Genomic DNA, 129,020 nt, shown 5'->3' on the forward strand with positions numbered 1-129,020 from the left:
AGGCAAAGAGGAAAGCAAGGATATACAATTTTCTGGGAGTTCATTATTCATTATTTATTACTATTTATTATTTATTTATTTCATTCATGCATTTATAAGGCACCCTCAGCCCTGTGTTGGGCTTCAAGGCTGTAGAGATGCCAAAGGTTAGGTCCTGATCTAGTATACTTCATTCAATCAATTACAGTCCCCCTGCTAAGTGCCGTAACAAGGGAGGCAAAATGTGTTATGAAAGCAGAGGAGTAAGCGTGTAATTTGGAGGAATACAAACTTGAGGAATAAAAGGATGGGATAGCTGTTGGGGGGAAGAAATTCAGCTGGGTTTTAGAGGATGTGTAGGAGTTTGCTGCAGAGGGCATGGAGGGATGTCAAGCGGGGTGAGCTGGCAAGGGTCGGTAGAAACCAGATCATGAGGGGCTCTGAATGCCGGGCTCTAAAGTTGGTCTGGGTCCTATGGGCAATGAGAAGCTGTCGAATGCCTTTAGGTGGAAGAATGGCAAGATGGGATCTCTTGTTTTGGAATCTCCCTTGCCCTCCAGGCCCCTGTGGATTTAGACACATACAAGAGCTCCTACATGGTTGACTACCAACCCTACGGGAAGCACAAGTACTCCAGAGTCACACCACAAGAGGTAAGAACTGACTCTCTTGTCTTCTGTCCATGGCCCGTGGAAATCACCTTTATTCTATCTTTATTATGTGTGGATATTGGGGGCACTTCTTTAGAACAGTATCTGATACCGGGAGAGCTGAGGAAATCTTTTATGTGCGTGCATTGTGTGTATGTTTTTTAAAATGTACATCAACCTGGGGTGCCTGGGTGGCTCAGTCTTTAAGCATCTGCCTTCAGTATCTGTCATGATCCCAGGGTCCTGCTCGGCGGGAAGGCTGTTTCTCCCTCTCCCACTCCCCTGCTTGTGTTCTCTCTCTTGCTGTGTCTCTCTCTGTCAAATAAATAAAATCTTAAAAAAAAAACGTACATCAACCCTAAGTCATGAACACGAGAGTATAAATGATACACATTCACGGTTTAAATAGCATTGACAAAACAAACACCAGTGTGCCCATTATCAGCCCCCAGAATGAAAACATAGCACATTAGAAGTACCCTAGGGCACCCCCCTTCTTCCCCCTTAAGAGGTAGGTACTATTCTGAATTTGAGGTTAATCATTCCCTTGGTGTCTTTTAAAAACAGTTGTGCTCTATAGGTATATATCCCTATAAACTGTTGAGGTTTGCCTTTTTGAGCTCTGTTACACACTGGATCGTTCTATTTGTACTCTTCTGTGGCTTTTGCTTTTTGCTGAGTAATATGTTACTTATAGTATGCTATTCATTTTCTGCTGTGTCTTATTACATTGCATGAACGTGCCACCATATACTTGTCCCCTCTTCTGTTGGACATCTGGGTTTTTACTGGGCTGGTGATCTCACTGCCCTGTGTTGCGATGAGGATTCCACAGCCTAAGGTTCAGGAGTCTGCCGCCCCAGGAGGGGAATTGCTTGTCCCAGGGAATATCGTTACTTGCCAAAGTGGCTGTGTCACTGGAGTGGGGGACCGTTCCTTCTTTGGCTCTCCAAATTTGCCATCAACTTGGTGTTGAAAGACTTATTTGGTGGCTTATTGTGGGTTTGGCTTATTTGGTGGGTTTGAAATAATATCTTCTTGTGCTCTGGTTTAGCATCTTTTCATATGTTTATGGATATTCATTATTCTGGGAGATGTCCGTCATGTCTTTGGTCCCTGTTGTTAGTGGGATGCTTGTCTTTTTTCTTCTTAATTTGTAGGAGTTCTGTAGATACTCTAGACGTGTTTCATTTGTCAGTTATAGAAATGGTAACACCCGTCACGGGCTGTGGTTCGTCTTTTCCCTCCCTTTCAGCGAATAGAAACTTTTACTTTAATATAGTCGGATTAGCTGTCTTTCCCTTTATCGTTTGCCCTTTTAAAGGCTTGTTCAAGAAATCCTTTCCCGGGGCGCCTGGGTGGCTCAGTGGGTTAAGCCGCTGCCTTCGGCTCAGGTCATGATCCCAGGGTCCTGGGATCGAGTCCCGCATCGGGCTCTCTGCTCAGCAGGGAGCCTGCTTCCCTCTCTTTCTCTCTGCCTGCCTCTCTGCCTACTTGTGATCTCCTTCTGTCAAATAAATAAATAAAATCTTTAAAAAAAAAAAAAAAAAAAAAAAAAAGAAAAGAAATCCTTTCCCGTCTCCAGGTAGCTCCACTAAAAATAAAAAGAAAATCTGTACAAACAAGGAACAATTTCTGGGATATAGTATTTAGTGGAAGTAAAATGCAGAGTGGGGTCATAATATGCATTCATTGAGGACAAGCCAGGGGGTATAAAACTCCATTATATGTTTTTTTTTTAAAGATTTTATTTATTTATTTGACAGAAAGAGAGAGAGATCACAAGTAGGCAGAGAGGCAGGCGGAGAGAGAGAAGGGGAAGCAGGCTCCCCGCTGAGCAGAGAGCCCGATGCAGGGCTCCATCTCAGGACCCTGAGATCATGACCTGAGCCAAAGGCAGAGGCTTTTGAGCCACCCAGGTGCCCCTCCATTATATGTTTATACGAACATAAACTGTGTCTAGAAAGATAGGAAAAAGCTCTTACCTCAGTGAATATGTCTGGAGATGGGAACCAAGGGAAAAGGAGAAGCAGGAAAGAGACAGACTTTTCACGAGAAACCCTCTTCTATCACTTCAGTATTTCCCCGGGTCATACATACCACCATTCAAAAACCAGTTTAAACTTTTTTAACTAAAGAGAAGTGTGCTCTGTCCTGGATGAGGCCAAGGAATCTTCGCCTTTCCCCTGTCTCAGCCATCCATTCCTGTGTGATTTATTTCCACAGCAAGCAAAGCTGGATGCCCAACTCCGGGAGAAAGAATTTTATAGGGCCATCCCCAGCTCTACACCCAAGCTAGAGGATGGATACCCCGCCTTCAGAAGACCCCACATGACCGCCAAAGACCTGGGACAGCCCGGCTTCTTCCCCCTGCAGGACCAGGACCGAGTGGCCACAGAGGAGGATGAGTGCAGGTTCACCAGTATCTGCCATTCTGTGTACCCCGTTTCCCACGCCCTGTACCTGGCCCGGGGTACCCCTAACCGGGTCCGCCAGAGTGCCGGCTTTCCGTGCCTCCTGGAGCCCGAGCTCCAGCCTGCACCTGAGGAGGGCAAGGGCTACTTTCTACTGCCTGGCTGCCTATGTCCCTATCACCATAAAGTCAAGTTCCCTATCTTGAACCGATGGGGGCCCTTGATGCCATTTTACCAGTAGGAAGGGGGAGAGCGCCCTCAGGGGCCCTAGGGACATCCTCCCTCTCACAAGGCAATTCCTGCACGGCACTCGGAGAATAGACAGGAGGGCTGAAAATAAAACCCTAGAAAGACAGCACTGCGCGTGCTTGTTCTACCTGGTTCCCTGGCCTGCGCTGGGACAGCATCCACCCCCTCCCACCACCTGCGGAAGGGAGGGGCGGATGGGGGTTGTGGAAGTGGGGAGGGAGGAACACTGGTGTGTAGGGAGGCTGGAATTTGTGGGATATCTCATGACAACGAAGAGTCCTGCTGGAAAGATTCTTGTTGCTTTAGGCATTTACTTACAAAATGGGACAATGCGATTTCCTACAGTTGTCTCAAGTTGTGCGAATGCTGTTGGGGAGCTTCCCTCGTGTGTTTCATTGGCTCACCACACCCACCCTGTAGCAATCAGCAGGAACCGTCTCGAGAGCATCCTTTTATACTTTCCTTCTTGCTCAGCGGAGCTTTGATCAACATATCCACACATGCGTGAGTTAGGGAGCTGCTGGAGCTGCGGAAGCAAGGAACCTGGGTGCAGTGGCTTGAACCACACCCTAGTTTCTTCCCCGTCTACCAGTTCGGAGGTAGGCAGCCGAGGGGGGTGGGGCACCACTGCTGTGGCTCCCATCTCTGTGTCCCTGGCAGCTACCATAAGATAAATTGTGTCCCCCCTCCCCAAAATTCATAGGTTGAAGCCTTGACCCCCAATGTGACTGTATCTGGAGATAGAGCTTTTAGGAGGCAATTAAGGTTCAATGAGGTCATAAGGGTGGGACTCTGTTCTGATAGGATTGGTGGACACACACACACACACACACACACACACACACACACACACACGAACAGCCAAATGAGGACACAGCAGGGAAGGCAGCCATCTGCAAGCCAGGAAGAGAAGCCTCACCAGAGACCAGCCTCAGCCAGACCTTGATCATGGACTTCCAGCCTCCAGAACTGTGAGAAAATAAATTCCAGTTGTTGAAGCCCACTGGCCTGTGATATTTTGTTATGGTGGTCCAAGCTAAGATAGTGACCCATTCAGTTATCAACATTTTCCTGTGAGCAGAAAGCAAGAAACACCCAGATGAATACAGGTGGATTCCCTTTTAGGGGTGCAAGACAGACATGATATTCGTCACTTTCAGTCCTGTCCTCTTGGCTAGAGCGCAGCACCTGGTCCCAACAAACTGCAAGGAAGGCTGGGAAACTCACCTTTAAGCCATGGGCACAGCAACAAATGAGAAGTTTGTAGAATAGAAGGAGAGGATTATTCGGACGGAAGACTCTATTTTTGCCACAACACATGAAAAGGCTTTTTCCGTGGGAATCACCCTACACTCTGAGGCTCCCCTAGGAGATCTTGTTAAAATGCAGGTTCTGAGTCAGTTGGTCTTTTCCATTGAACTGATGGATCTTGATTTATGAAACTATTTCCTTACTGGGAGGAGGCAGTTATGCTTTTCCAATTTCTTTCCTGCAAATTATGCAGCAATAACAATTCATGAGCATATACCCTTACAAGCGATGCTTTTATTTCTGTAAGTCAGAGTCTTCCAAGTGCTGGGTCAAATGGGGTAGATGCTTGGTGCTCATAGATAACACCAGAACAGCCCTCTTCCTCCTCCCCATCTCCTCACCAGCGCATGGATATTAACAATCTTTTCGGTTTTTGCCAATTTCATAAATGGGAAATGGTACCTCATCACGGCTTCGATCTGCGATTACTTGGCCACTAGTGAGATATAGGATCTATTTGATCTAATTAGCCACTGGGTTTTTGAGTCACATTTTTGGCCCTGAATTCTCTTTTGTCTAACCAATTTATAGGAATTTTTTTCACATGGCCCTGTTAGCTCTTTATCTAGCACGTGTTCCAAACATGTTCTGTCTTAACTTTTAAATACATGATTTAAAATATGTAATTTGAACTTTTTTTTTCCTAACATAAAATTAATACTTTCAGTAGCAAATGATGCATAGTGAAGAAAGGTGTGAAGAGGGGCGCCTGGGTGGCTCAGTGGGTTAAGCCTCTGTCTTGGGCTCCAGTCATTATCCCAGGGTCCTGGGATAGAGCCTACATTGGGGCTCTCTGCTCAGCGGGGAGCCTGCTTCCCCCCTCTCTCTCTGCCTGCCTCTCTGCCTACTTGTGATCTCTGTCTGTGGAATAAATAAAGAAAAATCTTAAAAAAAAAAAAAAAGAAAGAAAGGTGTGAAGATGAGAAAGAAATCACCCCTAAACCCACTCAGTGACAGCCACTGTTAACCTTTTGATGCCCAGGGTGCCAGGTAACAGTCAGATCTTTGGGCTGCTGAGCCAGACAAAGGTGGGATTTCACCCATGCCTGAGTTTACATCTCAGCAGCTGAGGGGTATTCTAGAAAGTTATTTCATGTCTCTGATCAACCATGTCCTCCTCAGCAGAAGCACTAGTAACAGTCCTCCCTTTTGAGCCGACCCTGTTCGCACAGCATCTGAGATACAGTCAGTGTTCAGGGAGACCTTTCGTAGGCATTGTTACACATCTCGTACTGAATATGTAATTTCAAATCCTGCTTGGTCTTTGTGGCACTAACTGTAAACATTGCCACTCAACCTCAGAACTTTATAAATATCCTTGCACAAACGTACCATAATTACTGTTGTTAGACATTCAGGTTGTTGCCAATTATGTATTTTTCTCTTACAAATTAGGCTACAGAATAAACTTTTTTTCTGTAATTAGGTGGAAAAAAAAGCAAGGTTACTGCGTCCAGGTGTATGGGTATAGTCTCAATGAGTATTACCAACTCGCTTTCTTTTTTTTTTTTTTTTAAAGATTTTATTTATTTATTTGACAGACAGAGATCACAAGTGTGCAGAAAGGCAGGCAGAGAGAGGAGGAAGCAGGCTCCCCACCGAGCAGAGAGCCGGATGCGGGGCTCAATCCCAGGACCCTGAGATCATGATCTGAGCCAAAGGCAGAGGCTTTAACCCACTGAGCCACCCAGGTGCCCCACCAACTCACTTTCTAAACAGGCATTAGCTTTACTATTAAGGAATCATTTCTTTTTTTTTTTTTTTTTAAGATTTTATTTATTTATTTGATAGACAGAGATCACAAGTAGGCAGAGAGGCAGGCAGAGAGAGAGGAGGAAGCAGGCTCCCAGCTGAGCAGAGAGCCCCATGCGGGCCTCTATCCCAGGACCCTGGGATCATGACCTGAGCCGAAGGCAGAGGCTTTAACCCACTGAGCCACCCAGGTGCCCTAAGGAATCATTTCTTAGGTGTTATGATGGCATTTTGGTTATGTCAGAGAGACTTCATTTTGAAATATTTACAGGAGAGATAATGTTTGAAATTTACTTTAAAATGCTGTAGCAGGGGGCGCCTGGGTGGCTCAGTCAGTTAAGCATCTCTCTTTGGCTCAGGTCATGATCCCAGAGTCCTGGGAGCGAGTCCTACATCAGGCTCCCTGCTCAGGGGGGGAGCCTGCTTCTCCTCCTCCCTCTGCCTGCAGCTCCTCCGGCTTGTGCTCTCTCTGTCAAATAAATAAAATTTTTACTAAATAAATAAAATGATGTAGCAAAAACAGTGTTATTAGAACAAGGGAATAAATAAAATAAGATCAGCGACACAATAAAAGCTGTAGCTGATGATGGGTGCAAAGAAGTCCACTATTCTACTCACTCCACTTTGGCATATGTTTGAAATTTCCCATCATAGACATTAAAGCAGGAAAGAAAAGAGGAAAAAAGAGAGATGCACCCCTTTGGAGAAAGGCTAGCCATTTATAAGATGCTTAATTTATACTATCCTCGTCATCCTTGCTACTCTCAGTGAGAAAGAAAAAGAAGGAAGGAAGGAAAGAGGAAGGAAGAAGGGGGGAGGAGGGAAGGGGGGCAGGGAGGGACACAGGGAGAAAAAGAAAGTCTGTTCGTTGCGTCGTCTAGTCTCTGGTCCCTGACGAGTCTGAATAATTTCACAAAGGATCCTTATCTCTCCATCGCTTGTAAAGTGCTTTCTTACTAGTGTGCAGTCCCTTCTCCCTTAACCTGTTCCAACCGATCCATAATGTCTTCCCCGATGTCTGCAAGAGTGTCGGTGAGTGAAAGTTCATTACTTTTCAAATGTTTGTTGACAAATGGCATTTTTTTTTTTTTTTTTTTTTTTTTTTTGCAGCGCTGGGTCATGTGGATCATAGTTATTTCCACAAAATGATTTAGTTGAGGTGAAAACATTCCTAACAATACCCACTCTTTATAGAGCACTCACCCGAGGCCGGGCTCTGCGGCATACATCACACACATCGTTTTGTCCTCACACACTGATGAAGAAACAGAGGGTCAGGGAAGTTAAGTACCCTCCCAAAGCCACACATGGCAAAGCCAGAATGTGAATCCTAGATTTATCTGATCCTAGCCCCAATGGCTCAGTCATTTTTAGAATGTTGCATGCCATTTTTGTTCTACATAAATCATGGACAGCCCTTTCATATGATAGGTGGCTTGCTCCCTCCTGTCCAAGTTTCCTGGATTAACCATGCCTTTGGGGGGAGGCGGGGGGGGGGGGGGACAATAGCCCAAACTAGAATATGCGCAGATTCAGAGCTCCCTCTAGATTCTGAATCCGAGGTGTTCAGGAGGTCACAGACCCCATCACAGACTTACAAGGGTTGCGACCGGCCTGGGTTAAGATCTGAAATGGGGCACACAGGTCCCATGGCTCCATGGGAGCCAAGGGATGCAGCAGGAAGGCTAGCTGGGATCTGGGCCTCTTGGGACAGAGCACAGGGAAGGACTGGCTCCAGCCACGAGAATGAGTGGAGACCCCGACACGCCGCCCTCCAGACGCTGTCCACCCTGTCCACAGAAAGGCTCAAGGTGACCCTGAGCTGTGTCTGGACTAGAGCCACTGAGGTCCAGAGAGCCCGCCTCCGAAATCTCTCTCGGGCTGTGCCCTCCACCAGTCCCTGCCACAGCTGGCCTCCTCTGTTGGCATCCAGGAGCGCCCCCCGCAGGTTCTCCCCATATCTGCCCCGTCCCGCCTCCCCAGAGGAATTGGAGAGCACGTGATTCATCATTCCTCATGGCCTGCGTAACCGGGCTCTGGGGCCCTTCCAGGCTGGCCGGGGCCTTCCTAGCCGGCTACCCGCGCACACTCATCGCCCGCGTCTGCCCCTGTGCACCTGCTGGTTCTTCCTGTCCGCTAGAAAACTCTTTCTTCGGCTTTCTCCCAGCGGAATTCCTGTTTCCTTGGCAAAGCCTGTCCGGACTTTCAGCCTGTCCCTCAATTTGCCATTCCCGGCAGTCCCAGGTCCTGTCATTCCTACATCTCTCAGAGGGGTGCTGTAGGGGTTACCGGACCCTCCACCTCCGGCCTGGCAGAGAAGCTCAATTCTTGCTAGAAGGTTTTCATTTTCACTTTTATTGTCTTTAAAATGAATCCGGTTTTATTTCTCTCAGAGTGTGTCTTAGTTATCTTTGTTGCTGCTGGAACCTGGCATACAGTAGAGGCTCAATAAATATTGAAGAAATGAAGGGGGTACCAGAGGAAGGGCTTTCCAAGGGGAAGCCCAGCAATCAGGAGGCCCCAGGCTTGACCTCCTGGCATTTTCTGTAGCAGCTCTCCTCACTCTTACCCAAGGCAGCTTCCGGCTCCCTGCAGGGTGTGTGCCCGCCTGGGGAAGCTCTCAGTACCCAGTGATGTCAGGTAAAGTTACCTCAGTGACATTCCTGAAGGTGGCCCACAGCTTTGCCCATTGAATTCTTCTCTTAACCAGATGGAGTCACCTTTGGGAAGACTGCCGGTCTGTGGAAACTCCAAATTGGGTTTGGGCCACCCCCTGTATGTTCCCAGTCCAACTCTGGCCTAGTGCAATAACTGTGTTTATTTATTTAATTTAAATTTATTTATTTAAATAGATTTTTAAGATATTTTATTTATTTATTTGAGAGAAAGAGGGAGAGAGAGAGAGCGCGTGCAAGGGAACACAAGCAGGGGGAGAGGCAGGTAGAGGGAAAAGCAGGCTAAGGGAGCCCCATATGGGACTCGATCCCAGAACCCTGGGATCAGAATCTGAGTTGAAGGTAGTTGCTTAACCGACTAAGCCACCCAGGTGCCCCCAATAACTGTGTTTAATCAGTGGATTCAGGAGAAGCCTGCTTTGGTCAGTGGACATTGTAATAGTCTCAGAAGAAGATTCCTAGCTCCTTGTCCAGTTTATTCCTGGGGCAGAACATGGCTGCATGCCAGGAGCCACGCCATCTATCTTCACTCCTCTTGCAATTTTTTAAAAAGATTTTATTTATTTGGCAGAAAGAACAAGAGACACAACTAGGCAGAGCAGCGGAGGGAGAGGGAGAAGCAGGCTCCCCACTGAGCAGGGAACCCAATGTGGGGCTTGATCCCAGGATCCTGGGATCATGACCTGAGTCGAAGGTAGTTGCTTAACCAACTGAGCCACCCGGGCGCCCCTCCTCTTGCATTTCTTAGGGTACCTGAAACATCTCAACATGAGGGAGAAAGCACAGACTTTGGAGCAAGGGCTGTGGTGTGGACTCCTGGTCCCATGGGGCGTCCCAACCTGCGTCCGGCTCAGCACAGACCTTTTCTTACTAAAAACCTACCACAAACATGGAGTTAACACAGCTGTTGACCCCATTTTATAGCTGAAGAGAATGAGGGCTCAGGTGATTCTCCTGAATGTCACAGGATTTGGAGCTAGGCTTCTTCCATTCATGAAATCTCACTTCCATAAAGACCTTGCATTTTATCATCTGTAAAAACAGGGTAATTATGATCATCTCACACAGTACAAACTAGAATGTGCATGAGTAGATTAAAAAAAATTGCTTTAAGGTTAACAAAGTGCACCTTTTAATTATTCACATAAAAGACAAGGAGTTGACACCTGTTTTGCAGCACTTGCTAGTGGATTTGCCCCCACCCCCCCCCACCCCCAGCACCGTGCCCCACCCCAGCCTGAAGTCAACCTGAAGGGATGTTTTTGTCATTCCTTGGCCTGGGGAGGAGCCCTGATTCCTGATTCTGAGGCTGCAGAAACAGGATTGGGAGGCTCCAAGATAATGCTGGCAGCCCTCACATGTGTATATTCTTCAGAGTTGACAAAACACAGCCATAGATGGTATCTCCCAGCAATCTCATTTCATCTCGTGACACAGGAAATCTTACCCCCATTTCGCAGAGGGGACAAGTAGCTAAGGCTGAGTGGGGAGGCGGACCCCAGGCTCGCACTGCACGGTGCCTTTTCTAGATCAGGCAGCCATGCACCACGGATCACTAGCTCTGAAAGACTGCCTTGCATCCGAGCGCCTTGGCAAAATGCTGATTCCTTGTCTCCGCCAGGTTTGGATGGGGCCGGGGTTGGGGGCTCACAGGGTCTGGCGCAAAATCCAAGAATCTGTATTTTTACCCAGTTCACGTGGAGGTTGGGTCGCTGGTGCTCCGTGGATCACACTTTGAGAAGCGGCAGAAGAGGATGTGGAATTCTTGCGAGTCTTCGGGCAGACACCAGTAAATTGCTGCAGGCGATCAACAGAACTAAGAGTGGGTGTGGGAGGGGTGGGTGTGTGGGGCCAGGGTAGATCAGAGCAGGTGCGCAGGTTAAAATATCTCCAGAATGTCTGGGCCAAGTACCATGCCAGAATGTGTTTATTAATTTCCAAACATTAAAATATATAAATATATATTCTACTTATGTGAAGTACCTCAAGTACTCAAAACAGAGACAGAGAGTAGAAGGGTGCCCACGGCTGGAGAGGGAGTGGGAGGCACAACAAAGTGAATGTACTTACTGCTACTGGATTATACACTTAAAAATGGGTGAAAGAGGGGCGTCTGGATGGCTCAGTGGGTTAAAGCCTCTGCCTTTGGCTCACGTCATGATCCCAGGGTCCTGGGATCTAGCCTCGAATCAGGCTCCCTGCTGGCTAGGAGCCCGCTTCCTTCTCTCTCTCTCTCTGTCTACCTCTCCGCTTACTTGTTATCTCTCTGTCTGTCAAATAAATAAATAAAATCTTTTAAAAGATGGGTGGAACAGGGACACATAGGTGGCTCAGGTCCTGATCCCAGGGTCCTGAGATCGAGTCCTGCCATTGGGCTCCCTGCTCAGTGGGGAACCTGCTTCTCCCTCTCCCTCTCTCTGCCAACCCCTGCTTGTGTTCTCGCTTTCTGTCCAATAAATAAATAAAATCTTTAAAAAATGGGTGAAGTGGTCAATTTTATGTTATGTGTATAATTTATCACAATAAATATATATACATGTACAAAAGGGAGCTTCTCTAAGTATGACCCCAAACCTGGAAACTATAAACTTAAAGAAATCAATGCATTGCCTACATAATAATCAGAATTTCTGCATGGAAAAATTATCATACACAAAATCAAAAGGCAAAGAACAAACTGGGGAAATATTTGCAATACAAATGACAAAAGCATCTGAATTCCTTGTCTACCAAGAAGAAAAAGACCAACCATGCAGAAGAAAAAAAAAATACTTTTTAATTCAATCATTTGCTCTTTCAGTAAATATTTGTTTAACACATATGCGCCCTACACAATTCTAAGTGATGGGAATGTAGCAACAAACAAACAAACATACATACATAATATTAAGATGAGGAGATTCAATACCAGTTGGGGGAAATGACAATCAACTAACCCAGGAAAGTATGTAATATGTTGGAAAAGAATGAGTGATACAGAGAAAAGGAGAGCAGGCGGGGCGTGGAGGGCAAGAGAGCTGTGCCGTAGGGCATAAGTTAAGTGGCCCGTCAGAGCGGGTCTCACTGTGAAGGTGATATTTGAGCAAAGCCCCGAGGGGGAGAGGAATCTTCTCACGGTGATGAGTGGGGCCAAATGACCAGGAAAGACCCCGAAGGGTCAGACCTGGGAGGCCGTCAGGGCAGCAGAATGAGGTCTGGGAAGTCAAAGGCTCCCGCACAATTGTCTGCAGATGGGGGAGTGGGTGCAAAGGCTCTGAGTCTCTTCTCTCACGTGGGATGGGAGCCACGAGGAGGTAATGAGGAAAGGGATGACATAACCCCATTTTTAGTCATTGTCGTTTTTTTTTTCCAAATTTGAGAAGGGGGAGTTGGGGAGAGATTCAGAGAAAGAGGAAGACACAGACTCCCCGCTTAGCAGGGAGTCCCCTCGTGGGGCTCCCATCAGGACCCCGAGATCAAGACCTGAGCCAAAGGCACTTAACCAACTGACCCACCCAGCCTCCTCCCCCTGCCCCCCAGTTTTTAGGTTTAAAGAGAGACTTTGGCCACTGGATTACTGAAAGACTGAGAGAGACAAAGGCAGAGGCAGAGAAATGGATTAGGGTAATTGAGGCAGGAGGTGCTGGTCATTGGGACCAGAGCATCAGCTGTGGAGGTAATAAGTGGTTGGTTTTGGGATGCCTTTGAAGGGACAGCCAACGGAATTTATTAACAGATTGGCTGGGGGGCACATGAAAGAAAGAGAAGCCTCAAGAGGACTCTGTGTTTTGGACTTGGGCAAAGTGGAAAGGTGAGCTGCTTTTCTTTGAACTGGAGATGATAATAGTTGAAATGAGTTTTGGGGTAAGATCAGTTTGGATTCCGCCACATTAAGTTAGAAATGCCTCTAGGACATCCAAGTGTAGATTTGAGGAGGCAGTTTGCTACATGGAAGAGGTCAGGACCAGCTGGAGATAGAAACTTGGCAGTTAAGAGCTTATGGGTGGTATTGAAAACCAGGAGACCTGACATCATTGCCAAGGTGTGGACGTAGTCCAAGGACCAAGGTCTGGAGCAGGTCAGGATGGAGAAGTCAGGGGGGTGGGGAAGAGCTTCGAGGAGGGAGGAAGTCCAGAGCAATGTGGTGTTCTGGAAACCAAGTGAAGAGACGTGTCAGGGAGGGAGGGAGACATCATAGGATCCATGGGGTCAGCTGCTGCCCCAAGGCCAGGAGGCAAGACCTCCGAGGATTCCTGCTGGATGCTGTGAGGGTATGGATGAACTGGCAAGGACCCTGGGTGAGGGAAGAAGGCTGGCAAGAGAGAATGAGACAGAAGAAATGGAAGAACTGAGTATAGAGAACTGTTGAAAAGCCTTGCGGTAAAGGGTGGTGGGGGGAGGGGAGAAGAAAAATGGGCAAAGACATGGAAAGTTCAAAGACAAAGAAATACATGTGGCTTCTAAGCACATAGAAGGATGCTGTACTTCATAATCAAATAACCAGAGAGATGTCATTTTATACTTTATACTTACTATACTTTATACTTACTAGATTAGGGGAAGTTAAAAGTTGATACTATATTGTTGGAAGGGCAGAGAAGCCAACCATCATCCCCTGTTTTAGGACTTGAAATTGGCACAGCCTTACTGGTTGGCAAAAATGTATTTATGGGGGAGCCTGGGTGGCTCAGTGGGTTAAAGCCTCTGCCTTTGGCTCAGGTTATGATCCCAGGGTCCTGGGATGGAACCTCGCATCAGGCTCTTTGCTCAGCGGGGAGACTGGTTCCTCCTCTCTCTCTGCCTGCCTCTCTGCCTACTTGTGATCTCTCTCCCCGTCAAATAAATAAATAAAATATTTTAAAAAAAGAATTCACTTTAAAATAAAAACTTCTACATTGAGGTCATATCGTGCAGAATCAGAGGGGACTTTCAGGTGACCTAACCCAGTGGTTCCCACAGCCCAAGTCCATGGTCAGCTAACATCAGAATCACCTCAGCGCTGTGAAGATGCAGAGGAGATGTGCGGAGTCGCATATCGTGGCCCCGTCTGGTGACACGGAAAATAGCTCCTGAGGCCATTCTGAAACACAGGCATGCTGTGGGCACTGTGCTCACTGCCGTGTACAGTTCCCCAGAGAAATCGAGGGCCTACAAGGGTCAACCGCTGCTCTGGGGGCTGGTTTCCCCACTGGGAATAGTCAGGCAAGAGGATCCTGGGAAGCATCCCTATCAATAAGAAGAGACCCTTGACAAAACAATGTAACAGCTTGCACGAACTATCTTACAGAAGATAACTAAAGCCCTTAACAACCCTAGGAGGGCAGGCACTATTCCTATCCCCGTTTTACAGATGAGAAAACAGAGGCACAGAAAAGTCACAAGCAAGTGAATGGCTAAGCTCGGATTTGGAACCCAACAGTCTAGCTCTCAAGGTTATAAACATGATGAAAAGAAAAAAGAAAAGGATTCAGCCAGCGTGGAAGAGCATGTCTGGCATGGTGGTTGACGCAGACCTCCCCACGACCTGATAGACAGGAGAAGCTCTGCGGCTTGAGAGACTCAGTGGCAAACACGAGGCTGTCTGATGGAGAAGATGGCTGGGTGCGCTCACGGGACAGAAACAGGCCAGGGCCCAGCGAGAAGGACAGACTGAGGGAACATCTGATCACCTTAAAGCAGCATTCCTCTCCTGGTGTGAGCACTCTTGAGGTGGCAGTGCTGTTCTTTAGGAAATTCTTCCTTGGGCTGAGCTTCGCTGATTTCCCCCAACAGCCATTTTCTCTTCTGTATTAAGAGAACCCCTAAGTCTTTTCAGCGGGGCCATGGCCACCTGGGCTAAAGACTGCATTTCCCAGCTTCCGTGGCTTCTCTGGGGGCTGGTTTCCCCACTGGGAAATGAAGCCACCTAAGTTTCAGCCAAGGGGCCCTAAGCAGAAGTGATGTGTGCATCTTCCCCTCCTCTATCCTGGAGCTTAGGCAGATCTCGAGCCAGATGAACCTTGTGGGTGGGAAGACAAGAGAGAAGGAGTTTGGATGCCTGTGGTACACGGCAGCTCCATCAGCTCTGGAAGGTCTCATGGGAGAAAAACAAACCACCAGTCAACCCTGACTGAACATTAGACTCACCTAGGGGAGCTTTAAAAAAATATTGCCTGTTCCCTCTTCCTCAACTCCTGATTTAATCAGCCTGAAGTATGGCTTGAGCATTAGATATTTTTAAAAGTTCCCAGCCACGGTTCAGAACCGATGGTTTATAACACCTAAACCTGTATCTGAACTAGTCCCAGCTCAGATGGGTTTGGGCTCTTTTTTTTTTTTTTTTTTTTTTTTTTTTTTAAAGATTTTATTTATTTGCCAAAGAAGAGAGACAGCAAGAGAGGGAGCACAAGCTGGGGGAATGGGAGAGAGAAGCAGGCTTCCTGCTGAGCAGGGAGCCCGATGTGGGGCTTGACCCCAGGACCCTGGGATCATGACGTGAGCCGAAAGCCGACACTCAATGACTGAGCCACCCAGGTGCCTCTTGGATGGGTTTGGGCTCTTAAACAGCTGTGCCCAGGGACACCTGGGTGGCTCAGTGAGTTAAGCCTCTGCCTTGGGCTCAGTTCACGGTCTCAGGGTCCTGGAATAGAGCCCTGCATCGGGCTGCCTGCTCAGCGGGGAGCCTGCTTCGTCCTCTCTCTCTGCCTGCCTCTCTGCCTACTTGTGATCTTTCGCGCTCTCTCTCTTTGTCAAATAAATAAATAAATAAATAAATCTTTAAAAAAAAAAAAACCAAACCTGTGCCCAGGGGACAGTCACATTGCTTTTGCTGGATGGTCTTGAAATCTGACGTCAGGTGACACGCCTCCCCCTAAAGTCATCTTGTTCACCCTTCACTGGGCTGAGGGCTGATCAGGAGGAGAGTCAGAGACGGTAATCCTGAGATCTAATCTAGGAAGCTGGAGTTTTGGAAGAGGGGAAGTTTCGTGTGCACAGAGGGAGGAGAGAAGAGGTGATGATCAGAGAAGCTGGGGAGCTGGGCAGCTTGAGGGAAGGCGAGGGGACCCAACATTATTCCCGAGCAGGGTGATCACAGGGTGGTTATTCAGGGTTGAGGCTTGGCTGGTCAGCTGGTGGAGGGCCTTGTATGCCAAGCTCATGAATTCCAATTTTAAACTAAGGATGACCAGGAACCTTCAGAGGAGAGTAAGCAGGAAATAAATCGCATGGCCAGATTTGTGCTATAAAACATTCTGTCCCATCAGTGTGAAAATTGGAGGTGGGAGCAGTTCTGAGGTCCAGTGAAAGGAGATATATAGTGAAGGGAGAATGCAGCCTACTTGAGTCTGAAGTTTTGCCAGAGGCCTCACATTGTCAATTTACTTTAAGCTTTCATCATCCTAGAGTTCTGAGTGAATGCCCTTATACTGTTTCCAGCTTGGTTCTCCCCCAACCTGCACTGGCCCAGATTTTAGGGATCTGGAGGAGGGTTATAGTTTCCTCTAGAATAGCCCATTTCCCTCAGGAGTTGCTCTAGAGATACTAGCAGAATGGCCCTACTGCATTTTGTCCTGTTGGTACAGCCCAGAGTTCCAGCATGTTCTCTCAGCAGTCAGGCTTGAGCTGTAGGCTACAGGAAGAAAGCTGAACTATATCTAAAACCACGCAAATCTCTATTGCAAATATGAGATTTGTACATATTAATGTGCATATGGACGACTTGGGGCTCCTGGATTCTGGAATGTGGATTCTGACCCAGCAGGTCTGGGGCAGAACCTGAGACTCTGCATTTCTGCTGATGCTCCCAGCCCAGTACCACACAAGGCCTGCTCTTCTCGGCCTTGACTACACCGGGGAGCCACCTGGGAGCTTTAACAACTCCCAGTACCTGGGCCCCTCACCCAGTGGTTGAGTTCTAGGGCTGGAGTGTAACCTGGCTGTTAGCATTTTTTAAAGAGGATCCAGTTTTTTTAAATTGCTATCAAGATCGAGAAGAGGTGCTTTAGAATCACCTAGGGAGCTTTTTAAAAATGTAGATTTTAAAGATACCCCTGGCACGTGAATGATACTTACACTTGGAAGCTCCCAGCACCGACCCCCTTCCCCTGCTCCCCGCTCGCCCCCCCACCCATGAAGATGCCTGATGGCAGTGATTCCCAAGAAAAGGTGTGGGGGTGCTGATTCTCAAAATTAGCAAGCGCCCCATTGGACCCCAGGCTCCTACTGCCGCAGGGCAACAAGGAGTAAATCACATTTAAAGAAATAATCCCCTTAGTTGCCTTTCCCCCTAAGGTTAACAGATCGGTGTGATTATTTCTTTTTTTTTTTTTTTTTTTTTTTAATTTGACAGAGAGAGATCACAAGTAGGCAGAGAGGCAGAGAGAGAGAGAGGAGGAGGAAGCAGGCTCCCCACTGAGAAGAGAGCCCGATGCGGGACTCGATCCCAGGACCCTGGGATCACGACCCGAGCTGAAGACAGAGGCTTTAACCACTGAGCCACCCAGGCGCCCCCAGTGTGATTATTTCTGTAAACAGATCCCAGAAGTAAAATTGCTGCATGAAGAAGAACCAGCTCTGAGATGAAGGTAGACACCGACCAAAAAAGTCATTGAAATGCATCTCAGGTAAATCTTTTTTCCATCTAGTGTTGGAGAAAACGAGATCCCGTTGTGGTTTTCATTTGTATTTCGCTGATGAGTAGCGAGGTTGAATTCTTTTCATTCATTCATTCATTCATTCATTCAAACCTATTTCCGACTCACCTCTGATTTGCCTGATTAACCTCAACGGGGGAAACTCCTTAGACTAACTCCCAGTTTCCTCCCGTATAAAACAGGGGCGGTCACATCTCCCAAGGTCGCTGTGAGGCTTAGGTGCGATTTCATGAATGCGCAGTGCCCGCCACAGAACTGGGTATGCGGCAGGCGGCCCAGAACCGCGTGCCTTGGAAAGCCATCAGGGACCGGTGCTCCCGCCGCGCCGGCGGCCGCAGTCCCGGGGCGCAGCTGCTCCGCTGGGGGGCGGCGGCGGGCAGAGGTCCCCGATCGGGAGACCCGCGGCTCCCGCCACCTCCTTGGGCTCCCGCGCGGCCCCTTCCCCCGCCGCACGCCGCCTCCCCACCGCGCTCGCTGCCCAGTCCGCGCTCCGGCCGCGGCCGCACGAAGGGACCCCGAACCCCGAGCCCTCGCGGGGGAACCGGGAGCCCCAGCCTTCCCTCGGTGTCTTGTCGCCCCCGCGTGGCCAGTATGAGCGCCTCTTCCTCCCGGGGCCCGTTCCGCCCGACATTTCCTGGCGCCGCTCCCGGCTGCGCGCGAGCCAGACGTCCCGGGCCTAGCCCGGAGAATCCCGGGCGCGTCCACATGTCTTTGATCTCCAGACCCTCTGGCCACACTACGCCCCGGCTCCCCGCGGAGGCAATCGAGGGTAGACTCGCAGGCTGCCCGGTTGATCCGCTCCTTGGGGTCAAAGTCCTGAAGAAGGCAGGAATTAGCAAACCCTAGCCCCTCGCCCGACTCCACAGGCAGCCCCGAACTCCTCAGGATAACAAAGGACGCTCCTTGGTTGCTTTAGTAATAACCAGACTTTCACATCTGCATGACACGGTATCCCCACGTGATCAAATGCCAGCCTCTCTAGTCCTTGTTCCAGCATATTCAGTATCTGCATTTCCATGCAACGGTTTATCTTTCTTTCTGGACCTCCTGTTTCCTTCCTTTCTGCTCCCTGAGTACCCAATAGTAATTAGCCGGCGTTTCTCTCTGTATCTTTCCCTCGGGTCTTAAAATCATCGAATTGCATATAGGCACGTATCTGCGTGATCCGGTCCTCACCGTAAGTCTTGCCCAATTATGCCCATTTTGGAGTTCAGGACACGGAGGTCGTGATTTATCTACTAACTGAGTGCTTACTACTTCCCAGGTTCTGTGCTAAACCTTATTATATCTCTTACCAGAATCTTCACCACTTGTTATTTGCTGTGAAACAGTGCAAGGAAAATTGTAAACAAGTAAATAGGCATGTGGCCATCAGCGATGCCAAAACCGGGTGAGGTCTTGTCACCTGTCACTCCTCCAAATGCGCTCTGGATTGAAGGGAATTGTTATGCTAAGAAGGTGGTGGGATGATGCCTTATTACGTGCTCCCCGCTGTTACTCTAGTTATTTTGATAATTGTGTTCCTTCCTCACATGCAAAACAGCAATGTAAAGATCTGAGTTGCAGAGGTCCTAGCAGAATTAAGTGATACCATGTTAAATCCTTCTAGATTATAGAGCGGGTACAACGATGAGATCAATGAACATACTGTAAATGCTGCCTATTGGTTTCCTTTTTCTTGTCTTGTTCATTTGATATTATTAATCCTGAAAGTAGTGCATCTGTTGGAAGAAAAAGAATATTGTTATAAAGTTAATTGAAGTGAATAATCTCCCCTCCCCCCTCCTCCAACCCCCACCCCCTGAAGTTAACCAGGGTGGCATTGCGGAAGGTGCAGATACTTCTAAAGTTTATGCCTATGGAAATACTTCCTTTACTCTGATACAGAGGCTGTTAGATTTGGTAGCACTCCTGCCACTCCCACGTCTCTGCCACCTGCAGATTTGTCATTCATCTGCTTAATAGATTGTTCATAATCCCACTTATGCTGCTGACTTGTCTGCATATATCCATAGTATGAATGTATCGTATCCTTACTTATGTGGCCATGATCCTGAGTATTTCTTTAAATGGAGACAGAGAACATCTTTTCCGCTTCATTCCTTCTCAGTATCAAACTCTCTCCCTGCCTCTGGGCAGATGTGTGACCTTTCTGGAGAGTGAACATTTTCCCAGAGTCCTCCTGGGGGCCCCTGAGCCCTGTGCCAGCAAATGACACTGTTCTTTCTTCTCTTCCCGCCCGCATTCTTGCTCCTAGCAGGACAGGAACCGATCCCAAAGTTGCTGCCGTCCTGACAATGTTCTCTGGGTACTCTTTAAAAGCACATGTCCTTTCAGATGGAGGCAGATGGGGAGCCATGCCCTGAAGCACCCCCTTTGGAGAAATCCTTCAGGATGCAGTATTTCGGAGCAGTGGCAAAGAATCCTCCTCTGGGCTGTTGGGGGCCAGTGCCACCGGTATGGCTGGACAAAGGACATCTCTCAGCTCCCACTGACCTGGCTCCGGGGCCTCTTATCTCGCTGGTTCTCCGTCTCCAGCTAATTCTCCCTCCAGTCAATCCGCTTCCTCATTGCCACAGTAATTCTGGCAATCTTCCAATATCATGATGTCCTTTTTCAGCTCAGCAACTTGCGATGACTTCCGGTTTCCTCCAGAATAAAGCCCCAGGTTTTTACCGCGGAGTCCTGGGAAACTCGTCATATTTCAAAGTGCACCTCTGTGCTCACCCTCGTTCTTCTGGATTCTATCCAAGGTCTTGCACCCTAAATCGGGGAGCCAGCTTCTCCTTCACCTGTGTCCAGTTACTGCCAGGGTCTTGGCTATTCTGTCTCAAAAATGATCCTCAAAATCATCTATTCTCTCCACTCCCACCACGGAGAGCTCTCTTCTTCCTTCCTCCCCTTCCTCACAAGCCTTTTCCTCTGGGCTGTTCCTGCTGCCTTCCTCCATCTTTTCTTAGTGAGCCTCTGCGGCTCCCCAAAAGGGGGGGTGCTCAGGGAGGGCTTAGGGATGCCAAGACTTGTTGGAAGCAGTCGGGCACATATTGCCCCATGTTTATTGTTTTAAGTCGCTTGTCCACTTGAATTTAAAACCCGCTTATGGCAAAAGCATCATGAGACATAATGCGGTTGAATTTTATCGTATTTGGTAGGTTTTTGTCAGTCACCTGTGGATCCACGTTGTGTTGTTTTCATAATGTGTTGTCTGTTTGGAAGAGGGGAATGCCTTTACAGGTGAGAGAATGTTTTATCTCAGACCTCACCTATTTGGGGTGTGTGTGTGTGTGTGTGTGTGTGTGAGAAGAGGAGCCCCCTGGGGGCAGCTACCTTAGGTGCATGAGTAGAATATGGATAAGGAAGTGTCCTTAAGCAGTGCCTCATAAATTTAGCTATGGAAGGAGCAAATTGTCCCCAGAGATGGACCAGAAAATATCCAGCATTTTCTGCTTAGTCCTTGACTTTTCCAGGAGTAGGACCAAGTCCCTCTATGGCTCGTGGTTAGATTGGAAACTTGTTCCATGTCCACGTTCTTATAGAAATAGAATTACTTTTGGTGCAAACGCATCCAGAGAAAAGTTATGTGTGAGAAACAATATGGAAAAAGAAAACCACCCCCAGTATCATAAATGTCTGCTTTTCAGAGGGCAGAGTGGGTAGCTGGCTTTCAAAGTTCTCACGGTCCTCCCGACCTTGGGACCAGCACTCTCTTCAGTACTGTCTCCTTCCACGAAGGCGGAGCCTGGAAGCTGGAAGCTGTGCGGGTGCTTTCTCCTGGCAGCCTGTCAGTAGGCCTGCGGGGCTCTCCCACCGCATTCCACCCCCTGTGGACCTGGCTGGAGGTGCTGGATGCCAAGCCCCACAGTGACAGCTGAGGAAGGAGCCAAAGGGGGCCCTCTATCAGGCAGAGCCCCATTGTGCCAAGTGTCCCAGGCTATTATTGTTCCTCTCATTTAAATTAAAGCCTAAGGCTTCATTCCTTTAGGAGACTTCCAGGGTGTGAGACTTGTGTTTTTAGCATTAGGATTGTTCAACTCTCTTTTCCCCCATTTTTGCCAAATTTTTATTGCAGTGACCGGTACATTTCTTTCTTTCCTCATCTGATACTTTCCGAGGGCTGCAGCTAGATGTTCTCTGAATTCACCCCCTGGGCTTTATCATCAGGCAACGAAGCTTTAGGCTACATGTCGGGGTGACAGGAGGTGCACCCCTACCCTCCAGGGCCTTTGCTAGTGAGAAGGCTGATCTGCACCAGAGGTCAGGCTCATCTGCAGCCGACTGATGGTAAGTGTTATTAAGCACAATGTGCTAGAAGGAGAGGCAAATGTGGAGGCAAGGGGGCTTGGAAAAATACCTAAAAAGCAACAACCCGAAAGGTGTGGAGTCAGGAGACAGGGTTCTGGGGGAGAATGCAGGGGACTCTGTCCTGGCTACGCTGAGGACCTGCTAGGGCCCGTTGGCCCAGCCCCTCCATTTCCCATGCCTGCTTTCCTGCTGGTAGCCAGCAAAGGTGCACACAGAATTAAAATGAAAGTAGGCCTGGGATGCCTGGGTGGCTCTGTCAAGTTGAGGTGAAGCAGCTGACTTTAGTAGGTTTTGGCTCAGGTCGTGAAATGGCGTCCTGCCTTGGGCTCCAGGCTCAGCGGGGGTTGGCTTGACATTCTCTCTCTCCTTCTCCCTCTGCCCCTCCCCCTGCTCACATTCTCTAGAAAATAAAATAAATAAATCTTAAAAAAGGGGGAGGCAGATTTTGTCATAAAAGAAATTTGCAAATCCTTAGACAGCTTGGTGCAAGAGAGTAGGCAAAACCCTGACTGGAAACTGGAATATCTGTGTTTGGGTCCCAGTTCTGCTCTGGCTTTGTGGTCCCGGACACATCGTAGCATCCTTTCTGGGACCCGAGTTTCACCAGAAGGGTAATAATGACACCTGCCAGGGCCAGCTTTAGGGTTGTGACTGAGAGAGCCTGCAGCTGGGACCGAGAGGGGCAGGCTGGGAAGAGAGTGATTGGTCTCTTCCCAGAGTCAAGAGGAAAGGGGTAATGGGACCTGAGGCTGACCATGAGATGAAGAGAGAGGGAGATGGGCTGGCCGGGAGCCAAGTGGAACCCCGGCAGGAAGACCGCGTCCAATCTGTACCTGCAAAGCAGGGTCTGAGTAGAGGGCACAGACACCTGTGACGTATTTTTCCAGCTTACACACTGCTCATGACCGTTGCAGGGCAGGCGTGACTTGTGTGTAAAATGGTAGTCATCGTGCATTTTCGTCTCGAAAAGTTGTGTCGGGCTGGTGAGTGCCTCGCCGGCCCATTAGGCCACATGCCTCCACGGGGGATGTGCCAGACATGCTGTGACGTCAGCACAGCTGGCATTGTCCCAGCCTTGGTCTCTGCAAGGTCTCCCTTCGGGGCGGGGTCCTCTTTCTGTCCCCAGTTCGGGGCATAGAATAGGCACCAAGCAAACATCTTCTGGTTATGAGTCCAGTGACTTTTGAAAAAGACTGGGTTTTGTTAAGTCTTGGGGAAAGAACAGAGAAGGCACATCTGCTTGGAATAGGTGAGGAAAAGTTTTCTTGAAAGTAGGGTTATGACCCTTCCGAGACCCGTGATCCCGTTTTGTAAATTTGAAAAACTACCACTTGGGGCTAATTCCCCCAAAATAAGCATCAACTATAAATATTTTTTTTAAGTTTTATTAAATCATTTAGACTTGAAAGAAGTCACAATACTTAATGCACTTATGTGTGCTCTGTACACCACCAACCCAAATGGATTGAGTTCAGAATTTTTATAAATAAAAAATAAACATATTTACAGTGAAAAATAAAAACATGTTAGCAAGTTAGAGGATGAAACTGTTATCTATGATCAGTTTTGGGAAAGTAACTACCTACAGGATTACACATAAACATTTAAGATTTCATTAGGTTTAAAAAGTTCATAATTGAAGAAGTTAGTTGTAATATATGATTCATGTCTTACTACGGCTTTTTACTTCCCCAAACCAAACTTTTGGCCAATTTACACAAAAAGCTTCATTTTCCCTTTATTGGAGGTAAAAGTACAAAAAAGGTCTTCAATTCTCCCTAGAACCATCTAAGGAATAAAGTTATTTAATGCTGCAAATATCACTATAAAACTAGCTATGGACATAAACCATTATACAATTTGTGCTACTCGTCCTCCAAAATAGTGCAGATTCTTTCTTCCTTTACACACCAGGACAAACATGGAGTCAGCTTTTTTGGAAATTAGTTTCAAAATCATAATTTCAAAAAGATGATTTCAAAATCATCATCTTGCCTCTAGAAAGCGTATTTCTAGAACAATGTAGTTACCACATGTAGGAACTTTCTTCTGTGCTATAAAAATATTTCCCTTTTAATTCTCTTTTTTTGTTTCAGGGATTGTTTCTATCTCCCCAGGCAAAGGTCAGGGCTATCAAGCTTGGCCAGCCAGTTTCAAGAGACCATTGAAGAAAAAGGACCACATATGATTTACGGATAGCCCTCCCTTGGAGTTCAGCAGTTCAGAGTTGGCTCAAATTAGGTCATGCCCCCAAATCCAGTTTAAATATGACTTAGAAAAAGTAGTCCAAAATAAAATTGAGCAAAGAACAAAATTTTCAAGTTCACAATTTTGGAGAGCCACATTCCCCGGACAGTATTCTGTGTCACCTGCTAGGGGTGCGAGCGTAAGTTAAGGCTAATTGCTTGGCAAAGGGCTCTAGGAGCTGCTGGACTGTCTTGAATGTTTTGTTCCTGATGAACTCATGGAGCGAGACCTCTGTCTGAGTACTGTTTTTCCTGGAAGCTCCAAGTCTTCAAATACAGCATTTTCAATGATGGTGGTAGCTTCTGGCCGTTCCATGGGGGATGGAGAGAGCATGTCTTGAACCATCACATACTGAAATATAATAAGCGTTTTGAAATGAAGGGCCAGGTTTAGACCATGAAATAGTCTGCTAAATTAGGAGTCAGAACAGTTTTTCTCTAAATGTGTTAAGTTGCAGGCCAGTTTCTGATGCAGCTTCTCAACTTTGCCATTAAAGTACAAAAGCAGCCATAGAAAATAAGTAAACAAATGGGTACGGCTATGTCCCAATGAAACTTTATAAAATTAGACAACAAGGCTGCATTTGGCCTGTGGGACATAGTTTGTCAACCCCCGCTCCAAATAAACATAGACCATTTTGTGGTAATTGGTTGTTTTTTCTAACATATAACGGTTTTAAATCATATCCTTTTAACACAGACATAATCTGATTTTAAAAATAATTCTATCTTATAACTGTGTTATATAACTTACAACAAATCTATAATCATGGGTTTTTTTTTTTTGAGCCCTTCTTAATGTAACATATATTCTTATAAGCCTCCTTGGAAACTGAGTCATCAGTTTTGCAAAATATGTAACAAAGTAATTTTTAATAAAATATATTTCATCTTAGCTTAGCATACCTCTGTATTATAAAGTACTTCTTAAAAAATATTTTATTTTCTTTTAAGTAGGCTCAACACACAGTGAGGACTTAAACTCACAACCCTGAGATCAAGAGTCGCTCACTCTACTGACTGAGCCAACCGAGAGCCCCTATAAAGTTCATTTTTCTAATGCAATCCTTTATTATACTTATAATCCTGAAAGATAAATTTAGACTGTTCCCAACTTGATAATTAACAGGCAGTCTAACTTGCTTCAGTTTAATTATTTACAAAAATTCAGGATGGATCTATGTGTAAATTTTAAAATGATGTGTTTGTGGACCAAATATATTATAGAATAAAAATGATAAAAGTAACAAAAACAAACTTCAAAGGCTCATTATACACAATTTTTGCCATCAAGACCAGTTTAATTTACTCTTCTGAGCCATTTTACTGCGTTGTTCCAAGCGCTTAACTCCAGTCAATAGACAGTAGTGAAAACCCCTCCTTTGTAAAGAAAGAAGCCTGTTTTTAAGATCCTTCCCAAATTCACTAAAATAGAGAAATCAGTGGCATAGCCACAGCAGCGGCTCGATTCCCCTGAATGTGCTAGGAGTTCAACCTTACTGAAGCAAAAGGATACTACAATCTACACATCACCCAGCGGGGACCACAGAGCACCAGGACAAGGACTCCGCCGAGGACCCTGGGCCCGGGTTCCCATCTGTGATTTTAGCAAGTTGCGTGCTCTTGGGATCAGGTCCTTCTCCTCCCTACGCCTCTGGCTTCCTCATTTGTAAAATGGGAAACTGATGAATTAACTGCTAAGAATCCTTGAAGTTCTAAATTTGATTCTCAAGAAAATGAAAGATTAGAATCATACAAACCTCACGAGGATATTTCTGAGTAAACAGTGGTGGAAATTTGAGATTTCTTACATCAGTTAAGATCTACAAAGAAAGAAAAGTGTTAACTTTTAAATGTTTTGGTATGTAGATCCATTTATTTAAAATTATTTTTTGATACTCTAATGGAATGATGAAGAAGAAAGGTTGAATATTAAACAGATGGAAAACTTACCAACAGCTTTTCCTGACCTCATAATCCTGAGCACAGATCTACATGCCACCAAATCATCAAAATCCAGAAAACACTTCATATATAATTATGCTTGAATTGTACATATTATACTGATGCCTGGATTTTAACTGAGAATGGACTGATTTGTGTAAAAAAAAAAACTTATTCATGAGTATACAATTTGTGCCCTTAAGTGAGTAATTTTTTCTATTAGTATCTAGCCTCTTTGTATTGTATATGAAAGAGTATATGCTTTCTTCCTCTTTCTCTCTCTCTCTCTTTTTTAAATAATCTCTCTCCCCAACATGGAACTCAAACTCATGATCCTAAGATCAAGACTCACATGTTCTTCTAACTGAACCAGCCAGGTACCCCTCTTTTTCTTCTTCTTCTTCTTTTTTGAGTTAAACACACACACACATAGACACAGACATAGACACAGACACACACACACACCTCAAATCAATTGTGCTAATTACTGAGTATAAAACTAAGCTTTTGAAAGTTCATTAGGAAATCTTCATACATATTATCATTCTCTTTATGTTCCAGAAGAAAGAGACAATACTTAAAGCATATAAATACACATAACTGAGATTCTCAGAGAAAATACTGAATCCATGTAAAAAGAATGAAATGTTATAAAAAGGAACAATCTTGGACATTAAAACTGGATTGTTAAAATACAAAATTAGGAAATTGGAATAAATTAAGGAACTCTTGCAAAGAACAGTACATAGAGAGACAAACAAATGGGAAGTAGGAGAAAAAAAGATTAGGCATTTATAGGATTAAGTCAGGGTTCCAGAAAAATAAAACAGAAAAAGTGGAGAAGAATTTATCAAAAACTAACACAAGAAATTTATTAAAACGGAGAGTCACATCTTCTAACTGAAGGGACCTACCTGTTTAAGTACAATAAATGGGGAGGGGGAGACCAATGAAAGGACTAAATGTCATAACAGCGCTGATAAAGGGAGAGCCCTAAGAGCTTAAGAGCTTCCAGAAGGGAAAACAAAACAGTTCCAAAGATCTCATGTCAAAGAATGAGGCACCAGCTCTTCAACAGCATGAGTTTTGGGGAGGGGCAGAGGCAGAGGGAGAATCAGACTCCCCCGCTGGGCAGGGAACCCAATGCGGAGCTCGATCCCAGGGCCCTGAGATCATGGCGTGAGTTGAAGGCAGACGCTTAACTGACTGAGCCACCCAGGGGCCCTCCATGTTTGATTTTCTAAGTAACAGTCGAACTGCTTCCATAGCAGCTGTACCATTTTACATTCGTACCGGCAATATATGGGGCTTCCAATTTTCTGCGTCCTTGCCAACACTACTTCTTTTCTGTTTTGTTTCGTTACAGCTGTCCTAAACGCTGTGAAGTAGCATCTCATTGTGGTTTTGATTTGTATTTCCCTAATGAATAATGCCATTTGTGTATCTTCTTGGGAGAAATGTCTAGTTAAGTCCTTTGATCATTTTTTAATTGGGTTGTTTGTCTTTTTGTTGAGTCATAATAGTTCTTTTTATGTTCTGGGTTACTAGGCTTTATCAGATATGTGGTTCATGAATGTTTTTCCCATTCTGTATGTTGTATTTTTATTTTCTTGATAGGGTTCTTTGATGCACTTATAACTACATAAATTTTGATGCTGTATGATTCTGATATTTTACATATATTGGGCCCATTTCATATCCTTCTAGAAGCTTTTAGAATGTTTTGATATTTAGTCATTCTGGTTTTTAAATTTTCTTCTTTTTTTCCCCATTTATTGGATGGAGCACCTGGTAGATCCCTTTGGTTAGAACATATGAGCCCTTCAGTTCTATATGAAAACTACATCCTCTTCTGCTATGGACAGGAGTCAAATAAGAAGTAAAATTGATACAGAAAGGGTGATAAGCGCATAAACTTTGAAAATATTGGAGATATATACCTGGGACAAAGGTTAGAACTGTTGAGAGTGACCTGTGAACAATGGGGTAAATGTGACTGGCCTCCTTTTAAAAGACTGTCAGGAGTCTTCCTCAAAAGCCATGGTCATGGTTTATTTTGAGAGAAAAAAAAAACCCAACTAATTATGTTTATTTTGTCAGTTTTTAAGTGTATGAGTGTATGGTCACTTGCCTTCTAGAAAATTCTTTTCTGACCAATGACTACCATGTCACTTCCTCTCCAGCTCCATTACCCTGAGGTTCCCCTCGCTTTGCACTTATTACAAATTTACCGAGTGCAGGATTTTGTATGAAGTGACAACAAGGAACAAACAAGTGATTTTTGAAGACTGAGCTTGAAATGGAAGCAAACAGTCTACAAACCCTCCCTATAATGCTCACATGAACTCTTCCACTTGCAGTGAACTACTCTGCTGGTATTAAGAATGACTAACTCTTCTTTTAAAACGCTTTCTTTTGTAAATTTAAGAATATTTTCTTTTTCTACCTGTTTTGAATGGGGGGACGGAACTTACCCTGACTCTCTCCATCTGAGTGCCGAATGGGTACAGCAATTCAAACAGAATGAGGCCTAAAGAAAAGATGTCCACTTTATGAGAGTAGTTGTTTCCATGAATCTGAAATACCACATAAAGAAGAAATATTAGAAAAAAATTAAGACAGATCATACAAATTGGTAACACTGCATTAGTGAAACCCAAAGTTTGACCTAGTTACTTCCTGGGTTTAGATGTAACTGTTCAGGTAAAAAAAAAAACGTTAGCAAAGAGTTAATGATCTCTGCAGCCTCTTTTCTTTAACTCACTACAGCAAGAGTAATTAAACTACTCAGCATTACAGAAGGAAAGCCCAGGTACTGCTCAGAGATATGCATCAGTAAAATAGGCCCCGCAGAAACCTGGAGCCTTGCAATGCTAAAAAAAGTTTGTGGGAGCCAGTAAAAGCTGCTCCACTGCCCCCGAGGTGAAGATTTTCAAAGCCAACACTATCTAAAGCAGATCTCTCATTTCTAATCATCTTAGACCTCACCCATTTTTATGAGAAAATCTTCATTACTCCAAACCACTCATCAACTGTGGTTAGCCCTCATTAACGCACTTAATTATGGACTACTTTGCATTCTTAGTTGTATTTTACATGTGTCTATTTCTTATTGTTCACAACCAGATTATAAAGTCCTGGAGGGAAGGAACTGCCTCTTTTGTGTTCCCATCATCCTGCACTGGGCTAAGTATAGAGAAAGACCTCAATAAAAACTTACTTGTTAAAATGAACAGAAGAATTACAGCCCAACTACTCTATTAAACAAAGCCTCATTCAAATTAAAAGTGACCTCCTGGGACTTAGAAGAACTCTTTTATTTGTGAAAATTACCCTAGGCACAGAACTTCATATTTGGCAAACGTTAGAGAAGGGCATCACTTTGAAACCACTCCAAAGAGGCATTTCTTAATGGGGGGACTCCAAGCCCTCCTCCACCTCCTACCTCTGCCACCTCCTGTCTAAAGGGTAGTTGACACCTGTCTCCCTGGCTCCTTCTGCCGGCCAGCCCACCTATGTGTGCACAGAGTATCAGATCCAAAGTTTCAATGAGCACATCAATGGCATGACCTTCCCCTCTAAAAAGTATGCTCAAAGACAGAGCTTACAGAGGTATGGTGAGAAGCACACCCTCATACAGTATTTGGAAAATCTAAACTAACACACCTTCCTGAAAAGCAACTTGGCAATAAACGCTGACTTCCATTTAATAGTCCTATTTAATCTCGTCTGCCCAAAGGTAGTGGAAAAGTGGAGAGAGATTAGTACATAGGGAGAGTTATTTAGGTGACGCTCTTAAGGGCAAAGTTTGTAAGTAACTAAAAATGTCCAAATCAAATGTTGAATACATTCCTCAAAAGAGAGAATACTGCACACCAAAAACTATTCTCTAAAAACATGATAGGAAAGGCTTGATTTTAATATCCAAAGTTTTCTGGACTAGAATCCCAATTTTGTTTTCCAAAATAAGGTATGTGTAAACACATGTTGTAAGATGTGTATACGTATACTAGAAAGAACTAATGATGACTGGTAATGTTTTAGAGATGTTTTTAAGTAAGGGATTTTTATTTTTTTCTTTACACATTTCTATATTTCTTACATAGAGAATAGATTATACATAATGAGAAGTATTTTATTTTATAAAATTTTATTTATTTATTTGACAGAGAGAGATCACAAGTAGGCAGAGAGGGAGGCAGAGAGGAGATGGGGGAAGCAGGCTCCCCGCTGAGCAGAGAGCCAGATGATGCAATGAGGACTCCATCCTAGGACCCTCAGATCATGACCCGAGCCGAAGGCAGCGGCCTAACCCACTGAGCCACCCAGGCACTCAAGAGGCCTTTTATTTAGTCATTCCCATTTTCATAATACTTAAGAGTGTAAAGGTGTACTTCCAGCCTCTTGAATAATTAGGAAAAAATAAAATCATACTATTAAAAGCATATTAGTGTTAATTCTGATCTGTGCCTATGTAGAAAAATTGGAAAATACAGACAAGTCCAAAATATCTTTCAAAGCCTCCTACACAGAAGCAGTGGCTGCTGACATTTTCTGGCTCTTCATTCTGATCTTTTCTTCCTATGCACAGAAACATATATTTATAGTATTTTCACATTTCATACAGTTTTAATTTCTCCTTTCACCAAGTCCTGGTCACACCATTTGACCGGGATGATTCAGTTACGGGGCCAACAGCTTTCTCTTCCTCCTTAAGCCAGTCTGGATACCTTTGGTTGTGAATGATCAACTATGTTTAATAACAGTCTCATAAATTGAAATCTCTGCTACATGTATCCTTGCTAACTTCTAAATTTACTTGTGGTTTTTCCCTTTAAGTAGATTTGCTACAGAGGGTATCTTTTTTGACTTAGGACACTTAAAATCTACCATCATGTGGCTTTATCATTCCACTGGTATCAGTTCTTTCTTTTTAAAAAGATTTTATTTATTTGACAGAGAGATAGACAGAGAGAGCACAGGTAGGCAAAGAAGCAGGCAGAGGGAGAGGGAGAACCAGGCTCTCCATTGAGCAGGGAGCCCGATGAGGGGCTCAATCCCAGGACCCTGGGATCATGACCTGAGCCGAAGGCAGATGCCCAACTGACTGAGCCACCCAACTGCCCCTTATACTCACTTTCAATAGGTAACACATTCACCTGGTTCACAAAGCAGCATGTATTTTTCCCTCCCACCTGTGCCTCAAATGCCCAGTTCCCACCCCCACCAGATACTTCCCCTCTGCACAAAACCATGTTACTTGCACATCCTCCCAGAGTTCCTTTATATAAACATAAGCAAAATACACATTTATCTTTTCCTCTTTTACACAAAAGGTTGCATACTATGCACATTATTCCTGAACCTGCTTTTTTTACTTAAAAGATTCTTTTTAACTCTTATCTATTTAATAATGCTTGATTTCTTCAGACGTGAGTAGCTTTGTGGCCAGATTCATGCAGGAATTTTTTTCTTCAAAATTACACATGTTGCTTTATTGTCTTCTAGCGCTGAGTGCTATAGGAAAAAGCTAAAAAACCTTCTTTTCCTACCTCAATACTTATATCATTTGTCTTTTAGCTTTGCAATTCAAGATGTCTAACTATGGGGCTCTTTATATTCTTTTTGTTTTTGTATTTTAATAGTAAATCTATCACAAAAGAACCTCATTTTGTATGTAAAGACTCTTGACATATGAACAATATCCATTTATTATTAATTTTGAAATTTCCACTACAAACCCTATTTCTCAAAGAACACATTTGTAAACAGAACTTTCATTTTGAAAATGTGCTCCCACAAACATCATGTTTTGAGTCTCACAAATCTGGTAAGTGCATCTAAAATTTTTTTAATTAAAAAAACATTAAACAGAAAGAATAAACACTTGGATAATGTAAAAACTCAAAGAGTAAAAAAGGATATTGCATAACAGTAAAATAAAATCCTTCTTTTCAAAGGCAATTCCTATGACTGGTCTGTGATAGAACCTTCCAAAGATAATCTAACCCATAGATTCTCAAAGTTTGGTCTACAGATTCCTGAAAATCCTAACATCTTTTCGGGAGGTCTGCAGGGTCAAGGCTATTTCATAATAATACAAGGCAGGATTTATCCTTTCTGTGTGCTAACATGGGTGCTGCTGGAACCTTAGCGGGAAGCAAGGCAGCAACACCAAACTGTAGTACTAGTAAGGGTGCTTCAACGCTATATACTGACAGTTAACAACAAAAAAGACAGTTTCAATCAAAATGTCTTTGCTGAAGCAGTAAAAATCCTTAATCTGATTACATCTCGACCCTTAGATATACATCTTTATAATATTCTGCATGACAAAATGGCAGAATATTCAGAATGTTCATAAAGCATTTCTTCTGCTCCATATCCAAGCATAGTGCTTGTCTCAAAACAAAGCAACTGTGCAATTGTTGGAATTACAATTTAAATCAGTCACTTTTCTCATTCGTTCACCATTTTGACTTGAAGCAACAATTGGTGATGAACTATGGTTATTCTGACTTGGATACTCTGCAGACATTTTCTTAAAGATGAACAAAGTGAGAATGGCATTTCAAGGAAAACTGAACGGTATTTGTAGCCAATGATAAAAATTGAGCTTTGACATGAAATCAGAATTTTGGAAAAGTCATGGGGAACCGGACCGCTTCTTAATACCTAAAGCCTTTCTGGTGAGATTGGTGGTGATATTAATCAAAGTGACTTTTTTTTTTTTAAATACTGTATAATGAATTGTGACAATTTTTGGAAAAGTTGCATAACTTAGGGAACCAAGAGTTCTCAAGTTACCGATGCACGATGTTACAAAATTGTGCAAGGGTGAGAGATCCATTCACAATGCAAAAAAGACCAAAGGATGTTAAAGTAACAGAATATAGTGATAGTGTTTTGGATTCCACACGGCAAATCACTTTTTTTTTTTGAAGCTTTTATTTATTTATTTATTTATTTATTTATTTATTTGATGGAGAAAGAGAGCAGAAGTGAGGGGGGGGTGGCAGGCAGAGGGAAAAGAAGACTCCTTGCTAAGCAGGGAGCCAGATGTGGGGCTTGATCCCAAGACCCTGGGATCATGACCTGAGCTGAAGGCAGGCAGATGCTTAACTGACTGAGCGACCCAGTCTCCCTGGGCAAATAACTTTTAAGAAACTATCACTTACTGAGTCTTGATGCACTATCAAAGACAACCCAAATTACCTGAACATGCTATTAAATATTCCTCCCTTTCCAACTATCTATCTGTGTGAGGTCAGCTTTTCTTCATTTACTTTAGCCAATATAACACACCAACAGATTAAATGTAAAAGCCGATATGAGAATCTAGCTCTTTTTGCTGTTCTTGTTTTAAGTAGGGTCCATGCCCAGTGTGGAGCCCAATGAGGTGCTTGAACTCGACCCTGAGATCAACACCAGAGCTGAGATCAGAGGTAGATGCTTAACCGACTGAACCACCTAGGCTCCCAGAGAATTAGCTCTTTTAAGTGAGAGATTAAAGAGATTTATAAAAATGTAAACAAATGTGGGCACCTGTGTGGCTCAGTGGGTTAAGCCACTGCCTTCGGCTCAGGTCATGATCTCAGGGTCCTGGGATCAAGTCCCGGATCAGGCTCTCTGCTTGGCAGGGAGCCTGCTTCCCCTTCTCTCTCTCTGCCTGTCTCTCTGCCTGCTTGTGATCTCTCTCTCTGTCAAATAAATAAATAAAATCTTTTTAAAAAAACGTAAACAAATGTCACTCTTCTTGCTAATTTGTTTTTATATTGTAGAATATTTTTCATAAAAATACCTTTAAGATGTGATAGGTTTAATATTATTTTTAATAAATAAAATTTTTATGAAATTCTCAATTTTATCCTCTAATACAGCAAATTTTTTTAAAAAAAGATTTTATTTATTTGTTTGACAGATAGAGATCATAAGTAGGTGGAGAGACAGGCAGAGAGAGAGGAGGAAGCAGGCTCCCCACTGAGCAGAGAGCCCAATGTAGGGTTCGATCCCAGGACCCTGGGATAATGACCTGAGCCGAAGGCAGAGGCTTTAACCCACAGAGTCACCCAGGTGCCCCTAAAGCAAATATCAATAGATGAAATCCCATATGAAAAACTCTTGGGTTCCCAATCATGTTTACAAGTATAAACAGGTATGGAGACCAAAAAGTTTTGAGAACCGCTAACATAGAAACATATATAAGCTTGTGAACATCATTAGCTGGCTGGGCATGCTTCTCTGATGCTCCCGGGATGCCCTGCTCCCACCACTCTTCCAGGCTCTGTCCTGTTCACAGCACTTTTCCTTTGGAGACTAAGCGTCCCCACAAGGCAACATATCCCAACTCATCTACCTCTATTTCCTGCCATGGTACATTCTAGAAGTTGCTTGTGATTATTGGAATGAGCAGCTCAGTATAGGACCTCTGGCTTTAGCTGGCTCTTTTCTACATAGTTTACAAGAAGAATTGGTGTTAAATTTGGGAGAGAGGCATTCAAAGTCTTTTTCGGAATTCGGGTTGCTGTCAGGTTCTGGTTCAGGGGTGAGTGCATGTTTTATGCACTGTGTTTTTCTTAATCCATCCCCAGTTCAGGCTCTAGAAATTGCACCCTAGCTGTGCTACCTATGAACCCTACTACCAATTTTCATAATTTTCAGATTTTATCTTACTGGGTATTTTAAGAAGAATGTGGATGGAGATTTATGGGGCACATCTAGCTTGGAGCCATGCTTACCAAAGATCCATTGTTAATTCAGAAGGAAAAGAAAAAAACTTGCCTGCTCTGGGCTCATATACAGCTTGGTCCCCACTTGTCCTGTGTGTCTGGCATATGCTGGCATCGGGGTCAGAACCATCTGCTCTTCCTCGTCCTGGTCCATTTCGGTCACTAATCCAAAGTCTCCAACCTTGACCACATTGTCCACTGTAAAGAATATATTGGAAGGCTGGAAAAAAATAAGACAGACAAAAGCATGATAGGTGTGCATGGAGAAGGAGAGAAAGTAAAGAGAACTGAAATAACTACAGAAGAGAAAAACAAGAAACCAGATGTTCTCAAGCATTAAACAGACTAATTAGAAAATAAAAGCAATCCTTCAATGCTGAGTAAGTATTGTTAGAGTAAGGAAAAGGGAAGGGTAGCAGAGGAAATGCACATTTATTGAACATCTATTTAAACTCTTACAGATTCACATTCTCTGGGGCCCAGTCATCAATCTCAGTATTCTTTACACTCTCCTTTGGCAAGCTCTTTATGTCTATAACCGAAACCATGATATAATAGTAGTAATAATAGTAAATGCATACAGAGCACTTGTAATGTGCCATGAGCTGTTTTAAGCAGTTTACTAGTTTAATTCATGTAATACTTACAACCCTATTAGTCTCTTAGACCCTCATTTTACAGCTGTGAAAACTGAGGCCCAGAGAACTTAAAGTGTCCAAGGGTATCCACCTAGCAAGTGGTAGAGCAGGATTCGAACCCAAGTGGTCTGGCTCCAGAAGAAAAAGACTTCTGGTTCACTGCCACAGAACGAGCATTCAGTGAAGTCCTTGCCCTGCGGTAGCCATCACTTCTATTTGATGAATGAATGAAACAAACTGGCCTTTTGTTTGTGTCTGAGGGTGGGAAGTAGGCTACCAAGGGGAATAAGAGCTCCTCACTACAACCTTGTGCTGCCTCTTTTATACCCGTATGCTTACCTACACTCCCAGACCTGTCCAGAGTTCTACACTCTCATATGTAACTGTTTATATGACATATCCAGCCAGATTTCTCATGGGCCCTCAAACCTCCCTGCGTGAAATAGATCATCTTTCCTTCAGCACCTACTCTAACTGTGGCTAACATAAACACCATTCAGAGCTCTTAAAATAAAGAAAAAAGAGAGCCATTCAGCTCATGAAACTGAATTTCATCTGGCTTCAAATACTGCCAGACAAAAACCATTTTATTCCCGAACTCCAAAATACAATTCTATAGTGCTGGCTTTGAAGCAATTAAGTTATTGCATATAACCAAAATCTATAGTAATAACCTCCTGCTCTCCCACAGATGATCTTATGTGAGAGAAAACACAGACTGTGATGCCTTAAATTTCACATTCCCTCCTCTCCCCTACCTTCTGGTGTCAGTTGTTAGTTACTAAACACCGTAATAGATATTTTTGGGTGTGGGGAGGTTCTCCAGCATCTACCCCCTGTGCTTCCACCAGAAATACCCTGACTTGACTTTGAGAACTCCCTTTTCCCCAACTGTGCAGCAACCTCATGCTTCAGCTGGACGTTATCCCGAGGTTACATCCAGAGGTTAGAGAAGTCAATCAGCACGATTCCATCCCCTGGCCAGGAGACTGATTTAGAGGTGGGTATGTATCCTTGGCTTAGCAATTAGAAGGAAACCCAGGACTTCTGATTGATACTGGGGGAGAGAGATACTTTTTTCCCATTCCCTTTTCTCTCCATACCTATCTACCCAACCACCTCTAGAAACTTGTAATGTGTAGTCCTGAGAATGCTGGCAGCTATCCTAGGCCAGTGAAGGGAGAGCATGCCTGAAAATGGAAACAAGAGACAGTGATGGGACAGGGGACAGCTTCCGGCTTCATCACCTGATCCTAGATAAAGGATCCTGGACAGCTGAGTTATATGGACCAATAAATTTCCTTTGGGCTGCATTTTATTCAAATAAAATGATATGAGTATATAGACTATGTCAGGCATTTTGACAGGAATGTAACAGGGGAACAAAATAAACACAGAAACACAGAACTGAAGGATAAATAATACAAGTGTGATGAGAATTTAAATAAGAAATACCAGGCTCTATGAGGACTCAACGTACTTAAGGAACTGTGAAAAGCCCAGCGTGAAGCCCAGCTAGAGTGAAGGGAAGAGACTGGAAGGACCTGGAGAATCAGAGGCGGGAAAGTGCCAATGACAACGATCGAATAAGGTACAAAACGGGGGAGGGCCAGAAGGTTTTACATGGAGCTCGGAGACTTGGGTCAGAGTGAACAGAATGCAGAGCTATTCAAACTGGGAACAGAAATCTTGGAGGTAATTTTTCTGGTACCCTAGAAATTGTTAAAAATAATGTATCTTTAAAAAGGAATCAGACTTTTTGGTTCCTAGAAAAACTAGGGGAAAATTAATTTTCTTCCTAGAATTTTTTTGGTGCAGAGACAAACACAGAAAAAAATCTGTATAGACAATGTTGTAGCATTTGACAAATATTCACTAATAGCTCATTAACTTTATAAAATCAGCAGAAGGATACTCATTATCAGTGAAAACATAATTCCATTGTCTTTCAACTTGGCATTTTGTATGTATAGTAAGGGCTAAGCGCAAAATGAATGTGTAAATCAGTTAATAGTTTCTGACCAAATGATAAATGTTTACTATAGTCATATAGCTAGCACCCTCTCATGTTAGTATCTGGCTTTCTGGAAGTCAGTTGTGTTCTCTTTTCCAACCAAAAGAAATCATCTCTGAACCTTTCCTTCAGTGCAGAATAATACCTGTCAGTCAGTTTAGGTCCACATCAAAATCACGGAAGCACAGTAATTATATAATAATTCAATAACAGTTACTCTGGAAAATAGGAACTAATTCTAATTCTTGTCCCCCTTATTCCAAACTCAAGGGTTAGAAGATGTACAGCTGATATGAGAAATCAATGTCCAAGTAGCTACTTTGGTGCCTGAAACAAAGTTTTTGGTTACATGAAACAAAACTGAAAATACTTCAATAATTTAAGCTGCTTCCATCGGAAAAGTACTTATATATTCACTGTACATTTACTGATGATCACTATGAGCATATGAAATACGGCAGAAATTAGTCAAGTCAGAGTTCCATATAATTGTTTCAGAAACACATACCCAGGAAATACTGAGTATTTTAGTAAGAATCTTATATAATTTAGCATATCACATTGCCACAATATTCAATATTGTATATACTGAAAATAGAATAAAAGGCTTTAGAGCTGCAAACAGTAACCTGGCTATTTGCTTTCTTTCTCCATCCAGCTTCGCATGCCCTTCCCCAGGGCCTAAATAGTTCAAGAATAGGGGCAAAAAGCCTGGCGATTTGCTCCAGTTCAGAGCTGGCTATTGAAGGAAACTATGTGTCTCCTTCCACTTGGGTCCCCTTCACCACGCTACCTTGGCGCCCTCGGGAACTTAAGTCAGGGTTACCCAAAGTCCTAGGAAAAACAGTCTATCTGCTGTTCATGGTGGCTTTGTCTTTTTTAGCTGGAGGACGGGGAACCCATCACAGGAGAGAAGACATGCTCTGCCTGAAGGTTTCAAACCACAAGACTTCCTTCTGCAGCAGGTTCCCCGGGCCTCTGCTCCCCTCTCTGATACCCTTCCTCTCCTCTGCTCTTCAGGGCCCTTCGGTTAAAATCTGACAACTACCGAAAGTACTGCTCTCAATCACAGAGGGTCAGAGCGAACCCCTTGGGTGATGTTCCACGAGTACAGACCTTGAGGTCCCTGTGCATGAGCCCTTTACTGTGCAGAAACTCCACCGCCTCCGCGATCTGCAGGAAGATGAGCAGACACACGCTTCTTTCCCTCTCCTCTAGGGTGCACCGGCTGTTCAGCCAGTCTTTGAGGTTTTCCTTTCTGCAGAGCTGCATCTGAATGTAAAGATACACCTTCGGGGAACTGGGCTGGAGTTTTTCTGCGGTGTTTTTAGTGAGATCTAAACTTAAAGTGGTGGGTCTGGGAGGAGAAACAGAGAACGTAGGTTCAGAAGAAGACTGGCTACTGGAAGGCTGGAGGGCAGTTAGTTTATTAGTGCAGTGGTTGCTCAGATGCAGTCGCTTCGTTCTGAGTTCTTCTTTACTGGACGCGTTATCACAGCCAGAATCTTCAAATACTATAGAAGAGGATGTTCTCTCCCTTGACCTTTCATAAGGAGAAGTTCCAGAAGGACACAGTTCGAAGGAGTGACCCTCGTCATGGCCATCCAGAGTACCATCTCCCACGTCGCAGTCCGTAAGGCAGCTGTCCCGGAGGTTGCACGCGGCATCCGCGGACTCACTGCTGTCCCCGTGGTCCGTTCCTAAAAATTCCAGCGGAGAGAACTGGCTCTCGGAAGAACTCGTCTGGCCACAGGAAATCCCTACTGAAAAAGACCTCCTTTGTGAAGAAGGAGCTATGATTTCAATATGTTCCTTTGTAGAGAAAGGATCCATTCGGCGTATCTTAACTGATGGGGCATCCATTGGACTAGGAGAGCTGAGTGGCCAGTCTGTGCTGAAGGTGGGACAGACACAAAGGGAAGAGAGGACATATGTGCTGATTAAATGATCTGAACCACAATCTTTATTCCAAAAGCTTTATCTATATGAAAGCCAGTACCAAATGACATACAACACACAGAAGAAATAAAAAACATACTATGGGAGACAAAGAACATTATATGCCTTTCATTGCTTCTAAAAAATTTCAACTGGAAAGCTTAATTTTAGACTTGAAACAGTTACGTGGGACTGTCATGCCAGAGCAGCCAGAGCATTTATGCAAAACACAAAGCCCTGAGAGACAGCCAAGGAAAGGACTCTTCAGGGGCCACAGTTCCGAAGCCCTTGTCTGAATTAGGGCAGTAGTGATCAGGGCCCTCAGCCATGGGGCCACCTCACTTGGATCTTCCATGGTTTGGTTACTGACTATGTCTGTAAATTTCATCTGGACAAGTTACTACATGTGGGTCTAGGGCTGTGTTCTGTATTTTAGGCAGGAATTTTACTGCCAATTATTTGGTAAACAGCCTATATGCAGCCTCCTTCCTCTCTGTTCTCATTTACTCATTTTTAAAAGAGCCTTCGTTCCTATAGCAGAGCATACTTAATATGGGCATTATCTTTAAGTATTTTTAACTGCAAATAGCTTTAAACTAGTTTTTTTTTTTTAATTGTGTCAAGGTAGTCACCATAAAATATATCATTAGTTTTTGATGCAGTGTTTCAAGACTGTTTGCTTTAAATTAGTTTAATAGTTTTAAAGGAGTTGTACACTGTTAACTACTGAGAAACTGAAAATCGAAAATAAAAAAATGGTGACAAAAGCAGACAGAACCTCTTAAAGAGAAAAGCCACTGTAAATCCCTTAGCAAATTACAATTCATACAGCCCTATCTACAAATAATTTTTAAAATTCATAGTCTAAAATATAAACTTTTCTTCATTTTAAGTAAACTTTTCAATTAACAAGTGCCTCTAGAATGTTCCAAAACATGACAGAGAACAGCATTTTTTTCTTAAAACAAATAAGCTAAACTCTTCTCTAGTTATAGAGATGAATTTTGTTCACATAAGCAAAAAAACTAGCTTCAAAAAAAGTACTATATTTTAAGTCTATGTCTAACCAAGTTACCTTTCATCTTTCAGCCAAATTTCATCCATTTTTTCTTGCCACTTTTCTGGTGGGGCTTCCAACCAAGCATTGAAATACCTAACAATCCCTGGATGGTCAAGCTTGGCTAAGGCTTTAACTTCCCGCATTACCTTTTCCCGAGCCAACTCCCTGAAATACAGAGAAAAAGACAACACCGAAGGTCACTCTTACTGGAAAAAGTAATCATATTTTTGGTGAGAGATAAGAAAATAAAATTCTCTCTTGAATCTAAAACTAGAAACAGATGACTTAGCCCTAGTGGCACAATTTTAAAAAGCCATACAGTTAAGTTTTAAAAACATGTATTTTAGGATTTTTTTTTTCTTTTTATAGATATAAGTGCTATGAACACATTGCTTCATTCAAAAAAAACTTTCCTGGATGACTAAAAATGAACGACTACAGACCATTAAAGATATAAAGACCACTTCTTAATGTTTGTCAATTCAATAGGGGGATGAATAGGTATAAGTGAACTATTCAGAAAAGAGAGCTCAGGAGGACAGCTCAGGAGGATGGAGAATAACCCTACTTGGTACATATGTAACTGGTGCATATTGCCATCCAAAAAACCTGTACTAGCATGTTTATTTGTTCAAAGCAAGCCTCAAATACTGAATATCACAGGCAATGAAGTCTAGTTAGAAAAGCACCCAGATTTGATTTTCTGCTTTGATAATTTTTCTGGTAGATCTAATCTCACATTTCTAGGGATCCCACTAACTCTTCTCTATATCACCTTCAAGTGCTTTTCCTTGAGCCTTTGTTAGGTCATTTTGTGTAGTGCCATCCCGCTGCTACACTCTGTCGTGTGAGTGACAGCCTACTCTTCAATACCCAGCACAAATGTCATTACCTCCAAAAAGCGTGCCTCCTTCAATTTCAGTTACATCTGCACTTTTTCAAGAGAAGCTATTTACTATCCTAAGCCCCCAGGTCACAACCAGTGTTGCACTGCAGTTGTTTGCATATATATTCAAAAGCCTCAAAGAGTCATTCGTTCTTGGAGGCAAAAACTTTGCTTAATTTCATATCCTACGTGGTGCCTGCATATATGGATACTTAAAGTACTCAAAAATTATATACCAAGGAAAAGAATTAGTCCCAAGGAGAATTAGTACATAAAATCCTCCCAGGCTTGTGTCCCTGTTGGACAGACTGATTACCAGTTACAAAGACAACAAAGCAATCAGTGCACATTTAATCAAGAATCAATAGGAACTTACGGGCGCCTGGGTGGCTCAGTCAGTTAAGTGTTTGCCTTCGGCTCAGGTCATGATCAGGGTCCTGAGACTGAGCCCCATATCAGGTTCCCTGCTTAGTGGGGAGTATGCTTCTACCTCTCCCTCTGCCCCTTCCCCCTGCTCTTGCTCTCTCTCCCTCCCTCTCTCTCAAATAAATAAATAAATAATCTTTTAAAAAAATCAACAGGAGCTTTCTAAAATAGATGGAGAATGCATTACTCAAAGCCCATCATCTTAAGCATGAAACAGTTCTGAGTTAGAAATGCTACTTCTAGGAATCTATCCAAAAGATAGATTCATATCTATGAAGACAGATGTGGTCAAAAATGTATATAAAAGATGGACACTACAAAGTTGTTTTTAACTGCAACAAATTTGAAACACAAATATTTAACAATAAGAAACAGCTAAACAAAATATTTCCCATATATCAACTGTACTATTATCCAGCCATAAAATACTTTCAGTTTATTTCAGCATGTATACTCTTAGCCTATTGCTGGCATGGAAATTGCCAAGGATACAATAAAGGAAGCAACAGATTAAGCTGTACTGTATTGTTAACTATGCTACTAACTAGGTAAATTTATGATCAGAAAAAAATAAAAGGAAATACCCAAAAATGGTAATAGTGAGCATTACTAGGAAGAGAAGACACAGAAGATTTTTAATATTTTTCCCTATTTTCCACAATACATGGGTTATTTTTAAATGGTGCTACATAGTAAATATGAGAGTCATCATAATCCACTTTGGAAAAGTCCTGAGTGTTTAAGAATCAAAAACAAGGGCATATTTTTTTAAGTCAAGGCAAAGCAATCTAAATACATCACCCCTTTTCGACGGCTGGTTACTTGGTGGCGCTTAGAAGCTAAGGTTCAGAAGGTCACAAACAATGTTTTCTATATGTACAGACTATAGCAAGAAGGACATATTGCCTATGAGATGAGCAATATGGCGCAAGTTGCAAGTCCACTGACAACACCCTCCCTTACCTGTTGGGGAGGCGGATTCTCTTGATAGCATAATTGCAGTCATCTACTTTGTTTCTGGCTTCAAAGACGACTCCAAATCCACCACGACCCAAACACTGAACTGGTTCAAAATCTGTTAGATAGCTTAAAAAGAAAAAAAAAAAGGAAATTTCATAAGGTAATAGTTCAATCTTACTTTATGATAGCTATATAAAGAGTACATAGACTCAGTAAGTCTCATAAAGCTTATTTTAATAGATTGTAGTTTAAATTCGACTACTAGCATTCTTTGCTCTTCTGTTTAAATAAATGAAGCAAACCTATTCTAACTTCTTTCTAGGAAATTTATAAAAAATAAAAAAGCTACTGTTTATTGGGAATTGCTTATTAATCACTTGTTTTTATAGCAACTGTACTACTGTTCTAACCTGTCCAGCACTTTCCATCACCTACCAAAATATTCTACCCTTCCTTCTCTAAACTTCTGCCTTCTGTCGCATTCTGCACTCAATTAGAAAAACACAGCTTAGGGGCATCTGGATGGCTCAGTCAGTTAAGCATCCTGCTCCTGGCTTTGGCTCAGGTGCTGATCTCAGGGTCCTGGGATCAAGCTCATGTCAGGCTTTGCATTCAGTGGGGAATCTGCTTGAGGACTCTCTCTCTCTCTTTCTCTCCCTCTGTCTGTCCCCCCACTCCTCACTGCCTTCTGTTGCGTGCACACTCTTTCTCAAATAAATACATAAATCTTAAAAAAAAAAAAAGAAAAAGCACAGTTTAATTTTATGTCAGTCTCTATAAATTCTATTTAAAAAATGTAATCAATCCTATTAAGTATTGTTTTTTTCTTTTAGCCAGAAATCTTTCTAGTAACCAAAGCTGTGTGGAATCAGCTGGGTGGCTTCAAGAGTCAGTGTGCTCACCACCAGAGGAATTCAGACAGAAGCTAACTCCGCATCTGTGACTTACAGGCTGACACACACATTGTAGCCGCATCTCCCTTCCGCACCTGACTTCTTCACTCGGCGCTCCAGATTCCAGCCGATTGTACCAGGCTCTCTCCCAGCTTTGGGGCTTTTGCTTCTGAGATGCTCTACTGAGATGGCCTATTTCTTAGTACTTAATGAACCTCTGTTTTCCCTTTATTCTGGAACCTTCCTAGACCTGTCTCAATGTTCTCATAGCACTTTGCACATAGTTTTTTGAACTATTTAAACATAATCTCAATAGCTTACAGCTATTTGTGGAAAGCTCGCTCTCCCTGCTGCCTCTGTATTGTGGAGGCCTTGAGTGCAGGAAGGCATTCATACTTCTTTTTGTACTTCCAGAACTTGGCCTTACCTGTCAAGTGGAAGGTCTAACAAATCTCAGTCAGATAATATATGAAAAAATAAATGAACGCATGCATGCTCTAGAAGTTGTTCTTCCAGCCATATGGGGGAGAGTTGAATTCGATTATCTTTATTGTCTCTCAAAAGGCTAAGTTTATTACTTTAGGATTTGCACACTCATTCATTTAGTAGTTGGCTCAGCTGGTTACAGCACAGAGCTGAGGAGAGGCAATCGATCCCAATCCTCTGTGGGCCAATTACCTTCACAGAGAATGAAGAACGATAATCTGCGTCCCTAAAAATAGCTAGTCAAGGCACTTCGGTACAGATCCATCTCCCCAACTACATAGCTCATGAAATTCACATCCTACTCCTGCAGGGCCAATTGCATTATTGTCCTATATTAAAGAAAATGAATACGTCTTCTAAAAAGAGAGATATCTTATATATGATTATAGACTCTATAAAATGAAGTATCATCTTGTCGAAGGTCCCAACTCACAATGACCAAGTTCAGACTTGAATTCATGACTGAACCCAGAGCTCAGGTTCTTTATGATGCCCACCATATAGCAGGCATTCAATAAACATTAGGCATTAGCATAGAGCCACCTGGATTTGAAAAACAATCAGCTGTACTCGCCACACTGAATAAAGTGAAAGGAAAACTAAATTGAATTCAATTGCAGAGTACATTATTCCAGTTCTCCTCACAAGAGCCTTACAGATGTAAGTTTATTCACTCCACCTACTCCTCCCTGTCTTTCCCTAACTCTTCCTTAACTCACAATTTAAGGTTCAATGAAAATGTGACCTCACGTACGATGCCCTCTTGAATCATTACAACCAGTGCCTAAGTCACTTAGTTTGCCGCTTTTTTTAGCTGTTTGTTTAGTCCAGTATTATCTTCCCTCATAGACTTTAAGCCCCTCTGGCACAGGCCCAGTCTTTTTATTTCTCCCAAAGCCAGAAATGAAAGTGCTGCACTCGGATGTTCAGAGTAAATGCTGAATAAAATGCTGAATGACCCGTGAATGGCTTCGGTGGCGGATTACCGCGTGAGAGCTGTCAGGTCCCTAGTTTCTCCCTCTCTCTGCCTGCTGCTGTTGCCGGCCACTGACATAATAATTAGTCACAGCATCTTTATCAGAAAGGGTACTAAATCCTTTGCCATTTCTTAGTCACCTGGTAAATTCTGCTCTGGGAAACTTGTAGCCAAAACAAATGGATTACAGTCGATTCTCAGCTTGTGATAATACAGTATGAATGCAGCTTAGATAAATTATGTCTACACATCATCTAAGTATCACACATTTTTTCACTGTAATTTTCAATCTTTTCTGTCATAAAACCATTACCCTAGATATTAAGCAGTAAGGTTCTGTATCTCTTCCTTGTCCCCATATCACCAAGCACTAAGTATGATATCAAAACAAAGGGAAAATATATAAAAACAAAGGGAAAATGTAGGAGTAAACCATGTAATATGAAAAGGGAAACACAGCTCCACTTCCTGTACCACAAAGCATGAAAACCTAACCAATGCTAACAGATTCTCTACTTTTATTTTACCTTCAAATTATTTGAATTGCCTACTTTTTATGTGACTCACCTCCCTCTTCTAATTTAAAAATGACCTACTGGTGTATTTCCCCCCATTTTTCTACTTCTTATCTAGACAGAATAAAGACTAAATAAATAATTGAAGATTAAGTAACATATAGAGATTTAATCACACTCTAATAATACAATAATAATTTGGTTCTGTTCATACCAAGCCCAGTACACAATACACCTTTGATAATAAAGTTATCTGAATAAGAACTTAATTTTGAACTTCTATAACACTATTTTTATACCTCTTAGGATACATATCACTGTGAATAAATTTAAGTTACTTCAGGGCTAAGTCTTTGTTTTACTTCCCTGGATATTGACACATTAAAGGAAAAGTTAAACAAGATCTTGATGATCAAGAGGTCATTTCTTCCTTGATTCAAGCAGCTGTCACCCGAAGCTGTAGCAAACACGTACATACTTTATATATGACAAGACTCTTACCGTGATACATATCCAGAATTTTTTATGTCATTCCAGCTACTGTCCTTAGCTTCTCCATTGACAGAATCATATTTACTTTCAGTTTGGCACTGAGTTTCAGATTCCTTCCTTTGCTAACAAGGTGGGGGAAAAAAAATCACTATCAAAACTGAACTGCAGTTAGCTAACAATCTTAAGCTATAAAATAACATTTAAAAAATAAATAACAGGGACAAAAAGAAAAGTATTATAAGCACACAGAATACAGCATTTCCCTTGTCAGTGAGAAGTGAAATGGGAGGGTAAAGGCCAGACGGGAAGAGGTTGAGAAGAGGGTGGTAAGTCGGGAGAGATGAGAGGATGGGTAACACTGACTTCATGGTGAAACTTAAGTAAACGTCCCCTTAGCCCCCACCACACACACTATTCTCCCAACACTCTGAAATACATTAGATTCTGAAAAATGTCTTACTCTGTGAGGATGAGGATGGAAAAGTCTACGCACAATAAAAGTTGTTGCTATGATACAAAACAGAATAGTTCCAACTATTTCTTTCCACCAGTGTAAGAGGAGGACAGGATCCTTTTTGCGAATGTTCTTGCTGTAATTTGGGTTATCGAGGAATCGGACTGTGATCTGTGTGCTCCGTTTGCTCCTCTCCCTCTTGTAATATGGTAGATAATAACCATTATCTTCAAAAACAAACATAAAAATACATATAAAAACAAAAAACAAACACAAAAACATAAAAGATTATTTTTTAAAAAAGATAAACCAATACACAGTCTCCTTTGGTTGTTAAAAATTATCTGTTTTCCCGTCACTTCTATTACTAATTCCTTTTATTAAAGTTTCATCTCTTCCTTAGCACTTTTCAATAGCCTCATTACCCTACTTTTTCTTTTTTCCTACACAAACATATTTTCCTTTATCCCATAGCATCATAAATTTTTTTTTGTACTAATTAATAAGACTAGCAAAAAACCTTAAGGGCCACCTTATTTGTTACCTCATTAATAATCCAGTTCTTTAAATGCAAGAAAGAATTAGTACTCAATCTTTCTTCAAGGTTTTTAAGCTTTACTCTCATTAGGCATTAATGATATACAAATTTTACCATAAATTATTCTTTGCAAACTCAGAAGAAAACTGCTCTAACAGTCTCCTTGGCTCATTTTAAGCAGTCAAAAGGAGGCTGTCCTAGAAAGCAGCCTGACTGTTTGGCTTCTATTTTGTAGTACCTGGACAGACTACATAATTCTCTCTTGTCGTGTATTTGGATCAGCATCAGATAAAGACTGTTGCTTCTAGGTCAGAATCCTGTGTTTCTGTCAATTTAAAAATTTTACAATAACTTCCCATTACTGGCATCTTAAGGAGTCTCTTTTTGTCTAATGCAGACTGATAATTTTTTTTTATATCTAACTATTCAAAGTCCTTCCATGGCTGAATGCATCCTAACCTTAAATACCCTGGAATGTATTTCCGGTCAAATTTCACCTACTCTTGACTTTTGCACTAATTTCTCTTGTTGGAGGACAAAATTAAAACCCCCTCATTTTATAGTGTTTTCATTTAGCATTATAGGAAACACCTATTTTCTTCATTACTCAGGCTGATATTATACAGATTACATAAGACAGGCTGATAAGTAAATGAAAGCTAATCACAAGAATTAATGCTTACTGAACACTTACTATTTGCCAGACACAGTGCTAGTTAAGATTATACGTACATTATCTCATTTAGAAGTTATAGCAATCGAATAAGTAAATATCAGGATTACTATCCTTGCTTTACAGATGAAGGAACCACGAGGCAGTAAGTTAGGTGTGCCCAACCTAGTATGTGGCAAAACTGGAACTTGAACCCTGGCACTCTAACTCTGGAACTTATACCTTTGGCCACCATTCATACCATTCCTCCGAGGATATTTTCGACCTTCCAAATGACTACCGTTCATTTGAATTCTACTAATTAATTTCAAATTAATAAATAAACTAAGAGGAAAAATGAAACTCAGCATTTTCAATGCAAGCTTCATCACACTTACCATATGGGTACTGCAAGATTGAAAGTGCGCCATTACTGTACTCTTCATGAGAAAACTTATCGTTACTAAGACATTTGTCAAATTCATCAGACCCTACCAAGACAGGAGTTCTGGAAGGAGAATCTAAAAGAAAATGGTAAAATCTTAACTGTTAAAACTTCAGTGAAAATGTAGGTACTTATAATTCATTCAAAAAAACAGGTTTTCAATCACAGTTCTGTTCAAATATGTTAAGTAAATGGCTCAAGGTTCCTTCCCCTTGAAAAGCAATCTTTTAGTGGGTTAAAGCCTCTGCCTTTGGCTCAGGTCATGATCCCAGGGTTCTGGATTGGAGCCCTGCATCAGGCTCCCTGCTGAGCAGAGAGCCTGCTTCCTCCTCTCTCTCTGCCTGTCTCTCTGCCTACTTGTGATCTCTGTCTGTCAAATAAATAAATAAATAAAATCTTAAAAAAAAAAAAAAGGCAGTCTTTTAGAGAAGATGAGTCATTTAAATAAGTAATTAAAATAGGATGTGACATATGCGATCAAAACCATATGCAAGCTATGGAAAGATAACTGAAGGAAATGGTAGCTTACTGTTTGACTTCAACTCATTTAAATGTCTCAAAGCATATGATGTAATAACCAGATAATGTTTCATAAATATTCTTAAAAATTTTTTTATTGAATAACAAAGAGAGAGAGCATGTGAGCGAGTACAGGGGGTGGGGAGAGGGAGAGGGAGTGAGAGAATCTCAGGCAGGCTCCATGACCAACACAGAGCCCAAAGTGGGCTCAATCCCAGAACTCTGAGATCATGACCCAAGCCAAAATCAAGAGTTGGAAACTCAACCAACTGAGCCCCTAGTGCCTTTGTTTCATAAACATGAAACAGGTACCCCTGTTTCATAAATATATTTTTTTAAAGATTTTATTTATTTATTTGACAGAGAGAGAGAGCTCATAAGTAGGCAGAGAGGCAGGCAGAGAGAGAGAGAGAGGAGGAAGCAGGCTCCCTGCTGAGCAGAGAACCCTATGCGGGGATTGATCCCAGGACCCTGAGACCCATAAATTCTTAATATGTTAAGAGCTAAATGATACATAGTCATAGTCAGCGAATGGCTAAGAGTGTTTCTATGTTGTCTAGAGAAATACTTTATTAACACTGATTTCTTTAGAAGCAGCTGCTGTTTTAATGAAATCAATCTGTAAAAGATCATTCAAATTCTCCAACATCTGAAATACCTACCTAGTGTGTCAGAAAATAAAGAGTATATAGAAGTTGTAATCTCTGTGGTATTCAATACTAGGACAAAGACAGTCAATAATACTACAAAAGTTCATAATTCACTTACGAATTAAGGGTTTCCATTTGATTGTTGGCAAAGGCATAATTGCATACTCATTATTGACAGATTCCAAGGCCTTGGGACTTGTAGGAAACTTTTCTGAAATTCTGACTGATGACTGCAGATACAACTGACCTCGGAACATTCCTGAATCAATGAGAACATTGTCAATTATATTTAGAATCAAGCACCAATTTTTTTCAAAAAGGTTCATTTTCATTTAGTACAGTTAGATTCATTCATTATTTCTTCATGTGCTTCATAAGACTTTTCAAAGAAGAATCAAGCCTCAAATACTCGAATGCAACTCAAAGGTTATTTAACAAAAATAGGAAAGGAAAGTTATACATAAGTTACAATGTTTCTCACTAAATAGTAATTGTCAATAGTTACTGGAACTTCCAGTAAGGAAGTTCAAATAAATCATTGGACACTTATAAAACTAACAGCTTAGATGAAGTAACTTTCTTTTTAAGGAAACCAAAACACCTGTAATTCCAGAGGTACTGCTAACACATCAGTTAAATACTATCACGATACATGTGTGACATGTTATTCTTCCAAATGCTTGCATTTCATTGAGATTGAGGAGTGGGTAGCACACTGACAGAGCTTAAAAGAATTTTATGAGTATCTGACCACCAACACTAGTGCAAATAATGAGACTCAAAAGTTTTGCAAATTTTATTTTGTAAAGGCCTCCAATTGCCCAAGCACACAAGAAGTTTGTTACTATTTTTCAGATAAGTTGTAAAGACACACAGGAAAAAAAACCCCATAATCTTTAAGCGGGGGCAAATTGATGTAGATGCAAATACAAACGTAGAAAGTTTTAGAATCTGAGGATATATGAGTAATTCACAGCATGTTGTATCATGGAAACATTTCTAAGACTTTCTAATAGGGTCTTAGAGGAAAAGAATATACCAGAGTAATTCAAAGTTTCAGAATTGGATAAATGGAAAAAACCCAGTAGGTATGGAAATCAAAGTATAAATCTTAAGGGCAATCTAAGCCAGGGAATGTATTTAGGAATTTAAACTGCTATAGGCATACTTGAGGTAGAAAAGAACAACGCAGGAGTAAAATTAAGTGTCATTAAGTCCTATCACTACATAAGAGACATCTACTCACCCAGGTAAACGCTGTTTTCTGTGGCTCCTCGAGCAGCTTCTACAATGTCTTCTTCATCTTCTAAAACTTCATTGTTAGATGCATAACTTGTATCATCAAAAAGACTGATGGGAATGACTTTTCCATCCTTAACCAACCAAGCAGATGCAATGGGAGTACAAAACTAAACAAAAATAGAAAAGAAATTTTACATTATTTCAAGCAGTATTTATGTAGTTCAACTCCTAAAATGGCATTTAAAAACCACAAATTTTAAAATTTTTTCCAGATTTCCCATGTATAACTAATAAATAAAAATGTATATATTTACAGTATACAATGCCACATTTTGACATATGTATACATTATGAAATGATTAGCACAATCAAGCACCTAGGTGGCTCAGTCAGTTAAGTATCTGCCTTTGGCTCACATCATAATCCCAGAGCCCTGGGATCGAGCCTTGCACTGGGCTTCTTGCTCAGCAGGGAGCCTGCTTCTCCCTCTCCCTCTGCCTGCCTCTCTGCCTACTTGTGCTCTCTCTCTCTCTCTACTTGTGCTCTCTCTCTCTCTCTCTCTGTCAAATAAAATCTTAAAAAACAAATCTACCCTCTTCATTTCACAATGTATATGCATATCAAATTCTCATCTATACACCTCAGCTGGTCTAAGTGTCTGTCCAACTCTTGATCTCAGCTTAGGTCCTGATATTGGAATCGTGAGTTCAAGCCCTGCATTGAGATCTACTCTAAGCAAATTTCAAATATATAATATAGTATTATTAACTATAGTCACCACACTGTACATTACATCTCCAGAACTTATTCATCATGCATAACTGAAATCTTGTACCCTTTGACCAATATCTCTCCATTTCTCCTATCACCACCCCCTCCAGCCCTTGGCAACTACCATTCTACTCTCTGTTCTGTGAGTTCAACTTTTTAAAATTCCATGAGTAAGTAAGATCATGCACTATTTATCCTTCTATGCCTGGCTTATTTCACTTAGCATAACATCCTCCAGGTTCATCCATGTTTTTGCAAATGACAGCATTTCCCTCTTCCAGGCTGGATAATATTCTACTATGTACATATACACACCCCATTTTCTTTATCCATTCATTTACTGATGGACACCTGGGCTCCTTCTATATCTTGGCTACTGTGAACAGCAAAGCACTGAACATGGCAGTACAGATATCTCCTTAAGATACCGATCTGACTCCCTTTGACTATCTTCCCAGAAACAGGATGGCTGGATCATAGGGTAGCTCTCTTTTCAATTTTTTGAAAGCACTCTTCACCCCAGTGGCTGCACCACTTCACACCCCCAACAGCAGGGCACAGAGATACAAACATCCTCACCAGCACTTGTCTTCTGTGGTCTTTTTCAGAAGAGTCATTCTAATACGTGTGACTTCTTTAAAGTGCTTCTTAAAGCATAGAGAATGGGCTAAGAATCCAAAATGACAGTTTTTTCCCTCTACCCAAAAAGTCTGGTCAAATTGGGAAAGGAAAAAATGTATTTACAGATGTTCAGTGGTCTCTAGTACCTGGTATTCCCATTCCAGATGGCCTCCCTTCTTGTTAAATGCCATAACCTTCCAGTCAGCAACTGAGACCTTTATCACTGTGTCCATCATGGCGGCTTCCTGGTCTTCCACATCTGAAATAATTTTAGACCCTTCTTTGTTCCCACTGGGCTTTAGGGTGCTTTCAATAAATCCGGCTCTAGTTTCCATGTCTGGAATATACCGAAGTTCAAAGTGGCCAACACTGAAATTCCACCTTAAATTTACAAAAGTTTATTTTAGAAATTTACACTTAAGTAAATGGACCAAATAATACAGAACAGTTCTACATTCAAGAAGCGAACACTAAAACGTTGCCATGAGAAAAAGAAAAACTCAACAGCATTTTCTGAATTGCTCTGCTGGTTTTTGCCACAAGAGGGCATCACTTCGTTCTGATCCTTTAGAAACAATGTTTCTAAGTTACAAACCAAAAATGGCTGTGGGACACCTCAAAAATTAACAAATCACATTTCCAAATCAGAATGATTTTTTCCAGACACACCAAAGTCACCTTAAAATGAGGGTAGCAGCAGTCTGCTTTCTTTACTAAAGTTGTGCACATTTCATTCAAGTGCAAAGAAATTAATACATTCCAATAAACCAAATACACAGCAAGTTGAATGCATCGATTTTGTATTTATATGAAAACATAGCCCTGAAAGGCAATATTACCCAGTGCACCAAGCCTGAAGGTCATACCACCTCAGTTTCAATCTGAGATCTCTCCTGAGATCTGGCAAGTCATCGAACCTTTTTCTTGTGTTTCAGTGTCCTCATTCATAAAGTGGCAGTAATAAGGTTTCCACTATAATCAATATACAGAAAAATCTCTTAACCAATGACAATATAATAACCTGTCATTTAGACATAAAATGGCTTAATAATCCTGACATCTATTTAAAAAATATACTTAAGGAACACTGATCTTAGACCCTAGACTCTTCCCATTCTGGTGATTCAAAATTCTGTTAAGCTGGACATGTGTTTCTATTGGTGGCTGGACACCTAGCAGGCACTCAAATACTTAAGGAAACAAAACCCAATCAGGATAAAGAAGGTCAGGTTGCCAGCAGATGCAAAGCCCTATTCACAGTCCAGTGAACATAGAAATATTTTCTAAACTGAGTTTGAGAAAACAGGAAAGGAAACTGAATTATATTGCATCAGACTAGACAAAAATCTGAAAGTTTGGTTCACTTTCAAAAGATAGAAAGATGAGATCTCAAATGATTTTTACTACAGCAAGTTAAAATTTTAAAAAGTTAAAAAAAAAATCCAGCATGTGATTTACGACCAGCACTTGTTATCTAATCATATTGCTTTTAAATCACATATTTAAATGTAAAAATTACATAAAGAATTCATTATTTGAAAAGGGAAACAAAAAGGTACTTGACCAAACTGAAATGCGTTCTAAAAATGGGGTTGTCAAACACACTGTGAAACTACTTACTAGACGGAACTACAGAGTTAGAGACCCACGTTGAAATAAAGCACATTAACTTTGTCTTAAGAGTGCTCTGCATTCAAAGAACTTTGATCAGTGAAGCTGTCACTGTATGGGCCTCACCTGGTTACTGCCTCCAGAGCCTAGAGTGAGAGTTTCAACTCGGAATATGTTAATAATCATGAGACCATTTTTAATTTAAGGCCTACATTTCTCTTAAAAGAGTATGTTTTAAGGACATGAACAGAGTTCAGGAAATCTCCATAAAGAAAAATCAGATAAATCTGGGGCTTGCTTAACTTGTAATTATCAACAGGAACGTTCTCTGAACACATACTTCTCGTTGCCACTGCGAGGTCCGACAGCTCTGACAGTTTTCTGGGAGCGTTGCAGAAGAAGGATGTCTTCTTGTTCCATATCATCATTATCCCATTGGCGACAACCCAAAGCTGAACAGATGTACCTCACCTGAAAAAGACAGAAATAAATTTTGTGAAAAATATAAGTTACAGGAGATCAGAGACATTAAAAGAATCAAGAATCTCTAAGAAATACCCAAGTATTAAGAAGCATCAGTTAGACTACCAACTCCTAAAATGAGTTACTTAGAACCATAAAGGAAACAAGAAATATTTAGTTCAGAGAATGACTTTAAGGATTTAGATAATTTTAGTTTTATTTGGGGCATTTCTATGGAATACATGAAAAGAACAGAACCAGTTGTGATCTCCTAGCAATAATATCATTAATAAAACTCCAGGTGAGTTAAAAAAAATCAGCCTCAGAGTTTTCATTTGATGGAAGTATTAGGTTGTTTAAAGACTTAAACTTTACCAAACAGATATTGTATTTAAAAGTGCCTACTTCAAATCTTCATTAGAGAGAAAAAGGAATCTTCACATGATCTGAACTAAAATCCTCCCAGAAAACAGCACACCTGCTAGACTACCAGAAATTTGTAGCAGCACATCAAATCAGAGAACCAGATGATTGGGTTCAATCCCACTGTTTTACAAATGAGAATACTGAAGGCAACAGAGGATCCCAAGGCCTCCTCAGTACAACGCTGATGTGGGGAGTGGGGAAGGCAGAAAAGTGTCAGCAAGAGCAAGGAGGGGCTATGGGCCTAACACTTAGATAAGGAATCACTAATGTTCGAAAAACTCAAGGGTCAAAAGTCATTTTTCTACTCTTCCCTGCTTTAGTCTTGTCTATATATAAAATATTCACATATCAAAGTTAAGGGATTAAAAAAGATTTTTACTTTTCTTCAAAGGATGTTTTTAGTTATTCCTAATAAGAGATCTATAGTATAAGACCCAATCTTAGAAGCAGATTATGATTGTATCCTAAAAACTAACGTTAGAGAAAATCTAGGTCTTGATAGTATAACTTTATCATCAGACAGACCTAAGTCAAATTTAACCTCAGACATTTCTGAACTTTTTAGTCTCAGTTTTCTCATCTGTAAAATGAGTACAACTTTCCTCTTGGATTAGAAGATCAAACTAGATAAATTGGTAGCTATTATTCTTATCAGGATCATTAATATTTGGAGGAGTCCTCATCTGTCCAAATGGAGACAAAAATGTATGACCTTTAAGAATATTGTAAAGATTTCAAAATAATGTATGTAAAATGCAACTGACACACACTAGACATTATTTATTAATTCTCTTCCTCCTGCTATTCCTGTTCATTCTGTTGTCTTGGATACATTTAGCTTCCCTAATAATATTTTGCTCTTTCTACTTTGCAGTGTTTTTATTAAAACAAATGATATCCTTGGGGAACAAATAATTATTAACCTCAACCAGTAATAGTATAGCTTAATACATTATTTCTTCTATCCCTATTTATCTGATTTCTCCTCAAATAATTCAACATTTTCACTCACCTTTCCACTGTATGCGCTGAGTCCATATGTCGTGAGAGACTTTCCTCCAACCAAAACAACATCATCTCCAAATTTATAAGAAGATTCAAGAAGTGATTCAACTGTAAAAGGAACTGTTTCCATGCTCTCACGGTCCCGGTCCCATTGGAAGAGGTCTCCATCCAGAGAAGGAATGATCATCTTATTCCCAAATACCTAAAACAAAATCTAACTTTTAAAGGCATAATAACTTTGAGCCTGACTTTCTCTGGTCTCCTTCAACAGTATGGGAGTTGGGGTGGTTCATCAACTAAAATACAATTTGAAACAATAGCCAGTCTCTCCTGGGACCTACTAGAATACTAGAATACTCTAGTATTCTCAAACTCTGCTTGCTAGGGGTGTCCCATAATGGTAAGCGAGCTGCCAAAAGGAAGTTTTGTGATCAAGTGAGTTCAAGAAGGGGTTATTACAGGAGTTCTTGTAGCAGTTAAGATGCTAACGTATGGGGCACCTGAGTGGCTCAGTTGGTTAGGTCCTGTGGAGAAAGTAACATCTGAGCAAACCCTTAACTTGGGGGAGTTAACCATATCTGGGAAAGAGCCTCTGTGAAGACTTTAAGGTGCAAGACAGTTCTTCACGTTGGAGGAAGCACAAGGAGAGGGAACAAGGCTATGGGGCAAGGGTGGAGGCATGGAGAGCAAGAGATGATGATTGCTCCAATTCAGGCAATAGCTGTTGCAGGCAGTCAGATTGGGGATATAACAGGAAGGCAAAGCCAACAGGATTTCATGGAGGAGGATAGTATAAGCAAAAGCACAGAGTTCAGGAAAACTCTAAAAAGTTTTTGGCCCTGAACATCTTGTTTCTTGAGAAAGAGTTATTAGTACATGGCTTTGTAACATTGACCTTTTGGCATTTAAAAATACATACATCTTGATTTACTTCAGCTAATGACACAACTATTTCCCTGACCAGGCTCAGAACTTTGGAAAAAAGGAATATAAAGAAGTATGAGTTTAATAAACAAACAAACAAACAAAAAAACCCCCCAAAACAAGGGGCACCTGGGTGCTCAGTCAGTTAAATGTCTGACTCTTGATTTCGGCTCAGGTTATGATGTCAGGGTTGTGAGATTGAGCCCTATGTCCAGCTCTGGGCTCAGCAGGGAGTCTGCTTGAGGTTCTCTCCCTCACTTTCTGCCCCCCTCAAAATAAATAAATGTTAAAAAGAAAAAGTCCAAAAATGATCTTAACTTTTTTTTTACAGTAAAATTTCTCTATGTACTTCTTTGTTTCTCAAGTAGAATCCTATCTTCAAAGGGATACTTACCTGAAAATGCCCATATAGTCACTACAAGTGCTTACACATCCTCCCTTCCCTCTAGCTTGGCCCCACACCTCGGGATTCTCACTGGCTGGCAAAAAACCACTCCTCTCATCCACTTCTTTCATCTTCTAGTTCAAATCCCTGTACCTCCTGCCTGAAATATTATAATAGCCTCTTTACAGTTCTAAACTGGCAGTTTCCTCAATCTAAACTCTACGGTATCTTCTAGATTAATCTCTGAGTCAGAGTTAAGCTTGTTATGACATTATTCAAAAGACTTCAACAGTTCTCCATTATCTTCTTATTAAAGACCCCAAATCCCAAGTCTGATATTTTCAAAGTCCTCTAAACATGACCTCAAACAACCTTTACTTCCTTGTCTTCCACTTTTCCCCAAATGGGCAGAAATCAGGTCTCACCTCTTAGGCGTGATATTTAATATAGTATTACTATTATTGTTCATTGATGTCATTGTCAATGTCACCTCTTCTCCCTGGAACACCCTCTGGTACCAACACTGCCCACTGAAATCCCAGCTGGCCTTCAAGTTAGCCTCACTTACACTTTTGCTTTCAAGTCTAAGAAAATTTTTAGCAGCATAAGGTTGCTGACAAAGATCTTCCAGTTCCTTAACACTGTACTTACTGCTGTAACTATAAACTGAGATAGCATTACGTTCTCAAAAATTGTTTACTGTGCCTCTACAGTGCCTTTCTACAGTTTTTATACCATGGCTATAAAAGCAATGCACCCAAACTTAGTGCCCACATTTTGTTTTCCAATTCCACTGCCCACTGAAGGAAACAAGGCTCCTCACAGAAATGTCTGATTCCAGGGCTGGGGCATGAGAGGGAAAAGATGAGACTTCAACATCTTATTATTCTAGAGATTAAGGATGTGCACAACAAAGAAGCAAAGGGACACCTGGGTGGCTCAGTTGGTTAAATGTCTGTCTTTAGCTCAGGTCAGGATCTCAGGATCCTGGGACAGAGTCCCACATCAGGTTCCTTGCTCAGCAGAGAGACTGCTTCATCCTCTGCCTGCCACTACCCCAGCTTGTGCTCTCTCTCTGAAAAATAAATAAATAGGGGCGACTGGGTGGCTCAGTGGGTTAAGCCTCTGCCTTTGGCTCAGGTCATGATCTCAGTCCTGGGATTGAGCCAACATCAGGCTTTCTGCTCAGCAGGGAGCATGCTTCCCCCTTTCTCTCTGCCGGACTCTCTGCCTACTTGTGAGTTCTCTCTGTCAAATAAATAAATAAAATCTTTAAAAAATAAAAAAAAAATAAAAAGGAAAAAGGAAAAGAAAATATAAAATCTTACAAAAAAAAAAAGATAGAAGTGCACCACTGACCAAATCTGGAACAACTTAAGTACCAAAATAATAAATTACTGAATTATAAAGTACTAAGGGCCTACTTATAATAAATTGATAAACAAAACATGGCGGAGAAGGGAGGGCTCTTAACTGCAATTAAATGCCTTTAAATATGAAGGGAGGGACGAAGTTGGAAAAATCAAAAATTTGCAAACATTGTAGTAAACACTGCAAGCAAAAATCAGCAATGGTGTTAAATCTAGGAAGGTAGAAAATTTGATGAGGAGTAGGATAACTACACGGTCTTAAAGCATCTGCCCATGGACTGCTTATTAGTTAGACGAAACTAAAAACAGAAACAAACAACAAAAAAACCTAGTAATTATACAGTGGAGAATTTAGATAATACCCTGACCAGATGCTCAAAATCAACATCATCAAAGAGTGACAGATGTGATACCCTGACAGAGGGCACTTCCCCTGTGTAGGATTCTATGCTAAGAATTAGCAATCTAGATCTAATCACCAGGGAACACTGGATAAGCACACAATGAAATTTCTTTTTCCTTTTTCTTTTTTTTTTTTTGTGAGAGGGAGTGCATGTGGGAATGTGCATGCATACATGTGGGGGGGTGTGTGGCGGGGGGCCGTGGGCAGAGGGAAAGGGAGAGAATCTTCAGTAGACTCCATGCCCAGCTCTGAGCCTATCATGGGGCTTGAATTCACGACTCTGAGATCACGACCTGAGCTGAAAGCAAGAGTTGGACATTTAATCTACTGAGTCACCGAAATGAAGAAATTTCCTTTTCTTTTTAACAAAAGAGTAGAGAGACTGTATTCTTCAGAATGTCAATATCATGAAAGAAAAAGTCTGTGGGTAAATCTAGATTAAAAGAGTCTAACAAGACAAATAAATATACTACCTGACTCCAGACCAGAAGGTGTACTGGAAGTTAAGGACACTACAAAAGATATTACGGTGTCCTTTAGGGATATTGTGGGTTTGGTTCCACCTCAATAAAATGAGTCAAATGAATTTTTGGTTTCTCAGTGCCTGTAAAAGTTATGTTTATGCTATACTGTAGTCTATTAAATGTGTGCTAGCATTATGTCTACCAAATTCTGTCTACCGAATCATGTACACAGCTGAATTAAAAAATACTTTTTTTAGTCTATTAAACGTGTGCTAGCATTCTGTCTACCAAATTCTGTCTAACAAATCATGTAAATTAAAAAATACTTTTTTGTTAAAAAAAATGCCAACCATCATCTGAGCTTTCAGTTAGTCACAATCACTGATCACAGATCACCATAACAAATATAATGAAAAAGTCTGAAATACTGTGAGAATTACTGGTGGTGACACACAGACGTGAAGTGAGCAAATGCTGTTGGAAAAATGGTGCTGACAGACTTGCTTGATGCAGGGTTGTCACAAACCCTCAATCTGTAAAAATGCAGTATCTGCAAAATATAGTAATACGAGGTATGCTTGTACGAGATAAACTCACAAAATGCAAAATGGATGGCAGATTAAAGTACCAATATAAATTTATGAAGTTGACAACTATGCTGTGATTATGTTAAGAGAATATCTCTGTTAGGAATAGATACTGAAGTATTTGAGAGTAAAGGACCCCAATGGATGGATAGCTGATTTATCTCCAAATGTTTTAGGGGAAAAAATTGCGTAGGAGAGGCTGTGGGAAAGAAAAAGTAAGAAAGAGAGACAACTCAAAAGATAAAGCAAACAAGGTTTGGGGTAGGTAAACCTCAGTATAAAATGATTGATCCCTTTTTTGGGGGGGGTATCATTTTTACTTGTGTAACTTTTTGTAGTTTGAAATTATTTCCAAATAAAAGGTTGAAAAGAAAAGGATGGTACTCAAGAGCCATACAAGAGCTCTGTAATTAAACTCAGAAGGCTATATTATGAAAACAAACGTTCATCATAATTCTGGGTATTTGAAGATCACTATTGCTCTTTACTGAAAAAAACATCGGGGGCATCTGGGTGGCTCAGTGGGTTAAAGCCTCTGCCTTTGGCTCAGTTCATGATCCCAGGGTCCTAGGATATAGCCCCACATCAGGCTCTCTGCTTGGCAGGGAGCCTGCTTCCCTTCCTCTCTCTCTGCCTGCCTTTCTGCCTACTTGTGATCTCTGTCTGTCAATTAAATAAAATAAAAATCTTTAAAAATTTTTAATAAACTCTAAATGGGATCAATATACTGCCTCATACAGTTTTCACATTACTATCTTATTCTTTGCTTTCTTATTTTGTTTTTTAAAAATTAAAACTTTTCTTTTAATCTTTTGTAGAACGTCCATCTTGAAGCTGTCATTAAGAACCGAGTTAGGTCATTAGTATACATACCCTATGAAAACAGTATGTAGCTAATATGATCTCCCATTTTGAGTTACCTATCAGTGAGAAAATCAAGTATTTACTGCTTCCTACCCTTCATCTTATGTTAGGTATTCTTTATTTTATTCACTAGAACAGTAAATTCAAATTATGATAAAGTTAAAAAATAGGTATTTCAGTCATCTGGTCATATCAACAATAGTTCTAGTTAAGTACAAACAAGAAAAGCAGGTGTGCATCACTAAAAGAAAGAGGAAGAGGAGTCAGAGGGTCTGTAGGAAACAGATAACATTTATTTTTACTTGTTTCCTCTTCCATTAACCACCTCTTTTCTCCTAAAGCAGTAACAAACAGATCCTTAAGAAACATAATTAAGTGCTGCAAAAACCCCCAAAACTAAAAAACAAACAAAAAGCTGTCAAACTAATATGGACTACAATTCATCTCTGCTATAAGATGGATTTACATGCCTCCAAATGTAAAAGAAAACAAACTTTTGCACAGTTAAAAGTAGGGTTTAGTGCTCACTTTGGCCACACATATACTAAAAAAAAAAATTAGACACATACGTACATACATACATACATACAGATACGTGGTTTAAACAAGCAAGAAGATTTGACATGATGGACCATACTGAGAAAAGCTGCCTTGTTTATAAAAGTGAAACCTTCAGCAGCATCAACTCGGTGAGAAAAGTGCAAAACCCAAAGCAATAAAAAAGCCTTCTGATTTAATACTTAATTATCATGTCATATTTCTGGAGGATGATTTTAAAAGCTCACTTTGAAATAGCTGCTCTTTGCTAATTGGCTGCTGATGAGTCATCCCCAGGGCTGCTAACCTTTGCACCAATCCTGGTGAAGTCTTTCAGGCTGCATATGTGAAAGCAGATGGCGCTTTTCCTTGACAGCCTCAAGAAATGCTATATGCACTCCGTTCAGGTAGTGAGATGACATCAGCCCTCACCAGAGCATTACCTCACCCTCCCAGCACAGGAATGAGTCACTCAGAGTCAGCTGCAAATCTCTTGGTAGAAAAAAATGTAGGTTACGGTGAAGTGATGCATTTTCACATTCCACTGATTCGTCTCCGTGAGCAGCTGTTTGCTCAGATTCACTGCTCTGCCTCTCAGGCTAATTGCATGACTTGCTTCCTCTAGCAGTCATTTTTTAAAAATATAAATTCTTGTTATTTTATGGGCTTTTTTCCCCCCCTCTTCCATTTGTTTTTTCCTGTTCATAATTTTAAAATAAAAGGTTATCGCATTCGTTGGCAAACTCATGCCAAAGAGCCAATCAAGATCTTTATCTCTGCAATCGCAAAGCAGTCTGGTAAAATAATTCAATTTCTATTTCTGAACAAAACCTAAATAGCATAATGAATACCAGTGGCACATGTAATCAGGGAGCACTATTTGAAATTAGAGTGTGAAAATAAAAATTCTATTGCTAAGTGACAGAAGGAACTTCAACTGAGAAAAATGTAGGATGTGCTACTACTAAAATGAATATAATCAGCAATAAATACACAAATTCTTGTAACTGTATAAAATACATTTTTAAAATTTGGTTCTTCCTTCTTTTTCTATGTACCCTCACCCCTCATCATGGGCACATATACTTTTGGGGGTATATCCAACTTTATTTTAACTTATTCTGGACATTCTCAAACATACAAAGTATAAAGAGACAATCCCTCACGCATCTATCACTCAGTTTCAACAAGTAGCAAATTTTGCCAATTGTTTCATCTGTTCTCCATCCACCCAGGACATATATTTGTTTACTAGAATGTTTTAAAGTAAATCCCAGACATCATGCCGTTTCACCTATAAATACTTCAGGGATTCATTGCTGAGAAGTAACTACCATGTCAATATCACATCTAAAAGAACCGAGAGTAATTCCTTAAAATCATCTAATATTTATATTTCCCTGATTGTCTCAAACATATACAATTGGTTTTCTCCAACAAGGAATTCAAACTCTATGTATTAAATTTGATTCTTTTCTGCCCTTGTAGGAGCCCCTCTAACTCCCTCTTTTACGCACTGATTTGCTTGAGAAACCAGAATATTATTTATCTGCAGACTGTCCCAGAGTTTGGCTTTTGCATGTCATTTAACTTGTTCCTTTATCCTCTGTATTTTCTTGAAAGTGTGTTTTTAAACCTGGAACTTTGGTCTGATGCAGGTTTGGTTTTCTTATAAGATTACTGCATAGGTGGGACACCTGGGTGGTTCAGTCAGTTGAGCGTCTGCCTTCAGCTCAGGTCATGATCCCAGGGTACTGGGATTGAGTCCCACATCAAGCTCCTTGCTCAGCCAGGAGGCTGCTTCTCCCTCTGCCTGCTCTGCCTGCCATTCCCCCTGCTTGTGCTCTCTCTCTGACCCCCCCCCCCAAAAAAAGACTACTTCATAGGTAGCACTATACACCTTCTGTTACATCAAAGGCCAGCAAGCTACAGCTTAGACTCCAAACCTGACCCACTGCCCGTTTTTGTAAGTAAAGCCTTATAGGGTCACGGTCATACCCATTTATTTATGTATTATCTGACTGCTTTCCCCCACAACTACATAGACCATCAGGCCCACAAAGCCCAAGATACTCACTGTCTAGCCCTTTATAGAAAAAATTTGCCAACCCCTGTGCTATGTCATATTTGTTACTATTAATCAGTAGATTTGGGGAAGTCAGCCTGATCTCTCCATTTTAAAGTGTTCCATCACCTTTTCGCCATCTGACTATCAATTGATGACCTACTATTTCAGTAAAGGAACAAAATCATGACATCTAATCCTGTATCTTCCTGCATTTATTAATGAGAGTTTTTCTATAAATAAGAAGTTTCTCTCCTGTAGCCTTGGAAGCTAGATTTACATACACTATTATTTTCTCAAGGGGTGATTCAGACGTTAAATCCTTTCAAATCTAAAGAGTTGCATCCAGTGTTCCCTGACCAGGAGAGAGGGAAAAAGAGTACGCTGGTCCTGAGAGATACAAAAGCCAAGTCCCAAGTACAAGCTAAAAAGCAATAAAGTTAAAAGGGAAGAGAAGGTGAACAAAAGGGGTCATAAACAGCATATGGTAAGACTCAGACCTGTCAAGAGTACAGATAAGGAAGAAGGAACAAAGGCTATGAGAAAGGACAGGAAAAAGCTATTCTGGAATATTCACTAAAGGGGCACATCTCAAGAACTTGTCCCACCTCAAGAACTCTAAGCATCTCTAGAATAACACAAGAGTTGATGCTTCCAATGATGATCTCAAGGAATAAAAAGATAAAATTCACGAAGACTGGGAAGATGTCAAGTACAAGAAAAGCATTCCACTGGAAGTGTTAAATTGTTGACTTTTATTAGATGGAAATCCCCTTTTCTCTGAACAATTACTTTGCTGGCCATGCTAGCTGTTTTGCTAACATGGGGCTACAGCAGGCATCCAACAAATGAAATGGAGCTGTGTGCACACGGTAATGAGTGCACCTCACCCAGCTTCATTTCTGGGTCCCTGACTCTACATGTCACTTGCTGTGTGACCTTGGACAAAACCAACACTACACTATTTTATAAAACTCCCCACACTGGGGCGCCTGGGTGGCTCAGTGGGTTAAAGCCTCTGCCTTTGGCTCAGGTCGTGATCCCAGGACCCTGGGATTGAGCCCCGCATCAGGCTCTCTGCTCAGCAGGAAGCTTGCTTCCTCCATTCTCTCTCTCTGCCTGTATCTCTGCCTACTTGTGATCTCTGTCAAGTAAATAAATAAAATCTTAAAAATAAAAAACCTCCCCACATTAACTTACTGTACTTGATCCTCAAATTCAGTCTCTGTGGCTATTTTTTTAAAGATTTTATTTATTTATTTGAAACAGAGAGAGCGAGCGAGCACAAGGGGAGGGAAGGGGCAGAGGGAGAGGGAGAAGCCGACTCCCTGCTAAGCATGGAGCCTGACACGGGGCTCAATCCCAGGACCTTGAGATCAGGACCTGACCCAAAGTCAGACACTTAGGGGACTAAGCCATCCAGCTGCCCCTCCATGGCTATTTTCAAAGGTGTGTCTTTTGGTCCCCAGACAGCTGATGTTTCTTCCTCTCTGGGGATCCACAGGCCTCCTGCTTTTCTCCACTCCTATCCCTGTTGTCCCAATTCCTCCAAGGTCAGAACAGAAAGGGATTTTGACATTCTCTGGAATTAAATTAAGACCAAAGGAGGATTTAAGAGTGACTTAAGAACAGGTACAGAAAGGAAGAACAGGAGTATGTTTACATAAGGTGAGTTCTGAGTGCCTGAGAGAGCTCTCCAGGCAGAGACGTTAAGGAGGCATTTGCCTGCACAGGTCTGCAGCTAAGAGGAAAGGTCTGGGCTGGAGAGAAAAATAAGAATTGCTGCTGTCATAGGAACAGAGACACAATCTCCTTGAAAGAGAATAGGGTGAGAAGGTGACCTATACCCAAACTTCTAGAATTCTAAAATTTAAAAATTCTGGCAGAACAATGAGTCAGAGAAAAAAGTGCTTCAAGTGATCGGTTTTAGCAGAATTTTAGGAACTTTCCTATTTTCTTCCAGGTTGCCCCAACTGCTAGTTGGTGTGAATACTTTGCAAAGATTTATAAATATAAATACTTCCATAGTTAGAGATAACTGGCTTGTAATACAAATGCCTCACAAGGAAACCATCTGCTTTATCACAGTCTCATGGAAAGTCTCAAAGCAGTAAAGAATGTCAAGAAACCCTTTCCATTTTGAATGTGGAGGAGTCTTTCCCACTTAAAATCTTTCATTGGTTTCCAATGGCTCAGGATAAAATCCCAAATACTCAACACAGCTTCCTAGGCCCTGTTATTAGCTGGCCCTGGCCTCCCTCAACAGGCTCATCTCTCCTACAACCCCCCAGCCCGCACGCTTGTTGCCATCCTCCGGTAATTCTCACCGCCAAGGTCTCCACACAGGCCATTTCCTCTCCCGGAGCAGTCTTTCCCTGCTGCTCTGCCCACCTCTTGCCTGGGCAGCTCCTTCTCCTCATGGGATCTTGGTTGTAAACACTGTCTCTTCTGAGAAGGCTTCTCTGGCCTCCTATCTACATAGGCCAGGCCTCCTTGCTAAGTCTCTTCAATCCACCCACGCATGTGGCCGTTTCCACAACTACATTATTTACACTGTAATTATTCCAGCTGGCTCCACATGATGCTTCATGAGTTCCACGAGGGCAAGGATCGCCATGTGTCCTGGGCGCTGCTGTACAGTGCACAGTCCTGCCAGACTCCCACCCCACTAAAAAGGGGTTCCGTTTGGGACATCCCACTAGGGATGTCTAAGAGGCATTAAGTGCTCACGATATGCTAAGCAGCATGCGAAGTCTGCTATATACATGACGTCTTTCAGCAAATCTGGGTAAAGCACATTAAGAATTATAACTATTATTATAGAAAATGCAAATACGTAAGTACTGAAGTATTTCAAAAAGCATGAAGCACTGTTGTTCAAGATACTGAATGAAGCCACTCTGGGCAGAACACATAAGAGAGGAGAATAGAGGACAAGGGACAGGCCCAAAGCTCAAAGTCTGGCCAGCTCCAGAAGGACCCAGCAGGGAATGGTAAGCAAGTTGAACCTTATTTTAAATGTAATAGGGAGGCTTTAGGCAGAGGAGAAACAGGTTGATGTAGTCTTTTAACGGCATTCAGATGGCAGCATGGAGACTGCTGAGAGCAGACAACAGAGGAAACAGGGGAGCAATTGGGAGGCCTGTGCAGTGGTCCAAGGGAGGTGGTGGGGGCTTGCATCATGAGGAGCCATGGTGCTGAAGAGAGTAAATGGGTCAATGGAATGTTTTGGAGGGAGAGCAAAGGGACTTGTTAATGGAGCAAGTCTGGAAGACAATGAAATGAAAGGAACTCAAGGATGACTTGTAGGTTTCACCTAAGCCACAGGGAAGACTGAGGTTGAGGTTGCAGATACTGATTTGATGTGACTTTTAAACCTTCCTCTACATAGAGATGTAAAGTCAGCCATCAGCTCTATCAGCAGAGATGTATCTGGGGTATCAACAGCACACAGGTTCTGTTTAATTCCAAGAGCCCAGAGATCATAATTTATTAACCAGTATCCTTTTGAAATACAAAAAATGTTCATAAAATAGTGTTATTCATGATTTTAAAATTTAGAAATAACCTACAACCAACAACATTTTAAGGAACATACAAGTTGTTTCTAAATTTTAAAATTATGAATACGCTATGATGAACATCTTTTATATTCCAGGTTCTTTCTTTAGGAAAGACTGCCAGAAAAGGAACTCCTGGGAATTTTCCCCCAATGTATGGATTTCTTTTTAATTGTAATTTGAAATAATTTTAGATTGAGAGAAAAGTTGCAAATTAGTACAAAGAGTTTCTATAAACCTTTCATCTAGCTTCCCCTAATGTTACCATCTTGAAACTTAGAAATTGGAAGAATGTCATTAATAAATTATAGACTGTATTTAAATTTCACGAGTATTTTCACTAATGTCCTTTTTCTGGTCCAGGATCCAGTCTAGGGTTACATACTGTATTTTCATATTTTTCTGTTTCCTACAATCTGTAACAGTTCCTTAGTCCTGCTGTTGTTCAAAGCCTTAGACCTTAAGGCTTTTGAAGAGCACCAGTCAGGTGTTTTGTAGAATGTCTCTAAATGTGATTTTGCCCAATGGTTTTTCGTGATTAGATTGAAGTTATGCATTTTTGGCAAGAAAACTATAGGAGTGATGTTGTACCCTTCTCACTGCATTGTATCAGGAGGCTCCTAAGGATGGTAAGTCTTCTTTTCGTTGATGTTAACCTTCATCACTTCGTTAAGGAGATGTCTGGTATCTGCTGGGTTTCCCCACTGTACAATTCCTTTTTTTCCCTTGTAAAGAATAAATATTTGAATGATGGGAGATTTTTTAAGACTATGCAAAAAAAAAAAAAAAAAAAGCATGAAGCATCAGAAAGAGGACAGGGACTTGTCCAAAGATCTAGGTTTGAGTCTTGGCTTTATCATATTGGACAGATCTCTGACCCATTTTGAGCTCTAATTTTGTCATCTGAAAAACAGGAGCTAATAAGAATATTTATTTTATGGGGCACCTGGGTGGCTCAGTAGATTAAGTGACTGACTTTTGATTTCAACTCAGGTCATGATCTGAGTCTTGAGATTAAGCACTGAGTTGGGCTCCATGCAGGGCGTGAAGCTTGCTTAGGATCCGCAACCCCCCTTCACATGCACGCTCTCTCTAAAATAACATTTAAAAAGAATATTTTACAAGGTTATGTAAAGATTAAATAAGAATGGCTTTGGTATCACTTTATACACTATAAAATAATAATAAAAAAAGTTGTTATGTATATGTAATGCTACTCTGAATCTCTAATATAATTCATGTGTATATGCATATATATGTATACTTATTAAAGAAAAAAATGTTTGAAACAAAATATAAACTCTTCATTTGAGTAGTTATGAATTCATCATGAACCTTCCTTTATTCTCTACAAGGTAACTTCAGAAAGTAACTATGGTTCATGATCACCAAATTTCAAAAATTGCAAAAAAGCTTTTAGCATTTAAATAGCTTCTCCAAAAGTAAATTCAAGGAGAAAGCAGAAAGCTTAACTATGCCATATCAATTATTTCTTTCCCAACCCTGGATTTACAACACCCCTTTTAAAAAAAAACAAAGCCTCAAAGGTAAATAAAGAGGAATTCAATGTAAGGATTAAATACACCAAACTGTACCAGTCTTGATTTACCAGAAATCTCTATCAATCCTAAAATGCTCCTTTATCACGTAGAAGTTCTAAAGGATTGTAAACTACTTTATTTATCACAAAGATGAACAATATTAAAGTTAACAGGCATATTTTTGTATATGTTGTTTCCTTAAAAATGATACACTGTGTATTCAACATAAAATGGTTAACTTTTAATAAACAAAAACCAGTAAGTAACTAGATGACTAGATGCCAGAATTGACTTCTGTGACTTTCAAAGAAAAAAATGTTCTAGCACTGTACTAAGGAAATACTTTTTTTATTTCCCAGAAAACCTTGAAATTATCATGATAGGGAGAATAAAGAAAGCTTTTCTGCTGAAAGTAAAGTGTTCCTGGGAATCATACTTCACAAACTAAGGAAGGGGGCACGGTTATCAACTACTAGATGATCTAACGTGAGGGATTATGAGGTCTTTAGGTAGATCTGGGTATTAGAGAAGGCATCCCACGTGATGTGCTTAAGAGGAAATGTAGACTTTTTTTTTCTTAAAAAGGAAATGCTGAAGAAAAAACAAATCCTGAAGCCTTTTGGTTATTTCTTGTCATCAAAGATTGTGAATTAACACCCAGAGCAGTGAGATGCCAAGGAGATAATGACTATTTCATTCATTCTTTTTTTTTTTTTTTAAATCAAAGATCTTATTTATTTATTTATTTGAGAGAGAGAGAGAGCGAGCAGGGGGAGTGGGAGAGACAGAAGCAGGCTTCCTGCAGAGTAGGGAGCCCGATCCCAGGACCCTGGGAACATGACCTGAGCCCATGGGCAGATGATTAACGACTGAGCCACCCAGGCACCCCTGAGCCACCCAGGTGCCCCTATTTCATTCTTTCTTTCCTCAAACTACATTCGACCTATAGAACAAAATACCTCAAAAAGTACTGAGGTAAAAGTTAGTTTTAGACATACTTTTCACATTCACGATGAAAAACACCGATTTTAGTAACTTCCTCTCCCTTCATTTAGATCATTATACATTCATGAAGTAGGTAATATGCATGCGAAGTCAATTTCCTAAAAAATAAGGTCAAATCAATTTCTCATTTAGCAACATGCATGCTAGAGTAAACTGGTTTAGTTCACAGCAATGCTTTCACCCATGCTAAGGGATTAATAAAACAAAATTAAATCAAAGCACTGTTTCATTTCTATAATTAAAAGAAAAGCAATTAACCTAAGCAATTATTTACATATTGCATTGCTACATGACTGAATTGAAAGTGACTTTTCCAAATATATTGCAATCTTCAAGGATAGATCCAAGCCCAAAATGTGCTGGTTTATGCACAAATGAAAAAACTAAAATGACCAGACACCTTTCAGTGTAAATTGGAGAATCTTTAAAACAGATTACGGATCTTCTCTTAATAAAAGCACTATCCTCACCGTCGACTAATGAATTCTTTGTGAGCAAATCAAGTTAACCATTAAGAGTATACCCTTTTCAAAGGCTCTCCTCACCCCCACCTATGAAGGCCCTTTTCAATGAATGCAGTCTGATGAGGGGTGAGGAAGAAGCTGGAAAGCTCTATCATCAGAGTTGTCTGTTTCTGCACCTGTCTGAAACAGAAAGGCGGTGTCCCTAGGGGAGAAACATGCCGAAAATAAAACAAAACCCCAAATTCTAACTATAGACTTATAATAGAGTTGTTTGTTCTTTTTAAGAGGGGGAAGAAAAAGGCATTTTAACAGAAAACTGAAACAAAAGAACAAATATGGTATCTCTAAAGGTATAGGTATTATCTAAGGACAAACTATTCACATGTATATAATTATAACATGCATTCTAAATAAAGATAAGGAAGGTCTCAGTGTTTTTATGAATGTGCTCCAAACACAGAAAGTGGATAGTTCAAGAATATTATATCTACTTAGATTTGAAGTGTGATCCAAGTGTCACCCACAGACCCCAAAGAAAAACTATGCCAATAATTTACAGAACAAAATTTTAAGACAACCAAGGAGAGGCACCAGGGTAGCTCAGTTGGTTAAGTGTCTGCCTTTGTCTCAGGTTGCAATTCTGGGGTCCTGGCCTCAAGCCCCACACCAGGCTTCCTGCTCAAAGGGGAGTCTGCTTCTCCCTCTGCCCCTCCCCCTGCTGGTACAAACACACACACAGACTCCCGCTCTCTCTCTTTCCAGCAAATAAATAAGTAAAATCTCTCTCTCCCTCTCTCTCAAATAAATAAACAAAACCTTTAAAAAGAAAATAAGACAACCAATTAAGAACCACAGCCAAACCTCCTCATTGCTTTTTCTAGGTTTAATTTGCATATAAATTACCAGAGGAAAGCAAATCAGATTTCACCTCAGGTGGTCTTCTCAAAAATTAAAAACAAAATACTCAGCTACTATTATGTAAGTATTAGGCTTAAAACCTAGGGCACATCTGTTATAGCTAATGGAGTAAACTTATACACACACACACATACACACACACACACACACACACAGTTTTAGCTTGGTTTATTATCATTATTCTTTTGAGGAAGTTTGTAAATACCTAATCAAGAGGAAAGAGTGGCAAATCAGATCTGTGTCCCAAGACACCTCAACCTTCCAACATCAGACTGTTCTAAATATAATGTAAAATGCTTGTTTAATGAAACCATCAATCTCTCTTATCCTCTAGGAATTTATTTTTTCACTGACATAATCAAAACCCCACTAAAGCAACATAATACACTATTTTATATGCCTTTTGGATCAGAGAAGGTTAAAGATCATATCAGAACAGGCCAGGAGGCAATAACATATGCACCTGATGGTAATTTCTAATGAATTGAGTGCTTTATTTATTTATTTATTTTAAAGATTTTACTTATTTACTTGACACATAGGGAGAGATCACAAGTAGGCAGAGAGGCAGTCAGAGAGGGGGGAAGCAGGCTCCCTGCCGAGCAGAGAGCCTGATGTGGGGCTTGCTCCCAGGCAGAGGCTTTAATCCACTGAGCCACCCAGGCGCCCCAAGTGATTTATTTTTTAAAAGAATCCTTAAATGTAGTTTAAAAAAAAAGGAAGGGGCGGGTTAATGCCTCTGCTTCGGCTCAGGTCATGATCCCAGGGTCCTGGGACAGAACCCCACATTGGGCTCTCTGCTAGGCAGGGAGCCTGCTTCCTCCTCTCTCTCTGCCTGCCTCTCTGACTACTTGTGATCTCTGTCTGTCAAATAAATAAATAAAATATTTTTTTAAAAAAAAGGGGCGGGGAGTTGAAAACTCCCTCTAGATAATTTACTTACATGTATCATGTCTCTGATGGTACTTGATCCCTGAAGCTGCAGCAATCTTTAAGAGTTAGTACAATCCCATAATTTTACAGAGAAGGAAATTAAAGCTCTGTTGAACTGAAGGATTTAGCTGGGCCATCTAGTCAGTTAATTGAAGAACCCTGACATTCCAGAACTCAAGATCCTGAATCCAAGCTCCTCCTCCATAATCCTACACAGTATAAGAAGTTCCTGTGTGGCTTTATTTTATTATTTCAGCAAAAGTACATGTGATTCATCAGCAATTGCTCTATCATTAATAACTTAAATTTTTTTAAAATTTATTTATTTATTTGAGAGAAAAAGAAAGATAGCAAGAGAAAGCATGAGCAGGGGCAGGGGAAAGGGAGAGGGAAAAGCAGGCTCCCCACTGAGCAGGGAGCCTAAACCAGGACTGGACCCCAGGACCCTGGGATCATGACCTGAGCCAAAGGCAGATGCCCAATTAACTGAGCAACCCAAGTGCCCCAGTAACTTAAAAATTTTTATACAGTTGGGGCACCTGGCTGGATCAGTTGGAAGAGCATGCAACTCTTGATCTTGGGGTTGTGATTCAAACCCCATGGGGGTGGTGGAGATTGCTCAATAAATAAAAGTTTAAAAAATTATTACACAGTCTATCAAATCCTTTTCATTAGATTAATAAGTGGCTTTACTAATTGCTCCACAGGGAATATATCTTCCCTGATCTTCTAGGTTTTATCTGTTTCCTCTTCATAGCATTCTTGATGAAAGCATGGAAAGAACAACATTCTAATACAGAGGTCCCCACGTGGAGCCATGGATCTACCTCCTGTCATCTGGATGGTTTTGCCTTTATCTCTGTACCAAACACTGGGCTTCAGACAGAGAAAATTAACTATTTCTCACAAAAATTTAGGGCCCTTCATAAAATACCGGATCAGGTGCATTTAAAAAGGTAACATAGCTCTATGCATCATATTCAAGGCATTTCAAATAGCAATTTTTTATCTTCTTTCTGTGGTATTTTAAGATTTTATTTATTTATTTGAGAGAGTGAGAGAAAGTGAGTGAGAGAATGAGTGGGGAGGAGGGGCAGAGGGAAAGGGAGAAACAAACTCCCTGCTGAGCAGGGAGCCCAACTTGGTGCTCCATCCCGGGACCCTGGGATCGTGACCTGAGCTGAAGGCAGACACATAACCGACTGAGCCACCCACGCGTCCTTTTTGCGGTATTTTGTCCAACTTCTGAACACAACTTGTAGATGCTGAGCAACGCATACCTTGCTGAGGAACAGATGACTCAAGCTCACAATACTTTCCTATTCATCTTACACAAATATTCTTATAATATTTCTATCCCATACTAGATCAGCAATTCTAAACTGTGGTCTGCATATGCTTTTAGAGGTGCACAGAGTTAAGAAGCTTTGCTACTCAGGTGTTATTTGCTTCCTTACTGCAGTGATATTTGCACTGAGGATATAAAAGCAATGGTGACTAGGGGCGCCTGGGTGGCTCAGGCGGTTAAGCGTCTGACTCCTGATCTCAGCTCAGGTCTTGATCTCAGGGTCATGAGTTAAAGCCCCAATGCTGGGCTCCATGCCGTACTTAAAAAAAAAAAAAAGAAGAGGAAAGAAAAAGAAAAAGCAATGGTGACTAAAACTGCTGGTGCCCTAGCACGAAAATCAAGAGAATCAAGCACCAAACTAGCAGTCATTGTACTTTTCACTGGTATATACTCAGAGCAAGAAGAAAAAAAAAAAAAGAAAAAGGGAAAGAGAAAAGTTTCCCTTAAGAATGTTCTGATGAAGCAATAGAAAGTATTAATTTCATTCTTTCGGGACCTGAGCACACATCTTTTTACTCTTCTGGCATGCCCCCAGAGGAAGTACGCAAGAGCACCCTGCCACATACCGAATGAAACACATCTTGTGTGGTCGAGTTGTGAACTGTCTGTTCACAGAGCTCTGTTTCTACTTAAAAAACTGAGGGGAAAAAGATGTTCATGAGACTTGGGTATCTGTCCGGTATTTTTTTCAAAAATATACAAAGTCACCCTCTCACTTGAAGGAAAACAACAGATTATATTTGTGATAAAATTCAAGTTTTCAAGTGAAAATTAGAATTTGGGAAAACCTCTCCCTACCAGCATGAGCTCAACAGTTTTCCAGGACTTAGAGACTTTTCTGATGAGATTAGTGGTAATAATAACAAATTTGATTTTTAAAATATTCTATCTACCAAGAAATAGGTCAACATCTGGAAGATCTGTATAACTTGTTGAATCAACATTTATCAAAGATGTTAGAACATCATGCATGAGTAAAAGGCAAGACAGACATATGGATGTTGATGTAACCCAGTACAGAATGTTCATTGATATGGTTTCAGATCCAACAGTGCAACTAACCTTTAAGAAATTTCCACTTGTTTTGGTATAGTATCAAAAAAGAATGATCCAATCATTCTGAAAAGGCTTCTAAAATACATCTTCCTTCTCTAACTACATATATGCATGTGCCTGGATTTTCTTCTTCATATAGTTCAACCAAAACAACAACACAACGCATTGAATGCGCTGAAGCAGATATGAAAACCGTTTTCTTCTATTAAACTAGAAACTAAAGAGCTTTATAAAAGTATAAAACAATGCCACCACTCTTCTCACTAAAATATTTTTAAACAAGAAACAATTCTTCATAAAAATATGTTTTTATGCTATCATCAATGGGTTCATTTTTTTAAATGATTTAATAACAAGTCTTTAAAATTTCTTTTTTAATCTCCAACATGATTTAAGTCTAGATAGACATAACCTATGGAAAAAGCTCTTTGGAACTCTCCACAATTTTTAAGAATGTTAAGGGTCCTGGGACATAACAGTCGGAGCCCTGCTCTACTAGATGAGCAGTCTGAGTTTGTGATGCGGAGGTGTACCCACAACGGGGAGATGGCCCCAGAGCAGGCAAAATGGAGCACAGTCAGGCAAGCCCGGGTTCAACTGCAGCTTTATCATCCAGCCAGTCTGCAATTTCAAGCAGATAACTTCTCTGAGCTTCCGTTTCCTCTTCTACAAAATGATACCAACACATCAACCTCAGGAGGATCTTTATGAGGATTATACTGTGTGTAAAGTACATAAGGTGTATATTACAACTCCGAAAACAGTGTTGTTTCAAGAAATGGTCTTAAGAACCTGGCGTAGCAATAAAGTCTAGTAAACCTGTCATGTTACCCCAGAGGGTCAGTATCTTTAGATTTTCTGTTTTTTTCCCATAAAATAGAAAATGAAAATCTGGATAATGCAAAGAGGCCTCAGGATTCTTCTCCTGCATGGAAGGCGGCCAGTGAGCTTTTCATTTATTGTGTAAGAGTGACACAATGAAACTTCACAAATATGCTTGAGATTCAACATTTCACAAGTGTTCTAGCCAAAGGCTCTGGGGTTTGCAGTGGGTGGAAAGGAGGGCACTTAAAACAAGAGAGCCCTAATAAACCACAGAAAATGGTATGGACTAGGAACAATGAGAAAGTTGAACTGTACTTAATAAAATGGCTAACATATTTTAAACACACTCAATAGCACTCAAGATATTACAACTATTTGCATCTACTTTGTCAAACCATGCAATTTATCTTTTGTCCATGTGTCTATTTTACTTTGCAAACACACACATGCTTTGTACCACTAAGACACACCATAATATTACCTCAGATGTAAACAGCTTATAATCTTCTGATTTTGTTGATCATCTTTATCTAGTTTAAAAAATAAAGCAAAACATGCATACCCAAGCATAATCCCAGCAGAACACAAATCAATGAATGTTTAGCTTAAATGGCAATTCATCTGAATATTATACCTGATTCAAATTTAATAATGTAATTTATAATAAAATTGCTATTTATATTAATTTATATTAATAATTCACAATACAACAGAAGTTCAGTATTCTTCACAGATATTTTCAGCAAACTGTATGGTTTGATAAATAGTAAGTACTCTGAAAGCCTTGTCAGGGCTTAGCATACACAGAGGTGGGCAGTGCTGTTTCCCTAAGAACCTGCTTGGGTGCTCAAGGAAAGCATCCAGGCTGAGTTTACAGAAGAGCAGATGGGGTACTGGTAGCAGTATTCCCATCAGAAAATTCCATCACCACTAATCAGGTCATTCTTAAGTCCCTCATGTTAGGTTTTGTCTTTTTCAAAGTTGATACCAGCTGGAAAGCTTTTAGTTTTGTTTTGTTTTTAAGTAAGTAGGCTCCATACCCAGCATGGAGCCCAATGCAGGGCTTGAACTCATGACCCTGAGATCAAGACCTGAGCTGAGATAAAGAGTTGGATGCTTCTCTGACTAAGCCACCCAGGGGCCCCTAGAAAGCTTTCTGAAAGGGAACAACTGATGATGAGAGAAAAACAACAACAACAACAACACCCAGAGAGAGTGTCCCAGAGGAACAGACTGGTTAGATAGAAGGCTGAGGGTATTCTGGAAAACAGAGGTGACAGCTTCTATGTTAGCAGTTATAACCCAAAAGAGGGACTTACTTAGTTTAATGATTTAAACTAGAGAATAAGGCTCTAGAAGAGGATAGAAACTTCATCTATCAGAGTCCAGATAAAAGGTGAGAAAAATAAACACTCATTTAACCCACCCTGAACCTCAACAGAGTAGGCAGTGTCCTTACTTACTGATGAGGACACTAAAGTTCTGAGGAGCTAAGTTGCTGCCCAAGTCTTGAAGTCATGTGTCAGTTGAGTTTTTAGATGCACCAGCTCTCCTTTTGTTTTTGCAAATAATCAAATTCATCTAAAATAACATTCTTAGAAAATTTCATGCTTACAATTAGGATGTATGCTTAAGGCAAAAAGCAGGGAATAATTTATGAGATTTTGCAGTATGTATTTCTAACTATTAAGATGCAGTTAATAAGTTACTTATATTTACTTATATTTGTTTTGTTATTCCTAGGCACCTTGTGATAATAAGGGGGAAGAAATGATGATCAAATTACAGCTCAGATAATGAGCTAAACTGATTGATATAACAGGTAGCATTCTCAGTCACTCATGTATATGATTAACTCATTTAATATTCAAAACCATCCTAAGAAGTAGATGATATCAGCCGCTCATTTTAAAGAAGGGAACTGAGGAACAGAAAAGTTAAGTAGTTGCCAGAAGGTGATCAAGTTCATAAAAGGCAGACTGGCCTCACACTTAGGCCATCAGGCCCTGAGCCCCAGCTGTACCAGCAAATACATACTACGAGTATGAGCAACTGCTCATTGTAGGTTTTTGAACCAAAGTTTAATAGAAAATTCTTACCTCTGGTTTGCTGAGGCTGGATGAAACCAAGGAACCGGATCCCACGTCCAAATCCCACTGTTTTTTACCATGATTCTCAGGATCCAAGGCAGCAATTCGCCCATCTAAAGTGCTGATAATCACTAATGATCTATAAATTTAAAAATCAATAAGACAAAGTTTAAAAGGTATTAATGGTATCAAGCACTTACAGTATACACTGGAAAGAAAACCAGGCCATCCTCAGACCTCTGGCTGCTGGGGGAGAAGCGCCACCTCCTCACAACACTTGCAGTCTTGCTATCGCTGTTGGTCTAAAGCCCACCAAGACCACTGTAATAAGGACTTTATCTGTTTATGTCACTTATAAAAAGCCCCAGACTCCTGCGTCACCACCCGTTCTCATACTGTAATTCCCACATGGAATTCAATATTCCCAGTGCTGTCCTCTTCTTCCTTTCCCCAATCCCTGAAACCAGAAACCATTCACTTGCCTTCTTGCTTGAGTAGAAACCTGGATCTTCCTGAGAACGTCACTTCCAAAGCAAAGAGACCACTTTTCAGACCACCTTCTTTCTCTCCTCTCTACAAATCCTCAGGATCAGATTGCTCCAGCCACTACCCCTCCCAGTAACTGTCTACTGATCCTTGGGTCACTAGCCTCACTCCTTGAGGATTTCAACTCCCAGTTTTAATTGTAACTATTAACACAGCCTTTGAGTTTTCATTATCTGTTAACCCTGCCTCATCCACTGCCATGGCAAGGTCCTAGCCCTTGGCATTACCAATTGCCACAACTCCCCTGCCCCACTGAAATTTCAAGCATTCCAGCCCCTGCCACCAATGCCTTTCCAGCTCATTTCCTCTGCTTCCCACTAATCTCTGACCGCCCCAGAGCATACAAGCCATCAATCTGACACTTTTACCCTAAGATGCACCATCATTAGGCCCTCACTTCTTTTTTTTTACTGAGTTTAAATCCCACAGTCCTTCATTTTGACCACTTCCTGGCCCCTCACTCATCACACTTAGCAGAACTCCAACCCTGGTTAAATTCAATGATCTGCATTTTCTCACTCTTGCTTCCGTGCAGTTGAATGTGGCCAAAGGAAAACACAAACATGCTGACTGGACTCACTTTAATCATGACCACCAATGTGAAAAGGGCTATTAACGCTGCCCCACCATCACAGCATACTACCTTGGTCTATCTACTCAACCAAAGGCCTAGGTTAAACTATGTTATTTCTCCTTTCTCCTGAATTTCCAACACTAGCTCTTCCAAGCTCATTCATCTCAGCAATAATCAAAAGAACGTCACTTCCAAGTCTTTCTTTATACTACCTGGACCCATGCATTCTACCTTTCCTCCAATTACTGCGGGTGACTTGTTCATGGTCCCATGTACTACCCACACTTTTCTGCCCAGACAGCAGATCCCTATTTGCCAGTCTTCACATCTCTCCTCGTGCTCTTATATCAATTATTTCCCCTCTACCAGAGCATTCCTCTCAATGTTCACACCTGCTATTATTTTCCCCAACCTAAAAACCCCCTCTAAGCTTCTAAACCACTCCATTTCGCCTCTGGAACAAAACTCCTTAAAAGAGTTCATAGACTTTCTGTCTCCAAATCCTCTCCCCTTCTTCTGTCTTGAACTATTTCTAATCAAGATTTTGCTTCTGCCACCTTCACTTGAAAGGTTCTTGTTGGGGTCATTGAGATGACCTTCATCTTGAAAAATCCCAAGGTAAGGTCTCAGTTCACTTAACCTGTTTTAGCAGCACCTGACCAGCAACATCTCCTGCCTTTCATGTGACATACTCTTTGTGTGGCTTCCAGGACACTGTACTATCCTGATTTTTGTTTCTTAGTTGTAGGCTACTCTTTGTCAGTTTTATTTTCTGGTTCTTCCTCACTGCTTCTGTCTCTCAAAGTGTTCTCTACCCACATGTACTTTTTTTGATGGCCTCATCCAGTCTCATAGCTTAAAATACCATCTATATGCTGGCAACTCTCAAATTTGTATCTCTCCCTAACTCTGGACTTACATACCTAACTGCCTACCAGACTTATAGGGTAGAATGGCTTCTCCAGAATGACTTCTCTAATTCCTCAAACACATTGTGATTTTCCCTCAAGGCCTTTGCAGCTACTATTCCTTCTGTCTGGAACATATTCTCCTAGATATATAACAGGCCCACCCAAAATATCTGTTGAATGAAAGAATGTGTTATACAGTTGTTCTAGGAATTTGTTAGGTATATTTGTCTGCTTCAAAGGCTGTGCAAATTCCAAATACACACATTTATGTTTCACTTTAAGATTAAAAATACAACTTTCATCTTTTCTATTTCACTTGAAATACAATGTAAACAAATTCAAAGTGAAGCTATAAGTTGACCAAGACAAAACAGTTCAATAAACTCATTTGAAACCTTTCAAAGAACTTGTTTATTAAATGAATAAATTTATCAAGTAAATAAATAAAATTGTTAATTTACTTCCCCAACTATAGACTAATTCTCATTCTGAATTTTTCAAATGGTAACTCTAAGTCTAATTTGTGAAAATAAAGATTTTTGACACATTACAAATTCTAGTAATTTTAGATAACTAACCAAAATAAAAGGAACAACTCAACTACCCTCCCCACACATTACCCTGCTTTCTAAAGAGAGAGCGCAGGAACTAGGCGGGAAGATGGATACTATGAGGAAGAAAATTATTTTATAATGAAGGGCATAAAAAATTCATACCTTAGATGTGCCAATTTACAAATAAATGCAACAGAATCTAATTAAGTTAATGATCCAAGATTCCGAGCCAAGTTAACTCTTTCCTAGTACCACTGTAGAAATGTCTAATTATTCTGTTCAGTAACCATTAACCACAAATAAATGGCTTAATGAAAACCACTTTAATTGAAATAAAACTTAGTATAAGCAGTGTTAACCCATGAAAAATTTAGATCACTGCAACACTTCAGATACTATTTTTTGTTTTAAATTCAGAATGAACATTGTTTATCACCCTAGCCATTCTACTTATAACAACAACAAGAAAAACAAAACCCTGTAATTTTTCTGAGTATGTAATTTTTCTGAGCAGAGAATGGTAAAATTCTAGGTCTCATCTTCAAAAGAAAGAAAAATCCAACAATAAAATACACATATGTGTCTGTGTATATAAAAACTACATTTTAATAAGTCACTTGGAGTTTAACATCTAACGATTCTTTCACGGACAACTTACTGCATTTGAGTCAAGAGTTCTGTTTTTTTAAACAAGATAGTTTTAGATTTTGTACTATATCTAGAGAATAAGTGTAAATTTGAGTAACAAACGAAATACAAACATAGGGGCAGGAACAATTAAGTATATTATTCTCTTAACTGCTTTTGATACTTAATGTAATCTGGTTCTTAGATTTGAATGGGGTACCCTTAATTCTTTTAACTCTCTTAATGGGAATAAGAGTAAATACCCTACAACTCCATCAGGCATTAAAACAAACAAACAAACAAACAAAAACCCCTTCACTTTCTCGTCTGCTACAAGCTAGCCATAATATTCACTGTGGGCACCTTCCCAAGCATGTCTCTGGAAGGAAGTACCCCTTCTGCTGTGGCTGAAATTGAGCAGCATGACAGGGCGTAAAAGATGCTACGATTTAGACTATTACATCTAATCACATTCTAAGAGAGAGATGCTCACGGACATACTACCAACTGAGAAAAGCATCAAGTAGACAGACAATGCTGAATGCAGGGATAAACAGAGGATAGCAGTGGATGTTCAAAACAAACATCAATCAGAGAAGAAAAATGAACCCCCCTCCCCAAATAGGGAGACTATAAGGCCATTTTATATCCCCACAATCCATTTGCTCCATTTTCAGGTTTCTATGAACAAGATAAAAACCCTTAACATATTCAAGAATTGGCGGGACTGCAGAGGCAGCATTTCCTGTGGAGAGAACTATAGCTCTGAAATCCTACCAGCGCTCACATCCCCATGACTATGCACTTGTTCTGCTCACCGCTTCATTCCACCTGCTTTCTCACAGGTAAGATCTGACTACTTCCCTGGGTCAGTAGAACTCAAACTGGCCTGATCATAAAAATTATCTGGGGTGCTTGTTAAAAGCCAGTAAACATTCCTGGGTCCCATCCCCAGATGGGGCTTGGGAGCCAGAGCTTGACAAGTATCCAAGCTGTCTTGCAATAAGACCAGGCTGGCCGATACTGACTTACCTCAAAGGACTGTTTCCTTGAGTAAAAGAATAATCTATTACCTGGATGAAGAAGGCCTATTGGCCAACTCTGCCAATAAACTCTTTAGAAACTTCTATCTCTTCCTTACACCTTGCTCTACTTTACAAAGGCATTTGTTTGGATGATTCAACAGTAAGCACTGTTCTCTTACGCATGACCCAATTCTTCAAAGCTATTCTCAAGGTTTTCAACAAACTCCTCCTGCCAGATCCATTCTCCTCATCAAATCTGTCTGCAGCAGCAGCTGAAAAAGTGCTGGGCTCCTTATTCTAGACCTTCTCCTTACTCCAGCTTCTACAAGGCCACTTCCCTTCATCCCATCATTCCTAGCGCTCTCAAACTCCAGGAAGCAGGCCATGGAATTCTGGCTTTAGCCATTGCCCACAGCTTCACCTGTAACATGACAGCTCCCAAACCTATATGGTGTTTACAGTCCACTGACTCTCTCCCCGCTCTAGTTCTGCATTTTCAGCAGGGCATGCTTGTTACCCGACAATGTGTTCAGATAAATCTCCTCTCCTACATAGTTCTCCATGTACTCTGTCACTTAACATTTACATCAGACAACAAGTCTACCTTCTCCCTCACACTCTACATTTAAACAACAGTCAGCTACTATTGATTCTATTTCTGAGGCTTTTGAATCTTGTCGTTCTTCATTACTACTGCCTTTGCCCTAGAATTGATTCTCACTTCTCATCAGAATACCTTCAAAAGCCTTTCTGGCATCTTTTCCTGCCTCAGGTCTCTGTCCCCTCTGCAGTTCCAACAGTTTTGTTTCTATAACAGAAATTCTATAAACTTCTGAAGCTTCCTGTGCTCACAGAATAAAGGCCACACTGCTTGGTATACCACATAGAGCCTTTCATAATCAGGCAAAATCCCCTACCCTACTGCCATACATACACACACACACACACACACACGTTTCTTAAATTTTCAACAAAGTTCCTTTTTAATTTATCCTTTATCTCACATCTTAAACAATTTCATTTTGACCAATAAACATTATTTCTAATGAACTCCCCCATTTCTAGAGAAAATATTTATGCACCAATCAAAATACTGAAGATTTCTGAGAAGACATAGCTAAGATTACTATATTAAGTTCGATATAATTCTAGTTCAAAGCCAAGAAACTTGACTGTTTTATTAGCCTTCTCCTCACTGGATATCCAATTCGTTCAGTTATTTAAAAATACTAACAATCTCATGGATCCCCAATTGTACCTACCTTTGCAGATCCACAGATGTCCAGGAGCCCTGGCTTAGAAATCACTGCTCTGGGCTCTGCTGCCTAGACTGGCCTTGACACTTGACATTTAAGGACTCACTCACTTGATACTTCCATTGTCTTTACTCTCAAACTACTCCTATGTCACTCACTATCCATTCTCGTGTAGTTAATTCTTTAACACAATGATCTCCCTGTCAGACTTAGGGCTCAAGGGCTAGCTCAGCGGCCCATTTATCTACTTAAGGCACCAAACAGTGCCTAGTCCCTAAACGAAGTGCAATAAATGTTTGTTGAATGAAAATGAAACATCTTAGTAGGGCAGACACTATGATACATATAAAACAAAAACAAAACAGAAGCTGAGAAAGATGTGAAAAGATGTAACTTGCTCAAGTCATGCACCAAATAAGAGGTTTTAGACAGAAGCATGAATTTAGGTTTTTAAACCTCTATCATTCTGTTAACAGTAAGTTTTCATTAAGTAGTGACTACTATATTACTATAATGTGCAGCTTTTGTTCATTCTCATCAAGAAGCCATTTATCCTGTTACTGCTCTGATTTACCCTCAACCAAACAGAAATGACCTTATGCCAATGAAGATCCTATTTTTAAAAAATTGTTCACTCTGACTTAAGTTACCCAGAATACCTGCTTATTTACAATTAAGTTTATCAAGAGTCTGAGAAGTAGATGCTGAATTCTTTGATACAATAATTCTAAAGGAGGCTTACTACTTGTAAAAATTTCCCATGTGAAAGAGAAGCAGGTGACAGGAGAACATTACAGTGAGTGAATAGTTTCTACATTAATAACTGCTTATTTTTAAATTTCTCATTTTCGTTCTTTGGAGAGAGGTGGAGAGGGAAAAAAGCTCTAGAAAATTAAAAATGTGATTTAGTTAAACCCGCTTTTTGATCGATGTAGCCAAGAATCCTCCATCTAAACACATGCTGTTAGTCAAGAAAGCATATGTTCTTGTTCAAAAACCAACTAGTACTAATTGGACTGTACTTCTCAGTCCTCACCTACTAAGTAAATCTTCAAATCAAACTTCCTTTATTTAAACATATCACAAGACTAGCCCTGCCCCAAATCAAAACAAACATGTCAAATACTACCAAATAGACTGTGTAACTTTGACATATCAGCTATACCTTAAAGAAGTACCATTTAAGTTTTCAATGTTATAGACAACCTGAGCAACATATATTCTTTCTCTATCAGATTAAAACAATTTTGGACACACATTTTCAACTTTGTTCTAGGAAAGATTTTTAATCAAAATGGTCATTTGCAAACAGAACAGTGTGAAAAAATAAAAAACAAAGTTAACCCCCCCACACACATTTAGTTCTGTAACTTACAAGTTCTCCTCCCTGTATTTTAAAATAATTTGTTGCAAAAATGTTCAGTAGCTTTTCTCTCACAAAAAAAGGAAAAAATCAGATGAAAGTTCTCAGGCAGTATTTAAGAAGTGAAGAGGTGTGTTGGAGCTACAGCTCACAGCAGCTGATGAAGACCAAGTCCCTTTCTGCAAAATGCCTAGGTGTGTAAAGGCTTCAGAGTTGGAATAAAGAAAGGAGTCTCCTCAGTCCTCTCACATATCATATCTAGAGCCCAGGTGTCAATAAAGCTAAAAAGACAACTGTAGACAGGAAGGATAATTCATTACTTGCCTCAAGGTTTATTTTGGCTTACAAATTGCCTTGAAAGTTATCCATAAGTTCTTCTTTTTTTAAAATTAATTTTTTGAAAGATTTTACTTATTTATTTGACAGAGATCACAAGTAGGCAGAGAGGCAGGTGGGGTGGGGGTGGGTGGGGGAAGCAAGCTCCCTGCTGAGCAGAGAGCCCAATGATGCTGATGTGGGGCTTGATCCCAGGACCCTGATCATGACCTGAGCCAAAGGCAGAGGCTTAACCCACCGAGTCACCCAGGAGCCCCCTGATTCTTCTTTAAATGTGATTTCTAGTTAACTTTAAAAGTCGGGGTCAGAAAAGTGAGCAGTACTGGGACCAGATGACTGAGTTCTCTTTCAACACTGTATGCTGAAATTCTATTATTCAATGGGTATATTAGCTTAAACAAACAAACAAAAAAAGCCTAATTATGAATCTGAGAATCTGAGGGTGACCAGATTCCGTACCACGACTCACAGCCAATCAGTTTGTGAAAGGATAGACAGGAGAGAGAAATAAATGAAATCATCTTACATTTGCAAAACATTTTCATGTTATCTCATTAAATACAAAGAATTCAGTTCACAGATGACAAATTAAAGAAACAGCACAGATTAACATTAAATTTAGTAACACTGTTGTTAGAGGGAAATTAGAAGGAGGGCAGGGGGAGGTAGAAATAGGTTACAAATTAGTGTGACAGTTAAGATAAAATTAGTTCTTTACTACTCCTGAGGTCATCAGAGGCAGTCACTATGAAGATGCCCACCCCATAACCCCAAGTAACACTTAGCAATTTGCCGGTCTGCGTTGGAGTCAGGAAACAGGGAATTCTTAACTATGCCAATGTGCACAAATCTAGCAGTGAGGCGAGATTGCAACTTTCTTCCCAGCTTTCCTTAGGGAGCATCCCATTTAAATTTCAACTAAATGTAACATTCAACAGAAGCACTGACAAGGCCGCTATCAGAAAAAACAAGTTTATTTTAGCTACTTTTTAAAGAAAAAAATGTTTATTCACTCATTCCCATGCTCTTGATATGTAGAGAAAAGAAGTTAGGATAAAACCAATGAAAACTCCATCAAGGGAAGAAAAATGAATCAGAAAGTCTATATTGCTTCCTGGGCATCAAAAGACAACATGCAAAAAGAGCGACCTTAATTCCCCACCTCCCTCTTTTTAAAACAGTTTTGCAAGTACCATAGTTCTTCACAGCTGTTTGTGAGAAATGCTTGGTTAATTCATGTCTGTTCCCCTAATCCTCTTCCTTTAAACAAACAGGATACTGGTCTGTTATTATGGAACACTGACAGTTTCTGGTTTTTCACTTTTTTAAAGAGCACTTAGGAAGAAGTTTTATAAACTTTGCATATTGATCTTTTGTTGATACTATCAATTTACTTATCCAAGGCTTCTCAAACTTTCCACACTATCTCAAGCTACCAGGCACACCCCTAAACACGGGCCTATCTCTTCTTAGAGAATTCTGTTAGCAGAAGATCATTTACGCTCTGCCAGGCCCAACTCTTCTATTTTCACTCTCATTTCTGAAGAGGAAGTAGTCCTCCTGCTTGCCAAGGAGATCCTCTTCAACTACCTCCACTCCCTCCTCCATTCCTTTCTTTTTCAACGTGTCTATGCAGGCTCCTTCCTCTGAATGTATACACCTGTCTGCTGTCAGGCTGAATAGGGCCGAAGGAGGAAGTGGGGCTTTAGAAGGAAGAATCCTTACCATCTTACAATCTGAGGGCTCTCTGCTGCTTGACTTGAATTCTTACGTATGCTCACCTCCAAATCCCTCCTCGTTCTTCTCAGCCCTCACCCAACACCTCCAATCCCGCCAGCTGGATTTCTGTCTCCTCTGCTGGCTCATCTTCTCTAAAATTTAAGGCATTCATTAAGGTCTCATCATGAGCCTTCTCTTTCTCACACGTTCACCTCCTTACCCTGACCCCCCCTCCAACTTCTACCTGCCTCCCAAATTTCTCCCTCTGGATGGCCTGCCTGTACCTTCAAGTCACGTGTCCAACAAGGAGCCCATGACCTTTTCTTTCCTGCTCTCCTCAATCTCCCCGCTTTCCCATGTGTGCTCCCATCTTCTGACCATCCCAGCTCAATCTGTGGATGGGGGCGTCACTGAGGAGGAATCAGTTCATTTGCTAAGAACCAAGATTCTGCCTCAAATCTTTCAAATCTCTCCTGTCTGTTCTAGACCCACTTAACAACAAACTGTAATCAGACCTTGCACCTTGCATTCAAAATACCCTACACAACACTTCTCAAACAATAACTCTCAAACTGTCACGTGCCTGGGAATCATCTGGTAATCCTGTCAAAATGCATATACTCCTTCAGTGGGTCTGGGGCTCGCTGGCTTCTGATTTCTAACACGTCCCAGGTGATGACGATGCTACTGGTGTGAAGACTCGACACATACGATCTGGTCCTAACCTATTGTTCTAGTTTCATCTTCCACAACTCCCTGCCCAACACACATGTGCATGTCTGTATCTCCCTCACATACACAGAGCACACACATGCACACACATGCACACTCACACAGAGGAATACAAACAAAAATGTTCCCTAAACATACTTTCTAGCTTCTGTGCCTCTCTTGCTATTTCTTCAAATCCAGTGTCTGCTCATTATGATCCTACTCACATTTCACAAACCAACTCACTCTGCCACAGCCTTCTCTTCCCTTTTTTACCTACTTTACCGCAGACCCCACCCATGGAACACCACAAAAACCTTGGGACAGTCAGGGCACTTCATTTGCATTACTTCTGCTCTGTCCTGTCCTTATGGGTCTCTTCAGTCAATCCTCACTGCTAGGGAACACCCTCCTCCTGGAAGGCAGGGACGTCTGCCTAACCTTTGTTAACCCTGGGGCATCTTGTGGGTTGTCTGTGCCAGTAAGCTCCTGTGGCGGGTGGGTCTGTACTCCAAGAAAAATGAAACATCTCACTTTACTTCATGTAACATACTTCCAGCAGGGGCTTCAGACACTTAAGATAAACAAAAACACTCTTCCAGGAATGTTATTCCCTTAGCAAAATCTATGAAAATATTGTCAAATATGTGCTACTTAAAGGAAAAAAAAAATCTATACATAAGCATTCATACAGTGCCTAGAAAATTTTGGTACTTGTCCAATTTTAGTAGTCACCAGGTATATAGATCAAGGTTCTGATATTTAACTGAAAATCAAATCTAACTTGTTGGGATCTAGCAATTGCTACATTATAAACTTACAATACATTCTAATCCAGATTCTAGCCCACTCTGGTTTAATTTACCGAATGCTCCTTCTATCCCCCCATTTGTTAGATGGGACATCACTTTCTCTCCAGTTGTGCTGAGATTAACTGCCTGCAAAATACTTTAGCATTAAAAATACCTTACATTTGTGTCCAGATTTTGAAAAGTGTTTAAAAACACGTACCTTGCAGTAACATTTTAAGGAGGCTAAGCAAACTAACCAAGACAACCCTATTTTAAATGTCTAGGTACCTTAAGCCCTCTAAATATCAAAGAACTGCCAAAATTCAGGACCTACCAGCAGCTCTTAAACTTCAGTGCGTTCAAGAACTGCCTGGGGTGCTTGTTAAACTTGCAGATTTCAGGTTCTTGCCCCAAGAAAGTCTAATTCAGTACCACTGGGGTGGGGCCTAAAACACTGTACAGTTAACCAGCACCCCAAGGCGATTCTGATGGAGATGTTCTGCAGATCTCCGTTCGAGAAATACTGACCTCACCCCCGGTCCAGGGGCCACTACAGGGTTGAAAGGTTGAAATGGAAATGTAGAAATGTCACAGTAAAGTCCCTTTCCCAAACTGATGTCAACCCAGCAGAGATACGAATGACTCATGGAAGAAGGAAAACGGGAGGGAGTCCTTGCAACACGAATAAAGTTCGAAAACCAAAAAAGAGGGAAAGTGACGTTTCTTTCCCACCTTTGCGCTCCATTCTCTGAGCATCCACCCTCCGGACACATTTGAATATGCTGCTTTTGCCTGCGAGCAAGGACCGGAGAAAAGGCCCATCGCTGGCCCGGGGTCACCAGCTCCCGGGTCACCAGCTGTCCATCCTCTGAGAGAGACCACAGCAGAGGGGGAGGACCCCGAACCCCAGGTCCTCCGCGGCACACGTGCCGTAAACAAGTGGCTCACCTGCCGCGCGGTCGTAGCTCGGCCTCGTCGTCGGGTTCGGGGTCCCGCGGCTCCTGCTCCACCGCGGCCGCCGGCACAGCTTCCGCGTCCTCCACCGTCACTTCGGCCGTAGTCACGGCCCCGGCCGCCGGCACCCGCGCTGCAGAAGTGGGAGCGGCCGCTGCCCCCAGGCCGAACGCCGTCTCTGCCTTCGGCGCGGGTAGGTCGGAGGCGCGCCCCGCGGCCACGGCGCCCGCAGCCAGTCCCAGCAGCAGCAGCAGCAGCAGCAACAGCGCCCGCGCGAGCGTCCCCGGGCGGGTGGCGCGCTCCATCAGCGTCCCGCCCCGCGTGCGAGCATGGAGGTGCAGCCGCCCGCGCCTGCCCCTCTCGCTGCTGAAAACGCCTGACCAGGACGAGGACGCGCTGGGCACCCTGCCGCCGCCCCGACGGCCTGGACAGCTGAGCGGAGCTCCACCGGCCACGTCTTAGCCCGGCCTCCGCCACCGCCACCTGAGTGACAGCCTCCCTCAGTCATCTCCCATTGAACAAACTTTCCGCGCGTCTCCCCCGTGATTGGCCGCGGCCACCGTCACTCTGGATTCCTAGGCTAGTCCTCTTGGAGAAGGTGGGCTTTCCCCGGATGTCAACATCACGCCTGCCAATCAAATCGTATTGCCGTCTCCCGAGGCTCGGCCCTCTTCCGGACGCGCTTACCAATGAGAATCGCCCCTCCCCTAAATCCCCTCTCCTGATTGGTAGGCTCCGCTGCCCGAATTACATTTCCCTGGAGCAGACTGGTCATCGCTGCGGTTGGCCTCGCCCCTAAAAAATGAGGCGCTAGAGAAGACTCGAAGATCATTGGTAGAAGTGGATGCCCCTCCAAAGGTCTGAGGTAACTTCTTCTTGATTGGTTGGAAGCGGCACTTAATACGTGGCCGAATCTGACTGTGGAAGTGGATGATCCCAGATGAAAGCGGGAGTAGGAGGCGAGTCCCTGGTGGCCGGGAGGCGGCCGACCTTAAAGGAGCTGCCACTGTGGTTCTTCTAAAGCCAGCTCTGTTTGGAAAGGCAAAAGCGAAGCAGGAAACATAAGTGACGGTCCGGGAGGTATGGTCCCCAGAAGTGGAAGAGACAGGGCGGGCCCAGGAGAGTATCGTGCGTGTGGCCACGCTGGGGCTGAAATTGCAGCCTGCTGGAGATGTCGGGGACCCACGGAGGATGCCTGTACCTGACACGCCCCCTTCCTCGTTACCAAGGGGAAGGAGCCCGGGCCCAGTGCCTTGCCCTCCCTTGTCCGAAGTCACACGCCTCGTGCTCCTGGCTCCCCGACTTGATCCAAGCCTTCCGACCCTGGTCTGGCATGCTTTGCGCCTCACCATAGGGCTCTGACGAAGGCGAGATCAAACTGCAAAAGGCCAAACTGCAGAAAATTTGAATGTTCAACTAAGGCATTGGGACTCTTCATACAGCAGTTAGAGACCCTGAAAATTTTTGAGATGAATGAAACAGCAAAATGCGTCCTTCGGCAATGCGTTCAGAAGAATAACACCAAAGATGAGGAAGCTAGCTGGGAGAGCATTGCCTCATCAAAACTGGAGATTTTTTTTTTAGAAGTCACTGACGTACAAACAGGCTCTGATCTCCTCCTCCGAAAGCAAAACAAACAAAAGCCCCACTTCCTCCTGCACATCCTACCACATCTCCCTTCTCGTCAGAACAGCAAAACTCTCCGGTGTTCTAGTGTCACTGTCGTCGATCCCTCGTCTCTCCCTCTCGAGCACACTACAGTCGGGCTTTCAAGTTCACAATTCCACCAAAACTGCTCTCACTGAGGCCACCATTGCTGAAAAGACAATTCTGTTGTCATCTTTTCAGCTATATTTACCCCAGTAACTCAGTCTTCCCTGGGAAAATATATTTCCCTGGTTTTCCTGCCCCATGGGCCAGGTCATAACCTTCCTTAGGCATCATTTTAACTGAATTACCTTAAAGGTTATCTACAAATACAGTTACATCCAGAGGTACTGGGTGGGGGGGGCGCGGTTAAGGACTTCATAGGAATTTGGAAATGGGGGAGGGTACTCAGTTCCGCCTCTAACAACCAGATATCTTCACTTCTGTCAAGGTTCTGTTACATTCCCAGTGAAGCCTCTCCTGACTACCTTTTTTTTTTTTTTTTTTTTTTTAAGATTTTACTTATTTGACAGAGATCACAAGTAGGTAGAGAGGCAGGCAGAGAGAGAAGGGGAAGCTCTCTGCTGAGCAGAGAGCGGGATGTGGGGCTTGATCCCAGGACCCTGAGATCATGACCTGAGCCGAAGACAAAGGCTTTAACCCACTGAGCCACCCAGGTGCCCCCTGACTACCCTTTTTAAAACTGAAACATGTCCTACATGTCACTTCTTAGTTCATTCAACAGGACAGAGGGGAAAGAGACAAATGGAAGGGAAGATTGCAGTTGCTGTAGATCGAAGGAGATGATTAAGGAAGCAAGATTCCAGAGTATCAGGGGAAACAGAGGCATGTCTTTCATGTTGAAAGTTGAAGAAGTACCCCTACAGAATAGCTTACCTTTTTTTTTTTTTTAAAGATTTTATTTACTTATTTGTCAGGGAGAGAAAGAGCACAAGTAGAGGGGAGCAACAGGCAGAGGGAGAGGCAAGCAGAGGGAGAAGCAGGCTCCCCGCTGAGCGACGAGCCAGATGGGGGACTCCAGGACCCGAAGGCAAATGCCCAGCCAACTGAGCCACCCAGGCGTCCCAAGAACAACTTACTTTGAAAGAAAATATAGGTGAGAGAGTTCAAACTAGCTGATCATGATTTACTCAATAAAACAGAAAACAAGATTTCCTGCCAAAGTGATATTTAATGGATAATATAAGAAAGGTGTCAAAAAAATTAACAGGAGCTGAAAAACGATTATTGACTATTTGTAATGATCCATTTGAAATTAGCTAGTGTATATATGTTAGTGAACGTAGTCTTCATGTTTTTTTAACTTTTTTTAAAAAATGATCATGGCATGAACAGTAATCTGAGCTAATGAGTTAGGAGTCTGCTTGTCACCTGCAATCGATGTCAAAGTTGTGTTCATTTATTTATTCATTACCACTTAGCAAGTACCATATGAATAAGGATGTTAACAAAAGAGGCATGGTCCCTGCCTTTCTGGAGCTTAACATTTTCTCTAGTTAAGGAGACTGACACTGTTTTAATAATTACATATATATTTATTTTTTTTTTTTTAGATTTTTTTTTTATTTATTTATTTGACAGAGAAATCACAAGTAGACAGAGAGGCAGGCAGAGAGAGAGAGAGAGAGAGAGAGGGAAGCAGGCTCCCTGCCGAGCAGAGAGCCCGATGCGGGACTCGATCCCAGGACCCTGAGATCATGACCTGAGCCGAAGGCAGCGGCTTAACCACTGAACCACCCAGGCGCCCATATATATATTTATATTTTGAAAACAAAATAAATGCCATGAGGAAAAGGCACAGGCAGAAGAGTTCGGTGGTGGAAAATGCCAGTAAGGACAATCAAGGTTTATACTCTGAAAAAAACATGCGAATATTTCCATTTTGGAAAAAGAAGAGTCATAATCATGAGTCATGGTCAGCTGACTAGGAAAAATAACTTGAAGGGGGGAAGAGAGAACCTGCCAGTTTGGGGACAACATGGAGAGTCATGGTGGCTGCATGGGAGCCATGGACTATGAGTGTGAGTTCCTCAGGGAAATTTAGGAGTAGTTGGAACCAGGTAAGATAGCTGATCAATGAGCCTGAGCCGGGAAAAGAAATTGGTGCTTAGGTATCTGAGCCAGTGTTGCCATGGTTAGAATTGAGATTCTAAAACTGAGCATGGTCCGGAAGTAAGCAAAAGAGGTCAGTGATTTCAAATCACAAGACAGTCTATTAGCAGAGAAAGTCTATACCTGGTGCTGTCTGAATTTGCTCTCTGTCAAGAGTTTTCCTCAAAGCCCCAGTAAGGGACTTCTGCTTAACTTTCACAGGCCAAGACCATGTCAAATAGTCATCTGGAGCTAAAAAGGAGGCATACTGCCACTCTGAACAAAACTAGGGCTCTGCTGGTGAGGATGAGGGAAAGAATTTGTAATCCACACTATTGCAGTTTAATACATGTACTTGTAGAAAGTACCTGCCTGAATAAGTTTCAGCAGAGATACATATCAGGCAAGGTAACGGAACATTCCCACCATGCTTGAGAGCTTCCTTGTATCTCCTCACAGGTCCTTCTTCCACTCCAGGCCCTGGGTAGTCACTGATCTGTCTTTTGTCATAATAGATTTTCTAGAATTTTTAATGTAATTGTACAGTTAGACACTGTATCTGGTTTCTTTCACTTCATATAATGTTTTAAAAATCATTCATGTTCTTATATGTATCAACACTTTCTTCATTTTTATTGCTGAATTGTATTCCATTGCCGGTTGGTATACATTGGGATATTTCCAATTTGGGACTGTCGAGGGTAAAGCTTCTATGAACCTGCATATTCAAGTCTCTATGTAGGTATAGGTTTTTATTTCTTTTGAGTAAAGTGGAATTATTGGCTCATTTGGTTGATGTATGTTAACTTTATCTGAATCCGTCAAGCAGTATTTGTGCTCTGCCTAGATCAATCAATCCCCACATGAAGAGTGTGAGAGTATAAATTTCTGTTATTTTAAGCCTTGCATTTGGGGATGGTTTCTTTCTTTCTTTCTTTCTTTCTTTCTTTTTTAAAAAAGATTTTATTTACTTATTTGACAGAGAGAGAGAGTTCACAAGTAGGCAGAGAGGCAGGTGGGCCTGGGGGTGGGGCGAGGAGCAGGCTCCCTGCTAAGCAGAGAGCCCAGGGCTCGATCCCAGGACCATGAGACATGACCTGAGCCGAAGGCAGAGGCTTAACCCACTGAACCACCCAAGCGCCCTGGGGATGCTTTCTTACACAGCATTATTAAGACAATAGTCAGTTGTCATACAGTGGTATGTTTCACTGTGTGCCAAACTGTTGGGTGCCTACCCATATAAATTCTTTCCTTTGTAAAAGCTTTGAATTGCAATCATACCTAAAAAAGAGATGTAACTCTCCAATAAGGCAAACTGTGTTCTAAAGTGATTTCATTTCATACCTCTGCCAGTGGTGTCTGAAAGTTCAAGTTGTTTCATATCCTCAACGCAAATTTAATATTGTTAGTCTTTTAATTTTTGCTTTTCTAGTAAGTATGTGGAGGTATTTCACTGTGGTTTTGGTTTGTATTTCCGTGATGACTAATGATTTTGACCTTCCTTTGATGTGCTTGTGTAACATTTATACTTATATGGAACTCATACCCTTCACCTGGGGGGTGGGGGTCGGTCTAGCCAGAACACGTCTTTTTTTTTAAGAGAGAGAGAGAGAGCATGGGCGGCGGGCAAAGGGAGAGAGAAAGAATTTTTTTTTAAGATTTTATTTCATTATTATTTAGAGAGCAAGCAGAGGAGGGGCCAGGAAAAGAGGGAGAGAGAGTCTCAAGCAGGCTCTACACTCAGAGCAGAGCCTGACTGGGGGCTCAATCCCATGACCCTGAGATGACCTGGGCCAAAACCAAGAACTGGACACTTAACCACCTGAGCTACCCAGGCACCCACAGAACACATCTTTCATATGGCAATGGCAGAAACACAAGAAAGATGATTGGAAGTTTATAGGGCCTCTGAAAACTGGAGTCCGAACTGCAGTATTGCCACTTCTGCTCAGATTCCATGGGCTCAGATTCCAAGGTGAGCATATGACCAGGCCCAATATCAACGAAGCAGGAAAATATGTCTTGCCACTAGTGAGAGAAAGTGCAAAATCACATGACAAAGGTCATGGGTATAGGATTTCAGAGAGCAAAATTTCAATCTAGCCCAAGTGCTATGAGAGTAATCAATTATATCTGTGCCTGAGCCTAGCATGAATAATTCACTTCAAAGCAGTATATACAATGGGATCACTCCATGGCTTTTAGAACAGCTCTTGGAGAAGAAAGGAGCAAGGGCTGGTGAGGACATAGAGCAGTTGGAACTCTCATACATTGCTGGCCTGGATGTAAAATGATAAAATTGTTTTGGAAACACTTTGGCTGCTTTTTACACAATTAGACATACACTTACCATATGACCTCACAGCCCCATTCCTAGGTTTTTACCCAAGAGAAAGGAAAGCATATGTTCCCACAAAGACCTATATGAGAATGTGTATAACAGCTTTCCCCGTAATTGCCCAGACTGGAAACACTGATGTCAACTAGTGAATGGAGAAGCAAATGGATGGACAGCCTTGTGATGGAACACTACTTAGCAATAAAGAAGAGCATCACACATACATATTTCAAACCCCTGCTTTCATATGTCTGATAATATCCCTGTGGCCAAAGTATGCCACACAACCACGTCCAAAGTGGAAGGGCAGGAAGCAGAGCCATCACAGTAAGAGACCACGGCTATAGTGGGCATGGGTATTACTACCACAGGAGAGAGAAGACCAGACTTCAGTCGACCACACCTATGATGCGTTACTTGTTCCCTTTTCTGGGTGACTGAGTCTACAGAAGTGCCTTAAGGCTTCACCAGGATGGTAACTGATGATTATCAACTTCGGAATTTACACAGTTGGGTCTAGTCTTGGATGGATATAGATGATCCTTTCTGGTGCCCCTGGAGATCTCTCTAAAAGTGGGATCTACAGGCGTGTATGCATAAATGTAGGAACAAATCCCTACATATATACCCACACATGTGCTACGTGTGTGTGTACATGTCCAGTTATATGTGGCTTTCCTTCAAAAGAAGCTGAATCTCAGAGATTTTCAGAGGCTAAACTCTTAAGTAGAAAATGGATTTTTTCCTAACTGTTCCATAAATTGCAAAGAATCCTATTTCATGATGATATTAAGATTTTACATTATGCTGAGTAATATCAGTGCCTTTTCTTCAGTCTTACCTTTTCATGATCAAATCCCGGTGGGTCTGCAAGAACAGGAAAGCAGCCAGCATTTCCTTAAATGCATGAAGACCGTTGCACTGGAACATTCTTACTCAAGGGCTTCATTGCCTTTATTTTCTATCTGAAGGAAAGGAAGAAGGTAGTTTTAGTCTCCCAGTTGTATGTAATTCTTTCAATTTAAGACAAAATAGAGACATTAATCAGCACTAATTTTGGAATGCCAAGTAACTTGCTGTGTTCTCTGGGACAATCTGCTTCTTCCCGAATCTCAGTGTCTTCTGCGGTCATTTGTCCCAGACGCTCTTCTATTAATTGCCCCAGGGGCTTTCTTTGGTCCCTTATACCAGGGACTCTCTTTGGTCACTTGGTTTCATTTTCCTATGATGTTATGCCTCTTTTTTCTATAGAGAATATTTATATAACATTACATGGAAAATATATATATATAGGGACGCCCGAGTGGCTCAGTCGTTAAATATCTGCCTTCGGCTCAGGTCATGATCCCGGGATCCTGGGACCTAGCCCCACATTGGGCTCCTTGCTAAGTGGGGTGTCTTCTTCCTCTCCTGCTCCCCCTGCTTATTCTCTCTCTCTCTCTCTCTCTCAAATAAAGAAATCTTTAAAAATATCTAAACAACCGGGTAACAATAAGTAAAGACAAATGCAAGTATCTCTTTATATCACTAGTCATAGCTAAAATTATTTCTCTCATGGGCCCACCAATATATTCTTAATGGTCAGCAAGTACAGAATAAAATATTTTAAATTTTGTGTTTCTATTTGAGTGATAATTTTTTTTAAAGATTTATTTTATTTATTTTGGGGTGTGGGGAAGGACAGATGGAGACAGGCAATCTCAAGACCGGGAGATCATAACCTGAGCTGAAACCAAGAGCTGGATGTTTAACCGACCGTGTCACCCACGTGCCCCTGGATGATAATTTTTTAAATAAAAATTAAATATAATTATTGCCTCATCTGGCTAAACCTCTTTGACATTTCAGGCCCAAGTTTGCATCTGTGTTTATTGAATTAGCATGAATTTTAATTCTCATAAGCAACAGAAAAAAAAATAAGCTGCATTTTATATATGAAAGATTCATTCCTATCAAAAAACAAAAGCCATGATTCCTCTGAGAACAAGTGTTCTACATGGCTCAAATAAAGAAAAGTGGTGGGAGAGTCAGATCCTCACACTACACATAATTTTATGAGGCAACCAGACTGAAAACTGTATCTTAGCTGACAATATTTGAGTAACTGCTTCCAGCTCTGATGTAAGAGCTGCTTTTAGACCAAATATCTCACTGAGAATGATGGTAAATTCGATTAAAAAAAAAAAAAAAAACAACTTTGAAGGTATCGGAAAGCAACCAAGGCATTTAGGATCCAAAGGGCTAAGAATAGGAAAGAAAGAAAATGTAATGAGATCGGGATAACATTCTCTATCATTCCCTGCCTGAGACATTTGCTGAATTATAAGCAAAAAGTGCAGGGCCTAAAACCCAAGCAGAGAGGTGCTTCTCAGGGAGCTTTGAGGAGTCTCTGGGCTACCAGAACAAAATGTGGAGTTCAAGGCTAGCAAGAGAGCCAGGATTGGAAATGTTCCCATCCCGGAGAAAAGAGAAATATTGAAAAGTGAGCTGATGTTCCAACTCCTTTCCCCACCAAGGAATTTGCTGATTCCTTAGCCGTGCACCATGCAGGGAAGAGATCAGGAGTCTAAGCAGAAAAAAGCAGATAACAGGCTGATAAATGAAACAATCTCATTGGGCTGGACAGTCAAAAAATAGAAGTCAAGACCCAGCAGGGAGTTGGAGCTCTGAAAAACATTTCCAGATGAGTCTCTAGACACACTAGGACAAAGTAGAAATAAATTTGCCTTAAAAAAACCAGCCTTCAAATACTGTATTCCCTAATTGGATGAGGGTGATCTGCCCCTACTCTTCTGCCAGAAGAAAGTGTAATTATCTCTGGAGAAAGAAAACATTATATAGAGCTGCTACAATTAGTCATACACAGTGTTTAGCATTTGAACAAAAATCTACAAGTTATGTCAGTAAATAGAACCAAGTGACAGATATTCAGAAGAAAAACACAGAAATAGATCAGATCCACAGGAAACTGAGATATTGATGATATCAGACACAGGCTATAAAATAATTAATATCCTAAGTGCATGGCTTCTTCCATGTAATTTTGTAGTTGTAAATAGTTCATTTCTTTTTTAGCACTGGCTAATATTCCAAATGTCTGGATGGACCCCAGTTTGTTTAGCCATTCAACCACTGCAGGACATCTTGGTTGCTTCCTGGTTTTGGCAATCATGAATACAGCTGCTATTAATACCCATGTGCAAGTTCTTGAGTAGACACAGGTTTTGAACTCCATTGGGGAAAAGGTAAGAGTTTATTTAGTTTTGCAAGAAACCAGCAAACTGTCTTCCTAAGAGGCTGTATCATTTTGCATTCCCACCAGCAATGACCCAGAGTTTCTGCTGTTCCACATCCTTACCAGACTTTGGTATTGTCAGTGCTTTGGACTTTAGCTGCTGTAATAGATGTGTAATGGTATCTCATTTTAATTTGCATTAGGACATAATTTGCCTAAGGACACATAATTTGAGCATGTTTTTCTTTGCTTGTTTGCTTTCTATATATAGCAAATGGGTGTTTGTTCAGGTCTTTTGCCTGTTTTTTTTTTTTTTTTATTAAGTTGTTCTTTATTTTAATTGTTGAGTTTTAAGACTTCTTTGTATATTTTGGATAACAGTCCTTTATCAGATATGTCTTTTGCAACTATTTTCTCCCAGTCTGTGGTAAAGTCAACTTTAAGGTAAGAAAGATTTCTAGAAATACAGGGGGACATTTTATAATCATACATGGATCAAAGTGCACTCTCTCTCTCCCAACATGGCAGCCCCAGTGAAAAACAAGAATAAGAATGGGAAGACTGTCTACCTAACAGACTTTCTGGTTGAGAATGCGGAACTGGTGGAGGAAGAACCTAGGTCTCTAAACCAGTAGACTGGGTTGATGAAACATATAACCTGGACGGAGATATTTCAGCCACTTGGCACAGTACCAATGACCATGGGTGTAGGATTCTTCCAATTGACCATTCTATCCTGCCCACTGTTCCATGGGCTGCTCAGGAACCCATTGTCAAGCACACCTATCTTCCCAAATATCCACCCTCACTGCTTTTCTAGGAAATGTTCCTTGTGCTGTGACAGAAGACTCTGTTAAGGAATTCTTTGGAAGGTTATATATCAGTGCAATACATTTGCCATGTGAACCCAGCAACCCAGAGAGGCTGAAAGATTTGGGTTATGCTAAGTTTGAGGACCTGAGTTGGATTTCCTTGCTAAGTGCCCTGAGCCTCAAATGAAGAGTCTCTAGGTAACAGGAGAATCTGAGTGGATCTTGCTCCTCAGACAGAGGCTGAAAGCAGGAATGATCATTCTTCTGGTGGAGATAGAAATCAGGATTCTGACAAAACAGATACACACTGGAGGGCCCATCCTGCTACAGACAGCTTTGATGACTGCCTTCCTAGAAGAGGCAATGATAGCTTTGGAGACATGTTCAAGATTGTGATTCTGGCCAATATCCTGATGGGCACTGAGATGTGGTACCATGATGGCCCACACCAGAATATGGATTGGTATGGGAGCTGGGATCACTGTGATGACTGAAGCAGTGGAGACTACCACAGAGGCTATGATTCCAGGATATGCAGTGACAGAGAGCATTTGGTAGCAGGTACCGTAAGGATAATGTCTATAGAGTAAAACAGATGAAAACAGATATGACAGAAGAAATGATTGGTCATGGAACTCTAGAGATGATATTCTCAAGATGATTATAGGCATGATGATAAAGGTGCCCCCAACAAACTGAGTCTAAAGCCTTGGAGTACTTCCAAGGAGGATGGTTCTTCTGCTAGCACCTCACAACCCATTCAAGTAGCCTGTCTATGGAGAGGCAAAGCTATTTGACACAGGTGCTAGAGAAGGAGAAGTAGAAGAGTAGCTACAGAAGGGACAGGGGGGTGTCAGCTGGATGAAGCAAAGCTAGAATGTCAGCCTCGGGAGAGATTCCAAGCTGGCAAGGTAAAGAAACTCAAGTAAGGGAATGGTTGAGGACAGGAAGTGAATCATCAGAGGCTGGGACCTCAGCCCCAGCTGGCAGAAGTGCACCAAGGAGACAGTGTGAGATGTCTCTAAAAAGCAAACACTCAATTAAGAAGAAGACTGTCACTCTCCAACTTTTAAACCTCCCAAACCCGAACAGCCTCTAAAGGTAATGCCAGCCCCTCCACCAAAGTAGAATACTTGGGTACAGTGAAGTTATAGTCATCCGTTGGATCTCAGAGCTCAGACACAGAGCTGCAACCCCCTGCAAGGGTGAGGTAGTTCCTGCTCAACCATCTGAGAAAGGACCAGCATGGAAAAATGAAAATTAAGTATGTGGGATGAATATACAAAAGGTCAAAGTGGGAACTCCAGCTGTGGTTCAGGATATGAGGGAAGAAGGACCACTGGAAAGAGTCACATAGGAAATATGGCAAAAGAGGTCAAGTCCTCCAATCTGAACCTGAGACGAAGAATCTGAAGAAAATATGGCCTCCAAGGTCAGTTCCAAGTCCAGGTCTGCAAGCAGGCATGCCGCTCTCTCAGTTGATAGTGGAGATAGAAATGAGTGAGAAGGTTACATGGAATAGGTCTCTACATCCTGTGCTTCCTCCTAGTCTCTCACCACCCTGGAACATTCAAGAGCAAATCAAACTTCTGTCTAGAAAAGATAAAATAAAACTTACCATTTCCTGGGGAGAAAAAAAGAAATAAAGGCTATCAATCTATTAGGATGATTTAATAGTTCTGAGACTGGGAGATTTTCTGGAACTTTTGTTTTAAAACAGGAAGTCCTGTGCACACTGGGATATGTTTGCCACCATTTACAGTCATAAAAGACCAGGGAGTCTGGGTGTCAAACTAAGCAGAGCTCGATCCCAGGACCCTGGGATCACGACCTGAGCCGAAGGCAGAGGCTTTAACCCACTGAGCCACCCAGGCACCCCACGTAATTTAAATTCTTAGGCTGTCGCCAGCCCCATAAGCACTGAGACTGCATACTCAGAAAATAATCTTGTCCTCAGAAGCATACAGTGTTCATTTTATATGTTCCCAGGAAAATTGGTATCCCTATGGAGTTGGAGGAACTCCAACTATATGTATCCCCTTTTGCATTTTGCAGCCCTCAGTAGTTGGGGACACACATTTGGTGCTTATGGGATCCATGCAATGAAAAAATAAAATAGAGCGCAAGGAATACCCCAAATGGAAGGACCCTTCAATGTTTTAATGAAAAGAGTGGTTGGATAACTTTTGTTCCAGCAATCAGAGAATGGACGGAAGCTCTCTGGGTTCCATGTTTACCCTCTCTTGCATCTCCAGGGACCTACCTCTCACAGAGCATTGATTTCAGATAGCACTCTGTCAGCATTTTCAGGTACTTGTCACCAAGCATGGATAGCACCATGTGCAACGAGTGGTCATACATTTGGTCTCTTAACTCCCTCCAACTTGGCACAAGTCAGAGAGTTTTCAAAAAGGTGTTTATGTTCATCTTCAATGTTCTTTCTTACTTCACTCTAATTTGCTATAGTGAATCTATGTTACCTATGGGTTTTTGTTGCTGTTGTTGTATGTTTGTTTTTGTTTTTTGTTTTTCTAGAGAGAGAGAGGTTGGGTGGGGGGCAGAGGGAAAGGGAGAGAGAGGGAGAATCTCACATAGACTCCACTCCCAGCACAGGGCCCAACTTGGGGCTTGATCTCATAACCCTGAGATCATGACCTGAGTCGAAATCAAGAATCGGACACTTAACCAACTGGGCCACCCAGAGGTCCCTACCTGTGTATTTTTTAAGTTAAAGATAAGTTAGAACTTAAGGTCTCCTACAAGAATCCTTCCTTGACTCCTCCTTCACCTTCCCATGGTAGTTTTGGTTCCTTTAGTTTCCATGGAGCCTATACTCACCTCTAGCGCAGCATTTACTATAAGGTATTTTAATCACCTGTTTAATCACCTAGGTCCCCTTTAGACAGTGATTTCCTCAGGGCAGATGCTGTGCCTTTCATAACTGGATCTCTGGGGTTTTGCATGGAGACCGGTGAACAAAAGCTTTCATATTTCTACCTCCCCTAAGTGTCCTGCTTTTCACACCCAACTCAATCAACAACCCCACACCTAATCTCAAAGAGCCCAAAGACTTCTCTTCAATTGGCTAACATGTCTTACTAAGCCCTGAGTACCCAACAATGTGCAATGAATAGGAGAAAATGAGGATTCCAGACAGACTTGATGGGCACACTATCTCAGGAATGCTAGAAGTTAAAGGCAGCAACTCAGGCATGTGATTTAGGTGAGCGCTATATCCATTCTTATGTTCATACCTAATGGAATGAAAGGTAAAGAAAGGAAAGGGGATGGTGAGTTATGGACTAGGACTAGATCTTGATTTTTTTTTTTAAAGATTTTATGTATTTGACAGAGACACAGCAAGAGAGGGAACACAAGCAATGGGAGAGGAAGAAGGAAAAGCAGGCTCTATGTGGGGCTCAATCCTGGGATTCCAGGATCATGACCTGAGCCAAAGGCAAACTTGGCTTGAGGACTGAGCCAGCTAGGTGCCCCTGGAACTAGATCTTGAGACAGGATACAGATTTGGAGCTGGAAAGGCCAGGAAGGCGTGAATCTCTGCTTTGGAAGACAAACTGATGGAGGACAAGCGGAGCATCAAACAAATACTGAACTTGCATAGATTCAATCAGGTATACTTGGCAGAAAGGAAGGGAGGAAGAGGGAAAGTACAAAATGGGGGAGGGTGGGAAGAAAAAGATACAAGAGAAATAATCATTTAAATAATACAGGTTTTTAAAAAATATTTATTTATTTATTTGAGAGAGAGTGAGTGCAGGGGAGTGGGGGGAGTAGAGGGAGAGGGAGAGAAATACTAAAGCTGATTCCCCACTAAGCACAGAGCCCAACATGAGGCCTGATCCCAGGACCCTAGAGATCATGACCTGAGCCAAAAATCAAGAGTTGGACACTTAACCCACTGAGCCACCCAAGTGTCCCAATAATACAGGTTTTTAATTTTTTTAATGTATAGGTGGTCCTACAGAACATTTCACATAGTGTTGTTCCTGAGGAGCTTGAGAAGGGAGAAGTGACATCTATTTTACGTTTAGTGAGCAGGGATTTAGCTCGACCCCTTGGATTACCAAGGGAGCTTAAAAAAACATATATAGATGCCTGATGTAATTAATTAGTCAGAGGCACAGCCTGGGCTTCAGAGCTTCACAGCTTCAGGCTTAAGAGCTCCACAGTGATTTTTTTCCCAACTTAAAAAATTGCGGTAAAATACATATGACATAAAATTTATCATCTTAACCATTTTAAGTTCAGTGATAGTAAATATATTCATAATGCTGTACAACCATGACAACCATCCATCTCCAGAACTCTTTTCATCTATAAAACCCAAACTCTATACCCATGAAATAACAACTCCCACCTCTCACCCCAGCCCCAGGAAGCCATTATCTTACTTTCTGTCTCTATTATTTTTTTTTCCAACTACATCATATAAGTAGAATCATGCAGTACTTGACTTTTTGGTCTGGATTATTTCAATTACCATAATATCCTCATGGTTCATCCATGTCATTAGCATGTGTCAGAATCCTCTTTCTTCTTAAGTCTGAATAATGCTCCATTGTATATATATAACATATTTTGCTTATCCATTCATCTGTCATTGGACACTTGGGTTGCTTTCATATTTTAGCCATTGTGAATAACACTTCTATGAACATGGGTGCACAAATATCTCTTTGAGATCCTGATTTCAGTTCTTCCATGAAGATAGCCAGAAGTGGAATTGCTGGATCATATGGTAATTCTATTTTAATTTTTGGAGGAATTCCAAACTGCTTTCCATAATGACTGCACCAATGTATTTTTCCACTAACAGTGCATAAGGGTTCTAATTTCTCTCCATCCTTATTGACACGTGTCATTTTCTGGGTTTTTGGTAGTAGCCATACTAATGGGCATGAGGTAATATCCTGTTACAGTTTTGGTTTGCATTTCTAATGATAGTCATGTCAAGCATCTTTTGATGTGCTTATTGGGCATTAATGTATTGTTTTAGGAAAAATATCTATTCAAGTCCTTTATTCATTTTGAATCAGGTTGTTTATTTTTTGGCCCTTGAGTCTTAGAACATCTCAATATATTCTGGATATTAACCCTTTATCAGATACGGGATTTACCCATAGTTTCTCCCACCCTGTTGGTTATCTTTTTATTCTGTTGTTGGTATGTTTTGATGCATAAATTTAAAATTTTTTTCATGAAGTCCAATTTGTCTATCTTTTCTTTTGTTGCCTGCACCTTTGAGGTCCTATTTAAGAAATCATTGCTAAGTTGAACATCATGAAGCGTCTGCCTTATGCTTTCTCTTAAGAGTTCTATTGTTTTAGGTCTTATGTCTAGGTCTTTGATCCATTGTGAGTTAAATGTTGTAGGTGGTGTTAGGTAAGGGTCCAACTTCATTCTTTTGCATGCAGATATCCAGTTTTCCCAGCACCATTTGCTGAAAAGATTGTCCTTTCCCTGCTGAATGGTCCTGGCACCCTTGCCAGAAACCATTTAACCATATATGTGAGAGTTTATTTCTGGGTTGCCTTTTCTATTCCATTGGTCTATATGTCTGTCTTTATTCTAGTACCACATTGTTTTTGATTACTGTAGCTTTGTAGTAAATTTTGAAATCAAGAAGAGTGAGTAATCCAGCTTTGGACTTCTTTCTCAAGACCCTTCTGACTCTTCATTGTTGCTTGAGATTCCATATGAATTTGAGGATGGTTTTTTTTCCTGCACAAAATGTCACTGGAATTTTGTTAGAGATTACATTGAATTTGTGGGTCACTTTCGGTAGTATTGATGTCTTAACATTTTAAGTCTTTCAACCCATGAACACAGGTGTGTTTCTGTCTTCTTTCTTTCTGTAATGTTTTATAGTTTTTTATACAAGTTTTTACTCAATTCCTAAATATTGTATTCTTTTTATGCTATTGTAAGTGGAACTTTTTTTTTTTTTTAACTTATTTGGGAGAAAGGGAGAGAGCACAAGCAGGGGAGTGGCAGGCAGAAGGAGAGGGATAGGCAGACTCCCTGCTGAGTAGGAAGCCGGACATTGGGCTGTATGTCTCAGGACCCAGGAATCATGACCTGAGCCAAAGTTAGGTGCTCAACCAACTGAGCCACCCAGGTGCCCCATAAATGGAACTTTTTTTTGAATTTTCTTTTCAGATTGTTTATTGTGAGTCTATAGAAATGTGACAGATTTTTGTGTGTTGACCTTATATTTTGCTACTTTGATTTATGTAGTTCTAACAGATTTGTGTGTGTATGTGTGTGTATAATCTTAAAGGTTTTCTCCTTATAAGATCATATCATCTGCAAACAGAGATCATTTTACTACTTCCTCAAGTGATTTTACTGTGCAGCCAGCATTGAGAATCTCTGGGGTTGGTCTTGATTTCTAATTACTGCTCTTAGCTGGGACTTCATGGTGTGTTGAGTGTGATTTAGTATTTAAAGACATGTATTTGTCACTCAAAATGGCCTCCCCCAATTCAAGCCTATAATTTCAGCTGGTGTTTTCCAGAGGAAAAATTAACCTCTTCCAGTGTTGACTATGTCTGACTTATTAGAGTTTATACATCTGTATTCTCTTCTTTGGGGTATTTAAAGGGTTTCAAGTGTGATTTTTAAAAAATTGCCCATTACCCCCTCCTTTAATGCCTCAAAGGTACCACTTTTATTAGTTCCTTATGAATTCTTCTGAACTTGGTTATGAAAAGTCAGCTAATGCAAGTGTTTATTATTTTCCCTGCTTTTAAAAAATACCATGGTCTCTTTATTTTGCACCTTAAAAAAAAAGATTTTATTTATTTTAGAAAGAGTGAGCATGGGCGGGAGTGGAGGGAGAGGGAGAAGCCGACTTCTTGCTGTTTAGGGAGCCTGCTGCAGGGCTTGATCTTAGGACCTTGGGATCATGACCTGAGCTGAAGGCAGACACTTAACCAACTGAGCCATTCAGGCACCCCTGCAATTTTTTAAAAAAGATTTATTTATTCATTTTCTAGAGAAAGGGAGAGAGAGCAAGTTGGGGGGGGAGGTAAAGGGGCAGGGAGAGAATCTTCAAGCAGACTCCCCACATGGAGCTGGATGTGGGGCTTTATCCAGGACCCTCCGAGATCATGACCCAAGAATCAGACGCTTAATGGATTAAGTCACCCAGGTGCCCCTGCATCTTTATTTTAAATTTAAGAATATTTTGATAGGATGCCTGGGTGGCTCAGTCATTAAGAGTCTTCCTTCTGCTCAGGTCAAGATCCCAGAGCCCTGGGATCGAGCCCTGCATCAGGCTTCCTGCTCAGTGGGAGCCCTTCTCCCTCTCCCACTCCTCTGCTTGTGATCTGTCTCTTGCCTTGTCTCACTATGTCAAATAAATTAAAAACTTTTTTCAAAGAAAAATAATATTTTGGTTTCCTGGCACCTACATCTTTAAATATCAATATTCACTTAAAGGAATCAGGCATTCTTGAAGAAACAACTCATTCCAGATTTGGGTAAGATATGTGCAAGATGATTTTAAAATAATTTGTTTTATAAGAAAATAAGATAGCTCTCAAAGACCGGTCGAGGCCACAGAGGTTACCTCTGGGAAAAGATGGTACAAGAAGAACATCAACAGGATTAAAGTCATCAAACGTGGGAGCCTGGGTGGCTCAGTGGGTTAAGCCGCTGCCTTCCGCTCAGGTCATCTCAGGGTCCTGGGATCGAGTCCCACATCGGGCTCTCTGCTCAGCAGGAAGCCTGCTTCCCCCTCTCTCTCTGCCTGCCTCTCTGCCTACTTGTGATCTCTCTCTGTCAAATAAATAAATAAAATCTTTAAAATAAAATAAAATAAAATAATCAAACGTATTTAAACCCATAATTGCGAAAGATATTCCAAAAATGTGTCACTGTTGGAGGATTTTAGAGAACCTTACTTTAAAACTGCAAAAAGTGAGAGAGTGAGTCAAGCATTTCAGTAAACTATACCATTTCAGTACAAACATGATGAGGGAGGCTTCTCTTTATAGAAGTAGTCTGCTAATGAGGAAGTAATGGTAGAATTCAAACTCTGCAACATTTTGTACCTGTGATCAATTAATGGGTATAGAGCCTAGAGCCAAGGCAATGACATCACAATAGATAAACATCCAGATATAATATACCACCTGATAAAAGTACACAGGACTACTTATCAAGTCACCCTGCTACCAAAGAAATGTTAAAAATCAAACTAAATTGGATCAAACCTATAGCTATAACTACCAGTTTGTGGGAAAGACAAGGGACAGAGGACTATTTTGAATAACTCCACAGGGTTGCAAGTAGCAAAATCCAGATGATGGGAAAAACAAATAAATTACAAGGGGGTAAAAAGAGGTGGAGGGGATCCTATAGATTAAAAGAGATTTCAGAGATATCAACCAGTCACAATGTATGCAACTGTGGAGGAAAAAGTTAACTCAGCAGGCCCAAGCGTGCTACCCTTACAAAGGCCTGCCTAGAAGGATGGCCCTTGACTGGCATCTGGGGAGGGTAAGATTGGGGAGGGTTCTCACCATTCCCTAACTAATAAGAATGGCTCACTGTGCATAAACTATAAAAACAATGTAATCTATGCCAATACCTGCTTTCTTACTGGGAGTCTGGAATTTTGGTATATGCTAGGCACTAGGTGCCTATATGATCAGTCCTGAGTAAAAACCATGGACATGGAGTCTCTAGTGAGTTTCCCTGGCAGACAGCATTTCACATGTATTGTCATAATTTGATGCTAAATGAAGTGTGTTGTGTGTGACTCCTTTGGGAAAGGATTTTTGGAAGCTTCCTTCTTATTTCCTCTAGACTTCCCTCCATGAGCCTTTTCCCCTTGCTGATTTTGCTTTCTGTCCTTTCTTTGTAATAAATCATAGCTATGAGTATGACCATATGCTGAGTCCTGTGAGTCCTCCTAATGAATCACTGAACCCAGGAGTTGTCTTGGGGACGTTAGACACCATACCTTCTTTGGATCTTGATAAAACATACAAACAAAAGGGAGGGGGATGAGAAATCAGGGAAATTTGGACCCAATATAATGATCCTGAGGAATTAGTTTTTAGATGCAATAATAGTGTCATAGCTCTGTTTAAGAGATATGCACATATATTGAAATATTTGTGGATGGAATAATATGAAGTATGAGTTTTGCTTCAAAATAATCTGGAAGGAAGGCTTGGAAAAGGGTAGAGGTACAGATGTAAAAAGATTGGCCATGAATTAAAGGCTGTTGAAGCTGGAATGTGTGTCTCTGGGACTTCATTGTGCTATTTTGTCTGCCTTTGTATATGTTTGAAATTTTGTGCATAAAAAGTTATTTAAAAATATATTTTAGAGTTTTTAAAATTTCAGCTTGAAGATAACTTCTTTGTGTGTGGTTTTTTTTTTTTTTGCCCCCCCCCCCACTGATGCAGAATATCCCACTATATAGAGTGGTCCCAGTTCTATGTGATTTGCCTTGCCACTGGCTTTAGGACATGACCCTCATGTCACATGCAAGGTCTCTTACAACTGCTTCTCAGCTGAGCTCATAGAGGCTTGTCCCAAATCCCCCAAAAGACATAACCATTAACCTGAAAGAACTGTAGTGTCGGACATTCCATACCAGGTGAAAAAATGCAGGATTCTTAGAGGACATCCTATGGGAGGCAACGTGAACAAAGACAAGCAGTGTGGTAGAGAATGGTTGTTGTTCCCACAGGTGACTCAGGGCTTAGAAACATCCAGAACTATCAAGAATCTGGAGTGGGGCAAATGTGAGTCTGTAACACTATCCTGGCAGGGTCTCCAGGTCTTTGAGAAACTAGAGGGGAATCGTATGGCCAGAGGACAACAGGTCTGTCTCTCCACGGTCTCCAGATTCCATGGTGTGTGCTGTCTTAGGGTAACTGATCCAAGGCTTTGGGAGAATATATTAATCAGGATTCTTCTGTGGCAAGCCACAGAAACCAACTCTAACCACTTTAGGAGAGATTCCTAAAAGGTATATTGTTGTTGGAAGGATGTTGGATATTGGATAGCTCACAGAATTAAAGGAAAAGGCTGAGCAGCCAGTCTCTGAAAGTACAGGAACTGCAGCAGCTTTGGGGGAATCTAGAAAGCTGTCCCCATGGATAATCTCTTAGAGATAAGTCATCAGGACAGAACCACCTCTATCATTGTTTTTTCCTGGTGTCACACCATCAAATTTTATTTTCTCTGGAGAGAGGGATCTTTGACCTAGCTTGCATTATCAGTCCATTCTCAGCTAGAGAAGGGCAAGGCCCCCCTGGTCAAGAGACCTCTCAAGACAGCATTCAGTGGGTCGGGGAGGAGTGCATTCCTATGGGAAATCAGAGTTCCTCTATAGCTGATGGGGGATGGATCCTGGGCAAACAAAACAAGAAATGTGTAATACTGAGGAGAGGAGGAACTCTGGGGCAGGGCGTTAGCATGGCCAGTTGTGGGGCTGGAGCTCCAGGAAGATTGGGTGGGCTTTAGCAGGTCCATTTCTTTGGCTATAACCTGGGCCATTGATTTTCTTTTTGCTGGTGTAGCCTGAGGCCAAAGGGCTGCACTAGAGAAACAGATGACCTATGACTGTCCTGCCCTTTCCTGTTCAACAGAGATTTTAAAACATTCTGAACATTAAAAAAAATATGCTGCAGGGGCGCCTGGGTGGCTCAGTGGATTAAGTAATTGCCTTCAGCTCAGGTCATGATCTCAGGGTCCTGGGATGGAGCCCTGTGTCAGATCCCTGCTCAGTGGGGAGTCAGCTTCGCCCTCTCCCTTTTCCCTCTCCCCTTGCTCATGCTCTCTCTCTCTCAAATAAATAAATAAAATATTAAAAATATATATATAGTGCCAGCGAATGAGAGAGGAGAAAGAACGCAAAAGATTCTTGAACAAGAGGGCTTGTTGTAGCTCAAGGCAAGAGATCTGCTACGTGCTGTTGACAAAGACGGTTCCATTCATTGGCCCAGTTAACCATCATAGTGTTCAGTCCCTTTCCAGTTCCCCCACAGCACCTACTCTGGCAAATCCTACTGCTTGAGAGGCCTGGGCTGACGCTGAGGGATGTCGCACCATGATGCTGAATTGTGATCATAGAGAATGTAGTGCTCCTGGTCACAAAACCAGAGCATATAAATAAAGTCAGGAGAGCGGACTTAGGGAAAGTTAAGGAGGTTATTGAACAGTGAAGTGATTTATGCAGGAATCTGTGGAATTTCCTTCCTAGGATATCTTGAAATACACAATAAAATAAATTTCTAGCTAAATGTCAATTTCAAGATGGCTGTTCTGGGCATCAACAATTCTAAGGCTTTTTATTTCCTTAAGAGCCAAAATATAAAAATAGAAAATATAATGTGTCTTTCAATTGTAAGTTTGATGCCTCTTTGGGCATGTTATATAATTCCTAGCTTCCACATTCTGAAGCTTGGTTGCTTAGATTTGGAGAACAAGTGACTGTTATCTTTACTCATCAGTTTTCAGAAAGATATATAACCTTTGGCACAGTGGTTATGAGAGGCTCAAGAGACAGCATTAATAAATTCTAATCCGGCTTTATCCACAGTCTCACTGAATCACTCCGGCTAGCTCCTGACTTCTTTCTTAGGAAGCTCCATTTCTTTTTCTTCTTCTTCATTACCCTTTCTCTTCCTATCACTTATACAATTCCTTTGTTCCAGCCAAGGCACTAGTGGTATCAGGGACATTATTCAATTTTTGGTTATCTTTGAAGGTGCACAGCAGGAAGAAGAAACTCTTATCCTCCCTGCCTCTTTTTTATGGTTATAGAATAATTTGCATTAATTTTCTTTAAAATGAATGCAGTCAACCATAGATTTGGCTGATAAAAAGGATCTGAATCAGTACTGATCCAGAACTAGAAAAACAATTCAGTGTTCACACTCTCCATCATGAGCCAGTCAGTGCCATTTCCCTGGGTATAATAGAAAGAGCACTGGTAGTCAGAAAATGAACAAGTCAAGAGATAATCTTGACAGTCCCTTCCCACCCAAAGGTCATTTGGCTCTCCATTTTCATCTCTTTGGGTGGCTAACTCTTCTTGCATGTTGACTCTTGGCAACATCCTGTCCGGTCTCCTATAGCTCAGTGAGTGACGCTGTCCCAGCCGGGGTGTGGGCCCTCTGGCCAACTGCCGTCTCCTCAGCACCTGTGCCCCGCCAGGCGCATGGTAGGCTCTGGATAAGGGACAAGTGGTGACTTGAAGGAGCAGCGTTTGCCTGGACTTGTTCTCCAGCTGAGACCATGGGGACCTCTGCCCTCCTCTGAGCGTGGAGTTTGGAGGACTTCGAGGGAAAAGAGACGCAGAAAAAAGGCCAGCGCCATCCCACACCTCACCCTTTCTCCGACAACCACATGGATTCTGACGTGGATTGCTATCAGCCTGCCAAGTCGGCCCTCTGTTCTATTATAGGAACATAGGCTTCCTCTTCTTTGGCTGCACTTTAAGGTAAAAAGGTGTTTCCATACTCGCCCTTTGCCAACACTCTGTAGCTTCCTCCTTTTGCTTTGAAAGCAGCTTCTTGCAGGGCCTGAATTCCAGAAGCAGGTAGTGTGTGCTTTAATAAACTCTTCCTGTTGGCTTGGTGATTGTGTTTTCAGTAGGGTGACAATCACCTGACCCCAGAGTCCAGCCCGGGCTGTACTCGGAGAGGCCAAGAGTGACTCTGATCTGTATCTGCTTTGCTGAAGGCAGACGTGGCTGTGGCCTGGCCGCTGGGGGGTGGGGCCTGGAGGAACTGGGCCTTTCTTTCCCAGTTTATTCTGGGCGAACTGGCAGGGCCTGGCAAAGCCAGACTGTGCGGTGAAGCAGTGTGCCTTTGGCCACCTCCCTGATGCCCATCTCCCTCTTGGCTAAATTAGAGCGGAGGTGTTGGTTAATAGAAAAAACCTTGGGCGCCTGGGTGGCTCAGTGGGTTAGGCTGCTGCCTTCGGCTCAGGTCATGATCTCAGGGTCCTGGGATTGAGTCCCGCATCGGGCTCTCTGCTCAGCAGGGGGCCTGCTTCCCGTCCTCTCTCTCTGCCTGCCTCTCTGCCTACTTGTGACCTCTCTCTGTCAAATAAATAAATAAAATCTTTAAAAAAAAAATAGAAAAAAACCTTGATCCTCGTTCTGAAAGAAGGTACAAGGAAGGGCAGTTTTGATACATGACTCTGGCCTCCCACATTCCTCTGAACTTTTTTTTTAAGTTTAAAGGCCAAGCACAGGGTGCCTGGGTGGTTCAGCAGTTAAGTGTCTGCCTTCGGCTCAGGTCATGATCCCAGGGTTCTGGGATAGAGCCCTGCATGGGGCTTCCTATTCTGTGGGAAGCCTGCTTCTCCCTCTCCCACTCCCCCTGCTTGTGTTCCTGCTCTCACTGTCTCTCTCTGTCAAATAAGTAAGTGAAAAAGAAATCTTAAAGGCCAAGCACACCATGAACTTGAAAATGTAACTGGTAGCCTTAAGCAGCTCAGCTTAACTCAGCAGGGAGGAGCAGAGACAACCCCCAACTAAGGGTTCCTAGAGGATGGCAGAGAGAATGCTCTCTCTGAAAGGAAACTTTTGAACCGTAGTACTGTCGTACCAACATGGTACTGTTCTGCACAGGCCTTTGGGTGTATTTCTCAGTCTAGGAAGATACCAGACTCTCCTTTATCGTTTTGTTTTGCTTTGCTTTGCTTTGCTATGTGGCTGAAGGAGGAAACTATAATTGGTCCTCTGTATAACCAAAGCATAGAAATAACCAAAAATAACAAAGAGGGAAACGTTCAGAAAAATCCTTTCCATATAAATTCCAGCTCTTACAACTAGTTCTTAGTTCAGATTAAGTTTCTCAGAGATGTAAGGGCTTCAAAGAACCTAGTAGTTCTCCATATTTCTTATTTAAATCCAGAAGGCCCTTTGCACACACCTGCTAGGACAGGACCTAGCATTGGTCTTTATTGTCCCAACAACCAAATGAAGTCTTCTTTAGTGACTGAAAGACGGGCTGCACCTTGATGCGTTCCAGCAATGGTGAGTTTGGCTACAGAAGCCCATCACTGCACAGCAAGTATGGGAAACGTGTCTAGAGAGGAAGGGGCTAGATCACAAAGAATAGAGCTTTTCACATCAGACTGAGGGATTTGTTCTGTAAGCAAAAGAAGCAGAAAGCTGGGGAGTAACAGGAAAAGCATCTTCAAAAGGAGATATCTTGACAATTATTTCATGGGATCTATGAAACACTAATCCCAAACAATGCTTCTGAAAATGGGAACAAAGGGGTTTGGGAAAGTCGATCCACTCTAGGCCTGGAATCTCCTGAAGGCCCATAAAGCACATTGTCTTAAAGTCTCTGAGAAGTCACAAGAGACTGACTTGACTCAGGGGAAGAGTGTATTGCAGAGAACCTGGTTCCATTTTTCTAGCCAATCTCACAACAAAGAATTTGTAAGCAGCTTCTTTGTACCAGGATACTGTCAATCAACTTAGTACCAGGCAAATATAACTTGCATGTTGAAACCCCACTAGCAAATGACCTCAGAGTTCCAGTGATGGTAATGTTACAAGACTCAATGCTCAGTGCTTCTAATACAAAGTCTTGTTCAAATATTCCTGGTATCTCATAAGTGTAGTCCCAATGCCCCCTGGGCTTGGCCAGTTCATAGTTCTAGTTAAGTTTCTTTTCCTCTCTGGTATGAAGAACTAAAGGGCTAGAGGGACATTCCCTGCCTCATTCAGACCCTCCCCCTGTTCTCATGGTCTTCTCCACCAGCTCCTGCTTCTCCCCATGGCCCACTCATTGCCTGCTCACATTCGTGGAGACCTTCCACAAGACTCTTCATCATGTTTGCCTCCTCTCTGGCCAGCAAGAAAACTCATTTCAGTGGGATTGCTCCTAGGAGAGTTGCAGGGCCTCTGGATCACACTTTTCCCCTTAATGCCACACTTCTCCTTTTCTCACAATATAAAACCCACTAGCATGCTGGATGTGTGTGATGGGCAAAGTCTGACCTGGTGGAAAAGTCACTTTCTGTATTAGCCAGTGTTTTCCAGAGAACCAATAGGATGTGAGTGTGTATGTATAGAGACACACAGAGAGAGAGAAACCTATTTTAAGAAACTGGCTCATGTGTTGTAGGGCCTGGCCAGTCTGAAATTTTTAGGGTAGGCGGGCAGGTGGGAGACTCAGGGAAGAGTTGATGTTGCGGTCACAAGACAGTTTAGAGGCAGAATTCCTTCTTCCTGGAGAGACCACCTCACTCAGTCTTTTCTCGGGTGGCCTTCAACTGATTGGACGAAGCCCACCCACACCATGAAGGATAATCTACTTTACTCAAAGTCTATTGCTTCAGATATTAATCTCATCTAAAATTTATCTCCCCATGATATCTAGACTGGTGTTTGACAAAAAAGTGTGTACAATGGTATAGTCATGTTGACACATGAAATTAACCATCACACCCAGGTGTGCTATAAATTTAGGCCCACTCTGCCAGGCTCCTGGGTCACTTGCAGTGACTTTCCTTTTAGATTTCTTGTCCTCTCTGTAATCTGGGTCCACACTACAGGCATGGTGATGTGTCAAGTGGACAGAGCCCTTCTCTTAAGTGCATCAAACCAGCTTTAGTTTGCATGGCATTCTGTAGTTTGGTCATTAAAGTCCCTCTTCCAAAGAGCCTTCTTCATTCTTCAAACACTAAAAGCTCTAAGTTCAGTTATCTAAACACTAAATAGAATGACAATGTGGAACTGGAAAGTGAGCAGCTAGCTACCAGACAACAGCAAAGGCAACCACACCATCCAATACTCTGATGTTCAGAAGACTGAATTCAGAGCACAGGAGGAGATTTGCAGATGTTGGTGTGCCATGGGGCAGGATGGGTTGTACACAGTCAGGGAATCTGTGTCATGCTCTTTGGGTCCAGAGAAGGGCAGGAAATATCTGTAGCCGTAGTGATTTGGTTAGGCCTGCCTGGACTCTCAGCCTCAGATTCATTAAGAATTTTCTTTCCCTTTTTCCCTTTCCTTTCTTTTCTTCTTTTTCTTTCTTTCTTCTCCTTCTCCTCCTCCCTCCTCCTCTTCAGCTTCTCCTTTTCCTTCCCTCCTCCTCCTCCTCCTCCTTCTTCTGCTATTTTATGGTTTTACCTACTAAAGATCCTCTAAATTTCACTTCTCTCTTCCCATTCTGAAATCTCACCCTTGCCTTTTTTTTTTTTTTTTTTCCATCTTTCCTCTTTAGAGATGCCAGTGCTAGTACTTTTGGAAACCAGGCCTCTGTTACTAAATAGTACCCGATGTCTAGTCATCCAAATGCATTTTGATACTATTTGTTCATTTGACACAATAAACTAGCCCCAGCATCACAGTCCATGGTGAAATGTTAACTTTTCTAATTCTGGCTATTAACAATGTATAAGAGGGGGTTGGGGGTACTTATGTCTTGTCAAAAATCAAAAGCTTCGGGGTGCCTGGGTGGCTCAGTGGGTTAAAGCCTCTGCCCAGGGTCCTGGGATCCAGCCCCGCATCGGGCTCTCTGCTCAGCGGGGAGCCTGCTTCCTCCTCTCTCTGCCTGCCTCTCTGCTTACTTGTGATCCCTGTCTGTCAAATAAATAAATAAAATCTTTAAAAAAAAAATCAAAAGGGGGCGCCTGGGTGGCTCAGTGGTTTGGGTTGCTGCCTTCGGCTCGGGTCATGATCTCAGGGTCCTGGGATCGAGCCCCGCATCAGGCTCCCTGCTCCTCAGGAAGCCTGCTTCCTCTCTCTCTCTCTCTCTCTCTGCCTGCCTCTCTGCCTACTTGTGATCTCTGTTTGTGAAATAAATAAATAAAATCTTTAAAAAAAAAATCAAAAGGTTTATCTAATCCAAACTGGCCTCATTATGGACTATAGAGGCCATGGCAATGTGAATGCCAGAAAGATGAAGGGAGATTGCATACAGACTTTGGGAAGTGAACAGCACTGTTCACCTCTGTAGCTCTACTTCCAGTCTTTGTAGGTGGGATGTAACTATCTTTGAATGAAAAAAGCAAATGCACCCGAAGCCAGAAAATATCTTTGAGCAAATGTATTGATATTTATATCCTGTAAAACATAACACCACATGTTTTTGAGTGCCATAATGTTTAAAACTTTTTGTTAAAGCATGGGTCTATCTTGGAGCTAAACCAAGGGGTTGAATGCTGTGGAATATAGTGGACCACACTGGGCCCCAAGACATGGAGCCCAAGAGTCATCATCATAATGAAAATTGTTCTAATTCAAGTGTACAATTACATGTACAATGCATATTCTTAGGAACATGACCAGTCTGAAATCATCTGTAGTCATGAGGAAACAGCATGTCATCAATATCCAATTCACTGCCGAGGCTACTTTAGGGACATGTGTAATGTGGTGGCAATTGTGTTAAGTATCTAAGCAGGAGACTCTAAGGAGAAGGTGTAGTCCAATCTGCACCTTGTCTTGGATTGTACTTCTCCTGATAACGTGGGTACTTTAGTATTCAGTACCATTGTGATTTTCATGGCCTCTCTAAATTAATAGTGAGTCCTTGGAATAGTAACATAGCTCTGTGGATTGCTTGAGACCCTTAGCAGGGCTTAGAGAGGGGGTGTTAGCATCTAATCTGTGAGACCAGTGCAAATGCTCAGCACTGTGGCCAAAACACAAAGTGTTTCTCTTTTCCCAGGTTAGTAGTTTTCTGACTTCACCACATATTAGATTTTTAAAGTTCTGATGCTCAGGCTATATCCCAGACCAACAAAATCAGAACCATGGGGAGTGGGAAGCTGGCATCAATGATTTTTAAATCCCACCCAGTGATTCCACTGTGCAGCCAAGTTTGAGAGCCAGGGTCTCGCCAGTACTTCTCAAGCTTTAATATTCATAAAAATTACCTAGGGATTTTGTTAAAAGTCAGGTTCTCATTAAATAAGAATAAGATGTGAGATTCTGCATTTCTAAAAGCTCCCAAGTGGTGCTGTTGCTCTTGGTCCACAGCTCATTGGATTATCAAGGTACCAGAAAATCTGGGTAGGATGCTAAGATTTCCACTAGGGGTAGAGTCAAGAGGAAGTGAGAGCAGATGCAATGGGTGCTGAGGACTGTGTCCCTCCCTATCTGTTCCAGCCTCTTCTAATGTGCCTTCCTGCACTGTAGAGGCAAGAAATCTAAACACCTCATTTCCCATTGATCTAGGGCTATGAATCTGAGTCCCATTCCACCAATCGGAAACACTCAGGTGATACGTGAATTCAGAACTCAGTGGGGAAGGTGGCAGGATAAGAGGTCCCCATCTTGCTCTGTGGATTGTAGCAAACATTCTAGAGCTGGGGTGGGGTGGCAGCCTCCCAGGGCAGCAGAGCCCCTGGTGGCCCATTTCCTCCCCGTGGACCTGGGAATTGTTCCTCAATGATCAATCTTCCAGATTCTGTGTCTTCAAGCCATCCCACAAGGCTGTAAATTTTTAAATATTCTGAATTAGATCCCTTCTGCGTAAGTTAGCTAGGATGAATTCTTTGGAACTAAAACTTGGCCAACACACCAAGTATTTAGATTAAGAGATAGCAAATGAGTAACATTGAATGGACTAACAGTAACGTCTATAATAATAATTTTAAAAAGCTGGGGTCAAAACAGATGCAGCTTACAAGGGGAGAAGGGGGAGAGAGGCAAAAAATTCTCATGGACATGTCTGATGGCAACCAGGATTCTTTTAAGGATACGAAATTTCCTTTATGTGAAAGTCCCCCATGTTTTGTTTTGTTTTTTGGTAGTCAAAGCCAAAGACCTTTGAACTGGCATCCAACCCCTAAGTACTACTAGAATTATTAAATGTTTATTTGGGGGATTTTGAAAGAATGTCTTTCTAGAAGGTTTGGGGGACTCAGAGCTGACATTGAAGGAAGAGTTGAGAGGTTAAGAAAGAGAAGCTCCCTTGTTTTCCTAGGAGCCTATAGAATGGGAGTCTCCTGAATTTGGGGTCAAGCTGTACCTCGTGGCCAAGCTACCTTCTCTTTTGTAGTGTGTTGAGTCCTAACCTTAGGGACCAAGGAATGATTGCAAGGCTTCTGAAAACCCACACAATCACTAAGTCTTTGGCCATAGGCTGAATAAACAATGTCACACACAGGTATATGACAATCTAAGAAATATAGAAATGACATGATTAATAAAATAGAGATATATTTAAAAATAGTTGGGGAATTTACAGTAGATTTTTAATTATGAGTTTTGTTAGGTCAACAAATACTAGAATAACAACTACTAACTGGTAAAGGTCTACAGGATGTTTTCTTACATAAGTGAAATAGAGAGTACTCATACTCAAAAGGTGGGTTTCATTGCCAGTCCTTAATGAAGCGGAGATTGGATGTTGCAGCTGTGATAAAGATATAATATGAAGAGTTTGTTCACAGCTGAGCAAGCAGAGGAGAAAGATCGAAGGGTCTGAACAAAGGTACAATGTCATAGCCCAGCTTCCTGCACCTTATGTAGAGATTCTTGGTCTTCTGGAGGCTCTCAGTTTTGTTCTTCTTAAGAAGAGCCCAGTCTTTGATTCAGGGTCAAGGTGAGAGAGAAATCCCACTTGGAAGCAGTCCGTGGTAGCAGCATAAAGGTGAAAGAACCCAGAAAATTCTGGACCAGAATCCAGTTATTCACTCATTCAATAATCTTGATTATCTGCTATATGCCAAGTAAAGCACTAGGCTCTGGGGATGTTTGATTCTAGCCCTACCCTTAGGAAGCTCACAGCTGAGTGAGGGAGGCATGCAAATATATGGGCAACCAAATATAATGGTAGAAGCAGCAGAATGGGGTGTTTTCAGTCAGGACCATGCTGAAAGTGATAGTGGCCTAGAAACACAGAGAAAGATTCACTCCTTTATCCTTCATTTTATGCAAACTTCATCTCAGACTAGCCCAAGAGTAAACAAGTGAAAGCTTATCTTTATAGACATCTATCTGTTCTCTCAGAGCCTAACTCTACCCCCACTGAGGTTGGAAGAAAACCATACTAGCCAACAATGCCTTGTGATTAGCCCAGACTAGGTTGACGTGTCCCCCAAGCTCACCTGCCCTCCCGACTGCTGCCATTCCCAGGTGGCCTCATTCTCAGGCACTGTCACTAGCATAGCTATGAGTCATTATCACGGGATGTTTGTCTCTGCTCCTACCTTGGTCTTGCCAGATCAAACATACTGGCCACGGAGGCAATTAGCCATGGAGCCCTGAGCCTTGCTGACCTTGAAAACTTGGCACAGTCAGTACAGCATATCCATTATTGATTTATAGGCTATGTACCAACTGGCTGGGCTCCATGCTGGGTCCCTACTCCTCGGCCCCACTGTCCCTCTTTGTTCCCAGCAGTGCTTATCCAGGTGACAGCTTTCTTAGCCCAGGTGATACCCTTGTACAATCCTCCTAACTTATTTTAAACATTTATTTGATGGCTGCTCTTAGCCCTCCTTAGCCATACTAAACCAAATGTTCTTCATAGCAGAATATAGAGCTGGGGGTGCATAGGCAGCTTAGTCATTAAGCATCTGAATGAGGTCTTGGTCTCAGGGTTATGGGATGAAGCCCCGGATTGGGCTCTGGGCTGGGTGTGGAGCCTGCTTGGGATGTTTTTCTCTCTCTCCTCTCCTTCTGCCCCTCTTACTTGCTCTCTCTCTAAGAAATAAGTAGATATAATAAATAGTATATCCAGTTTAATACAGTAAACATTAAAAAAAAATGCAGAGGTGTGTAATTCACATGCTCCTTGGCCTCAGAGGGGTGGGAGCTGGGGGTATTGCTGAAGACTGATGATGTATAGTTGGGTGTTTTCATTAGCACAGGCTGACTGGTTCATTGCCTCTGATTCATTTCTGAATTGCTGTCTGTATGCCTACACCCAGTCTAAATGTGAAATGGGGTTTTTGGAAAAGCAGACAGCATGGTCATTTTGGGTGGATGGGGGACTACTAAAGTTGACTCTCTCTCAGAGCTCTTGCCTTAGCTATCAAAATTCTTACCACTATCCTGGAGCTGGGGATGCACCATTGGCTCCATTCCTCTCTAGACCCGGACCACTCCCAATGACTTGGGACTTTGGGGATGTGCATCCACCATGCTGGGGAAGGCTGTCTGTTCTTGACTGCCCACCCCCATTCATTTAAAGGCTATAACAGTTGCATCCTGAGATTCTGCTAGAATCTTCCAATGGTTTTCTGCTCAGGTTCTGCATCAGGCTGGATGGAAGGAGACAAGCTGCTGCGGTTGGGCAGCAAATGTGCATTCAGGATTAAGAACACTAAAAGCGCTCGTTGCTTTCCTGTTTCTTTCATTTTTCTACCAAATCTCCTCACTCACCTCTTTTCTTCCTGCTTTCAGGTGAGATAGTGTGGAAAGTAATGTTCTATGTGCTAGGCATCTATTTTGGGGGAAGTCATCCTGGGTCTACAGACTCTTTGTGAGATCTCAGGCTGGGTGACTCAGCTGCTTTTAAGCCAAAAAGTAGGCTGTGGGACTCCAGGTAAGATTCTGGGTCAGGAGCTGTTCTTGGTGGTGGTCCTCTGTCCTTGCATCATACTCTGTGCCTCAGATGGTGACAAGGGGGTTCTTCCCAGTCTGACAATGTGAGTTTGATTTAAACAGTGTGTGCCTCCTGAATGGTTTCTCCATTTCCCCTCCAGCTACCCTCACTGTCCAGCCTTCCCACAGTAGCCAGGATGGTCTTTTACAACACAAATTGCGTCATGTCCTTCCTCCTGTCAAGACTCTCCAATGATTTCACTTTACCAAGAACAAAATACAAACTCCTTCCCAAGGTCCACAAGACCATGCCCGAACTAGCCCCTGCCTACCGTGACAACCTCGCTTCTTATTCCCCTCCCCTTTCACTCTGCTCCAGCCACACTGAGAGGATTTTGGCTGCACCAATACTTTAAATTTCTCCCTTTCCCAGGGCCTTTGGCACTCAGAGTCTTGACCCCAGACACTTGACACCCAGTGTCTGTAATGCTTTTCTCCAGGACTTTAATGATTTTATTTATTTATTTGAGAGAGAGAGAGAGAGGGAACAAGTGCACAAGCAGGCGGCAGCAGGCAGAGGGAGAAGCAGGTTCCCTGCTCTACAAGGATCCCAGACCTCTGGAATCATGACTTGAGCCAAAGGCAGAAGCTTCAACAACAGATCCAACCAGGTGTCCCTCCGAATGACTTCAGGTAGCGTCTCCTTCTCTTCATTCAGGGCTCAGCCCAAATGCTCCTTCCTCAGATTGGCCTTCTTCTGGCCTTACTGCATTTACCTAGGCTTTGCTGTCTCAGATTTTCTTGTGGACTCTGTCCCAAGGATTCAAAGTGTAGCTTTAGGTCTACCAAATAGCTAGACGTGGTGCCCTGGTCAGCAGGCCACGTTGTACGACTTTATAGAAGGATTTAATCGGAAAACATCCTGCAGTAAGTATACACACACAATCTAGCCATATAGCCTGAACACTTAATATGGCTCTGGTCACCAGCCCTTTGCTCATATCTGTCATATGAGCCTGGATAAATATTTGATAAACCATTGGGCCAAGTTTAACTGAGTACGTTATTGTATCACATTCAAAGCCCCAGGGCCCGAAAATCTGGGGAAATTGGGCTGTTTCAGAAATTCTTCACAGCAGGAAACAGAGAAAGACTTCATAATCTAAATATAGCTGGTTACCATCGCCTCCCGTCACCCAATGGGTCCTTCAATAGAGAGGATGGTCTGCCACCTTGCGGTGATTCTTAGCAGTGCGCCCTGGTAAACCATGAATTTCCGTGTTGACTTAATGACTTGGGCACAGAATCATGGACGGTAAGAGCCGGGAGAGTCCCTATTTATGACTATATTTCTAACAAGTAAAATAGAGAAACCTGACAAAGATTTAAACATTTTTTTTGTTTCAGTTGACACAATGTTACAGTATAATTCAACTTCTATGTTACCCTATGCTCACCACAAGTATGCTAGGGTACAACCCTTTATTGGGGTTGAGGGAGGGGAAATGGAGAAGCCATTTAGGAGGCACCCACTGTTTGTGGATCATATTTGTGATGTCATGTTTAAGAACTCTTTACCAAGTCTTGGGTCCTGAAAACGTTCCCCTATGTAATGGTGGCATTGTGATATGATAGGAACTATACCTTATCCATTGGGATAAACTCCTAAAACCCTTGAAGTTTCCTCAGCAATAAAGAACAATTAGAGCATCTTTTGTTACAGTATTTAGTTTTTGTTCCCAGCTCCTGAGATAGCTGGAGAATGTAAAGGTGAGAGGAATATTTTGTTATTCATTACAATCCCCTTTCATCCATACATGAGGTCAAGTTAATAAGGTGACTTTTAGAAAGTCCCTAAAAATGTGGGGGAGGGGAGTTGCTAAGGAGGGAGGGAAGAAGCTGGTTGCTAAGAGAACCAATCATGTGATTAGAGCATTGGAACTTTCAGCCCGACTCACCTCAAGGGAGAGGAGAGGGGCTGGAGACTTGAGTTTGATTACCAGTGGCCAATGATTCAATGAATCATGCCTACGTGATGAAGGTGCCATAAAAAAATCCCTAAAATAAGGGATTTGGAGAACTTCCAGGTTGGTGAACAGGTGCAGGTGCTGGGAGAGGGGTGCCCCTAGAGAGGGCATGGAAGCTCTGAGCCTTTTCCCACATACCTTGCCCTATACATCTCTTCCTTCTGCTCTTCTGAAATTGTATCCTTTTATAAAAACTGATAATCTACTTAGTAAACTGTTGCCATGAGTTCTGTGAGCTGTTCTAGCATATTTCTGAACCTAAAGAGGGGGGTTGTGGGAACCTCTAACATATAGCCAGTGAGTAAGAAGCCCAGGTGAGAGACTGGGTCTTGTGATTGGCCTTGAAGTGAGGGCTGTCTTGTGGGACTGTGCCCTTCATTTTTGGAATATGTGCTTACTCCAGGTAGATTGAGTTGGAGCTGAGCTGTATTATAGGACACCCAGTTGGTGTCTACATAAGTCAGAGAACTGGTCAGAGTGGGGAAACACCCATACATCTGGTGTCAAAAGTATTGAGAGCAGCAGTAGAGCAAAGAGGAGGAAGGAATTTTCCTTGTAGTGATCTTCTGAAAAATTTTAGTTGTATATTTTACATTTAAATTTATGAACTATTGTGAATTAATTTTTCGTACAAAGTATGAGGGTTAGTGGCATCTGGGTGGCTCAGTTGGTTAAGTATCTGCCTTTGGCTCAGGTCATGATCTCAGGTTCCTGGGACTGAGTCCAACATCAGGCTCCCTGCTCAGTGGAGAGTCTGTTTCTCCCTCTCCCTCTGTCCCTCTGCACCACTGGTGCTTGTACTCTCTCTCTCTCTCTCTCTCTCAAATAAATAAAAATTAAATTAAAAAAAACCCACAACAACAAAGTATGAGGGTTAGGTGGATAGTTTTTTGTTTTTGTTTTTGTCTTTTTTGTTGTTGCTGATTGTTTGTTTGCTTAGTGTTATTTGTGGTAGGCTGAATAGTGGCTCCTGAAGGCAGTCCAAATCCTAATAACTGGAACCTGTGATGTTACCTTCTATGGCAAGAGGGATTTTGTAGACGTGATTAAGTTAAGGTTCTTGAGAGGGGGTGATTATCCTGGATTATCCATGTAGGCCAGGTGTATACACAAGGCTTCTAACAAAAGGGAAGCAGAAGATCAGAGTGAGCAGTAGGAGACGTGACAGTGGACCAAGATGTTGGAGTGGTGTAGGAAGGAATCATAAGCCAGGATATGCAGGCAGTCTTTGCCAGTGAGAACAAAGGCAGGACAAAATATTAGTTCTTCTAACTCATTTCTTTTTTTCTTTCCATTACAGCATATAGTTGGGTGTGATTTTATATGTTAATCGTATACATTATATATGTTAAATCATATTTTGATAAACTATAAGCAATTACACAGTTTCTTGGTTGTACTGAAATTTTAACATGCTGATTTTGTCCATTCGTCATCCACCCATTCATCCATTCACCCATCCAAAAACCACATACTGAGTGTGTCTCTGGGGCCTGGGTAAAGAAAGCCCTGAGGATATGAACACAAGAAAGGTAGGCTCCAGGCTCTGAATCAGAGAGCTTGCCCTCTAGTGGGCAAAAGTAGGCATAGGCATACAGTGTGTATCAGTGCGAAAATGGGCTGGCTGTTCAGTGAGTGAGCGAGGCCTGAGCTGGGTCTTAGAGGATGAGGTAGGAGTGAGTCAGATGACAGTGAAGGCTGTGGGGGATGGCAGGGTTGTGGAGAGGACACCGTAGGCAGCAGCACAGGCTCCTGTAGAGGTGTGAAGGCAGAACATGGTGCGCTGGGGAAGCCTTGCCCGCTGGCTATCATTGGTGCTTGATCTCTGAAGGTTTTAGAGAGGGAGACGAACCCTGAAGGAAAAGGCAGGGGTCCGCTCATGGAAAGCCCCTGCATATCTTGTGAGGAGATTTGGGACTTATTCTGAACACAATAAGGGGCCGTTGTGAGATTTAGGCAGAGGTAGTGCAATCAGATTTGGTTTTTTAAAAAAATTGCTCTGATGTTTGTGGAAGAGAGTTGAAAACGGGTAAAGGGAGAGAGGTTATGAGGTTGCTGTGGTAATCTAGACTTGACAAGTGCCTGAACGGGGGCACGACTGTTGGACATAAAGACAGGGTTGGGGTCAACGGTTACAAGGGAGGTAGGACATATAGGTAGAAAATCCTGGCATGGAATTTGCTTATTCATTCATTACAATGGTTATTGTTTGTTGGTGGCCTAAATATATCATCTGCAGGGAAAGAGACATTTCCAATGATCTGGTGTTGGTTATGACAGTAATTCAGTAGAATAGCATTGTAAATCAACCTTCCCTTGTTGTGTGTAAAATATCTAGAGTGGAAATTGCTGACAAAAATATTTTAATTCCAGCTCTTTTTTTCCTTTACCACATTGCTCATTCATAGACTGTGTCCCTGACATTAGCAGAGAGTGGTTGCATAGGGTAGATGACAACTCATCTTAATACTGTATTGATTAATGTATTTATAACTCTGTGTGTTTCCAGAAAGAATTTGGAACAGTCTAATTTGAATCACAAACACAATAAGGGTGAACACAATAGATACAAAGCAAAAGATTGATAGTCTTGGTACTCCCATGCACAAGTGGCCATGTCCCTTTTTAACTTCCTAGTGTCCATTTTTTTTTCTCCTACCCAGGAACAGTACCCTAATTTTTTTTTTTAAAGATATTATTTATTTATTTGACAGACAGAGATCACAAGTAGGCAGAGAGGCAGGCAGAGAGAGAGAGAGGGAAGCAGGTTCCCTGTGGAGCAGAGAGCCCGATGCGGGGCTCGATCCCAGGACCCTGAGATCATGACCTGAGCCGAAGGCAGCGGCTTAACCCACTGAGCCACCCAGGCGCCCCCAGTACCCTAATTTTTTTCCACCCCTCCTTCCCCTAGTCCCTGGGCCAAGGTGACTCTAGCTCTTCTAAAGAATTTGGGACTCAAACTAAACAAACCCTCCCCACTTCCCACATCTGCCCCTGTTGGTTCTGAGTGGGCATATTCCCTAAATCAGTCTAATTAAAGTAAAGCTGAGGGCTTTTGCTTAGAGGGTAGGAGAGTCTGGAGACACTGTTGGTCACAACTACAGGGTATGGGAATGCTACTGGCATCTCGTGAACAAAGGCCGAGGATGCTACTGTTCCTTACAACAAAGAATTGTGTGCTTCAAAATGTCCTAGTGCTGAGTCTGAGAAATCCTGTGCCAATTCCCTGGAGCTTGAGAGAGATAGCATCTGTGGGAGCTTTGAAGTTGGCATTGCAGGGAAAATTCTGTGCTTCAGTGGAAAACTGCATTGTTTAGACTGTAGAGGACAATCCTCCAGGTTATCTGATCCAGGTCTGTAAACTATAGGTAAACCAACAGCAATTCAAAGTCATTCTTGTCTACAGTCATTCTTCTCTATAGACATGCAAAGTCTGCTCTGCCCAGCAGGAGTTCAACTGATGTCCCTGTCCCACTGTGGAACAAGTATATTTTGTCCTCATTGGCATATTCAGTTCAACATCCCAAATCCATGTAAATTTGTAATTTGGACGGTTTACTTTTCTTTTAAACTGGTTGTAACACCTCACCAGTTTCCTCCTTCATGACAGTAGAACAATGCATTCATTTTTAACCTGTATAAGAGTCATACATTACCTTTTTTTAAAGGTGTTATTTATTTATTTCACAGAGAGAGATCACAAGTAGGTAGAGAGGCAGGAAGAGAGAGAGAGGGAAGCAGGCTCCCTGTGGAGCAGAGAGCCCGATGCGGGGCTTGATCCCAGGACCCTGAGATCATGACCTGAGCCAAAGGCAGAGGCTTAAACCACTGAGCCACCCAGGCACCCCTACTTTACCTTTTTTTTTTTTTTTTTTAAAGAATTCTCTTAATGGCATCATAGGCCTTTGAGGAATTAAGGGAATGAAAGCACTTCCATTGGAAGATGCTCTGGTCTCAGCAATGGAGGTAGGAACCTGGATTCCCATGGGAGCTTCAGAACAACAGGTGCTTGTCTGTGTGGCCCATTGCTGTATTCCTGGTGCCTAGAGCAGCCCCCAGCATTTGGTAATGCTCCATAAATGGCTTGTCCACAACCGAAGGGACACCTTCTGCTTAGGCTGAGTAGAGTGAGAAGAAAAAGGGAGAGAGAAGACATGTTCTCTGTGGGAACAAAGAAGGGGAGATTTCTTTAAGGAGAGGGGAAAACTAATAACGGGAAGATGTTTGTGTTAAATTTCTTAGGGTGCTACCAAATTTGGGACCCTTTACATTGCTGGTGGCTGTTTTGTTTGGTGCATAATTCGTGATCCAATCTAGGTAGTTGAGCATAATTTCCAAGAACAGGCAGTGACTTCTCTCCTTACTGGATAGTGTGGCTTTGGGGATAAGTATATTTATTTCAAAAGCTTCTTGTGGTAAAAATTATAGGCATTCATAAGATACGTAAGGTGCAGCACTTCCTATATTTTTGATCCCAGGTGAATATATAAGGGAACAGTACAAGGTAACCTCAAACATACTACTGACAATAGGAAACATACATAAAGTAGGAAACCCTTATTTAAATTTACTAGCTGTGTTCCACTACTGAAAAGTGAAAGGTCTGAGCTTCTGAGTAATCTGATCATAGCTCTTACCGTCTAGTAGCAGGAAGTTCTCCTGTTAACCAGGAGAAGTACACAAAGATTTCTTGGGAACTGAGTTCTAAGGGAAGTTGTTACAAATGGTTCTGGAACATGCAAAAATTAACCTAGACAAAGAACTTATACCCTTCACAAAAATTAAATCAAAATGGACCATAGACCTAAATGTAAAATGCAAAACTATAAAACTAGGAGATAATATAGGAGAAAATCTGGAGGGCTGTGGCTTTGGTAGTGATTCTTTTTTTTTTTTTTAAAGATTTTATTTACTTGACAGACAGATCACAAGTAGGCAGAGAGGCAGGCAGAGAGAGAGGGAGAAGCAGGCTCCCCGCTGAGCAGAGAGCCTGATGCGGTCCTGGGATCATGGCCTGAGCCGAAGGCAGAGGCTTAACCCACTGAGCCACCCAGGCCCCCTGGTAGTGATTCTTTAAATGCAACACCAAGAGCAAGATCCATGAAAGAAAGAATTGATAAGCTGGATTTCATTAAAATTAAAATGTTCTGCTCTATGAAAGACACTGTCAAGAGAATTAGGAGACAAGCCACAGACTGGGAAAACATATTTGCAAAAGACATGTCACATACAGGATCATTGATTAAACATACAAAGAACTCTTAAAACTCAACAATAAGAACACAAACAATCCAATTAAAAAATGGGCCAAATACTGTAAGAGACACCTCACCAAAGAAAAGCTACACATGGCAAATAAGCATATGAAAAGATATTCCATGTCATATGTCAATAGGGAAATGCAAATTAAAACAAGCATGAGAGGGGCACATGGGGGGCTCAGTGGGTAAAAGCCTCTGCATTCAGCTCAGGTCATGATCCCAAGGTCCTGGGATTGAGCCCAGCATCGGGCTCTCTGCTCAGCAGGGATCCTGCTTCCTCCTTCTCTCTCTCTGTCTGCCTCTCTGCCTACTTGTGGTCTCTGTCTATCAAATAAATAAATAAAATCTTTTAGAAAACAAAACAAAAAAACAACCTTTACTTACCACTACATACTGATGAGAATGGTCGAAATCCAGAACACTGATAACACCAAATGCTGGTGAGGATGTGGAGCAACAAGAAATTATCACTCATTGTTGACAGGAATGCAAAATGGTACAGCTACTTTGGAAGACAGTTTGGCAGTTTCTTACAAAATTAAACCTCCTCTTATCATATTATCCAGCAATTATACTCCTTGGTATACAAAAAAGAGCTGAAAATGTGTCCACAGAAGAATCCTGCACAGTGCTTATGGCAGTTTTATTCATAATTGTCAAAACCTGGAAGCAAATAAGATGTCCTTCGGTAGGTGAATGGATAAATAAACTGTGGTACATCTAGATACTGGAATATTATTCAGTGTTCAAAAGAAATGAGCTGTCAAACCATGAAAAGACATGGAGGAAATTTAAATGCATACTGGTAAATGAAAGAAGCCAATCTGAAAAGGCTACATGTATAAAATTGCAACCATCTGATATTCTGAAAAAGGCAAAACTATGGAGACAGTAAAAAATCAGTGTTTTCCAGGGATTAAGGAGGAGTGAGAGATGAACAAGCAGAGCACAGGATTTTCAGGGCAGTGAAACTACGCTGTGTGATACTTTATCACATGTGTTACTATGGATATATGTTAAACTATGCATTTGTTGGAATCCCTAGACTGTCCAACAACAACAGCGGTTCATAATGCAAGCTGTGGACTCTGGGTGATATGTCAGTGTAGGTTCACCAACTGTAACAAATGTATCACTCTGGTGGGGGATGCTTGAGAATGGGGAAAGCTAAGCATATGTGGGGGCAGAGAGTATACATGAAGTCTTTGTAACTTCTGCTCAATTTTGCTATGAATGTAAGTCTGTTTTTAAAAGTGAAGTTTATTAAAGTATTATAATCAAAACATCTGAGCCATAAAACCAATACTTAGATTATAATTTAGAAAAAAAAAATGAAGCCTGGGAGAGCCTGGACTTAACTTTAACCAATTTAAGAAAAACATGCTGAGAAAGTTAGCAACTTGTTTTGCTTTTATCCTCTCTGTAATAATAAAAGCAATGCTTATTTCCTGCAGCTTCTTTTTCCATTAGTAGAACTTTATGTCAGGTCACTTAAATGGTAGCCAAGATATATCCTGCTTCCCTAGTGGTGGCGGGGAGCAAATGTAGCTGACCTCAGGTCTTTTCCTCTCCTGCTTCCACGCTGCCCATGTGGTGACACCACACCCAGCAGCCTCTGCCAGAAGTCTTTCCTCTCTAAGCGCTGGTTGAACCTTGAATCTAGGAACTCAGCAAGGAAACAGTGTAAAGTCAAGATTTGATGCCTGCGACGTGCTTCAGACTTAGCCAACAGCCTCAGAGTTACAGGAAAAACACTCAATGGAATTCGTTTGGTCTGTTGTTTTATCACTGTTTCTTAGCAAAATTATTTCTTAAACTCTCC

The 129,020-nt window shown here is 41.8% G+C and overlaps 2 protein-coding genes and 1 pseudogene across 2 annotated transcripts in view; 2 read left to right on the top strand and 1 right to left on the bottom strand.

The window, feature by feature from the left end:
• SPMIP9 (sperm microtubule inner protein 9) overlaps nucleotides 1–3,392 on the top strand; it is a 4,459-nt gene extending 1,067 nt beyond the window's left edge. The window contains exons 3-4 of the mRNA XM_059134048.1: nucleotides 540–632; nucleotides 2,856–3,392. Of these exons, the coding sequence (XP_058990031.1) occupies nucleotides 540–632; nucleotides 2,856–3,284 (522 nt within the window). The 3' untranslated portion in view covers nucleotides 3,285–3,392. The remainder of the gene's footprint in view (nucleotides 1–539; nucleotides 633–2,855) is intronic.
• Nucleotides 3,393–23,313: 19,921 nt separating this feature from the next.
• EIF2AK3 (eukaryotic translation initiation factor 2 alpha kinase 3) lies at nucleotides 23,314–88,764 on the bottom strand. The gene is made up of 17 exons (XM_059188332.1): nucleotides 88,244–88,764; nucleotides 76,892–77,021; nucleotides 55,551–55,745; nucleotides 53,991–54,121; nucleotides 52,186–52,420; nucleotides 50,652–50,814; nucleotides 49,524–49,664; nucleotides 48,190–48,312; nucleotides 46,608–46,828; nucleotides 46,157–46,269; nucleotides 42,789–42,911; nucleotides 40,529–40,678; nucleotides 38,632–39,409; nucleotides 34,916–35,083; nucleotides 28,609–28,710; nucleotides 25,951–26,013; nucleotides 23,314–24,542 (listed from the first exon to the last, which is right to left on the bottom strand). Exons 1-17 carry the CDS (start codon nucleotides 88,552–88,554, stop codon nucleotides 24,363–24,365), a joined length of 3,327 nt encoding a protein of 1,108 aa, XP_059044315.1. The 5' UTR covers nucleotides 88,555–88,764; the 3' UTR covers nucleotides 23,314–24,362.
• Nucleotides 88,765–98,102: 9,338 nt separating this feature from the next.
• LOC131808413 (eukaryotic translation initiation factor 4B-like) lies at nucleotides 98,103–99,897 on the top strand (annotated as a pseudogene).
• The last annotated feature ends 29,123 nt before the right edge of the window (nucleotides 99,898–129,020 follow it).

This window comes from Mustela lutreola, chromosome 9 (genome assembly GCF_030435805.1).
Source record: "Mustela lutreola isolate mMusLut2 chromosome 9, mMusLut2.pri, whole genome shotgun sequence".
NCBI classification, from domain to species: domain Eukaryota; kingdom Metazoa; phylum Chordata; class Mammalia; order Carnivora; family Mustelidae; genus Mustela; species Mustela lutreola.

What these genes read in the sequence shown, in the direction of transcription:
- EIF2AK3 (XM_059188332.1), bottom strand. Translation starts at nt 88,554, where the DNA reads ATGGAGCGCGCCACCCGCCCGGGGACGCTCGCGCGGGCGCTGTTGCTG. An exon ending in AATTCTGGATATGTATCACG is followed by an intron (nt 42,912 to 46,156) that starts GTAAGAGTCTTG and finishes TTTCTTTTTAAG; the next exon opens with CTATCTAACAGATTTTGAAC. An exon ending in AGAATCCGCCTCCCCAACAG is followed by an intron (nt 40,679 to 42,788) that starts GTAAGGGAGGGT and finishes TCTGTATTTCAG; the next exon opens with GGAGTTGGCTCGGGAAAAGG.